General features: G+C 43.3%; 3 protein-coding genes, 1 long non-coding RNA gene and 1 other non-coding gene across 12 annotated transcripts; 4 read left to right on the forward strand and 1 right to left on the reverse strand.

Moving 5' to 3' along the window:
• Positions 1 to 10385: 10385 nt before the first annotated feature.
• Positions 10386 to 34590, reverse strand: LOC112262678 (transmembrane protein 150A-like). Of its 5 annotated transcripts, XM_042331426.1 has the most exons (9): positions 34220 to 34590; positions 32916 to 33054; positions 32389 to 32642; positions 32093 to 32140; positions 31842 to 31928; positions 21340 to 21407; positions 18038 to 18165; positions 13325 to 13502; positions 10386 to 11683 (listed from the first exon to the last, which is right to left on the reverse strand). In XM_042331426.1, exons 3-9 carry the CDS (start codon positions 32451 to 32453, stop codon positions 11385 to 11387), a joined length of 873 nt encoding a protein of 290 aa, XP_042187360.1. In that variant the 5' UTR covers positions 32454 to 32642; positions 32916 to 33054; positions 34220 to 34590; the 3' UTR covers positions 10386 to 11384. The 5 variants fall into 5 exon arrangements, with proteins under 5 accessions (XP_042187360.1, XP_042187361.1, XP_042187358.1 ...); XM_042331427.1 differs by lacking the exon at positions 32916 to 33054 and having other exon boundaries at positions 32389 to 32638; positions 34248 to 34590; XM_042331424.1 differs by lacking the exon at positions 32916 to 33054 and having other exon boundaries at positions 34248 to 34590.
• A 2988-nt stretch (positions 34591 to 37578) lies between these two features.
• On the forward strand, positions 37579 to 50287 carry LOC112262679 (prominin-2-like). Of its 2 annotated transcripts, none has more exons than XM_024438366.2 (24): positions 37579 to 37717; positions 38029 to 38282; positions 38611 to 38657; positions 39155 to 39366; positions 39497 to 39617; positions 39762 to 39825; positions 39902 to 39991; positions 41240 to 41424; positions 41652 to 41720; positions 41850 to 41913; positions 43717 to 43867; positions 44660 to 44818; positions 45015 to 45066; positions 45402 to 45559; positions 45740 to 45824; positions 46020 to 46166; positions 46488 to 46559; positions 46649 to 46738; positions 46927 to 46980; positions 47113 to 47193; positions 47447 to 47515; positions 48167 to 48256; positions 48439 to 48545; positions 48942 to 50287. In XM_024438366.2, exons 2-24 carry the CDS (start codon positions 38054 to 38056, stop codon positions 49090 to 49092), a joined length of 2547 nt encoding a protein of 848 aa, XP_024294134.1. In that variant the 5' UTR covers positions 37579 to 37717; positions 38029 to 38053; the 3' UTR covers positions 49093 to 50287. The 2 variants fall into 2 exon arrangements, with proteins under 2 accessions (XP_024294134.1, XP_024294133.1); XM_024438365.2 differs by lacking the exon at positions 45015 to 45066 and adding an exon at positions 45119 to 45242.
• trnag-ccc lies at positions 49503 to 49573 on the forward strand. Its single transcript has one exon. It is a non-coding gene; the product is annotated as a tRNA-Gly (tRNA).
• A 374-nt stretch (positions 50288 to 50661) lies between the features above and the next one.
• LOC112262681 (nucleolysin TIA-1-like) lies at positions 50662 to 60703 on the forward strand. Of its 3 annotated transcripts, XM_024438368.2 has the most exons (12): positions 50667 to 50815; positions 50920 to 50975; positions 51809 to 51905; positions 52346 to 52444; positions 53806 to 53860; positions 55875 to 55962; positions 56117 to 56192; positions 56302 to 56410; positions 56636 to 56731; positions 56849 to 56933; positions 57052 to 57193; positions 57299 to 60703. In XM_024438368.2, the coding sequence occupies exons 2-12, from the start codon at positions 50938 to 50940 to the stop codon at positions 57455 to 57457; spliced, it is 1044 nt and encodes a 347-aa protein (XP_024294136.1). In that variant the 5' UTR covers positions 50667 to 50815; positions 50920 to 50937; the 3' UTR covers positions 57458 to 60703. The 3 variants fall into 3 exon arrangements, with proteins under 3 accessions (XP_024294137.1, XP_024294136.1, XP_024294135.1); XM_024438369.2 differs by having other exon boundaries at positions 50662 to 50975; positions 57302 to 60703; XM_024438367.2 differs by having other exon boundaries at positions 50667 to 50975.
• A 16318-nt stretch (positions 60704 to 77021) lies between these two features.
• On the forward strand, positions 77022 to 81654 carry LOC112263974. The gene is made up of 4 exons (XR_002955564.2): positions 77022 to 77297; positions 77754 to 77970; positions 79084 to 79169; positions 80790 to 81654. It is a non-coding gene; the product is annotated as an uncharacterized LOC112263974 (long non-coding RNA).
• The last annotated feature ends 29524 nt before the right edge of the window (positions 81655 to 111178 follow it).

Here is a 111178-nt window from a genome sequence, read left to right on the forward strand (position 1 = left end):
AGACAGTCCTAGCAAATTTCTTGTTTGCTTAAACTATTTTGGTCGATTTTAATGTGACCTCTAACAGTAAGGTACTTAATTGATATAAAAATGGCTGCATTGGGCCTTTAACACCCTACCCTGGTATAGGGTATTGAAGAAAGCTTAAGGAACACCACTCAGTACACACTACCTGTGAAAATACACTGAACAAAAATATAAACACAGCATGCAACGATTTTACTGAGTTACAGTTTATATAAGGACATCAGTCAATTGAAATAAATATATTATTCCCTAATCTATGGATTTCACATGATTGGAAAACAGGCATCTTTTGGTAAGATACCTTAGAAAAATAGTGGGGTGGATCAGAAAACCAGTCAGTTTCTGGTGTAACCACTATTTGCCTCATGCAGCACGACACGTCTCCTTTGCATATAGTTGATTAGGCTGTTGATTGTGGAATGTTGTCCCACTCTTCAATGGCTGTGCGAAGTTGCTTGATATTGGCGGGAACTGGAACATGCTGCGTACACGTCGATCCAGTTCATCCTAAACATGCTCAATGGGTGACATGTCTGGTGAGTATGCAGACCATGGAAGAACTAGGACATTTTCAGCTTACAGGAACTGTGTAGAGATCATTGAGACTTGGGGCCGTGCATTATCCAACTGAAATATGAGGTAATGGCGGCGAATTAATGGCATGACAATGGGCCTCAGGATTTCATCGCGGTATCTCTGCATTCAAATTGCCATCAACAAAATTGTGTTCATTGTCCGTAGCTTATGCCTGTCCATACCATAACCCCACCACCACGGGGCTCTCTGTTCACAAAGTTGACATCAGCAAGCCGCTCGCTCAAATACATGCTGTCCGCCATCTGCCCGGTACAGTTGAAACCGGGATTCATTCGTTAAAACACACTTCTCCAGCATGCCAGTGGCCATCAAAGATGAGCATTTGCCCACTGAAGTCGGTTACAATGACGAACTGCAGTCAGGTCAAGACCCTGGTCAGGATGATGAGCACACAGATGAGCTTCCCTGAGACGGGTTCTGACTGTGCAGAAATTCTTCTGTTGGCTGCTCTCAGGCAATCCCGCAGGTGAAGAAGCCAGATGTGGAAGTCCTGGGCTGGCATGGTTACATGTGGTCTGCGGTTGTGAGGCCGGTTGGACGTACTGCTAAATCCTCTAAAACAGTGTTGGAGGTTTACTGTAAAGAAATTAACATTACATTATCTGGCAACAGCTCTGGTGGACATTCCTGCAGTCAGCATGCCAATTGCACTCTCCCCCAGAACTTAAGACATCTGTGACACTATATTATGTGACAAAACTGCACATTTTAGAGTGGCCTTTTATCGCCCCCAGCATTAAGGTGCACCTGTGTAATTATCATGCTGTTTAATCAGCTTCTTGATATGCCACACCTGTCAGGTGGATGGATTATCTTGGTAAAGGAGAAACTCACTAATAGGGATGTACAGTGCATTCGGGAAGTATTCAGAACCCTCAACATTTTCCACATTTTGATTCATCCAATTTAGAATAAGGCTGTAATTGTTTTTTCCACTCATCAATATAAACACAATACTCCATAATGACAAAGCAAAAACAGGTTTTTAGAAATGTTTGCAAATTAATAAAAAATACAAAAGGTGAAATATCACATTTGCACAACTATTCAGACCCTTTGTTGAAGCACCTTTGGCAGCGATTACAGCCTCAAGTTTTATTGGGTATGATGCTACAAGCTTGGGAAACCTGTATTTGGGGAGCTTCTCCCATTTCTTCTCTGCAGATCCTCTCAAGCTCTGTCAGGTTGGATGGGGAGCGTTGCTGCAAAACTATTTCCAGGTCTCCAGTGATGTTCGATCAGGTTCAAGTCTGGCTGGCCACTCAGAGATTTGTCCCAAAGCCACTCCTGCGTTGTCCTGTTGGAAGGTGAACCTTCACACCAGTCTGAGGTCCTGAGCACTCTGGAGCAGGTTTTCATCAAGAATCTCTCTGTACTTTGCTCCGTTCATCTTTCCCTCGATCCTGACAAGTCTCCCAGTCTCTGCTGCTGAAAAACATCCCCACAGCATGATGCTGCCACCACCATGCTTCACTGTAGGGATGGTGCCAGGTTTCCGCCAGATGTGATGCTTGGCATTCAGGCCAAAGAGTTCAATCTTGGTTTAATCAGACCAGATAATTTTGTTTCTCATGGTCTGACAGACCTTTAGGTTCCTTTCGGCAAACTCCAAGCGGGATGTCATGTGCATTTTACTGAGAAGTGGCTTCAGTCTGGCCACTCTACCATAAAAGGCCTGATTGGTGGAGTGCTGCAGAGATGGGAGAAACTTCCAGAAGCACAACCATCTCCACAGAGGAACTCTGGAGCTCTGTCAGATTGACCATCGGGTTCTTGGTCACCTCACTGACCAAGGCCTTTCTCCCCCGATTGCTCAGTTCGGCGAGGCGCCCATGTACATATTCTTTATCCCCTTACACTGTGTATAAGACAGTAGTTTTGGAATTGTTAGGTTAGATTACTCGTTGGTTATTACTGCATTGTCGGAACTAGAAGCACAAGCATTTCGCTACACTTGCATTAACATCTGCTAACCATGTGTATGTGACAAATAAATTTGATTTGATTTTCTAGGAAGAGTCTTGATGGTTCCAAACTTCTTCCATTTAAGAATGATGGAGGCCACTGTGTTCTTGGACCTTCAATGCTGCAGAAATGTTTTGGTACACTTCCCCAGATCTGTGCCTCGACACAAGCCTGTCTCAGAGCTCTACAGACAATTTCTTCGACCTCATGGCTTGGTTTTTGCTCTGACATGCACTGTCAACTGTGGGACCTTACATAGACAGGTGTAGCATGGGTCCTCAGATCCTCAAAAGGTTCTACAGCTGCACCATCGAGAGCATCGTGACTGGTGTGCACCACTACCTGGTATGGCAACTGCTCAGCATCTGACCGCAAGGCACTACAGAGGGTAGTGCGTTCGGCCCAGTACATTACTGGTGCCAAGCTTCCTGCCATCCAGGACCTCTACACCAGGCAGTGTCAGAGGAAGGCCCTAAAAATTGTCAAAGACTCCAGCCAGCCTAGTCGTAGACTGTTCTCTCTGCTAACGCACGGCAAGCGGTACCGGAGCACCAAGTCTTGGTCCAAGAGGCTTTGAAACAGCTTCTACCCACAAGCCATAAGACTCCTGAACCTCTAATCAAATGTCCACCCAGACTATTTGCATTGCCCCCCCTCCTTTACACCTACTCTCAGTTGTTGTCATCTATGCATAGTCACTTTAATAACTCTACCTACATGTACATATTACCTCAACTAACTGGCGCCCCCACACATTGACTCTGTACCGGTACCCCCCTTGTATGTAGTCTCGCTATTGTTATTTTACTGCTGCTCTTTAATTACTGGTTGCTTTTATTTCTTATTCATTTATTTATTTTAAACTGCATTGTTGGTGAAGGGCTCGTAATTAAGCATTTCACTGTAAGGTCTACACCTATTGTATTAAGCGCATGTGACTTATAACATTTGATTTGATTTTGTGTGCCTTTCCAAATCATGTCCAATCATTTTAATTTACTACAGGTGGACTCCAATCAAGTTGTAGAAACAGGATGCACCGGAGCTCAATTTGAAGTCTCATAGCAAAGGGTCTGAATGCTTACGTAAATAAGGTATAAGTTATGTCACAAGTTTGCAAAAATGTCTCAACCTGTTTTTGCTTTGTCATTATAGGGTACTGTGTGCAGATTGATTAAATAAAAAATGTAATCAATTTTAGAATAAGGCTGTAACGTAACAAGTGGAAAAAGTTAAGGTGTTTGTATACTTTCCAAATGCACTGTAAATACATTTGTGCAAACTTTGACAGAAATAAGCTTTTTGTGCGTATGGAACATTTAGGGAATCTTTTGTTTCATCACATGGGATCAACACTTTACATGTTGCATTTATATTTGTATTCAGTATAGATTAAGGACCAATCTCACAGCTGTGGTTTTTCTCAGGTCCTCTTGAGCCGAACTATAAACCACTCAATCTCATTTCCTCAAATATTAAAACGTTTGATATTGTCATGTTACATTTACCCCAAAGAAGATAATGATCCAGCTTTTTTTGCACACAAAGTCCCGTGGGTGGTTATAAAGCATGTTGGTCTGGTTGGCCAAACTGGTTTATGCTTCATGTCCATTCGTAAGCATATGACAAAATAGCCTCTAACTGTTGACTCCTGTGATTGAGTCCTGAAAATAGACAGTTGCTCTGAAATGCTAACGGTACTCAACTATGTCAAGGCAGGGTTAATTGTTCTGCCATATTTCGAAGGGATGTCTTGTAGAGAACATAAGTCAAATAATTTAGGAAAGGTAGCCTCAAAACCTGAGTGATCTTGCAATATCACACATTGCAGTTAGTCTGGTTTCACAAGGCTAGAGGAGAGGAGCAGTAATTTTCGAGGAGTTGATGTTCTGGGCTCAAGGGAAGACCTAACGTTGATTTGCCTGTATTTGTCAGACCCAGCCTCTTCAAACGTGCCAAGTGGCCTGACATACACAGGTAACTCTTGGTAGCTACAATGCAATAAAGAGTTGAGTGAACTTATGCAATATTGATTAAATAGACATTTTCAGTGGGTAGTCTGCCAAGCCATCCAACTGATTTTTCTGAGAAGATGCAGCTGATACTCATCCCAGATCAGTCATGTCGAAACAAACCATTTACTAATCTTGTGCCCAAGAATAAACCATACAAGAGCAGATCATTTGCTTATAATTAAATTTTATTTCATATTTGAATATAAATCTGACAAAATAAAATTGGCAAATGATAGATAAGCATACACCTTTAGAAACAATTTATAAAAGAAAATGCTTTTTGTTTGCTTTTTGGGGGGGGTAATCATCTTTCCTCCCATTATAGAGAAGAATTTAGTAAAATACATGTTTTACATAGTCATTTTATAATCTTTGAAAACTATTATACCTTTCAAGACATTTGATCTGCATTGCTGTTAGTCTTTTGCAACTGGAATTGGTATTCTCTCACACAAAATGCACAACTAAAAAAGTTACAATAAGTGCAGGAATTGGAACAAAAAAGTACTTAAGTACCATTTCATCATGTTTTGGCCTTGTCTACAATAAAGAGAAATGTTTACACATAATAGTTCCAATCCCGTGAAGGTACATTTTTGTCAAAGCTGCCGGTTGAAGTCTAACCTTGATACTAAGTTACAGTATGTTGAAATACATCACAAAATAAGGTTATTTGAAGTGAAATATTTGAAAAAAACTTTGGCTGGTAGAGAATGAGGGGGGAAAAAGCCAACAGAATCAAACCGAGTGAACTTACACTGGAGCTATAGAATTTTTACATCAGAAACTACCAGTATGCTTTCATTTTGTATTTTCTGTGTGGCCTGGCTGTTTTATAACATAGCCAACCCACCAAATTCCAGTGTAGATTCCTATCTTTTTTGGAAAGAAGGATAGGAAATACCAGCTACGCATCTGCTCAGCATCTGCCTTGGAACAACAAGTCCACTCACAATCACAGAGGTAGCTGACATGAAGAAAACAAAACATTTAAAATAGTTTTGTTGGCTGAAACACCATTCAGTGATTGTATTGTACAGTTGAAAATATACCAGACACACAATGGCCCAACAGAAAATACTGGGTTAGTGATAATGTTATAGAGGCCTACCCCCTAAAAAAGTACTTTTTAATTTCAGGAAATACATAGGCATATAAAGTTCTTTATACATTTTGCGTAAAGAAATCTGCCAGTGAAGTCCCTGGGCAGTTAGGGCCCATTTAAATTGAAACCCCTTAAACATTATTAATTGCTATTAATGACTTGCATTTGATTATTGGCCTCAAGGTGGCGCTGGTTAATTACAGAAATAAGTTCTCTCCTGGGGCATATTTGTTTGTTAGTCAGTCAAAGTTGAGAGTTTTATTCTGAACCATTTCAACTCATTACACTTAGATGTTTGGCAATGAGAAATACATAAGGTTATATTGAAAGGGGAACCTGATCCTAGAGCAGCACTCCTACTCAGACTAGAGGTCGACCGATTAATTGGGGCCGATTTCAAGTTTTCATAACAATTGGTAATCGGTATTTTTGGACGCTGATTACATTGCATTCCACGAGGAAACTGCGTGGCAGGCTGACCACCTGTTACGCGAGTACAGCAAGGAGCCAAGGTAAGTTCCTAGCTAGCATCAAACTTATCTTATAAAAAACAACACATCTTCACATTATCACTAGTTAACTACACATGGTTGATGATATTACTAGGTGAACTAGCTTGTCCTGCGTTGCATATAATCAATGCGGTGCCTGTTAATTTATCATCGAATCGCAGCCTACTTCGCCAAACAGGATGATTTAACAAAAGCACATTCGTGAAAAAAGAACAATCGTTGCATGAAATGTACCCAACCATAAACATCAATGCCTTTCTTAAAATCAATACACACAAGTATATATTTTTTAAACCTGCATATTTAGTTAAGAAATTCATGTTAGCATTAACTAGGGACATTGTGTCACTTCTCGTTCATTGCAGAGGGTCAGGGTATATGCAACAGTTTGGGCCGCCTGGCTCGTTGCTAACTAATTTGGCAGAATTTAACATAATTATGACATAACATTGAAGGTTGTGCAATGGAACAGCAATATTTAGACTTAGGGTTGTCGCCCGTTCGGTAAAATAACGAACGGTTCTGTATTTCGCTGAAAGAATAAGCGTTTTGTTTTCGAAATGATAGTTTCTGGATTTGACCATATTAAATGACCAACGGCTTGTATTTCTGTGTTTATTACATTATAATTAAGTCTATGATTTGATATAGAGGTCTGACTGAGCGGTGGTAGGCTGCAGCAGGCTCGTAAGCATACATTCAAACTTGCCAGCAGCTCTTAGCAATGCTTGCTTCACAGCTCTGTTCATGACTTCAAGCCTATCAACTCCTGAGATTAGGCTGGCAATACTAGTGTCTATTAGAACATCCAATAGTCAAAGGTATATGAAATACAAATGGTATAGAGAGAAATAGTCGACGCGTCTTAATAACTACAACCTAAAACTTAACTGGAAATATTGAACCACCAACTTTCTCACGTTCTGAGCAAGGAACTTTAGCTTTTTTTATTTTTTTTACATGGCACATATTGCGCTTTTACTTTCTTCTCAAACACTGTTTTTGCATTATTTAAACCAAATTGAGCATGTTTCATTATTTATTTGAGACAAAATAGATTTTATGTATTATGAAGTTAAAATAGAAGTGTTCATTGTTCATTCAGTATTGTTGTAAAGTATTTAGTCAGCCACCAATTGTGCAAGTTCTCCCACTTAAAAAGATGAGGCCTGTAATTTTCATCATAGGTACACTTCAACTATGACAGACAAAATGAGAAGAAAAAAATCCAGAAATTCACATTGTAGGATTTTTAATGAATTTATTTGCAAATTATGGTGGAAAATAAGTATTTGGTCACCTACAAACAAGCAAGATTTCTGGCTCTCAAAGACCTGTAACTTCTTCTTTAAGAGGCTCCTCTGTCCTCCACTCGTTGCCTGTATTAATGGCACCTGGTTGAACTTGTTATCAGTATAAAAGACACCTGTCCACAACCTCAAACAGTCACACTCCAAACTCCACTATGGCCAAGACCAAAGAGCTGTCAAAGGACACCAGAAACAAAAGACCTTGTAGACCTGCACCAGGCTGGCAAGACAATCTGCAGTAGGTAAGCAGCTTGGTTTGAAGAAATCAACTGTGGGAGCAATTATTTTGGAAATGGAAGACATACAAGACCATTGATAATCTCCCTCGATCTGGGGCTCCACGCAAGATCTCACCCCGTGGGGTCAAATGATCACAAGAACGTTGAGCAAAAATCCCAGAACCACACGGTGGGCCCTAGTGAATGACCTGCAGAGAGCTGGGACCAAAGTAACAAAGCCTACCATCAGTAACACACTACGCCGCCAGGGACTCAAATCCTGCAGTGCCAGACGTGTCCCCCTGCTTAAGCCAGTACATGTCCAGGCCCGTCTGAAGTTTGCTAGAGCATTTGGATGATCCAGAAGAAGATTGGGAGAATTTCATCTGACCATATGACACCAAAATATAACTTTTTGATAAAAACTCAACTCGTCGTGTTTGGAGGACAAAGAATGCTGAGTTGCATCCAAAGAACACCATACCTACTGTGAAGCATGGGGGTAGAAACATCATGCTTTGGGGCTGTTTTTCCACAAAGGGACCAGGACGACTGATCCGTGTAAAGGAAAGAATGAATGGGGCCATGTATCGTCAGATTTTGAGTGAAAACCTCCTTCCATCAGCAAGGGCATTGAAGATGAAACGTGGCTGGGTCTTTCAGCATGACAAAGATCCCAAACACACTGCCCGGGCAACGAAGGAGTGGCTTCGTAAGAAGCATTTCAAGGTCCTGGAGTGGCCTAGCCAGTCTCCAGATCTCAACCCCATAGAAAATCTTTGGAGGGAGTTGAAAGTCCGTGTTGCCCAGCAACAACCCCAAAACATCACTGCTCTAGAGGAGATCTGCATGGAGGAATGGGCCAAAATACCAGCAACAGTGTGTGAAAACCTGGTGAAGACTTACAGAAAACGTTTGACCTCTGTCATTGCCAACAAAGGGTATATAACAAAGTATTGAGAAACTTTTGTTATTGACCAAATACTTATTTTCCACCATAATTTACAAATAAATTCATTAAAAATCCTACAATGTGATTTTCTGGATTTTTTTTCTCATTTTGTCTGTCATAGTTGAAGTGTACCTATGATGAAAATTAGAGGCCTCATCTTAAGTGGGAGAACTTGCACAATTGGTGGCTGACTAAATACTTTTTCCCCCCACTGTGTGTGATATAGATATATATATCTAAAAATACATTTATAAAATGTTAAAGAAATAAACCTTGGTACTGACTTTGACACCCCCCAAAATAAAAATTGGTATCGACGTTTAAAAATCATAAAAATCGGTCGACCTCTGAGACGCTCTATAAATACATGCCCTGATCTCAACATGTACAGTATCTCACTCAGCACATTTATAACAGGCTTTGAGAAGTGTCTTACAGAGATTGTATTTCTCACAGTATCCAAATAAGGCTTCCAAGGAATCAGCCTAGAATCCATTCATTTTCTTTCTCTCTGCATTGTTGGGAAGGGCCTGTAGGTAAGCATTTCACTGTTAGTCTACACCGGTTGTTCACAACGCATGTGACATAACATTTGACTTGAAATAGTAGATATCCCTAATATATATATATTTTTTTTTTTTCTTCTTCCAAATAAGACAGTTAAATGAATCAAATTTGCACCTTTCAAAATGGATTGTAGCCAGTGGAGCCTGGCTCATAATGGCTGGAACGGAAGTCATGGAATGGCAAACTCCTGGAAACCATGTTTGATACCATTCCACTCAAGCCATTACCACGAGCCCGTCCACGCCAATTAAGGTGCCACCAACCTGTGATTGTAGCCGACCAGTTGACTTATAAATTGTGTACATTACATGTTGTACTATAGCTAAAACTGCAGATCAGAAATGAAGAGCAATGTGAGAGACCTTTCTATGAATAGTTAAACACCTGGCAAAATGCAGAACTCCACTACTCCGGGATACACTTTGGCGGATGAATGGGCCATTACCGTACCAAACAAAGATTGAAAACAGTAAGGTGACCTAAAAAATAAAAAACACAAGCCATGTAACCAGTAGGTAACAAGTGAGAAATTCAGAGGCAACATGAATAGGCAATATAAAACAAATCAAGCAAGAGTGATTGAGACGCAGAGGTTGACCCAGTAAAAGAGGGGCAGAAAAGACCAGCAAGTTTGTGTGAGCATTCTGTCAGCTAGATAGCATTTTATAGATGTATGAAATGCTATGTACATCTATCTAGGGAATAACTAATATAAATCACTAAACAGAGATATAATTTTAAACAATAAGAAATCAAGTCATATGACTTGCCCTTTTGAGGCCGCTATTAGAGGTCTTGGGCAGGTTTTGTGCACAAAATGTGTAAATGTTTTTGTTAAATGACATTGCTAATTTCACAAATCCTTCTGCAGTTCATTTATACTTGATTGATCAATAAAAAGGTGTGCGTACAACCTGTTCAACTTGGTCTCAGGGCTAATCGTATTAGTCTGTATGTAAATCTGAGACATCAATTATGTTAAGTTACATTATGAATGGAATAGCAGTCGTACAATATGATACAAATTAGAGGACCTATAACAGGTAACACTATCATACGTGTTACCCGGTCGTACAATAGCATACGAATTGGAAGACATAACTTATCTTGGAGGACGTATAGTATTGCACATCTTTATTTGAGACCAGGTTGCTTGTTGCATCATAACAAAGGAGAATTAACATTGGCAGTTAGGGGAACGAATGACAAAGGTTAGGTGGATTTGGTTACGTTTACAATCAGGGTTGGCTAAAATGCTATAGTTGTCCCTGACGTTTCTAAAACATGCAACCTTTGGCTTGCTAGTCGCGGGTTACGCCCACCCATCCTCTTTGACCAACCTCCCTACTTTAGTTTGAGTCAAGTAACTAAACCATTAGTAGGTATCATACGTCTTGGAGGTGCTCAGAAATACATTTAGTATTGCTCTGAGGCCAGGCTGAACTGTCATGTACATAACAGTATACAATCTATAGTTCCACTTCTCAAACATTCAATATTTTCTATTACGATGCATTAACATTGGCAGAGTACAGACAAAATAAAAAAACTCAGTCTGGTCAATCCAACGACACTCTACTCTCTCATTCAAATTGTAGCGTGCAGAGTTGAATGGCATGAGAGACCGGGCCCCACCACAAGCCATGGCCAGGTAGAGGAAGTCTGTAAAATGTGGCAGAAAACAAAAGTTGGCATATAAAATAAACCTTATCTTGTGTCTGTCATCCCAACATGACAAGGATGAACACTGGCAAAAGCCTCAGTGACTGTTCAAACACTGATCTTTAAGAAAGAAGGTATCATGTCAGAGTGCAGAGAGGCCAGTAGCCATCTTGGAAACAGTCACAGCATCATCACCCCTCATCATCCCAGATATGTATTCTTTGTCTAAGTGTTCCTTTCTGCTGATGAAGCGAAGGAAATTCGACCGTAGTGGAGAAGCGGATGGCTTATTAAAACACAAAAACCCAATACCGACCCGGTGCGTCAATCATATCTTGTGATTTTCAATGTCTTGTCTCCTCCCTCTGGCTAGCCAGTGCCATCATCGACTCCTGCTGCCTGTGTGGTGGTTCCCCTCTGCAGCAGTGTGGTGATCTCCTTGGCCCCTGCAGAGCTACAACATGGCTATGCTCTCTGGGGTGCAGTTGAGATGGGTGGATGTGCTGCTTCCTCCAGGGGACTTTAGGCCCTTGGCTCCCATGCCCAGCGACATGGCCCCGGCCGTGCCGCCCATCATGACCCCCGAGTGGTGGTGGGTCTGCTGCAGGCCGACCATCATGGTGTCATTGGTGACCGTGCCAAACTCGTAGGTGAAGGTGCCGTAGAAGACAAGGATGTCCACGGTGAAGACCCACTCGCAGATGGCTGCTGCGTGCTGGAGAACAAAGCTCTCATGGATGAAGAAGATACCACCTGGGGAAAGAGTTAAGGAGACGCAACAGCCCCATTGATGGAATAAGAAAGGCCACATCAATAAATCTATGGATGCGTCCCAAATGGGACACATCACCCGCAGAGGGGAGGGGACACCTCACACCAAATCGTAAATTGTATGCAGCAGACGACTCTTTTTGGTCTCTAGTATGGGGGATTGGAATATCTCTTTGTTACAGGGACATTTTGCCACCCAAAAACTCTTAATGTCCAAAAGTGAACACTGGGACAATACATTTCAACATCTGAATGTGGGGAATGATGAGATGGAATATGGCAAATTAATGTCTATCATTAAAAAGGTACAAAAGTGATATAACAAAAATATTGTAACTTGAAGAGCATTCACACTGTGTATATCAGGTTTACATCCTTCACATTGTGTAGGAAAGGATGAAAATAATATTTTTGTTAAGATAACTGAAGTCACATTCCTTTCTAACGAGATCATAGTTTTTGATGATGATTTGGCCCACAACTAGCCACGCCCAAGGGTGTGTGTTAGTATGACAGAAATGCTCCTTTTTACTAAAGTGTATAAAAGATTGAGTTGAGAATTAACATACGGGCCTCCCGAGTGGCGCAGTGGTTAAGGGCGCTGTACTGCAGCGCCAGCTGTGCCATCAGAGTCCCTGGGTTCGCGCCCAGGCTCTGTCGTAATCGGCCGCGACCGGGAGGTCCGTGGGGCGACGCACAATTGGCCTAGCGTCGTCCGGGTTAGGGAGGGCTTGGTCAGTAGGGATGTCCTTGTCTCATCGCGCACCAGCGACAGGTGGCAGTTCAGGAAAATATATAAACTGCCACCCGTTTTGGGTAAGAAGTAATGCATGTATTTACGTGTTGAAGGTCTTCCTTCGTTTTGTCTCTGTTGGACCCAGGGTAAGGTATTAGGATTACTGTGAGCGTAGTTCCCAAATAAATCCAAGTGTTGTCTCTCCTTAACTCGCCATCTTTTTTTAACAAGTGTCATATTGCGTTAGTCTGCTAGGGATCCATTTTCATCGTATTAAGTTTTTAATCAATAACCTATACCGTGTGTGTATATCCTGTGTTATCATTTAGTTAGTAAGTAATCAAATCAATGCGTGTGGTACGGAATGATCACCAAGACTCGGGTTTGTGCAGTTTCAAGAAGTCTGCGACCTTCAGAATGAGACTAATATGAAGTAATGATTAATAACTGTTATCGAAAAACAGAAATGGAGTTTGTCGGGAGATGATAACGCTATAAACAACTTCCTCCGTGGTGCTCCAAATTCCTAACGAGTTAATAGTTACATGATCAATTTAATATTGGATAACAATTATAACATTGTTATTTGTCGAATCAACGGTCATCCCATTAATTAAAGTCATGACACTATGCAGTGCACTACTTTTGTCCAGAGCCCCATTCATCACAGACCGGAACTAGACGACCGCTTACGCGGTTTCACAGACTAGCCATTGCAAGGTTTCAATAGAGAAGAGAAATTACACATTAACTGTGCTTGATTTAAATTACATGATGCTATGGAGACATGATCAGTCACCTTTTATTAAATGGTGTAATCCATCATGACCAATATCTAATAACCTACCCCCACCCCTCCACCAATCCCAGCGAGTCAGGAAGGATACTAAGGACAAGTGAGACCAGGGCTCCTGCGGCCAGCGCTACGCGGACGTGTGCCATCCAGTAGTCAAGGGCGGTGATGGCCATCCGGTAGGTGAGAACACACTGCAAGCACACGAAGAGCAGACCTGCAGGGAATGCCACGCCCGCGCCAACGTAGTGCAGAGACTTGGCATGGTCAACCTGCTCAGGGAGGCGGGGGTAAACGGGTTAATCCATTCCATTTTTTAAATTGAGATTGAAAAACACACATTTTAATATACAAGTGAAGCTGCTCCGAATACCCAAATTCCATTGACTGTCCCCCTGAACCCGCCCACAAGACAAACTCAAAAACGTCACAACAAAAAGGGAGCTAACAAAGAAAATCCCTTTAACAACCAAAACAGAAAAGGGATTCAAAAGGGCTTCTGAAAGGCACCCATGTGGGTGCACACTGAAAGTTGGCAAAGCCACTAGTAAGGGGTTATAAAAAAATAAGACACCCACCATGGACGTCCACTAGGTTTGGCTCCAAAAAGAAAAACTAATTAAAACAGGATAGGGAGTAAAAAGAATATAGAGCAAAAAAAACAACAAAAAAAAAACAGGAGAAACACCAAAACTCAGGCCTCGTTCAAAATCACACCTCAGTTTACATGAAGTGTAGCTCTCACCAACATCTCTCAAGCTCGCCTGGAGCACAGGGCCAGCCACTACACTTACCTAGATGGCATAGCAGTCAGACGTCGTATGCATGTATGCATGTATGTATGTATGTATGTATGTATGCATGTAACGTACGCACACACACACACATCTTTTATATATTTTTTTTCCAAAAACACTTCTGCAACCCGTCTCACCAATTAAAAAAATTATTATTCACCTCAAATCTGAAATCCACAATAGAAGCTAGCCAGTTTACTGACTAATGGTTTGTGGTCATCAGCTATCCTTTAACTCGAAAAGCTATCGCCAGTTTTGTACAACGCGACTCACACCAGAACATACCGGACCTATTTTTCTCTCCATATCTCCGGATTTCAACCGCAAGTTCTGGACATTTACACATGGATCTCGCAGCTAGCTAGCTGCTATCCGTGTGACTATTGGCTTACGTCGATCCCGGAGCAAACAGCAATTATTCCGGAGCTAGCCAGCTGAAGAGTTCCATCAGCCACTCCTGGGCTACAATCACCTATCCAGACCTGTTTTACTGCGGACGCAGAGCCCCACCGGGCCTTCATACCGACGTTATCTGCCCGAGGGAGTTATCCAACTGGCCCCGCCGTCGCAACGTTACCTGAACGCCCATCTGCGGCCCGCTAATCATTAGCCGTCTTATTGGCTGCTATCTGAATAGGTCTATCAGACAATTTTTCTTGGGATCACTATAACTATATCACCAACTGCATTGATCCCCTCTTCCACACGGAACCCCACTAATCTACCGACAGAAACGCACGAGGTGGCTAAAAACAGACCTCCATCCTATGCTAGCTTGCTAAAGATGGCCCGGCTAGCTGTCTGAAACGCCGTGAACCCAATCAACCTCACTACTCAACGGACCCTTATGATTACTCGACTAAGCATGCCTCTCCTTAATGTCAATATGCCTTGTCCATTGCTGTTCTGGTTCGTGTTTATTGGCTTATTTCACTGTAGAGCCGCTAGCGCTGCTCATTACACCTTATCCAACCTTTCAGTTCCACCACCCACACATGCGATTACATCACCTGGTTTCAATGATGTTTCTAGAGACAATATCTCTCATCACTCAATACCTAGGTTTACCTCCACTGTATTCACATCCTCCCATACCTTTGTCTGTACATTATACCTTGAAGCTATTTTATCGCCCCCAGAAACCTCCTTTTACTCTGTTCCGGATGTTCTAGACGACCAATTCTCATAGCTTTTAGCCGTACCCTTATCCTACTCTGTTCCTCTGGTGATGTAGAGGTGAATCCAAGCCTTGCAGTGCCTAGCTCCACTCCTATTCCCCAGGCGCTCTCTTTTGATGTTAACATTAGGGAGGAGGCTTCTAAGTTTTTTTTATTCACTGCTTTAGCACACTCTGCCAACCCGGAAGCCAAGGTAGTTTTTTTTTTTTCAAGCAGAAATTTGCTTCCTGCAACAAACTCAAAAAAGTTCTGGGACACTGTAAAGTCCATAGAGAATAAGAACACCTCCTCCCAGCTACCCACTGCACTGAGGATAGGAAACACTGTCACCACCGATTAAATCCACTATAATTGAGAATTTCAATAAGCATTTTTCTACGGCTGGCTATGCTTTCCACCTGGCTACCCCTACCCCGGTCAACAGCACTGCACCCCCCACAGCAACTCACCCAAGCCTTCCCCATTTCTCTCAAATCCAATCAGCTGATGTTCTGAAAGAGCTGCAAAATCTGGACCCCTACAAATCAGCCGGGCTAGACAATCTGGACCCTTTCTTTCTAAAATATTATCTGCAGAAATTGTTGCAACCCCTATTACTTGCCTGTTCAACCTCTTTCGTGTCATCTGAGATTCCCAAAGATTGAAAAGCAGCTGCGGTCATCCCCCTCTTCAAAGGGGGGGACACTCTTGACCCAAACTGCTACAGACCTATATCTATCCTACCCTGCCTTTCCAAGGTCTTCGAAAGCCAAGTCAACAGATTACCGACCATTTCGAATCCAACCCTACCTTCGCCGCTATGCAATCTGGTTTCAGAGCTGGTCATGGGTGCACCTCAGCCACGCTCAAGGTCCTGAATGATATCTTAACCGCCATCGATAAGAAACAATACTGTGCAGCCGTATTCATTGACCTGGCCAAGGCTTTCGACTCTGTCAATCATCACATCCTCGTCAGCAGACTCGATAGCCTTGGTTTCTCAAATGATTGCCTCGCCTGGTTCACCAACTACTTCTCTGATGGAGTTCAGTGTGTCAAATCGAAGGGCCTGTTGTCCGGGCCTCTGGCAGTCTATGAGGGTGCCACAGGGCTCAATTCTTGGACCGACTCTCCTCTGTAAACATCAATGACGTCGCTCTTGCTGCTGGTGAGTCTCTGATCCACCTCTACGCAGACGACACCATTCTGTATACTTCTGGCCCTTCTTTGGACACTTAACAACCCTTGAGACGAGCTTCAATGCCATACATCTCTCCTTCCAATGGCCTCCAATTGCTCTTAAATACAAGTAAAATTAAATGCATGCTCTTTAACCGATCGCTGCCTGCACCTGCACGCCCGTCCAACATCACTACTCTGGACGGTTCTGACTTAGGTATTTGTAGTTGTCCACATATTCTAGGTGCCTGGTTAGCCTGTAAACTCTCCTTCCAGACTCACATCAAACATCTCCAATCCAAAGTTAAATCTAGAATTGGGTTCCTATTTCACAACAAAGCATCCTTCACTCATGCTGCCAAACATACCCTTGTAAAGCTGACTATCCTACCGATCCTCGGCGATGTCATCGACTGCATCCTTATGTAATACATGTATCACTAGCCACTTTAACTATGCCACTTGGTTTACATACTTATCTCATATGTATATACTGTACTCGATATCATCTACTGTATCTTGCCTATGCTGCTCTGTACCATCACTCATTCATATATCCTTATGTACATATTCTTTATCCCCTTACACTGTGTATGACAGTAGTTTTTTTGGGAATTGTTAGTTAGATTACTTGCTCGTTATTACTGCATTGTCGGAACTAGAAGCACAAGCATTTCGCTACACTCGCATTAACATCTGCTAACCATGTGTATGTGACAAATAAAATTTGATTTGATTTGACTTGTAGCACGCGCTCCAGCATGTAAATCTCTCTGGTCACCCCCAAAACCAATTCTTTCTTTGGCCGCCTCTCCTTCCAGTTCTCTGCTGCCAATGACTGGAAATACAAAAATCTCTGAAACTGGAAACACTTATCTCCCTCACTAGCTTTAAGCACCAGCTGTCAGAGCAGCTCACAGATTACTGCACCTGTACATAGACAATCTATAATTTAGCCCAAACTACCTCTCCCCCTACTGTATTTATTTAGCTCCTTTGCATCTCTACCTTACACATTCTTCTACTGCAAATCTACCATTCCAGTGTTTTACTTGCTATATTGTATTTACTTCGCCACCATGGCCTTTTTTCCTTTGCCTTTACCTCCCTTATCTCACCTCATTTGCTCACATCGTATATAGACTTAATTTTCTACTGTATGTTTGTTTTACTCCATGTGTAACTCTGTGTTGTTGTATGTGTCGAACTGCGTTGCTTTATCATGGCCAGGTCGCAATTGTAAATGAGAAGGTGAAATAAAACAAACTCCTAAATAGCACCTGGGCCAACACAGGTGAAGCACCTTCCCACTAATGGGATAGCAACCAGCACAGGTGTAACATACTGACTGATGAGGTGACACCATGTGCTAAAGTCCAATCTTAAAACATTTTTAAAAAACAAAGCCTGTAACACCCACTTCTACCTACACCGCTTGTTTTTAACCAATAGACAAATATTAGACAAAATAGGGAATCAGAAGGAGAATATAGCCACCACTTGATAATTGAAAAAACTTTAAGTTGCTCTGGTTAAGAGTGTCTGCTGAAAAATGGTGTGGTTTAATTGACATCAAGTCATTGGGATAATACAGTCACAACTGGAGAGGGACTGGTAGCAGAGTTATGGAATCAAGATGTATTGTATGTCTAGAGAAGAATTGACGTGAATCACCTGGAAGTTTCCCACCATGACCAGTCCTACAGCATTGGTGCAGCCAGACAACAGGGCATTGGTGTTAATCCAGCAACCGTGGCTGTGCTCAATCACCTGGGCATAGCGCAGAAGGCACACCATCACCACTGGGGGGGAGAGCAAGAGAGATGGGATGAAGGAGCACAGACAAAGGCAGCAGAGTGAGTGGTGATAAATAAGACAGAACAGGAAGTAATGGAGAAGGGTCATGGATGATTAAAGGGGGGGGGGGCAATAATGGAGGAAAGGCCACATGCATTATTGATTAAAGACCAGAGCCCATTTCAAGCCCTTCTGCACATAAAGCTGACTAGTGGCATACACCAACTGCTGACTAGTGGCATACACCGATTTGCCATGTAAATTCATCTAGACAGGCAGACTAGATCAGTTAGGCCTATATAGGAAATTCTTTTAAATATTTGGTTTTGATAAAAGTTCACATTATACCTGTGGATTCAGCACCCGTTTCCTGTGTCATGGTGATAATGACTCCAGTACTAAAAAGGAGATTATGTGAGGTGATATAATCTCCTTTGGGGGAAAAAAAAAAAAAAATGATAGCAAGTATAGGTATTTAATCACCACCTTCAGCTCATTATCACCATGACACAGCAAAAGTATTATCTGTACTGTTGCACAAACAACCAACCTCTCGAATGAGCCAATGATCATATTTGGCCGATATTTCTGAGATAATGTTTTTATTATGCCCACCCAGCAGACTGTCGACCAATCGCGTTTATGGTTGTCATGCTGCGGCACGCGGTTGCTAAGCTAATCATCATGCAATCCCTTCTCAAAGTCAGTGTTCATGTCAAAAACATGCCTATTTTCCTTGAAAGTACATAATGTCACGATTCTAAAGCTATATGATACTACAGATGGCAAGTCATTTTTTCTAGATCAGCTTTAATATTGATGTAAACTATTAATATATCTGCAATGTAATTGTCTACATAATTTAAAATCCCCCATACACAGTACCAGTTTGGACACACTCATTCAAGGGTTTCTCTTTTTTACATTGTAGAATAATAGTGAAGATGCCAAAGATATGACACACACATTGAAAGTGTTACACAAATCAAAATATTTTATATTTGAGATTCTTCAAAGTAGTCCCCCCTATGCCCCTAGCTTTGCACACTCTTGGCATTCTCTCAACCAGCTTCATGAGGTAGTCACCTGGAATGCATTTGAATTAACAGGTGTGCCTTGTAAAAGTTAATTTGTGGAATTGCTTTCCTTCTTAATGTGTTTGAGCCAATCAGTTGTGCTGTGACAAGGTAGGGGTGGTATACAGAAGATTTACCAAATAGGGCTAAGACCAAGTTCATATTATGGCAAGAACAGCTCAAATAAGCAAAGAGAAGAAACGACAGTCCATCATTACTTCAAGACATGAAGGTCAGTCAATTCGAAAATTAAGAACTTTGATAGTTTCTTCAAGTGCAGTAGCAAAAACCCTCAAGCGCTATGATGAAACTGGCTCTCATGAAGAACATTACAGGAGAGGAAGACCCAGAGTTACCTCTGCTGCAGAGGATAAGTTCATTAGAGTTACCAGCCTCAGAAATTGCAGCCCAAATAAATGCTTCAGAGTTCAACAGACACATCTCAACATCAACTGTTCAGAGGAGACTGCGTGGAATCAGGCCTTCGTGGTCAAATTGCTGCAAAGAAACCACTACTAAAGGACACCAATAAGAAGAGACTACTTGGGCCAAGAAACATGAGCAATGGACATTAGACTGGTGGAAATCTGTCCTTTGGTTTGAGATTTTTGGTTCCAACAGCCGTATCTTTGAAATGCAGAGTAGGTGAATGGATGATCTCCCCATGTGTGGTTCCCACCGTGAAGCATGGAGGTTTGATGTGGGGATGCTTTGCTAGTGACACTATCAGTGATTTATTTAGATTTCAAGTCACACTTAACCAGCATGGCTACCACAGCATTCTGCAGCGATACGCCATCCCATCTGGTTTGCGCTTAGTGGGACTCTGTTTTTCAACAGGACAATGACACAACACACCTCCAGGTTGTGTAAAGGCTATTTGACCAAGAAGGAGAGTGATGGCGTGCTGCATCAGATAACCTAGCCTTGACAAAAATCACCCAACCGAAATGAGATGTTTTGAGATGAGTTGGACCGCAGAGTGAAGGAAAAGCAGCCAACAAGTGCTCAGCATATGTAGGAACCCTTCAAGACAGTTGGAAAAGCATTCCAGGTGAAGCTGGTTGAGAGAAGGCCAAGTGCAAAGCTGTCATCAAGGCAAAGGGTGGCTATTTTGAAGAATATATATTTATTTGTTTATTACCTGATTTCATAGATCTTCACTATTATTCTACAATGCAGAAAATAGTAAAAAGGGAAAAACCCTTGAATGAGTAGGTGTCCCAAATTTTGACTGGTACTGTATATACACTTTTTGTATAATTCTCTCCTAAACCTACCATCCCTCCCCTAATTGGAGTAAACTAAATGGACAACAACACTTTCTACATACATTTTACAGCCAATGCATTTTACAAGTCATTCTTTTGTTTTTAATCCCATCCTTCAGCTACCCTCAAATCTCATCTCTGAAGACCATCCAGATGGCAAGTTAATTATCTCACATCTGAGAAAAAATTTGTAATGTTGTACTTCTTGTTGCCGAAATTCTTGCTAATGTTGGGTTTTTGAGCTAGCGCCCATTGACATTGCCCATGCGAAGTTTCCCCCATCCTCAAAAGTATATCTGCCGTTCTGAATGTTAGACTCCACTCTGAGGTACATCAATCCACAGGTTGAACATGGTGAGATTGTAGACGCCTAAATTGATAGTGGTAAGGTCAAACTGCACTAACTAGCTACGTTACAGGCTGATAATGTCTTTGGTTTTATTGCGTGAAGCTACGTTAGTTAGCTAGCTACCTACCTAGCCAGCCAGACCTAGCCAGCTGTTACAGATTATCACAACAATTTTACTACCAACCTTATTATAATGGCAAAATGAAACATTTGTTTGCCCCCCCCCCCAAAAAAAGTGTTATTTAACACTAAATTAAAAGGAATGAGTGGCTTTGACCTCCAATACATCACTGATGAGTGATACAAAGGGCACAGCTTATTGTCAGTGTGAGTGATGACAGAAGAGGGCTGCATCCCAAATGACACCCTATTAATCCCTACATAGGTCTCTGTTCAAAAGTAGTGCACTATGGGCTAGGTCAAAAATAGTACTCTAAATCGTGAATAGTTTGCCATTTGGGATGGAGAAGAGGCTCTTCTTACCCATGAAGCCTCCGACGTTCCCGATCAGACTGAACAGACAGCTCTCAGGGGGGAAGGAGCCACATTTACTGTACGAGACACAAGAGGGAGGAAACAACATGTCACTCAAAACACATAAGGAATCCACTCAAGTTGACTAGGCCTATATTATGACCATGATTCAAATGTTAGGAAAAGGCATGCATGACAAGGTTGTTACTATTTCACCATTTCTCTTCTGGTACGGTTACAAGACTGTAGTGAACGTATTATTAGAGAGCGAGAGAGGGAGGAACAGCGAGACCCTAATTGACAAACAAAAGCAGTCTTCTCATGCTTGGTTGATTTAAAAAAAAGCTTTGGACTCAATTTGGCATGAGTGTCTGCTATACAAATTGATGGAAAGCAGTGTTGGGTGGAAAACATAGCATTATAACATCCATGTACACAAACAAGTGTGCAGTTAAAATTGGCAATAAACACATCTTTCTTCAGGGCCAGGGGGTGAGACAGGGATGTAGCTTGAGCCCCACCCTCTGAGTGTACAAAACATTAGGAACACCTACCTAACATTGAGTTTCACCCCCTTTTGCCCTCAGAACAGCCTCAATTCATCGGGGCATGGAATACAAGGTGTCGAAAGTGTTCCACAGGGATACTGGCCCATGTTGACTCTAGAGGTCGACCGATTAATCGTAATGGCCGATTAATTAGGGACGAATTCAAGTTTTCATAACAATCGGAAATCTGTATTTTTGGACACCGATTTTGCCATTTTTTCAGCCCTTCCATTGTACTTCAAGCATTGCGCTGTTTATGACTTCAAGCCTATCAACTCCCGAGATTAGGCTGGTGTAACCGTTGTGAAATGGCTAGCTAGTTAGTGGGGTGTGCGCTAATAGCGTTTCAAAAGTCACTCGCTCCGAGACTTGGAGTGGTTGTTCCCCTTGCTCTGCATGGTTAACGCTGCTTTGAGGGTGGCTGTTGTCAATGTGTTCCTGGTTCGAGCCCAGGTAGGAGCGAGGAGAGGGACGGAAGCTATACTGTTACACTGGCACTACTAAAGTGCCTATAAGAACATCCAATAGTCAAATGTATATGAAATACAAAATGGTAGAGAGAGAAATAGTCCTAATAACTACAACCTAAAACTTCTTACCTGGGATTATTGAAGACTCATGTGGCACATTACACTTTTACTTTCTTCTCCAACATTTTGTTTTTGCATTATTTAAACCAAATTGAACATGTTTCATTATTTATTTGAGGCCAAATTTATTTTATTGATGTATTATATTAAGTTAAAATAAGTGTTCATTCAGTATTGTTGAAATTGTCATTACAAAAAAAATTAAAATAAATAAATAAATAAATCAGCATAGGCTTTATTTGGTCCTCCAATAAGTCGGTATTGGCGTTGAAAAATCAGAATCGGTCGACCTCTAGTTGACTCCATTGCTTCCTACAGTTTTGTCAAGTTGCCTGTGTGTCCTTTGGGTGGTGGAACATTCTTGATACACAAGGGAAACTATTGAGCATGAAAAAAAAACAGCAGCGTTGCAGTTCTTGACACAAACCGGTGCACTTGGCACCTACTACTATACCTCAAAAAGGAACTTAAATCTTTTGTCTTGCCCATTCACCATCTAAATGGCGCACATACGCAACCCATGTCTCAATACTTAAAAATCTTTATTTAACCCATCTCCTCCCATTCATCTACACCAGAGGCTCCTCACAGGAGAAAGGGGAGGACCATCCTCCTCAGTGAATTTCAGAAACGATTTATTTTTAACTAAATATATAGTCATGTCACTAAATAATTCATTAAAAAAAACTGTTTTGCAATGTACGTCTTCGTAACCTCAACAGCACTCTGTAGTGTAGCACCATGGTGTAGCGGGAGGATAGCTAGTTTCCATCTTCTGGGTACATTGACTTACAGTTGAAGTCGGAGGTTTACATACACCTTAGCCAAATACATTGAAACTCAGTTATTCACAATTCCTGACATTTAATCCTAGTCAAAATTCCCTGTCTTAGGTCAGTTAGGGTCACCACTTTATTTTAAACAATGTGAAACATCAGTATAATAGTAGAGAGAGATTTATTTCAGCTTGTACTTCTTTCATCACATTCCCAGTGGGTCAGAAATTTACATACACAATTAGTATTTGGTAGCATTGCCTTTAAAATTGTTGAACTTGGGTCAAACGTGTCTAGTAGCCTTCCACAAGCTTCCCACAATAAGTTGGGCGAGTTTTGGCCCATTCCTCCTGACAGAGCTGGTGTAACAGTCAGGTTTGTAGGCCTCCTTGCTCCCACACACTTTTTCAGTTCTGCCCACAAATTTTCTATGGGATTGAAGTCAGGGCTTTGTGATGGCCACTCCAATACCTTGACTTTGTTGTCCTTAAGCCATTTTGCCACAACTTTGGAAGTATGCTTGGGGTCATTGTCCATTTGGAAGACCCATTTGCGACCAAGTTTTAACTTCCTGACTGATGTCTTGAGATGTTGCTTCAATATATCCACATAATTTATTCTTCGTGATGCCATCTATTTTGTGAAGTGCACCAGTCCCTCCTGCAGCAAAGCACCCCCACAACATGATGCTGCCACTTCCATGCTTCATGGTTGGGATGGTGTTCTTCAGCTTGCAAGCCTCCCCTTTTTCCTCCAAACATAACAATGGTCATTATGGCCAAACAGCTCTATTTTTGTTTCATCAGACCAAAAGGACATTTCTCCAAAAAGTACAATCTTTGTCCCCATGTAGAGCTGCAAACCGTAGTCAGTCTTTTTTTATGGTGGTTTTGGAGCAGTGGCTTCTTCCTTGCTGAGAGGCCTTTCAGGTTATGTCAATATAGGACTCGTTTTACTGTGGATATAGATACTTTCGTACCTGTTTTCTTCAGCATCTTAACAAGGTTCTTTGCTGTTGTTCTGGGATTGATTTGCACTTTTCACACCAAATACGTTCATCACTAGGAGACAGAACGCGTCTCCTTCCTGAGCGGTATGATGGCTGCGTGGTCTCATGGTGTTTATACTTGCATACTATTGTTTGTACCGATGAATGTGGTACCTTGAGGCATTTGGAAACTGCTCCCAAGGAAGAACCAGACTTGGAGGTCTACAAATTTTTTCTGAGGTCTTGCCTGATTTCATTTTCCCATGATGTCAAGCAAAGAGGCAATGAGTTTGAAGGTAGACCTTGAAATACATCCACAGGTACACATTCAATGACTCAAATGATGTCAATTAGGCTATCAGAATCTTCTAAAGCCATGACATCATTTTCTGGAATTTTACAAGCTGTTTATAGACAGTCAATTTAAGTGTATGTACAATTCTGACCCACTGGAATTGTGATACAGTGAATTAGAAGTGAAATCTGTCTGTAAACAGTTGTTGGAAAAAAGTGACTTGTGTCATGCAAAGTAGACGTCCTAACTGACTTGCAAAAACTATATAGTTTGTTAACAAGAAATGTGGAGTGGTTGAAAAACAAGTTTTAATAACCCAACCTAAGTGTATGTAAACTTCCGACTTCAAATTGTAAATACAAAACCTAAGAGGCTCATGGTTTTCACTCCCTTCCACAGCAATTATGACAACTTCCGGAGGATGTCTTTGAACCTATCAGAGATCTTGTAGCATGAAATGACGTCCACCCAAATCAAAGGATCAGAGAATGAATGTAGTACTGAAAGTCTAAGCTGAAGCTATCTAGCACTGCAATGCATGTTGACTCAAAAAGACAATAGTTGAACAAAATAACAAAACTGGAATAAACATATCTAAATTTGTCCAATAGAAACTCTTGTTTGCAAATTTTGGACTAATGATCACACCCTAGATCAGCTAGATGCAGGCAAGAGTGTGCAAGGCGGTATTGAAAGTGTCACTGTGTCACCTTGATTACTCAAATCTCTCTCAACCAGTGCACAGACAAACTTTTGTTGCTTTGTTGTAGCAACCTCTTGATGGGTATAGGGAAAATTTGAGTATCATAACAGTATAACTTTAGACCGTCCCCTCGCCCATACCCGGGGGCGAACCAGGGTCCCTCTGCACACATCAACAACAGTCACCCACGAAGCCGCGGCCCTTGGAGAGCAAGGGGAACCACTACTTCAAGGTCTCAGAGCAAGTGACATCACCGATTGAAACACTATTTAGCGCGCACCACCACTGACTAGCTAGCAGTTTCACATCCGTTACACTAGCCTAAACCTATCGATGTCATATTGAGCTCGGTGAATGGAATATGAATGAGTCATCCAATATGCTGTAATATAAATTAAGCATTAATACATTTTAGAAAATGTAATTAAAATAAAACAGTAATACCTTATTTACATAAGTACTCAGACCCTTTGCTAGGAGACTTGAAATTGAGCTCTGGTGCATCCTGTTCACATCGATCATCCTTGAGATGTTTCGAGAACTTGCGGTAATAGAGTCCACCAGTGGTAAATTCAATTGATTGGACATGATTTGGAAAGGTACACACCTGTCTATGTAAAAAGGTCCCACAATTGACAGTGCATATCAGAACAAAAACCAAGCCATGAGGTCAAAGGAATTGTCCATAGCGCTAAGAGACAGGATTGTTTGAGGCACAGATCTGGGGAAGGGTACCAATTTTTTTTTTGAAGAATTGAAGGTCCCCAAGAATACAGTGGCCTACATCATTAAATGGATAAGTTTGAAACCAGCAAGACTCTCCCTAGAGCTGGCCACTCAGCCAAACTGAGCAATCAGGGGAGAAAGGCCTTGGGGAGGTGACCAAGAACCCGATGGTCACTGACAGAGCTCCAGAGTTCCTCTATAGAGAGGGGAGAACCTTCCAGAAGTACAACCATCTCTGTAGCACTCCACCATTTTATGGTAGAACAGCCAGACTGAAGCCACTCTTCAGTAAAAGGCACATGACAGCCCCCTTTGGAGTTTGCCAAAAGGAACCTAAAGACTCTCAGACCATGAGAACCTAGATTCACTGGTCTGATGAAACCAAGATTGAACTCTTTGGCCTGAATGCCAAACGTCACATCTGGAGGAAACCTGACACCATCCTTACGGTGAAGCATGATGAGGGCAGCATCATGCCGTGGGGATGTTTTTCAGCGGCAGGGACTGGGAGATTAGTCAGGATCGAGGGAAAGTACAGAGATCCTTGATGAAAACCTGCTCCAAAGTGCTCAGGACCTCAGACTGGGGCAAAGGTTCACCTTTCAACAGGACAACGACCCAAAGCACACAGCCAAGACAATGCAGGAGTGGCTTCAGGACAAATCTCTGAATGTCCTTGAGTGGCCCAGACAGAACATCTCTGAAGAGACCTGAAAACAGTTGTGCAGTGACACTCCCATCCAACCTGACAGAGGTTGAGCGGACCTGCAGAGAAGAATGGGAGAAACTCCAAATACAAGTGTGCCAAGCTTGTAGTGTCAGCCTCGAGTTTTCTTGGGTATGTAATTGCTGCCAAAGGTGCGTCAACAAAATACTGAGTAAAGAGTCTGAATACTTATGTATTAAATAAAAAATATCACATATCTTAGAACCAGTTTTTGCTTCTTCATTATGGGGTAGTGTGTGTAGATTGAGAGGGGAAACAATTTAATCCATTTTAGAATAAGACTAACGTAACAAAATGGGTCTAAATACTTTCCGAATGCACTGTATATCAATGAATTGTCAAGAACACTAGAACAGTCTGCAGCCTTACCCTACTGGACCTGGAAATCAAATGTCTGTCTGCAGAATATCTGGTGTGTCGGTCCCTAACCAAGAAGGGCCTACAGCAGCACCTAAGCTTCTGCACAGATTCTGGCCCTGACAGTAAATCTCAGGAAGACAAAAATAATGGTGTACCAAAAAAGGTCCAGTAGCCAGGACAACAATTTTCAGTGGTATTGTTAACAAGCACACCCACATAAAGAAAATGAAAAACCGGTTCAGCCCCTGGTTTGACCGTGATCTTGCAGAGTTACTCCACCCCAAGAATTGCATTTAGCGAAAGGCTTAGCATACGCATACCCAGGCTGACTGGCTATCGTTCAGGGAAATTAGTAATAAGTGCACTCAGGCTATACAGAAGGCCAAAGTTGGTGACTTAAAGGAGAAGTTCTCTCTCTGTGGGTCTAACCCCAATAAGTTCTGGTAAACGGTTAAAAACCAGGAGAATAAGCCATGCTCCTCACAGCTGCCCATGTCCCTTAACGTAGATGTGGTTGTTACTAACAAGAAGCACATGGCTGAGCTCTTTAATAATAACCACGTCATTAAGTCAGGATTCCTATTTGACTCAGCCATGCCTTCTTGCCCGTCCAATATTTCCTCATCTCCCACCCCTTCTAATTCGACTAGACCCGATGCTTCTCCCTTTTTTTCCCCTTCCCCGCTACAAAGTTTCTCCCTGCAGACGGTCACTGAGTCCGAAGTGCTAAAGGAACTCCTTTAACTTGACCCCCCCCAAAAAAAACATCTGGGTCAGATGGTTTAGATCCTTCTTTAAGGTTGCTGCCCCTATTGTCGCTAAGACTGTCTCTCCTTTCTGGGGAGGTTCCCATTGCTTGGAAGGCAGCCATGGTTCATCCTATATTTAAAAAAGGAGGAGATCAAGCTGATCCTAACTGTTATAGGCTTATTTCTATATTGCCCTGTTTATCTGACTGGCTTTCTTGATGTCTATAGTTCTCTCTGGTATGCAATCTAGTTTCCGCTCAGGTTACGGATGTGTCACTGCAACCTTAAAAGGTCCTCAATGATGTCACCATTGCCCTTGATTCTAAGCAATGTTGTGCTGCTATTTTTATTGACTTGGCCAAAGCTTTTGATGTCTCTGAGGGGTCTTTGGCCTGGTTTGCTAACTACTGCTCTCAAAGAGTGCAGTGCATAGTCAGAACATCTGCTGTCTCAGCCACTCCCTGTCACCAAGGGTGTACCCCAAGGCTCAATCCTAGGCCCCACGCTCTTCCCAATTTACATCAACATAGCTCAGGCAGTAGGAAGTTCTCTCATCCATTTATATGCAGATGATACAGTCATACTCAGCTGGCCCCTCCCCGGATTTTGTGTTAAACGCTCTACGACAAAGCTTTTAACGTCCAACAAGCTTTCTCTGCCCTTAACACATCCAAAATATAGGTCATGTGGTTTGGTAAGAACAATGTCCCTCTTCCCACAGGTGTTATTACTACCTCTAAGGGTTGAGAGCTTGAGATCAACTCATATAAGTACTTGGGAGAATGGCGAGATGGTACACTGTTCTTCTCGCAGCACATATTAAAGCTACAGGCTAAAGTTAAAATCTAGACTTGGTTTCCTCTATCATAACTGCTTCTCTTTCACCCCAGCTGTCAAACTAACCCTGATAAAGATTACCATCCTACCCATACTAGAATACAGAGACGTAATGTATAGATCGGCAAGTAAGGGTGCTCTCGAGCGGCTAGATGTTCTTTACCTTTAGGCCATCTGATTTGCCACCAATGCTCCTTATAGGACACATCACTGCACTCTCTATATGCCCTCTATGGTTGTGAGGTCTGTGGTCCACTCACCAACCAATAATTCACAAAATGGCACCAACATCCAATTGAGACTACAAAAATATAATTTGTGTACAACACAAACAATGTATCCAGAGCAGAATTAGGACTTCACCCACTAGTTAACAAAATCCAGAAAATATATCTTAAATTCTACAACCATCTAAAAGGAAGCGATGCTCACACATCCTATGACAAAGCCATCACCTACAGAGAGATGAACCTAGAGAAGAGTCCCCTCAGCCAACTGGTTCTGGGGCTCTGTTTAAAAACACAGACAGACCCCACAAAGCTCCAGGACAACAACACAATTAGACCCAACCGAATTATAAGAATGCAAAAAGAAAACTATGACATACTGGAAATAACCAAAAAAACAGAGCTAACTAATGCTATTTGGCTCTAAACAGAATACACAGTACCTGACAACTGACTGACAAAATAGAAATATTGACTACGTACAGACTCAAGTGTGCATAGCCTTGCTATTGAGAGAAGCCGCCATTGCCCGTCTTCTCTACAGAGCCAGGTCTGCCTCTGTGCCCACAAAATTAGGTGGACACTGAGCTGCACTTCCTAACCTCCTACCAAATGCATAACCACATTAGAGATACATACAGTGTGGCAAAAAAGTATTTAGTCAGCCACCAATTGTGCAAGTTCTCCCATTTAAAAAGATGAGGCCTGTAATTTTCATCATAGGTACACTTCAACTATGACAGACAAAATTAGAAGGAAAAAAAATCCAGAAAATCATTACATAAAATCATCCTACATTGTAGGATTTTCTATTTATTTATTTGCAAATTATGGTGGAAAATAAGTATTTGGTCACCTACAAACAAGCAAGATTTCTGGCTCTCAAAGACCTGTAACAACTTCTTTAAGAGGCTCCTCTGTCCTCCACTCGTTACCTGTATTAATGGCACCTGTTTGAACTTGTTATCAGTATAAAAGACACCTGTCCACAACCTCAAACAGTCACACTCCAAACTCCACTATGGCCAAGACCAAAGAGCTGTCAAAGGACACCAGAAACAAAATTGTAGACCTGCACCAGGCTGGGAAGACTGAATCTGCAATAGGTAAGCAGCTTGGTTTGAAGAAATCAACTGTGGGAGCAATTATTAGGAAATGGAAGACATACAAGACCACTGATAATATCCCTCGATCTGGGGATCCACGCAAGATCTCACCCCGTGGGGTCAAAATGATCACAACAGTGAGCAAAAATCCCAGAACCACACGGGGGGGACCTAGTGAATGACCTGCAGAGAGCTGGGACCAAAGTAACAAAGCCTACCATCAGTAACACACTACGCCGCCAGGGACTCAAATCCTGCACTGCCAGACGTGTCCCCCTGCTTAAGCCAGTACATGTCCAGGCCCGTCTGAAGTTTGCTAGAGCATTTGGATGATCCAGAAGAAGATTGGGAGAATGTCATATGGTCAGATGAAACCAAAATAGAACTTTTTGATAAAAACTCAACTCGTCGTGTTTGGAGGACAAAGAATGCTGAGTTGCATCCAAAGAACACCATACCTACTGTGAACCATGGGGGTGGAAACATCATGCTTTGGGGATGTTTTTCTGCAAAGGGACCAGGATGACTGATCCGTGTAAAGGAAAGAATGAATAGGGCCATGTATCGTCAGATTTTGAGTGAAAACCTCCTTCCATCAACAAGGGCATTGAAGATGAAACGTGGCTGGGTCTTTCAGCATGACAAAGATCCCAAACACACCGCCCGGGCACTGAAGGAGTGGCTTCGTAAGAAGCATTTCAAGGTCCTGGAGTGGCCTAGCCAGTCTCCAGATCTCAACCCCATAGAAAATCTTTGGAGGGAGTTGAAAGTCCGTGTTGCCCAGCAACAGCCCCAAAACATCACTGCTCTAGAGGAGATCTACATGGAGGAATGGGCCAAAATACCAGCAACAGTGTGTGAAAACCTTGAAGACTTACAGAAAACGTTTGACCTCTGTCATTGCCAACAAAGGGTACATAAAAGTATTGAGAAACTTTTGTTATTGACCAAATACTTATTTTCCACCATAATTTGTAAATAAATGCATTAAAAATCCTACAATGTGATTTTCTGGATTTTTTCTCCTCTCATTTTTGTCTGTCATAGTTGAAGTGTACCGATGATGAAAATTACAGGCCTCTCATCTTTTTAAGTGGGAGAACTTGCACAATTGGTGGCTGACTAAATACTTTTTTGCCTCACTGTATTTCCCACAGACTCAAAGAAATTGAAAACATTTATCAACTCCCATACCGGTTAGATGATGAACAAACCAGCTCCGTGCGTGTGCAGGTTGAGTTTGTCTATCCCCACCAGGCGCAATCAGGACACACAGGTTGAAATTTCAAAATTAACTCTGAACCAACTATATTAATTTGGGGTCGAAAAACACATTAAACATTCATGGACATTTAGCTAGCTAGCTTGCTGTTGCTAGCTAATTTGTCCTGGGATAAAAATATTGGCTAGTTATTTTACCTGAAATGTACAGTCTTTTCTGGATCGTTGTAGAATATCGGCCTATTTTGAGTCACAACATTGTGTGTTTATACTCTGACAATGAATCCACAGATTAAAAGGGGAAACCTAGTTAGTTTAGGTTGGCAACCAACTTGGCAACCAACTAAGATGCACTACTGCAACCAACCGGACTGGTGTGGACCTCATTCATCTTTCAATCACCCACATGTATATGCTCCTAAAATGCTCACCCACATGTATATGCTCCTCCAATGAGGAGATGGGAGATGCAGGACTTGCAGTGCATCAAGTGTCTATTTTAGCACCTAGCCACGCTAACACTCATTGATGCGCACATGCAGTTTTGATGAAATGATTGAACACGTGTACATTATTTTGCAATGCTCACACACAAAACGCAGCAGGTGTGGTCAGCATGAAAGGTGAGAGAGAGCAAGCGAACAAAGGAATGCGAGACCTGATGAGGGGGATGTCCTGTATGGTGCAGCACGTCTTAGGGAAGCCTGGCCTGGCCATCTCCTCTGTACATGTCACATTGTAGGACCTGCACACAAGACACACCATTTTGGGAGGGAATTAGCCCTTTGTTCAGTCAAGCAGATGATATACTGTAGTATCAAGTCAATGTAGGCTATAAATCCAAAGACAAAACTGGGTCTTCTTTACTCCCATAAATGTTTATATGAAACTCACTGAAGGGTCACTCACCAGTTCTCCACAGGACAAACGTGATGATTCATCACAGCCATGGCGTAGCTGTGAGGGAAAACAAACACATCAATGACTTAAAATCACAACATTATGGAGTGGATTCCTGGACATATATTAAGCCTAGTCCTGGACTAAAAATGTAGATTCTCCATTAAGCATGCTTTTTCAAATCCAGAACTGGGCTTAATCGGTGTCCAAGAAACTAGATATCAATGTTTCTCTGTCAATCACTTTGTAGTACACCCTTAGTAAGGAAAACAAATGTAACTGGAGCCTAGTATTTGAGAACTCACACTATCCATATTCCTGTGATGGAGAAGGCAGAGAGGCTGACAGGCAAGACGATCCAGGCAGTCATTGGACTGGCAGTGTGCTGTCTTTGTTCAAAGCATGAGGGAGAGGAGGGCTTCAGGCTGGACAAGGCAGACAATGAGGGGACAAGGTGGGGACACTAACAGGCAGGGAGGACAGACATGGGGGGGGGCATGAAAGGAAGACAGGGGGATGGCACACTGCTTGTGTTATGACGCTCGATGCCTGCAGCTGTCTTTACCACAGAGCAGGGAGTGAGAGAGTTGAACAAAAGGCCAAATGTGAGCAGAGAAGAAAAGAGGGGCAGGGGAGAAAGAACAATTAGGCAAAGTATTTGTAGTTTTTTTTTCTTCAGTAGGGTGACTTCACTTTCTTTAGTTGCCTGAAAAAAAAATGTCAGACATCAGGAATTCTAAAATCAGGTATCCTAGGTCTAGGAAAATCACACTACAATAACATTTTTAAAAGTTTATTAATTTAGCAGACACTCTTATTCAGAGAGACTTACAGGAGCATTTAAGGTTAAGTGCCTTGCTCAAGAACACATCAACAGATGATTTTTCACCTAGTCGGCTCGGGGATTTGAACCAGCGACCTTTCAATTACTGGCCCAACACTCTGTCAAAATCACCCTTTGTCAGTATAACCTACAGACGAAAACAAAATCTGATTGTCATTGCTATACTAAAATTAGTGTGTTGACTGACATTATAAGCAGTGTCATTTTGCAGTTTAGGCCTGTACAGTTTCAACCTTCTCTCAGACTCACAGGGATTAGAATGAACTAAGAATGATCACACTGTAACTAAAAACAAGCTCTTGGTTTTCCATGAAATTTTTTCACATTAGAAAACAGACTATGACTTAGGTTAAAGGGGTAGTTTAGTTCTCAAGTAGTACTGAAATACAGTATATTTTATACAATGTGGGGGGCGGTAGAGATACTGAGAGCTCATCTCAGTGACAAATGAGGCCATTGTTTCCTGATACATTTACACAGGGAAGAGACAAGAGGTTCATGACAGAATATTTCCTGTCTAGGATTGATCAATTTCCCCATTTAGCTGGATATCTTTTCTCAAGTCTCACAATTATCAACCCCCACTGTTACTGAAGCATCGGACTTGGCTAGGGCAGGGGTCCCTCTCTATCGTACTAGGCTAATTCATTTGAGGTCCAACTGCAGCAAGCAACAATTATTGGGTTTTCGAACTGACTGATGTTGAAATTGAGTAGCTATGATCCATTGTTGCACTGTGGCTGGCTTGAATGATCAGATAATCATTGTCAGACCACCGGCTGTTAGCCAGCTATCAAGCTAACCTTAGCTAACCAATAGCTAATTAAAGCTAGTCTCAAACGATTGGCAGTACACCCTGCAAGTGTGACAGGTAAACTAGCCACCTACAGTAGGATCAAATGCATTACCTACCTACCAACAGTAGTTAATGCATTTGATCCTATTAACGTTAAATCGTTACTCCTAGTTAGCTAGCGACATAGCATCTTGTTTCGCTAACCAACGTCAGTCCATACGCAAACGAACGTAAGCTAACTAGTCAACACTTCTACTAGCTAACAAGTTAAAGCGGGGGTTGTGTACCGGTAATGCTGGGTAAAGTGTGTTCACTGACACACAGCTGGTTCATGCTGGCTAAATAATTATTATCCCCTTTCTCCAAAGCAAGTAGCTAGCTGGCGGACTGGACAATTGAACAAAAGAGAGGGGTTAGTTTTGGCTAGTTTTGACCCCGCATACAAGTTAAACGTCCACAACAGTAGCACATATAATAAAAACCACTTGGTACATACCCCAGATCCCGCTATTCCCACCACGAACCTCAACATTGGTTTCCCTTTAAAACGGGCCCCTCCACTCAATCGTGCGTGCCACTATTCTGCCTCTTCTTCTTCTGTGGGTTTTATGGCAGACTAGTACCTAAAAAAGTTTTATTGCCGCCACCAACTGGACGGGTTGAAACCAAAACAAGGTAAAAAAGAAGATCCATATGTGATTGTGAAACTAACTTAATTCACCAAAATAAAAAATAGTACATTGACAAAACAAAACTCCCACTTCTTCCTTCTTTCAATTCTCCATATCTACCTTCTCAGGCTTGAGGACCTGAGGGTGGGACAGTTTGTGACAATATTCCATGTAAAAGAGAAATCTTTCAGCCCCAGTAACCACTCCGCCACTTCCACAATGATTTCTATCTTCCTGGTTCTTCTCTCCACATTGGCAGAGCCATTTATCACTCTAGCTATAAAGGTCAAAAGTCCACCTTCCTAACCATTAAAATGTCAGGATCCTGCAGCCTGCAGTGAAGGCCTATCAAATCAAATCAAACCCATTTTTATTGTTCACATACACATGGTTAGCAGATGTTATTGCGAGTGTAGCGAAATGCTTATGCTTCTAGATCCGATAGTGTAGCTGTATCTAACAGGTAAAATCTAACAATTCCACAACAAACTTAATATCTAACAAATTCCTCAACAAAACCTAATACACACAATCTATTAAAAGAATGGGATAAGAATATATAAGTATAAAATAAAATAAAATCAAAATTTATTTGTCACATACACATGGTTAGCAGATGTTAATGCGAGTGTAGCGAAATGCTTGTGCTTCTAGTTCCGACAATGCAGTAATAACGAACAAGTAATCTAACTAACAATTCCAAAAAAACTACTGTCTTATACACAGTGTAAGGGGATAAGGAATATGTACATAAGGATATATGAATGAGTGATGGTACAGAGCAGCATAGGCAAGATACAGTAGATGATATCGAGTACAGTATATACATATGAGATGAGTATGTAAACCAAGTGGCATAGTTAAAGTGGCTAGTGATACATGTATTACATAAGGATGCAGTCGATGATATAGAGTACAGTATCTACGTATGCATATGAGATGAATAATGTAGGGTAAGTAACATTATATAAGGTAGCATTGTTTAAAGTGGCTAGTGATATATTTACATCATTTCCCATCAATTCCCATTATTAAAGTGGCTGGAGTAGAGTCAGTGTCATTGACAGTGTGTTGGCAGTAGCCACTCAATGTTAGTGGTGGCTGTTTAACAGTCTGATGGCCTTGAGATAGAAGCTGTTTTTCAGTCTCTCGGTCCCAGCTTTGATGCACCTGTACTGACCTCGCCTTCTGGATGACAGCGGGGTGAACAGGCAGTGGCTCGGGTGGTTGATGTCCTTGATGATCTTTATGGCCTTCCTGTAGCATCGGGTGGTGTAGGTGTCCTGGAGGGCAGGTAGTTTGCCCCCGGTGATGCGTTGTGCAGACCTCACTACCCTCTGGAGAGCCTTACGGTTGAGGGCGGTGCAGTTGCCATACCAGGCGGTGATACAGCCCGCCAGGATGCTCTCGATTGTGCATCTGTAGAAGTTTGTGAGTGCTTTTGGTGACAAGCCAAATTTCTTCAGCCTCCTGAGGTTGAAGAGGCGCTGCTGCGCCTTCCTCACGATGCTGTCTGTGTGAGTGGACCAATTCAGTTTGTCTGTGATGTGTATGCCGAGGAACTTAAAACTTGCTACCCTCTCCACTACTGTTCCATCGATGTGGATAGGGGGTGTTCCCTCTGCTGTTTCCTGAAGTCCACAATCATCTCCTTAGTTTTGTTGATGTTGAGTGTGAGGTTATTTTCCTGACACCACACTCCGAGGGCCCTCACCTCCTCCCTGTAGGCCGTCTCGTCGTTGTTGGTAATCAAGCCTACCACACGCAAACTTGATGATTGAGTTGGAGGCGTGCGTGGCCACGCAGTCGTGGGTGAACAGGGAGTACAGGAGAGGGCTCAGAACGCACCCTTGTGGGGCCCCAGTGTTGAGGATCAGCGGGGTGGAAATGTTGTTGCCTACCCTCACCACCTGGGGGCGGCCCGTCAGGAAGTCCAGTACCCAGTTGCACAGGGCGGGGTCGAGACCCAGGGTCTCGAGCTTGATGACGAGCTTGGAGGGTACTATGGTGTTAAATGCCGAGCTGTAGTCGATGAACAGCATTCTCACATAGGTATTCCTCTTGTCCAGATGGGTTAGGGCAGTGTGCAGTGGGGTTGAGATTGCATCGACCTATTTGGGCGGTAAGCAAATTGGAGTGGGTCTAGGGTGTCAGGTAGGGTGGAGGTGATATGGTCCTTGACTGGTCTCTCAAAGCACTTCATGATGACGCAAGTGAGTGCTATGGGGCGGTAGTCGTTTAGCTCAGTTACCTTAGCTTTCTTGGGAACAGGAACAATGGTGGCCCTCTTGAAGCATGTGGGAACAACAGACTGGGATAGGGATTGATTGAATATGTCCGTAAACACACCAGCCAGCTGATCTGCGCATGCTCTGAGAGCGCGGCTGGGGATGCCGTCTGGGCCTGCAGCCTTGCGAGGGTTGACACGTTTAAATGTTTTCCTCACGTCGGCTGCAGTGAAGGAGAGTCCGCGTGTTTTAGTTGCGGGCCGTGTCAGTGGCACTGTATTGTCCTCAAAGCGGGCAAAAAAGTTATTTAGTCTGCCTGGGAGCAAGACATCTTGGTCTGTGACTGGGCTGGTTTTCTTTTTGTAATCCATGATTGACTGTAGACCCTGCCACATACCTCTTGTGTCTGAGCCGTTGAATTGAGATTCTATTTTGTCTCTATACTGACGCTTAGCTTGTTTGATTGCCTTGCGGAGGGAATAGTTACACTGTTTGTATTCGGTCATGTTTCCGGTCACCTTGCCCTGATTAAAAGCAGTGGTTCGGGCTTTCAGTTTCACATGAATGCTGCCATCAATCCACGGATTCTGGTTTGGGAATGTTTTAATCGTTGCTATGGGAACGACATCTTCAACGCACGTTCTAATGAACTCGCTCACCGAATCAGCGTATTCATCAATGTTGTTGTCTGACGCAATACGAAACATATCCCAGTCCACGTGATGGAAGCAGTCTTGGAGCGTGGAATCAGATTGGTCGGACCAGGGGTCAGGAAAAGTATAATAAATTCAATCAATCAAATAGGGCTCCCCACCTCCGAATCCACGTAGTATTCCATGCTATGGGTGTACTGTATATACTGCATTATAATGTGTATGGATTTATTGGCCCAATGAATGAACTCAGATATGGCCTGGCCATGTAATAAACAAAGAACACCCTGTATAACTGGTTCTCAAACCCTTCCTACTGAAGGTATGCTGTTTTAATGTCAAGCTCACCGAACACAATTACAACCACAACACAATCAGAGAAACTTAGAGGACGCACTGTTTCCATGTTTATGGAGGAACCTCGCTCTTCATTCAATTGAAGGTAATACTAGATTTCGGTTATGCCAATTGACTCATAATAAGGGACTTTTCATTAGGTAATTCTATTAAGCTAAATTAAGATTGGAATTTTTTGGTCTTGGTATATCATCGGATTTGTGAACTGCTGCACCACTATACAAACACTAAAGCTTAGAATAATTACATTAACTGATTAAAAACATAATCCTGATTTAAACAAAAACTACTACTACTACTACTGCTGCTAATATTATCATCATAATCATTCAACACATTGTCACTGTCATCATCATTATTATGATCATCATATGTTTGTGAATCTGTGACTCTCAGCAGGACATCAAGTGCCTGATGAACCATGGGACCGAGGCTCTCTCATGGCAGTTGGCTGTGGGTGTTCATGTCCCTACTGGGTGCTGCAGACTGCACTTACCACTGCCTCAGCAGCAGCAGTGACACACAACCTTTCCTCTCCTTGACCCAAACTCAGACTTGGCGGGTGGAAAGCGATGGTGGTTGCCTGAAGCCCCTGTATAACTTTGCCAAGCTTTTCCTTGACTCAGTACAGCCAAATCCTTTCCCGGAAGGTAAGCAAGCAACATTGATGAGGCTTAACCTTACACTGTCTGTTGCACAGGGAATTGGAGCAACATTTTGAAAGCCCACATTCTTAGAACACAGTGTGAGTTCGTAGCACTGTGAGTGACTTATTGTAAGCATTCTAATAGCTGTCCTACATACTGAAGAGCCATATGATGTTAACATCTGCTACTTCCCTTTATTGACCCTGAAATGATACTACTTAGAAGAAGTATTGTGACACAGAATCAATATAACAATGGTTAGATGTCTTAAAAACTACCAGTTTCCCTTGGCTTAATGCAAAAACAAAACCTGTATGATTTCTATTTTCAGATATCATCTCTACAGCTTTAAAGACTGAACAACTAGATATTCCACAGGTATGTGCTTCCTATGGTCTGTCTCTATGGTGTTCCCTGGCCTTCTGTTTCAGACATATTCCTGATTTACATGTTGCATATTATACATTCATGGACAGCTCGACAGATCATTTCAGATCCTCTGTCCCACACTGGTAACATTACTGGTTTGTGCAGCTGATTTCCTCCTCCTACAGTGGGGGTAACATTATGTAATGCATGTTTTTTTAGCAGACACTCTTATCCAGAGAGACTTACGGTTAGGTGCCTTGTTCAAGGGCACATCGACAGATGTTTCAGCTACAGAGCTCAGGGATTTGAACCAGGAACCTTTTGGTTGTTGGCCCAACTGCTTAACCGCTAGGCTACCTACTGCCTCTTACTCTAAGGGATTATTATCTCAATCAGATTTTCGTCAATGGATAACACCGTTCTGAACTTTATGAAGTATTTGCTATTTGAAATGGTTGTTGCTTATGATGTAATCTTGGCGGTTTTGTTTCCGCAACTCTCAACAGCTGGTTCGGTATGAGGCTGGATACATAGTGTGTTTGCTCTTGGCTGTACTTTACCTGCTCGTGATGCCAGTTGCCGGTGGAGTTCTTGCTTGGAGGTCTTTCCATAGCAGGAAGGTAGAGGTGAACAACACTCAGTCATCATCATTAGCATCCCTCTACCATCAGGACATCGGTGTGGCAGCTTGTTTAGTTCTTGTCACCATTTTACTCCTGTAAGAAAGTATACACACACACGTATGCACACACACATGCACACGTATGAAGTTGTATAATTACTGTGTATGACAGTGTATAGGTGGATATTGTGTGACGTGTGATTTCTTCCTTGGTATGTGTGTTTAGGACAGGGGTGATCTTGGCTTTCACCGTGAACAGTCGAGTCAGTGAGAACATGCACCCAGGCCTGTATCATGTAGAGACCAGCGCCAGGATCATTGAAGACTCTCTAACTTCAATTACACAGGTCTGGCCGGCCACCATAACACATCATAACACTCTGTCTTCCTGGAATTCGTTTTTGATAGTTGGTTTGTTCTGGGAATTAGCATTTTGGAAATATACAGTTGTAGCCCTAATGCACTCTCTTTGCTTACTTTTTTCTGTACAGAAAATTAAGGTCGTTATGGAACAGTACTCCATTCCCAAAGCAGAAATCTCAAAGGAAATGAATGGTAAATAAAGTTGGTAATAAAATGTTGCCTATTTAAAAAAAAACATGTAAGTATGTGTACAATCTGTACTTTACAGATGCTGACGACATCATTGGTGCAACAATCATCTCCTCTTTCAACACTGATGTCGACGAATATCTCATAGACTTATCTGTCTCCATCGAAGGTGTGTTTCGCTACAATATTTTAAAAAATATATTATTTCACCTTTATTTAACCCGGTAGGCTAGTTGAGAACAAGTTCTCATTTACCACTGCGACCTGGCCAAGATAAAGCAAAGCAGTGAGACACAAACAACACAGAGTTACACATAGAATAAACAAACATACTGTACAGTCAATAATACAATAGAAAAAGTCTATATATAGTGTGTGCATGAGGTAGGATAAGGGAGGTAAGGTAATAAATAGGCCATGGCGAAATAATTACAATATAGCAATTAAACACTGGAGTGATAGATGTGCAGAAGATGAGTGTGCAAGTAGAGATACTGGGGTGCAAAGGAGCAAAATAAATAAAATAAATAACAGTATGGGGATGACGTAATTGGATGGGCCTAGAGCGTGACAATATACCTAGAGCGTGACAAAATTCTGCCTCGGGGAGCAGGTAAACTGTCCTTTTCCTGCTCCTGATGGTAGTTGCTGGAGGAGTTCTTGCTTGGAGGTCTTTCCATAGCAGGAAGGTAGAGGTGAACAACACTCAGTCATCATTATCATCATAACTCTACCATCAGGACATCAGTGTGGCAGCTTGTCTTGTTCTTGTCACCATTTATTCCTGTAAGAAAGTATACACACATGCCCATGGACATACGGACATACACACACACGCACACGGACATACACACACCCATTCATATCCTATTCAAATGCTAAATATTTTGCTGAAATGCATTGTTTTACGCCTGACTTAAGACAAGGCAATACACCTTGTCAACTATTGTGACAGATATGATTGGTAAATTCAGTTCATATGTACCTGTTAGATGTTTTGTTGTGATGAGTTAGTACAATCCAGGGAGTGCCATTGGCTTGCACTCTGGCATACTTTAGCTACCATCACAGTTAGACAAAGGTATTCATTGTCTCTCATCCAGAGAAGATATGCGATTACATACACAAAACAAAGTCCTGAGTCATGTCTTCTCAACAGACACAAAAACCAGGGTCTGTATTCATAAAGCACCTTAGAGTAGAGTAGGAGTGCTGGTCTAGGATCATGTTGTTGTTTTTTTAGATCATAATGAATAAGAGGGGGAACCTGATCCTAGATCTGCTCTGAGACACTTTACCACCCAGTACTTAATCAGACATTGTTTCTAATGTTTTATTCAAGTAAAGGATCTCACTGAGTCTCAGTGACTTTCATTTCCTTCCCAATGGGCCTGTGTGTTTGTCTGTATGGACACAGATGCTATTGGAACCTTTGAGAACCTGCAGCTGTATCAGACGACCAGGACAGACCTGCAGGCCAATCACACAACCCTGCAGAACGGCATCCAGGGACTACAGAGCCGAGTGGAGAGTCTGGGGAAATGCCCCACCTGTGACGTCCCCAACCCTAGCAACCTGACAACTGTTGCTAACTACTACCTGGTATGAAAAATGGTACCCTTTTTGATATTTAGTGCAGTAGTTTTTGAACAGGGCTCATTTGAACAGGGCATCCAATGTGTCTTTCTCCAATGTTGTTTTCTTGTCTGTCAAAACCAAGGATATGATGGAGATCGATTTTTAAAAAATAACATTTTCCCAGTGTATGTTGTATAATATGTCTGGTGCTGAATAATGTTGCAGGGTCTCTTCTGTGTTTGTCATTGTAGATCCCCAGTGTGGATGACAAGTTGAATGATATGCCTCCTGCATCCAGCCTCGCAGGCCTCATTGAACAGGTGGGCATACAAACAGGATTCATTTAATCACATCAGAATGGAAATGTTTGCAAAACTATTCTTGATATGTTGTTGCATTGAACTGGAGAAAATCAAACTGAAATAATGTTTTTATCGGCTGTCTTCTAGGGGAACCTAACCTTCCATGCCATTCCACAAAAGTGCTCAGAGCAAGTGGCTCCCACAATAGCAGGTGAATTTGAAGACGGCCTTCTTGTTCTTCATCATTATTTGCTATACTTAATTATGTCTAATGACCAAGTAAATGGCTGCAAGGCATAAATGTGCAATTGATCAAAACCTCTCTCTCTCTCAAATCAAAGTTTATTGGTTGCGTACACAGTTTAGTAGATGTTATAGCAGGTGCAGCGAAATGCAGGTGCAGCGAAATGTTATTAAATCCTGACAGTGCAGCAAAAATGTTGAAAAATACACAAATAATAATGAAAACTAGAAACAAGAAATCACGAATGTCAGTACGAATCCATGTAACAACCCAAATAACACTGTATCAGTAATCTAATACAATCTATGCGTATATATACCACAAATATATACTAAGAATGATATGCACGCCATTAGATATATTACAGTGAGCTATGTTGAGAATCCGGTGTATAAATAAACAGTGGAACAAAATGCAATGTACAGCAGTAGATATACTATATATACACAAGTATGTGGACATCCCTTCAAATTAGTGGATTCGGCTATTTCAGCCACACTCGTGGCTGACAGGTGTGGCTGTCAGCACACAGCCATGCAATCTCCATAGACAAACATTGGCAGTAGAATTGCCTTACTAAAGAGCTCAGTGACTTTCAACGTGGGACAGGATGCCACCTTTCCAAGAAGTCTGTTTGTAAAATGTCTGCCCCCTGTATGTGAAGTGAAAACGTCTAGGAGCAACAACGGCTCAGCCGCGAAGTAGTAAGCCACACAAGCTCACAGAACGGGATCGGCGAGTGCTGAAGCGCGTAGTGCATAAAAATTGTCTGTCGTCGGTTGCAACACTCACTACCGAGTTCCAAACTGCCTCTGGAAGCAACGTCAGCACAAGAACTGTTTATCAGGAGCTTCATGAAATGAGTTTCCATGGCCGAGCAGCCGCACACAAGCCTAAGATCACCATGCGCAATGCCAAGTGTCGGCTAGAGTGGTGTAAAACTCGCCGCCATTGGACTCTGGAGCAGTGGAAACGCGTTTTCTGGAGTGATGAATCACGCTTCACAATCTGATGGACGAATCGGGGTTTGGCGGATGCCAGCAGAACGCTACCTGCCTGAATGCATAGTACCGACAGTAAAGTTTGGTGGAGGAGGAATAATAGTCTGTTTTTTTTATGGTTCGGCCTAGGCCCCTTAGTTCCAGTGAAGGGAAATCTCAACGTTACAACATACAATGACATTCTAGATGATTCTGTGCTTCCAACTTGGCAACAGTTTGGGGGAAGACCCTTTCCTGTTTCAGCATGTCCCCGTGCACAAAGCAAGGTCCATACAGAAATGGTTTGTCGAGATCGGTGTGAAAGAACTGGACTGGCCTGCACAGAGCCCTGACCTCCTTTGGGGTGAATTGGAACACTGACTGCGAGCCGGGCCTAATCGCCCAACATCAGTGCCCAACCTCATGAATGCTCTTTTGGCTGAATGGAAGCAAGTCCCTGCATCAATGTTCCAACATCTCATGGAAAGCCTTCCCAGAAGAGTGGAGGCTGTTATAGCAGCAAAGGGGGGGACCAACTCCATATTAATGCCAATGATATTGGAATGAGATGTTCACGAGGAGGTGTCCACATACTTTTGGTCATGTATTGCATATTAGAATGGGCTATGTGAAGAATATCTCTCTCTGTGTGTGTGTCTCTCTCTGTCTCGCTCTCTCTCTGTCTCTCTTTCTTTCTCTCTATCTCTCTCTGTCTCTCTCTCGCTTTCCTTCTCTCCTTGTCATTACTCTATTTATGAAACCTTCTGCCCTCTGTGTCTGGTTAACGTAGCTCTCATGTCAGTGCTGAATGAATCCCAAGAAGAGTTGCTGAACACCAGCCATAGGTTCCCCTCGCTGGAGTCTCTCATTGAGGCTGTGTCTGACTGTAAAACTACTGTGAGACGCTTTGCAGACCCAGTAGATTACTACGACTTTGTCAGGTAACATTTAGCTGAGTTCCAAATTGTAGCCTATTGTCTATATAGTAAATTACTTTTGACCAGGGCCCACAAGTTGTGCACTATGTAGGGGATAAGGTGCCATTTGTGATACAGCCTATGACTATCATGGAACATTTATCACCAGAGTCATAAAATCATATCAATGCTGTCAGTTGTTAATCTCTTGTGCCAATAACAGCTTGTTTTCAGGTTACATATCTCTATTAGGCTCCTCCCATTCAGGTCCTCCAATTAGGTCCCTCACTTAGACCACTCCCTGACAGTCCTAGCAAAATTATTGCTAGAGATATAGCTTTTTGCTAAGAAGGAGCTATTTTTGTTTATTTTTGACCAATTTAATTGAAAACAATTACAATAACGTACTTAATTGTTATCCAGAAAGTATTTGATATTGAGAACAAAAAACAGCTGCATTGGACCTTTAATACTAAGGTGTCATACCATACACATACAGAAGCATAATGAACCTGTCTACCACATTACAGGCATGGTTCCCTTAGCAGTCAGTAGCTTAGGCACATATCAGTGTATTGTAAACTATTTTCCATGTGACTGATACAGTATTTTGATTATCTCTGTCACTTACAGTATCTCAAGACATACAAAAACAAATTTGATAGCGTTTACCCACAGACTTCTGTATGCATCTGTCCCCCTTGTCTTCCCCTATAGGGTCACATATTTTTCCATCATTTATAAGATAACGACATGTTGACATACTTTTTGCGGAAAGAAATTTGATGCCAGTATGCTCTCTGGCGCGCCCTCCAGGTGGACAGTGTCATTGACACTCTGCATGGTGATGCTGGTCATAGTGGTTCTGATGGTGGTTGCTCTCTCTCTGGGACTGCCTGTGTTCTTCTACCCTACGATTTACTCCACATACCAAGATGCTCGACTGGAACACACAGCAATTGGCCTGTATAGAGCGTAAGTGAAGTATACACGATTTAGCATATCATGGCCAGTATTCATAAAACGCCAAAGAGCAGGAGTGCTGATCTAGGATCAAATGAAGCCCACCCTGTCCATGTAATCATATTCATTGTGGTGTTAAAGCAAGAACTGATCCTAGATAAAATGTCCTTATCTGAGATGTTTTAAGAATACCTGTATCTTCTCACAGGTTACAGATCCAGTCCTGTCCTCTTCTGACATGGACCTGTTTTCTCCTGACGGTATTGACTGTGTTTTTCTTTAATTATGTTGTTTTCTGTCATCATTCCACAGAGCTGTAGTAGCGAGCTTCGTGTTTTCCTGGCTTTTCATCCTCTTGGTCTTTATTGTGTTGTTTTTCGGGGGGAATGCCCACACCCTGGGCTGCCGGAGCTGGACCCATGGACAGCTCTTTGGGGTCAGTGAGGGCCCCTATGGAGCAAATGGGAAATATATGTGCATAGGGAATAATCTGTGTGTAAAAAGCTATTTTAAAAACCTTATACTTATTTAACTTAAATTAATACATACACATCTCATTAAAATGATTCTCTCCCCGTTGTCATTTCTATCACAGTTCTTAGACCAGCAGAAGAATATTTTCAGCAGCCTAAACAACATCGGTCAAAGCTTCAACACCAGTCAAAGCCCCAACACCAGTCAAAGCCCCAATATCAGTCAAGAGACCAACTCTGAGACCCAACAGATTCAGCCCAGCACCTCAGCAATATACCAGTGAGCTCTCAATTGCTGCTCAATGAGCATCTGTCCTTTCATGTGCTACTGCCCCTCGCATTCCACAATGATGCTCAGTCACTATCACATTGTCTCAGACCGTTAAACTGGATAACAGCTTTTGTACCCTCTGTTTCTGGGTTTGGTCATACTTTTCTCTGTCTGTGCTCTTTGTTTCAGTGGCTGTAAGAGTGGACAGTCATTGTTCCACAGCATGCACATGGAGCAGCACTTTGATCTGGAGGACTTCCTCAATGCCAGCAAGGTGTTGCTCAATTTGTCATCTTCATATTTCATTTGTTTTCTGTTCTTTCAAATATCACCCTGTGTGACTAAGGTACTGTTACTACTGAACCTTTGATTACAGTATATTTACATTTTCAAATGGCATATAATAATGATACTGTCTGTGCCAGGTATTTAATATGTGCCTGGATGTTTCTCCTCTCATTTGTTGTAGTACTTGGATGGATTCAATGAGACTGCTCAGAATATGTCAGTCAACCTGGATGGCTTGAAACTGCTACCTGACAATGGCAGACAGGGCCTACTGAGCTTTAAACAGTGTGGGATAGACAGCATCAACTACCATGAGCAATTACTACTGGTATACACAGGAGCAGCAAATTGTGTGTGTGTGTGTGTGTGTGTGTGTGTGTGTGTGTGTGTGTGTGTGTGTGTGTGTGTGTGTGTGTGTGTGTGTGTGTGTGTGTGTGTGTGTCTGTCTGTCTGTCTGTCTGTCTGTCTGTCTGTCTGTCTGTCTGTCTGTCTGTCTCTGTCTGTCTGTCTGTCTGTCTGTCTGTCTGTCTGTCTGTCTGTCTGTCTGTCTGTCTGTCTGTCTGTCTGTCTGTCTGTCTGTCTGTGTGCGTGTGTGTGTCAGAAAGCTGCATATTTATGTTGTCCATTTATCAATTTATTGTCTCTGTAGCTAAGCACACCAGTTGTGAAGACAGACCTTGGAGTATTTGCCAATGAACTGGATAAGAAGGCAGAAGTTCCTGTAAGTCTGTCTTGGTTTAGGTAACAAATAAACCTCAGAACACAATGGACCATGTAAATTGCAATGCATGATTATTTTCTTCACATCAGGCAAATGGTGAAATTAAGGAAGAATTGAAAAAAGAGGCAGAAACAACCAGATATCTGAACACCATCGTTAAGCTACAGCAGACAAATGCAGTGAGTTTTATTTGGACATTTATTGTCATCCAACCACAAGCATTTATAAGTGATAATGTTCCACCCCAAAATAAGCACATAGAAATTGTAGCTCTAAGTAGATTTTTTCCCAGAACTATTTAGACTCGCTCAGTCCTAACATTGCAAAGTATGTTATTGCCTCAAATTGGAATGTTTTCACTACTCAGGCAAAGATGAGCCAAATTGTGAGTGCCTTGAAGACTATCAGCACAGTCTACAAGGTAGAGTACTGTCACTATCTGATGATGATCCCTTTGAGATAAAATAACCACTGAGTTGTGTCTGTGTGTGTTTTAATGTGATTATTTGAGTGTGGTGATCAATCCCTTAAAAACTAATTCATCTCACTCTAGGCTAATGTAGACAAAACTCTGGAAAGTTTGACCCAGACAGAAGTGGCACTCCACAACCAGCTTCCTTACATTGTGGGAAATGTAAGACCAAAATGAAATTGTTTTCCATTATTCTCTATGCACTTGGTCAAGGACTACATTACAATTACAGGAAAGTTGAACATAGAATAGCTCTGGTCCAGAACGTTTTGTGTGGCACGTTACCACATGTAACGCCCTGGACCAGAGCTAAATGTTGAGCTGCTGTTAGAAGTTATGATGAATGACACTGCCAAAACTTTTCAGGGGTCATAGTTATAATGGTTCTAGACTGAGGTGAGGTTTTTCTCTGCAGGTGTCTCAGTGTATCATGGAGAAAGGAGAACAATCCCTGCTTCGGTACCTAGATTGGGTCCGTCATGCGGCAAGTACTGTACTAGTATGCCATAGAATTACACAGAGATAATAATAGCACTTAGCAACAATGTGTAAATCAGATTGGCTACTTTGGGTAGGTAATTGCTCAATTCACTGTTTTATTATGGCCATGTTTTCAAAATGTACATCATTGTTATGGTGTTGATGTACAGGACTGTGCAATTATTACTAGCACAACAAATGTCATACAGAAATAATTTCACTGACAGGCACCATGTTGCTGCCTCTGAGCATTACATTTGGATACCACTACAGAATAATCTCTCCCCAAAATGTTTGCAATAGTAAGGTCAAAAGGACAATTGTTTCTATACCATGATTCTTGAAACAGTGGAATATTGTTTCATAATGTCATGCTGGTAGGGTGTCAATAGACGTGAGGACATCCCATGTGTTTGGTTTTAAAGAGGGTACATTGAGTAAGTGACATGACAAGAAACATATTGCTTTGATGGATTGGTTATCATAGCTCCTTTCATAACCATACAATAACTGTCAATGTACATATGTACAGTAGCCTACATACAGGACACAAAACATCAGCATATATTACATCCTTTTTCTATGCACATTAGTCTCCATGGAGAACATAGACTAGACCTACTCGATAATTGATACTGTATTTTCCCATGTACAGATCTTATATAAGGTCCTGGATTGCCATTGGCTTGCTGTGTCACTGGACAATGTGTATACAGCAGTCTGTCTCAATGTGGTTGATCCATTGGTGAGTGTTTTCTCTATTACTATATCCCAAACATACCATGCCATCTGATCTCACTCTCTCTCTCCTGCTGACTCTCTTCCATTCTTTTTCTGTCTTTCTCTTCCAATCAATCTGAGCATGTTACTCATCTCTGTCTGTCTGTCTCTCTTCATCTCTATGTTTTTGTTTCTCTCTGCATGAAGAATGCATTCTGGCTGTGTCTGGGATGGTGTTGTGCATTCCTGGTCCCTGGAGTGATCTTCAGCATCTATACAGCCAGGCGATTGAAGCCAGAGCCCACCTTCATTAGGTGAGAGAACCTTGCTCAGAACACTGATACAACGTTCTCCTCATATAACTAGTATGAATAGAACTAGAATAGAACTTATTCTAGTTTTGTGGTACTCCTTTCAGCTCAATGTATGAGTAGTGTCCATGTTAACCTGACTGCATGGCATGTGCGCCTAGCAATTATCTACTGTCTTTATTGGCTCCCACTGAATTGCGTCATGAGACAAATCTCTAACCATGTTTGCTCATACGTTGTACTATAATACTAGTATGGTTGACGCCAGCTTTACCGCGCGGTGTAGTCACGTGGGTCACTCGTCAGCCCTGCTACAAAAATATAATACGCCCTTGCTCTATACATGTAGTTCAACATACCACTGTCGTTTTAATCATATATTGCTGTTTATATCTGCAGTAAGGATACATTCATCTTGCCTGAGAAGAAGACAGAGAATATGAAATGCCATACATCGAAAGCTGCATCCAACAACTACATGAGCTTAGAAGAAGTCCATGAGATGAGCATGGTTTCTGAATACATCAAAAGCAAAAAATGTGAAGACTAAGACACTTGAATTTAAATGCAAAAAAAGATGATACTATGTTGAAAGCAAAATGGTGGGGTTACTCCATATGGAATCTAATCTTGTCGATTATAGAAATAATTTGTGTAACAACTCCTGACATCCTGACAACGTTAGTTGTGGTATCTATCGCTATGTGGTCTCGGGTATCTATTCTTATTTCAACTGGGCAAGCCAGCCTCTATAAATCATCTGAAGCACATGCCTATTTAATCAAAAGCGAAGGCCTATGTAATCTGTTAAATTGGTTTATTCGTTCATATTAGCTTTTTTTCTACTAAGTTGTTATAATGAATAAAAAACGAATACATGTATATTACAAATAATGGATTACTTAAAGCGTTGCCTGTCTCTTATTAGTATTATCACTGTATTTATCACTTATGTCATCAGCGCCGCTGGTGTAATGGTATCATGGAAGATTCCCATTCTTTCGACCCGGGTTCGATTCCCGGGCGGCGCACAAAATTTTATTTATTTGTTCTCGCCAAATTCCAAATCAAAAAGTATTGTGAAGAAACCAAATTATATATTGAGTAATACATCCACCGTCACCTATGTATTTGGATGCTTTCATCTCACTTGAGAGCGAACCAAAGATTTTCAAAGGTCCAACTACTAAACCCACCCTGCAAGTTTGGATTTGCAAAAAAACACATTCCCAATTCACACTTGTATATTTGTGTGTAATAAGACAAATATAAGCACCGACGAAATTATTATTGTAGAATTATTGCATTGTCAACCCCTATCTCTGACGCTAACGTTAGCTACAATGTTGCTGGTTGTGATAAGTCACGTGAGACGTGTGTTATTTTTTGTTCATCACCATTTTTTAAATATTTTTTTAAATTTACAATACAAAATAAACAATTTACATCGCTACATCAAACATGTCTAACAAAACACAACACAGGTATAAACAAGAAAATATGAAATAAAATAATAATAATATATAAATAAATTTAAAAAACAATTATAGTGCAATTGTATTCACTCGGGGAAAAAATGCATTATAATGATTCAGGAAGATTATATTATATTTGTTATTCACTAGGGATAATGTCTCAATTCAATCAAAAATATTAGTAATTTTGGTATAGAATTCTGGAATTTTTGTTTGTGCATAAAGTATTTGGCAACAAGAATAAAAAAATTCACAATCATTTCACAATCATTTCAATGGTCTTGTTATTATTGCAATAGTAACATATTATATCCTTCATGTTCAAAATGGTAAATAACTATTCTGCAATGCTTTCCCAAAAATCTATCACAGATTTACTTTCATAGAACAAGTGTGTCAGATTTTCACATGTTTCACAGAAAACGCAGATATCATCAATGGCCACATATAATTACATGGATATATCGTATATCTTATGTAGAATTTTAAAGTGCACAATATTTGTAAGGCATCAACCAAGTTTTGTCCCAGACAATGTCGGGATTTGTTCATCACCAGTGTCTTGGTAATGTCACTTAAAAGGTCGTCATTATAAAACGCAAGATTACAAGCAGATATGGTTTCGAAATAGTGGTTTTACTGACGCCTGCAGCTGAAGTGTGTTACACATTATTTGGTCCATTCATTGCGCATGCGACCGTGGACATCCGCTCTTATTTTCCGCCATCTTCCACTTCGGCTGTGCTCCCATTGTTCATACAAGCTTATCACGGCTGGTTTCCACAGTCAGCCACTGAGGTGATTTGTACCCCTTTTTATAAATACTCCTGTAAGTCTGCATGAACTGTATCAGAAAGTGCGTGTGTATCCCTCAAAATACCATACACTGATTACTCTCGCAGGGCGCGACATACGAAAACATGATGATGATGATGGACGACGAACAGCCTAAAACCCTGTAAGTAACTAACATTAACGCGGGCTGGCTAGCAGTAGCTAGCTACTTTTACATGTGTCTATAATAAAGTGTGTTCCAGCATTTAAAAACGTCCATGTACTAATGTCTTGTTATCTGTCAATGTGTGACCATTATTGATGTAGATGGTGTAACTCAATCGGGCCAGTCCATGGCTCGAGATTTGTCAGAACACAGTTGGCTAGCTAGCTGCTCGTTCGCTTTCGCCGAAACGAAAACTAGTTATAGTTAGCTAACCAGCTAACGTTAGCTACCTACGTCTCAACAGACTAGCTATATATATATCGTTCTAACCAGCTAACTACTAGCTAGTTACTTGATATTGATTTTATTCATATGTCCATAACAGAAATTAGCTACTACTGTTACTTTTAACGTTACCGTCTTGTCAAAGCAGCAATCATTGGCTAACTTTCAGCTAACAACCTTACTTTCGTGGCAAATATGCAGAGACTGGCGTCAGCCAATTTGCCCTTTATTACATTTAATCGGTAACCAAAATTATGTTATGGATTTATTGAGTTTAATATGATAGCTAGCTGGCTAACTAGCTTACATCCACACATTCCAACAAGCAAGGGACTGCGCGAGGCCCAACTCCAAGCGTCATGCAATGCATGCCTTTCTACCGGCTGCTGGGGATGATAGCCACGTAAACGAGAGTCAGATTTTTTGGGGGACTGAAGTAACTGAAGTAACTGTCTACTGTTCTGGCTAATTGTAAGTGCAGCAGTGTACCCTACATTTTGCTTCCCTGGAAGAAGTAGCTAAACTTGCTTAGAACTTCCTAGTCACGTGCTTGTTTTTCCCTCCAGGTATGTAGGGAACCTATCTAGGGATGTCACTGAGCCCCTCATCCTACAGGTTTTCACACAGATCGGCCCCTGCAAGAGCTGTAAAATGATTTTTGATGTGAGTATTCCTGGACCCAAGAGAATTACATGCACACAATGTCATTATTGTGGGTAGTTGGATTAATATGTTAGTTGCTTGATTAAGTTCATGTTCTTTTTGGGAAGCATATTTGCATGTGAAAACTTGTAAGACTCTTGTATTCAATTGTGCTGAACACACTCGCTCTAAAGAGGGAGGCTTGTTCAGCTGGTGCAAGATCAAACACAGCAGGAATCCTGAATTTAAGGTGTTTACATGTCCTAATGATTTGAAAGATTGCTAAAAAAATACTGGTTTTAATTGCTGTATGCTTACTTGGTTTTGACCTTATGCTGATTTAAGATAAGCTGAGTAATGTGTTTATGACTTGCATAATCTGCCTACTGCCATGATCAGTTTAATATGGTGTTATTAGTGTGCATCTAAACATACTCATTGTAACTCTTGTTATCTTACAGACTGCAGGCAATGATCCATACTGCTTTGTGGAGTTCTATGAACACAGGCATGCTGCTGCTTCGCTGTCTGCCATGAATGGACGTAAAATTATGGGTAAGGTAAGCTATCGTATCTACAAGTTGAGTTGGGATGGGTGAGTTATGGTTTTGAGCAACCAGTAGGCAAAAACTATGAGGATTAGCTGTGTCAGGCAGTGAGTTTCTCAACAATGTTGAAATGGCAAAGTCATGAATTGATTTGCTTTGTGAGAATGGCTTATTCCGACTTCCCGTCCAAAGGTAAGTACTTTGTTTCCCCAGATTAAATGAGACTGAAAGATGTGATCTGATTCCAAATATAGGCCTAACCACCACAGTTGGTTCCAATGCTGACTACCAGACATGTTCGTGTATAATATATATGATCCTATTGCTCCAAATATGGAGTAGGTTAGTTCTGTTGTATGGACATCAAGTGCATTTCTGTCTTAGTGGTTGATTGACTATATATTAGAGATTAAAATGTTCTTGACCCATCGCTGGTTTTGTAAAAGAAAACAATCGGTATGCTTTTTTTTCTTCAAATATATATATATTTTTAAATATAAACTAGGGAAGCCAGTTAAGAACAAATTCTTATTTACAATAACGGCCTACCTCAGCCAAATCCTCCCCTAACCCGGATGACGCTGGGCCAATTGTGCGCCGCCCTATGGGACTCCCGATCACTGCCGGTTGTGATAAATCTAAAACAATTTTAGTACCTTTTCCAGACTCACAGCTTCACAATACATATAGGGTCTAACCTCAGGAGAAATATATATTCAGTGCCAATTATTTTATCCTCAACAGGTAATGAAGGACCATTTGAGGAGTAATACAAGTTGATAATGTCACTGGTTTGTAAGTCCTTTGTTACTTGGACCTTTTACTCAGTAGTTTATAGTCCACTTGTTTATGGAGTGCACAGTTCTTCCATGTTCTGTTCTCTGCTTGTCACGGCATTGAGATTCACTCTGCGTTTGGTCAGGTGGCTCATTTGTTTCTCACAGACTGCACCACAGAAACTGAGGTAGTAATATAGCCCACTGTATCTAAATTATATAAACATCTAGCCTGCTCACTATCTCACTCTCAATTTAAGGGGTTTTATTGGCATGGGAAACATATGTTTACATTGACAAAGCAAGTGACATAGACAATGAAGAAAAGTGAAATTAAATGAAAATGAACAGTAAACAGTACTCACAAGTCCCAAAAGAATAAAGACATTTCAAATGTCATTATGTCTATATACAATGTAATGATGTGCAAATAGTTAAATTTGACCTGGCAACAGGTCACAAATTGTTTTTGCTGTGATTGCACACCGGTATTTCATCCAATAGATATGGGTGTTTATCAAAATTGGATTTGTTTTCAAATTCTTTGGTCTGTAATCTGAGGGAAATGTCTCTAATATGGTAATTCTCTCTCTCTAGGAGGTTAAAGTCAACTGGGCCACAACACCAAGCAGTCAGAAGAAAGACACAAGCAGTAAGTGCCCAGCTCCCTTATCAGTCAGTTCCATAGGAAAATAGTGAGGTTCTCTCTGTAAATGTGGTCTTCCACACCATAGATATACAAATACATCTCTATATGGGCAACTCCACTGTAACAGAATGATGCCGAGACTCAGAATTTTCACTTTAAAATATGTATAACAAAAAAATATTATTGCAAAGTTAAACAAACCATACAATTCTATGCACAAGGACTACTTCAAACAATTTCCGCTGAAGATTTTACTAAACACATTTACTTGAACAGTGCAGATGCAACATTTGGTAAGATAATTACAATTTGTGTGGTTTGTTCTGTCATTCTGTTACTTACTTTCTGCACTGTTCTTCAAGTAAATGTGTTTTAGAAAAATGTTCAGTGATCATTGTTAAATGTAGTCATTGTGCATAGTTGTATGGTTTTAACTTTTGCAGTCAACTCATCAAAAAAAGAAACGTCCTCTCACTGTCAACTGTATTTATTTTCAGAGAACTTAACATGTAAATATTTGTATGAACATAAGATTCAACAACTGAGACATAAACTGAACAAGTTCCACAGATGTGTGACTAACAGAAATAGAATAATGTGACCCTGAACAAAGGGGGTATCAAAAGTAACAGTAAGTATCTGGTGAGGCCACCAGCTGCATTAAGTACTGCAGTGCATCTCCTTGTGGACTGCACCAGATCTTCCAGTTCTTGCTGTGAGCTGTTACCCCACTCTCCACCAAGGCACCTGCAAGTTCCCAGACACTTCTGGGGGGGAATGGCCATAGCCCTCACCCTCCGATCCAACAGGTCCCAGAAGTGCTCAATGGGATTGAGATCCGGGCAGAATACTGACATTCCTGTCTTGCAGAATATCACGCACAGAACAAGCAGTATGGCTGGTGGCATTGTCATGCTGGAGGGTCATGTCAGGATGGGTACCACATGAGGGAGGAGGATGTCTTCCCTGTAATGCACATCGTTGAGATTGCCTGCAATGACAACAAGCTCAGTCCGATGATGCTGTGACACACCGCCCCAGACCATGACGGACCCTCCAACTCCAAACCGCTCCAGAGTACAGGCCTCGGTGTAACGCTCGTTCCTTCAAAGATAAACGCGAATCCGACCATCACCCCCGGTGAGACAAATGCAACTCGTCAGTGAAGAGCACTTTTTGCCAGTCCTGTCTGGTCCAGCGACAGTGGGTTTGTGCCCATAGGCAATGTTGTTGCCGGTGATGTCTGTTGATGACAGGCCTTACAACAGGCTTACAAGCCCTCAGTCCAGCCTCTCTCAGCCTATTGCGCACAGTCTGAGCACTGATGGAGGGATTGTGCCTTCCTGGAGTAACTTGGGCAGTTGTTGTTGCCATCCTGTACCTGTCCCACAGGTGTGATGTTCGGATGTACCGATCCTGTGCAGGTGTTACTACACGTGGTCTGCCACTGCGAGGACAACCAGCTGTCCGTCCCGTCTCCCTGTAGCACTGTCTTAGATGTCTCACAGTACGGACATTGCAATTTATTGCCCTGGCCACATCTGCAGTTCTCATGCCTCCTTGTAGGGTGCCTAAGGCACGTTCTTGCAGATGAGCAGGGACCCTGGGTCTCTTTCTTTTTTCTTTTTTTCCCCCAGAGTCAGTAGAAAGGCCTCTTTAGTGTCCTAAGTTTTCATAACTGTGACCTTAATTGCCTACAGTCTGTAAGCTGTTAGTGTCTTAACGACCGTTCCACAGGTGGTGTTCATTAATTATTTATGGTTCATTGAACAAGCATGGGAAACAGTGTTTAAACCCTCTACAATGAAGATCTGTGAAGTTATTTGGATTTTTACAAATTGTCTTTGAAAGACAGGGTCCTGAAAAAAGGACATTTCTTTTTTTTGCTGAGTTTACATTTTAAAGGGAAAAATCAGTCTGCATCATTCTGTTAACATGGAATTGCTCATCTCAATTTCTTCACAATGTGCTGCATCCAGCAAGGAGTCACAATTGTTGTCTCATGTCCTCCCAACAGATCATTTCCATGTCTTTGTTGGAGATCTCAGCCCCGAAATCACAACAGATGATGTCAAAGCTGCCTTCGGCCCATTTGGGAGGATATCGTATGTACCTTACAAACATGAATGTCTATCTGCTCTATCACAGGGTTACATTGGATAGCTTAAGTCCTGAAGAGTAATTGGTGTGATATCAGTCAGTAATTTGTTTACATGGTCACATTACTCCTTATTGAGTGAATGGTGTGTTTCTCCTCAGGGATGCTCGTGTGGTCAAAGATATTGCCACAGGGAAATCTAAAGGCTATGGTTTTGTCTCTTTCTTCAACAAGTGGGTAAGTGTTACAGATGGACGTAATCACTTATTGGGGGGGTCATAATAACTCATAATGGAAGAGTTTCATGTAGATGGGTCATATGATGAATCTCTTTTACTACCCACAGGATGCAGAGAATGCCATTCAGCAGATGGGTGGCCAATGGCTAGGTGGCAGACAGATCAGGACCAACTGGGCCACTAGAAAACCCCCAGCCCCTAAAACCACCTATGAAAGTGAGTCCAGGCAAGATAGTCATTGGTTTCCAGCGCATTTGTCATTGAGAAGAAATGTTAGGTTTTTATCTTACAACTATATTCTCTATTTTATCCTCTAACACTGGTTGAGTTCAGAGGACAATGTCATACATTTTACTCCATTGTGTGATCAATGGAGCCCCTAAGATCTTCTTATTTTGTTGAATGTTAATGTATTAACTTTCATTCTCCTGTTCCCAATAGCCAACACCAAGCACCTGGCCTTTGATGAGGTAGTGAACCAGTCAAGCCCCAGTAACTGCACTGTGTACTGTGGGGGAGTTAGCACTGGTCTAACAGGTTGGTAGTCTGTCATTCAACTGTTTACTTTCTGTTGTGTGTGTGTGTGTGTGTGTGTGTGTGTGTGTGTGTGAGAGAGAGAGGGGTCTTTGACATGCCTGCCTCCCTGTTTTCTAGAACAATTGATGAGACAGACCTTCACCCCCTTTGGACAAATCATGGAAATCCGTGTGTTCCCAGACAAAGGATATTCCTTTGTGAGGTATGCCATGAGATGAAAAATTGCTAAACCTCTGACAAAGACTTAGTATCATTGAAATACAATTTTCTGCATATGTTTCTCAGTACCTAGCACCATATTTTGACTCCTCTCTGTTCAGGTTTAACTCTCACGAGGGAGCAGCCCATGCAATTGTGTCTGTGAATGGTACTTCGATAGAGGGACATATGGTGAAGTGTTACTGGGGTAAAGAGACCCCGGACATGATTAGCTCTATGCAGCAGGTTCAGCAAGTTCCCCAGGTATGAGGCAGAGGCTTCCACTCATCGGCATAGCTTATGCACAGCTTACGCACGCATGCATACACAGGCACACACTCTTACACTGTTGTCCTCTCTCCCCTGCAGCAGAACAAAGTGGGCTTTGCAGCCCAGCCCTATGGCCAGTATGCCCAGTGGTACGGCAATGCCCAGCAGATTGGCCAGTATGTCCCCAATGGGTGGCAGGTACCCACCTATGGCGTTTACGGCCAGGCCCAGGCCTGGAACCAGCAGGGTTTTCAGTAAGTACACAAGGACATCTGCAGGGCTCCCCTCCCCTCCAGCAACAAGGCTGCAGCTGAATGTCTGAGTGTCTTTGGCTGGGCTTCCCAAGGACAGCTAGGCTCCAGTCGCCTGCAGCTCTGGCCAGGGGAAGGAAGGAGCCAAAGATGTCCTCCAACCTTCACTCTCGCCACCATATCCAGCTTATGAGGACAAAGACAAAAAAAACACATTTAAAAAAAAAAAAAAAAAAAAAAAAAAAAAAGATATAATCAAAGATTTAATTTGTGATTTATTGATCAACATAACAGCAATTTCATCCTTTTTCCCATCTGAGTTTGATCCTTTTTCTTTTTTTATATATAAAAAGAGCATTAATTAATGTCCTTTTTGGCCTTTCAAAATGGCCACTATTCTGGGTCTAATTGGACTTGTCGCCAGATGTGAGTGTCCGCTCAATGAACTACATCGTCCTAGACAGTGAGGAAACTGGGATTGTTGAATACACAGAAAGGGACCTGCTGCCTTGCCCTCTGAAGCTCTTCCCAGTGCAGAGGGATACATCTTAGTGTGCATGTGTCGCATCCACGTTATTATTTTTTTAAGTGCCATGTCATCTTTTGTTACTTCATGCACACTTGTTTTTACTCAAACTTTACTTTGCCCTTAATTTGTTGAATATTATTTTTTTTCTCCTGAGTTAAGACATTGCTACTTGAAATGGGATGTTGTATGAATTTGTGTTGGTAGATTATAGCTACATTTGACATATGACTGGTCATTTGCTTGTCTCAAATTGGTAGAATTGGGTTTGACAAATCCTGTTAACTGCTCTTACAACAGGAGAAACATTGATAATGAGTTTACCACAGTTTTTTTTAGTTCTTGTTTTTCTCTAATCTAGAGAACCAAAGAATGGAGTAACTTGGAATAATTTTCTGAAATCCTAAATCTTACTGTTTTGGAAATAGAAATTGCAGAGTTACTTAACTAGATTGTATGTAAACATCCCACCAAAATTTTGTTAAGAGTCCATGCAAATATTCTTATGAGGAAATATTAGGCTACGAAGAAATAGTTAAGCAATAATGCCTGGGAATTATAGTTGACAACTCCTGACAAGGGCTGTTCTGAAACTGTTTTAAATCCTAAAATCAATCTGTCTGAGCTACAGGCTCCCCAACTCTTACTACGTTGAACTCATCAGTCACTGTTGCCAATACCCGATGTACTGACCGCTCAAATGTTAACTTTTCCCTTCAGGTATTTGTTTCATACTGGATGTTGCTAAAGATTTGATCAGGAAAAACAAGTCATGAATGGGGTTTTGGCATGAAACAGTCACATTTTTGTTATTCATTTGCAGTGTTACAGGATTCAGGGAAGAAGTTTAAAATTCAACTTCAAAGCCAAATTTAAACGCAGCTAGTCCCACTTCAGCCGCTCATTGACCCATTTCAGCAACTTCGGGTTGGATACGAGGAGTCAAGACGCATGCAAACATATTTTATGTGAAGCTAAACCAGTTGATCATTACTAATTTAATATACTGAGCCTATGCTCTGTCTGCATGCCCACACTCACAAATACCATCCTTCACTCTGTTTCCCTTTTCAATATCAAATCCCTTTCTCTCTCTCCCTACCATATTCTCTGCTGTCTTAGTTTTGTGCTGATCCTCTGACATACCCTGACCCTCGTGGGCTCGCACGTTCTGTCCTCAGCTGGCGCTTGCTCAGTTTATTTGTTGTGTGTGCTGTCTGAGTCCCAAATGGCTCCCCTATGTAGTGCACTACTTTTTCAGAGCCCTGGACAAAAGTAGTGCACTATAAAGGGAATAGGGTGCCGTTTGGTATTAAGCCTGTCTTGCTTTTGCCTCTTTAACCTGCTGGTGTTTTTTTCTTCCCCCCTGTTTGCAGTCACTTACTGGCCAGTGCTGGGTGGACAGGTGTGAGTGCCCTCAGTAATGGTGGGGTTATGGAAGTTACACAGGGATTGAATGGGAGTATGCTAGCAAACCAGGCCAGTATGGGAGTCACAGGATACCCCACACTCTGATGATTGGGGGGTGTGTAGTCAACTTCTTACTGGCTACTGGAGCACCACAGGGATCTGTGTTGTATCCCTGCCTCTTGTGGCAGACTAAGACTTGTTGGTACATGGAATTTGAAGGGGAAGTTTACCTCTGCTTAGGCTCATGAAACTGATTTCATAGGAGGTTAAGGGGAGCCATGGAGGACTGGAATAAACCACATGTATTATGCTGCCCTTGTTAGACGGACTGTACATGGCCAGTGCTGTACCATTTTAAATTAATATCACTTAAGGAGAGACTTTAGGATTTGTGCCATTGTTGGTATGTTTACAGTGTCTCAAACCCATTTTCACAAGGACTTAAAGTCTAAATAAATTGCTTTTGATTTAAGAATAATAATCCATTTAGAGTTTGATGCAATGAATCATGTCAATAGTAATGGCTCCTTCACTTTTCTGGGGGTTTGAAGTAATAAAATGGGGAACTTTATTTTTTCTTGCATTTTGTTTTCAATTCAGCCAATTGCAGGGATAGATGCCACTGCTTTCTTTCTGTAGGGGCAGACAAATATTGCACAGTATTCTCTTGTTTTTACAAATTTGATTTCCAAGAGGTTTCTTTTTGCATTCCACCTTTCCCCATTATATATGTTGGATGGCCTCAACATTTGCTTAATGTGTAAATAACCATACCTTGATTTCAAGCTGTATGAAGGAAAATCCAAATGTTCACTAAGGGAGCTTGTTTGCTTTCTTTGTTTCGATAACTGAATAAATTAAACATTATTAGTAGCAGCATTATCAAATGCATATCCATGGTAACTGGCATAGTGATACATGTGCATCCAGGAAGGGAAAAGACAGCATTGCTATGCAGTGCAAAAATGAACACAATTTTTACTTTGAATAGTAATTCTGTGCATAAATTGAGTTTTCTGCCATTTTCTATGAAGTAAGATCAGTATTTTTTTATGGAAAAACCTGAATGAATCTGAAATGTGCGCTGTTGCCCCTTGAACATGTTTTAATACCAGAGGGACCAGACCCATTGTGTTGCCTTAGAGTTGATTGCTTTTAATGGACACAATATCATTAAAGATTAGGCAGTGCCTACAGACATTTTCAAAACTTTCGTTTTGAAAAGTGTTTTACTCTGGGGTTTGATAATGTTTCTGCTACTGTAATAACAAATGTGTTCTTGCTTTGTCCAATTAAATTGTTGATGTGCAAAAACAATTTTCTGTCCTGTGTGATTAGTAGAGTGGAAAATATTCAAACAAGTATTCCAAGTGCCTATAAAAGTTTGTTTTATTATAGCGATTGAAGTGTGATACGATCATTACAACCAAATCACACTGAGCGGTGTAAGGTGCATAGGGAACAAACAACTTCAATATTTGCTTCCTTTGTTGTGGTTCTTGTAGTTGTACCACAGAACAAGGATATGTGTTTCACCAGATGTATAAATCTGAAGCATCAGGTTGAAATTTATATTCCTCACTAAACATGGTTAGGAAAGAGAGCCATTGATTTGGGTTTATATGCATCATTGGAGGAAGCCCAGTTCTGGCAGTGGGAGAGAATGGAGCAAGACGGAACTGGGCTGACGACGTGCTTATTTTGTCAGCGAAGAAAAGCCCGATTTCAGGTTTGTGTTCTCAACTAAAATGTGTTTCTAACAGAGTGCACTAAGTTTTGTAGACATGACCCGTTGCCAAAGTTTCTGAAAATATTGTTTACAAGGAGTGCAAGGGGCAAATTCAGTTATTCAACAGGCACACAAAGCGTTCCCAAAAGAAAATCTAGAAGTACATGACAATAGGAACTTGCTTGCTCACCTCCTTGCTTGTTCTGCCCACTTTTGTATTTAACTTGGCAAGTCAGTTAAGAACATGATATTTACAATGACAGCCTAGGAACAGTGGGTTAACTGCCTTATTCAGGGGCAGAACCACAGAATTTTACCTTGTCAGCTCAGGGATTCGATCTAGCAACCTTTCGGTTTCTGGCCCAACACTAACCACGAGGCTACCTGCCGCCCCACTATGCTTAATTTGCTCCCATTGAAAACGACACCGATTAACTATCTTGGGTTAGTTATAAATATATTTGGTTGTACCAAATATTTTTTAGAACTAACCCAAGATGTTTTATAACTAACCCAAGATAGACCACAGCCTGTTGTGGGAGTAAATTAATCATAGTAGGCAGAACATGCAAGGAGGTGGGCAGAGCCAAGTATGAACCATTGAGATCCTATTGATGTGTTTTTGTCCATTAAAAAATAACATCAAATTTATCACAAATACAGTGTAGACGTTAATGTTGTAAATGACTATTGTAGCTGGAAACAGCAGATTTTTAATGGAATATCTAATGGAATAGGCATACAGAGGCCCATTATCAGCAACCATCACTCTTGTGTTCCAATGGCACGTTGGGTTAGCTAATCCAAGTTTATCATTTTAAAAGGCTAATTGATGATTAGAAAACCCTTTTTCAATTATGTTAACACAGCTGAAAACGGTTGTTCTGCTTAAATAAGCAATAAAAATGGCCTTATTTAGACCAGTTGAGTATCTGGAGCATCAGCATTTGTGGGTTCGATTACAGGCTCAAAATGGCCATAAACAAATAACCTTCTAATGAAACTCATCAGTCTATTTTTTTTCTGAGAAATGAAGGCTATTCCATGTGATAAATTGCCAAGAAACTGAAGATCTCATACAGCGCAAACTGTCTCTAACCAGAATAGAAAGAGGAGTGGGGTGCACAACTGAGCAAGAGGACAAGTACATTAGTGTCTAGTTTGAGAAACAGACGCCTCACAAGACCTCAACTGGCAGCTTCATTAAATTGTACCCACAAAACACCAGTCTCTGCTTTTTCTTTGCAAGTACACCTTCCCCCCTCCGACGCGCTGGGCCGTACCCCTCCCAGTCGATGAGGTACTGGAGACACCCCGCCCCAAACCGAGTACGCTGGACCTCCCTCGATGTCCAGAGTAGGAGGCATGGCGTCACTGGGCCCAGCCTCAGCGAGGGGACCTGGCACCACTGGCCTGAGGAGAGACACGTGAAAAGTTGGGTTAATGTGGTAATCAGCAGAGAGTTGCAAACTGTACATTACCTCATTAACCCTACTCAGGACTTTAAAATGGCCCCACAAACCGCGGGCTCTGCTTCCGGCCGAGCAGGCGGAGGGGCAGGTTCCGGGTGGAGAGCCAGACCCGGTTGCCTGGAGAGAAGACAGGCGTCTCACTGCGGTGGCGGTCGGCCTGTTCCTTGTGCCGATGCTGAAGATGAGTGTGAGCAGCGTTTCAGGTCTTCGCCCAAAACCACTCGTCCATTACAGGGGCCTCGGTCTGGCTCGGATGCCAAGGTGCCAGGGCCGGCTCATACCCCAACACGCATTGGAAAGGAGTGAGGTTAGAGGTTAGTGGAAGAGTGGTGGAATTCTGCGCACACTAAGCCCAAGGTAGAAAATCCGCCCACTCCTCAGCCGGTCCGGACAGTAACACCTCAGCAACCTGCCCACTTCCTGATTGACCCTCTCCCCATCCCATTAGCTTCAGGACAGTACCCGGAGGTGAGATTGACTGTGACCCCCAGGCGTTCCATGAACGCTTTCCGTACGTGATCTGACACAATCTCCTCCATGCTCCCTTAGTGCCGGAATACGTGCGTAAAAAGAAACTCTGCGGTTTGCATGGCTGACGGGAGCCCAGGCAGAAGGAGGCGACAGGCTTTGGAAAACCGGTCACAACGACAAGAACTGTGGTGTTCCCCAGGGAGGGGGGAAGGTCAGTGATAAAGTCCACCTAGAGGTGAAACCAGGGTCGTTGTGGAACTGGCAGGGGAAGGAGCTTTCCATAAGGGAGGTGTCTGCATGTCTTTGACTGAGCACAAATGGAGCAGTAAGAGACATAAACCTGGGCGTCCCTAGCCAAGGTGGGCCACCAGTACTTCTCAGTCAGGCAGGCAATGGTACAGCTTATCCCAGGATGAACTGACACAGGCGCCGTGTGCACCCAGGTAAGGCACCGTGTGCATCCGTGCCCCTGTTCTCCGGGCACTGTGCAAGTGCAGTTTCCGTGCGCAGGGCCTGCCGTATGTCGGTGTTCATGTCACCACATCACTGGTGCGATGAAACGGGGACGGAGGGATGATGGGGGTCTTCTCTCCCTCCCTCTCCTCTGCATCATAGAGGCGAGACAGGGCATCCGCCTTCACGTTCTTCGAGCCTGGCCTATAAGAAAGCATGAATTGGAACCTGGCGAAGAATAGAGCCCACCTGGCCTGTCTCGGGTTAAGCCTCTTCACTGCCCTGATGTACTCCAGGTTGCAGTGGTCCATCCACACCAGGAAAGGGTGTTTGGCCAGTGCCTCCATGCCTTCTGAGAATTCATGACTGCCAAGAGTTCCCGGTCCCCTATGTCGTAGTTCCTCTGGGCGGGGCTCAGCTGCTTGGAGTAAAAGGCGCAGGGTCACAGCTTTAGTTGGAAATAGTTGGCAAATCCCAGGAATCGCTGGACTGCTTTCACAGAGTTGGGGATGGGCCATGACCTGACAGCACTGACGCATTGCTCCTCCATCTCTACTCCCTCTGTGGATATGAGGTAGCCTGAAAATGACATGGACTGCTGGAAAAACAAACACTTCTCTTGTTTAACATATAGAACATGCTCCAACAGTCTTCCCAGCGCAGACCTGACTAACGAGCACAGACCTAAACCACTGTGCCCCGTCCCAGCATGTCCCGAAACACTTCGTTAATAAAGGCCTGGAAGACTGAAGGAGCATTAGATAGGCCAAAAGGCATCACGAGATACTCGTAATGGCCCGTGATAGTGCAAAAGGCCGTTTTCCATTCGTCTCCTGCAAGAATGCGCACCAGATTGTTGGCGCTCTTCAAGTCCAGTTCTGTGAAGTACTACGTCCTGTGCATTTGTTCGATGATGGTTGGGTTGAGGGGTAAAGGATAGCTGAACTTAACGGTGGCTTTATTCAGAGGTCGATAATCAATGCAGGGGCGCAGTCCCCCATCCTTCTTTTTAACAAAAAAATAAGCTAGAGCAGGCTGGTGACTTTAGAGGGGCGGATAAAACCCAGCTGGAGGCTTTCCTGTATGTAGGTCTCCATGGCCTCGGTCTCCGCATAGGAGTGGGGATAGACGTGTCCTCTCGGGAGGGCTGCGTCAGACTGCAGGTCAATGGCACAGTCCCAGGGGCGACGAGGAGGCAGGCGTGTAGCCTGGGTCTTAGAGAAAACCCGATGCAGATCCTGGTATTCCTCCGGTAAATCCACTTGAGGGGCGTGGTCCGGACTTTCCACCGTAGTGATGTTGACACCTCCCTTGACACTTCTGCGACCAACCCAGCTGTCTCCCCTCGGACCAGAAAATAACAGGGTTATGCCAACTCAACCAGGGGAGACCTAAAACAACAGATGTGGGTGTCAATAATCAAAAAGGTTATCTGTTCTAAATGAGTGTCATGGGTCAGCAGAGAAATGGGAACAGTGATGTATGAGCCCTGTCCCTATTGGACGATTATCCAGCGCTCGAACTGGAATGGTTGACTGTGGGGGAACCAAAGGGATGCGTAATGCAGTGGCCCGTGCGCTATCTAAAAGATTCCCGGCATCTCCGGAATCAATCAGAGCTAACGGGAGTGAGGTGCTAGGGTATTCAGGGAATTTAATGGGAAAACAAACTGGTTGAGTTGACAGGCAGTTAACCCACTGTTCCTAGGCCGTCATTGTAAATAAGAATTTGTTCTTAACTGACTTGCCTACTTAAATAAAGGTAAAATAAAAAATAAAAAGAAGGGAGGGGAGATCTTGCATCCTACCTGGGTTAGAGCAGGAGAATTCCCTGGCTTGTCACCTCCTCGCCTACGATCTGCCTCATGCAAACGTGCAGAGCCCACCTCCTTCGGCTCTGGCCACGGAGCAGGTGTAGCCATGGGCTCCGGATTCCGCGTAGGTCTTTGTCGGGACCGCAGGACGTTGTCCAAACGAATCGCCATTCTGATGAGCTGGTCGAGTGACAGGTTGTCATCCCGGCAGGCTAACTCTATCTATACCTCCTCCCTCAGTCCGCTGCGGAACAGTTGACCAGAGACGACTCATTCCATCCGGTGGAGGTCGTGATGGTCCGGAACTCCGAGGCAGTCCTAGATCCCTTGCGTAGTCGGAGTTGGCGCTCACCCCCCTCTCGGCCCTCCACAGGATGATCAAACGGCGAGCGGAAGGTGAAGGGGGGTGGAGGGTGAAGCGCTCGTAGGACTCGACCTCGGGTCTGTCCGTTTCCCAGACATCCCAGTCCAGGGCCCGTCCGGTCATGACCATGGCAAACCCTGTCTCTGGAGATGACCATGGCCACCCTGTCTCTCCCGGAGACAGCCTCGGTGTAGCAAGTGAGGTACATGTCACATTGCAGAAGGAATCCCTTGCAACTCACTGGCGCTCTGTCAAAGTATTCCGGGAAGGACAGGGGTATTCCACGGGCTGGCTCAGGTGGGACAGAGGCAGGTAATGGTGTGGAGGCTGGTGCCGGAACCAGTGCTGGAGACTCGAGGGACTGCACATTCCCCTCCAAATGCAGGATGGTTGATGCTGGACTGTCTCTGAATATTGACGCTCCGTTTCTCCTGCTGTCTTTAGTTAGTGGGATGGTTATTCTGTCATGTTGTATAATGATAGGATACAAGCGCATGAATAGGTAATAGTTTTTAAAATTTCTCCACCCAAACTAAGAGCAAGATGTTAACCTCTAAATAATACACGGGACGAGACCCGTAAAACAAGGGCACAATAACACGTAGCATGGAAGCCGATACAGCATCACAGGTGCTCACAAGACCAACGGACCTGGTAACAATAACCGACAAGGACAATGGGGAACAGAGGGCACATATATACACATACTAATCAGGGGGAATCGACTCTATCCAACATGTTACTGGGCCCACCCATAACCGCAGCCATACTCTGGACTTAGTTATTACCAAGTGTCTTGCTATTGACATATCTTCTATTGTTGTTACTTTATCTGATCACCACTGTGTGTTTTTTACTACCTTGTTGCCCATAGCACAGGGTAATACTGAACGCAATTATTAAGAAACGCCATCTTACCTTTGAAGTTGCTCCAGATTTCTTTCAATGTATAAACAATACACCATCATCTTGTGATCATTTAGTTGATAACTTTAATAGCAAATTCGGGGCAACCATTGATGCTTTAGCTCCAGTAAGGTTGAAAGAGGATCCAAACGGAGAGAAACTTGGATGAGAAATTCCAGAAAGTAATAGCAGTGGAGAAAGTCACATTTGCAGGTCAATTATGATATTCTGAGAGAGTAACTTGGCATATACAGTTGAAGTCGGAAGTTGAAGTTTACATACACTTAGGTTGGAGTGCGGTGGTTAATTTCGTTACTATCAAATGAGGAGAGACAAACTTGTCACACAAGTCAGAGTTATACTTACACTAAATCTTTAATCACTTATTAATAAGGAAGCAGGTCAATACAACGCACACATATAAAGTGAATCGATTGGGTGCTCTACGATAATGATGGCTGGTCATGGATGGTCGACGATTCACGATCAGATGATTTGTTGAGAGCCCTGAGACAAAAGTACAAAGGTCTTTTATAGCCAAGGTACTGTACACCCCTTTCAACCTACATGAAGACCAACAGATATATAGAATGGGTCACAAGTTTAAAATGTGTATAAAAGATACCTATAATACATAGCAGACAGTATGTGATGTGTCCACAGTTTTCATTGTATAGACCAGTGTCTGGTCCTTTGACTCCAAACTGGAACCATCTCTCCCTGGTACGGTATAGAACAGAAATATTAACTCATGCTCTGGAATGCTCTAGGTTTTATCTCCCAAAAGACATTGTAAATCTCCTGTCAGTGTTTTCTCCCAGAGGCCCATCCTCAGTAGAACACACACACAAAATAGTTTAGAAGAACCCAATAATCTGTTGAATAAAACAACCATTTGATGTAATAAAAGTATTATAACATAATCTTGCAATCTGTCCGCCATAGGAGTCATTAAAACTCATTTTTCAACTACTCCACAAATGTCTTGTTAACAAACTATAGTTTTGACAAGTCGGTTAGGACATCTACTTTGTGTATGACACAAGTAATTTCCAACAGTTGTTTACAGACAGATTATTTCACTTATCATTCACTGTATCACAATTCCAGTGGGTCAGAAGTTTACATACACTAAGTTGACTGTGCCTTTAAACAGCTTGGAAAATTCCAGAAAATAACGTCATGACTTTAGAAGCTTCTGATAGGCTAATTGGCATCATTTGAGTCAATTTGAATCAATTGGAGGTGTACCTGGACATCTATAAGTACCTAGGTGTCTGGCTAGACTGTAAACTCTCCTTCCAGACTCATATCAAACATCTCCAATCGAAAATCAAATCAAGAGTCGGCTTTCTATTCCGCAACAAAGCCTCCTTCACTCACGCCGCCAAACTTACCCTCGTAAAACTGACTATCCTACCGATCCTCGACTTCGGCGATGTCATCTACAAAATTGCTTCCAACACTCTACTCAGCAAACTGGATGCAGTTTATCACAGTGCCATCCGTTTTGTCACTAAAGCACCTTATACCACCCACCACTGCGACTTGTATGCTCTAGTCGGCTGGCCCTCGCTACATATTCGTCGCCAGACCCACTGGCTCCAGGTCATCTACAAGTCCATGCTAGGTAAAGCTCGGCCTTATCTCAGTTCACTGGTCACGATGGCAACACCCATCCGTAGCACGCGCTCCAGCAGGTGTATCTCACTGATCATCCCTAAAGCCAACACCTCATTTGGCCGCCTTTCGTTCCAGTTCTCTGCTGCCTGTGACTGGAACGAATTGCAGAAGCTGAAGTTGGAGACTTTTATCTCCCTCCCCAACTTCAAACATCTGCTATCTGAGCAGCTAACCGATCGCTGCAGCTGTACATAGTCTATCGGTAAATAGCCCACCCATTTTTACCTACCTCATCCCCATACTGTTTTTATTTATTTACTTTTCTGCTCTTTTGCACACCAATATCTCTACCTGTACATGACCATCTGATCATTTATCACTCCAGTGTTAATCTGCAAAATTGTAATCATTCGCCTACCTCCTCATGCCTTCTGCACACAATGTATATAGACTCTTTTTTTCTACTGTGTTATTGACCTTGTTAATTGTTTACTCCATGTGTAACTCTGTGTTGTCTGTTCACACTGCTATGCTTTATCTTGGCCAGGTCGCAGTTGCAAATGAGAACTTGTTCTCAACTAGCCTACCTGGTTAAATAAAGGTGAAATATATATATATATTTTTAAAGTACCTTTGGATGTATTTCAAGGCCTACCTTCAAACTTAGTGCCTCTTTGCTTTTGACATCATGGGAAAATCAAAAGAAATCAGCCAACACCTCAGAAAAAAAATTGTAGACCTCCACAAGTCTGGTTCATCCTTGGGAGCAATTTCCAAATGCCTGAAGGTACCACGTTCATCTGTACAAACAATAGTACGCAAGTATAAACACCATGGGACCACGCAGCCACCATTCTGCTCAGGAAGGAGATGCGTTCTGTCTCGTAGAGATGAACGTACTTTGGTGAGAAAAGTGCAAATAAATCACAGAACAACAGCAAAGGACCTTGTGAAGATGCTGGAGGAGACCGGTACAAAAGTATCTATATCCACAGTAAAACGAGTCCTATATTAACATAACCCGAAAGGCCGCTCAGCAAGGAAGAAGCCACTGCTTCAAAACCGCAATAAAAAAGCCAGACTACGGTTTGCAACTGCACATGGGGACAAAGATCATACTTTTTGGAGAGATGTCCTCTGGTCTGATGAAACAAAAATAGAACTGTTTAGCCATAATGACCATTGTTTTGTTTGGAGGAAAAGGGGGAGGCTTGCAAGCTGAAGAACACCATCCCAATCGTGAAGCACGGGGGTGGCAGCATCATGTTGTGGGGGTGCTTTGCTGCAGGAGGGACTGGTGCACTTCACCAAATAGATGGCATCATAGGGTCGGGAAATTACATGGAAAATTATCTCAAGACATCAGTTAAAGCTTGGTCGCAAATGGGTCTTCCAAATGGACCATCACCCCAAGCATACTTCCAAAGTTGTGACAAAATGGCTTAAAAGTCAGTTAGGATCACCACTTTATTTTAAGAATGTGAAATGTCAGAATAATAGTTGGGCGAATGGTTTATTTCAGCTTTTATTTCTTCATCACATTCCCAGTGGGTCAGACATTTACATACCCTCAATTAGTATTTGGTAGCATTGCCTTTAAATTGTTTAACTTGGGTCAAACGTTTCGGGTAGCCTTCCACAAGCTTCCAACAATAAGTTTGGTGAATTTTGGCCCATCCCTCCTGACAGAGCTGTTGAAACTGAGGCAGGTTTGTAGGCCTCCTTGCTCGCACACGCTTTTTCAGTTCTGCCCACAAATCTTCTATAGGATTGAGGTCAGGGCTTTGTGATGGCCACACCTTGACTTTGTTGTCCTTAAAACAGGGATTTTTTACTGGGATTAAATGTCAGGAATTGTGAAAAACTGAGTTTAAATTAATTTGGCTAACGTGCATGTAAACTTCCGACTTACTTCAACTGTATAACAATTAGAAATGCCAGATGGGCTCATTTTTCTAACTTGATAATTAATTATCAGAATAATTGAGAGAGCGCTCTTATCGAGCGTTTTCCCTGGTTGACACAGACATGCTCACGAAAGTGATATCACAACTTAAGCCTTCTACCTGTCTTCTCGATCCTATCCCCACCACCTTCTTAAAAACGGTTTTAATTGCATATCTGAAGTATTAATCACTCCCTGTTCACAGGCACTTTCCACACTGCACTAAAAACTGCTATGGTGAATCTATCTACTGTAGATTCTTCAACTCTCAGCAATTTTCGGCCAATCTCCAACCTTCCTTTCTTAAGCAAAATGTGCCAACTGTGTTTTTGAAAAATGTCAATCTGGTTTTCGTGCCCACCACAGCACATAGACAGCCTTAGTTAAAGTGGTAAGTTATCTTAGAGCAACACAGATACCAAACAGCTCTCTGTCTTTGTACTCGTAGATTTAAGTGCTGCATTCAACACTGTTGACCATGATGTCCTTCTGGACAGACTGAAGAGGTGGGTTAGGCTCTCCGGTCCAGTTCTAAATTTGTTTACAACTGACCGATTAAACCGGTCAAGAGTTCTTTGTCACCCTTGGTGAATATAACTCAAAAAAATGATATATCACGTGGCCTTCCACAAGGTTCGATTTTGGGTCGGTACTGTTCAGATCGTGGAATTATTGAGGCAGTGAAGCATGTTTTCTTATTTTGGCTCTATACTCCAAAGGTTTGGATTTGAAATCCAACAATGACTATGTTAAAGTGCAAACTTTCAGCTTTAATTTGAGGGTATTTTCATCCATATCGGGTGAACCGTTTAGAAATTACTGCACTTTTTGTACTTAGTCCCCCATTTAAGGGGAACTAAAGTATTAGGACAAATTCACTTATGTGCATTAAAGTAGTAAAGATTTAAGTATTTGGTCCCATATTCATGGCACACAATGACTACATCAAGCTTGTGACTACCAATTTATAAATGCATCTGCTGTTTTTTTTTTTTCAGATTATTTTGTGCGCAGTTGAAATGAATGGTAAATAATGTATTGTGCAATTTTGGACTCACTTTTATTGTAAATAAGAAAAGCATATATTTCTAAACTTCTACATTAATGTGGATGCTACCATGATTACGGATAATCCTGAATGAATCGTGAATAGCGACGAGTGAGAAAATTACAGACGCACAAATACACTATATAGACAAAACTATGTGGACACCCCGTCAAATTAGTGGATTCTGCTATTTCAGCCACACCCGTTGCTAACAGGTATATAAAATCGAGCACACAGCCAAGAAATATCCATAGACAAACATTGGCAGTTGAATGGCCTTACTGAATAGCTCATTGACCTTCAATGTGGCACCGTCATTAGATGCCACCTTTCCAACAAGTCTGTTTGTAAAATTTCTGCCCTGCTAGAGCTGCCCCGGTCAACTGTAAGTGCTGTTATTGTGAAGTGGAAACATCCAGGAGCAACAACGGCTCAGCTGCAAAGTGGTAGGCCACACAAGCTCACCGAATGGAACCGCCGAGTGCTGAAGCGCATAGCGCATAAAAATCATCTGTTCTCAGTTGCAACACTCACTACTGTCATGACGTTGGCCTGGGGGTAGGTTTATGACAGTCATAAATACCTCTTCCCCCCTTTTTCCTCTCTCCACCCTACTGATGTGAAATTTGAAAACCCCTTGGTTAACATAGAGATTCTGGGAACATCAGAAGGTGGGGGAAATGAACTATTTTCTGGTAATCCGACCAATTGAACATATGCGGTGGTACTTAATGAATATGATGTCAGTTCGGTTGTCATCTGGGACATTCTCATCAATGATAGGATGACATAAACTCTACAGTGGAAAGTCTGCACATTGTAGTTATCGGAGTCACATGGAATTGTTGTTCAATTTAAATGTTTGAATATGAAATTATTGGTGAAGAGATTAAATGTAATTCTAGCTTCCAAATGGGAGATTTGGGTTTTCATATGGTTAGGGCTCTGGTCAACCCTGTGAAGAGACATGGGTTATAAAACTTTTCAAACACACCCTTCTCGCTCCACTATATAAAGCCTTGATGAAAATGTAACCTCCTTTTCCAAGTACGTGAGGTCTGCAGCCTCTGCGTTAAAAGGACTAACATGTCAACTACAGAACTAAGCCAACCTCAGCGTGAGCTTTGGTTGCGAATGGTATGAACTTTGAACCCTTATTCACTACAGAAGTGATACCTCCTAGCCGTTGAGTTAGCAGCAGCAAACGCGGGCTAGGAAAGAACAGTATCCAAATGACCACCAGAGACATTCTTCAAAGGACAAAGGACTCGGTTTTGCAACACGGCCTTCCATCTACCACCAACCTACCGAAGCGCAGCTCAGAGTAAATATTTATTGCATTTTCCTTTTCCAAATGGGCGTTAATTTAGAATGCATAAGATACTGTATTTACGATAGCACAGCTCCCTTTGTCCCTCAGTCTTCCCGCTCTTTCACTCAAACCCAGACCCTTTTCTTTTGTGTAACCAGCTGTCATATCTGTTCTGCCTGCTAGGGACGTTTTCCTTTATGACGTAATTTGTAATCAAGGTATGATTCATTCTTTGTATATGTAATTCTGTGTGATTAGTTAGGTATTTAGTAAATACATAATTAAACCCAATTTTGTATTGCTGATTCAACTTGTTAGCCAGGGTTCGTGAAGATAATCAAAAATGTACAACTTTCAGATGAGACTGAATTAAGGTGACGATTAATATTGACTGCTATTGATGTAAAATATTACTAGGTCTTTAAGAGTTTTTTCGGAAGATAACAGCTCTATAAATATTCTTTTGTGGTGCCCCGACTCTCTAGTTAATTACATTTACATGATTAGCTCAATCAGGTAATATTAATTACGGAGAAAGGATTTTATAGAATAGCATGTCATATCACTTAATCCGGCATAGCCAAAGACACGACACTACCGAGTTCCAAACTGCCTCTGGAATCAACGTCAGCACAAGAACTGTTCATTGGGAGCTTCATGAAAGGGGTTTCCATGGCCAAGCAGCCGCACACAAGCCTAAGATTACCATGCGCATTTCCAAGCGTTGGCTGGAGTGGTGTAAAGCTCGCCGCCATTGGACTCTGGAGCAGTGGAAACGCGTTCTCTGGAGTGATGAATCATGCTTCACCATCTGGCAGTCTGATGCACGAATCTGCATTTGCCGGATGCTAGGAGACAGCTACCTGCTTGAATGCATAATGCTAACTGTAAAGTTTGGTGGAGGAGGAATAATGGTCCAGGGCTGTTTTTCATGGTTCGGGCTAGTCCCCTTAGTTTCAGTGAAGGGCAATCTGAACGCTACAGCGTACAATGACATTCTAGATGATTCTGTGCTTCCAACTTTGTGGCAACAGTTTGGGGAGGGCCCTTACCTGTTTCAGCATGTCAATGCCCCAGTGCACAAAGCGATGTCCATACAGAAATTATTTGTCGAGATCGGTGTGGGAGAACTTGACCTGCACAGATCCCTGACCTCAACCCCATCGAACACCTTTGGGATGAATTGGAACACAGACTGCAAGCCAGGCCTAATCAACCAACGTCAGTGCCCAATGTCACTAATGCTCTTGTGGCTTGAATGGAAGCAAGTCCCCGCAGCCATGCTCCAACATCTAAAGGAAAGCCTTCCCAGAAGAGTGGAGGCTGTTTTAGCAGCAAAGGGGGGACCAACTCCATATTAATTCCCATGATTTTAGTCAGGTAGTGTATCATACCCCCAAAACATTCTAACCTCTCACCATTACAATAACAGTGGTGGTTTGCATTTTTGGGTGGGTATGATATTTGTGTGTCTAACTTTCTCACTGATCATTATTCACGATTCATTTAGGGTTGTAATCATGGTAGCATCCACATTCATGTGGAACTGTTTAGAAACGTTCTATTCTTATTTACAATAATAGTGACTTCAAAATGACACAATACATTATTTGCCATTCATTTATTTGCCATTCAAGAAAAGAATTCTAAACATCATAATTTTGATCCCCTAACTATTTGAATGTATTTTTTAAAGCAGAAAGGGACAGCACAGGGGGATATAGAAATTATGGTGGCCTAGACAGGGCTCCATCCCCTGTCACCAGGCAGTATGACAGGGTTCCGGTTTGGCGCAGTGGTCTAAGGCACTGTATCTCAGTGCAAGAGGCGTCAGTACAGTCCCTGGTTTGAATCCAGGCTGAATCACATCCGGCCGTGATTGAGAGTCCCATAGGGCGGCGCACAATTGGCCCAGCAACGTCCGGGTTTGACCGGGGTAGGCTGTCATTGTGAATACGAATTTGTTCTTAACTGACTTGCCTAGTTAAATAAACTGCTATATGAGACTCACACACAGTGTGCTACTTTTGGTCAGAGCCCAAATAAGGGCATAGGCAATTACTGCCCACTGAATCTCTGTTGCCATTGTGCTTAACAGCAGAATGGAGACAGGTGGCAGAATCTGTAGAGAGAGGGACTGTCTGTGTCTGTCTGTGTCTGTCTGTCTGTCTGTCTGTCTGTCTGTCTGTCTGTCTGTCTGAAGCTGAGGTTGTTGTTGATTAGGATTGAGTATCACAGTGTAGACAAATAATTCAGGAAAGCAACTACTACTACTAGTATTATTAACAATAGTAGTGGCGGTAGTAGCAGCAGCGTGGTAGACAGATTTATAATGCTTATTTCATTATTTGACACATTGACTGTGGTTTTGTGGAGGGCTGTTGCACGCCTGTTAAAGATGTTTTGTTGTTTGTCAGTGTGTTGGTGAATCCTCACAGCCGCATCAACATAAAGCTGTGGACTCTGGGTTTCATCATAGCCAGCAATGCCAAAAGGTACAGTACCACCTTTTGTTTAACAGTGCTGTAACTCTACCACCCTAATATTAGCTCCTTAGCTAGAGCCTTGACTCAAAGTTATCAGTATGTATGAGAGTATTCACGGTAGTCACTTTTGTGTTTGTGTGTGTTTGTTCAGGGCGAGTATGCACTGCTCTGTGTGTCACAGTGACATCAAGGATTTGTCCAGGATGCGACCCTGCAGGTGCACTGAGCAGTGACCCAAACAAGCCTTTTCATTACTAACCTCATTTTCACAACAAGCAAAGCAATGGAGACAAGACTCTTGAGAGGTGCAGAGAGGGTGCAGCCTCCAATTCCTCCACTAGGTGGGGTCCTCATCCCACATGTTTCTCCACTGTGCTGAAAAGTCAGGCTTGTCCTCGAGGCAGTTGAGCGCCAAGTCCCTCTGTCTGTCCTGTTCGCCTCATTACACCACTCACACAGAGCAGAGACACTCAGAATGGCTGTCTGTCACCATGATCCCTCTGTCTCATATGAACCTGTCTGTTACCCATGAGTGTTTCTGACCTGCAGGACTGTCTCTCACCTGTGTGTTTCTCACCTCTGTGTGTGTGTGTGTGTGTGTGTGTGTGTGTGTGTGTGTGTGTGTGTGTGTGTGTGTGTGTGTGTGTGCGTGTGTGCGTGCGTGCGTGCGTGCGTGCGTGCGTGCTTGCGCCTCCCATCAGTCTCAAATCAAATCAAATGTATTTATATAGCCCTTCGTACATCAGCTGATATCTCAAAGTGCTGTACAGAAACCCAGCCTAAAACCCCAAACAGCAAGCAATGCAGGTGTAGAAGCACGGTGGCTAGGAAAAACTCCCTAGAAAGGCCCAAACCTAGGAAGAAACCTAGAGAGGAACCAGGCTACTTGGGGTGGCCAGTCCTCTTCTGGCTGTGCCGGGTGAAGATTATAACAGAACATGGCCAAGATGTTCAAATGTTCATAAATGACCAGCATGGTCAAATAATAATAATCACAGGCAGAACAGTTGAAACTGGAGCAGCAGCATGGCCAGGTGGACTGGGGACAGCAAGGAGTCATCATGTCAGGTAGTCCTGAGGCATGGTCCTAGGGCTCAGGTCCTCCGAGAGAGAGAAAGAAAGAGAGAAAGAGAGAATTAGAGAGGGCATACTTAAATTCACACAGGACACCGGATAGGACAGGAGAAGTACTCCAGATACAACAAACTGACCCTAGCCCCCGACACATAAACTACTGCAGCATAAATACTGGAGGCTGAGACATCACACATCTCATCACACATCTCTTGAGTCTAGGCTTCAGACGGCCATCACTGGGAGTTTTATGCCCTTCAGGTAAGTAATCAAACCCTTCTAAACAGGAATAGTTTCGTTTTGAACATGCTGAAACAGGAATAGTTTTGTTTTGAACATGCTGAAACAGGAATAGTTTCGTTTTGAACATGCTGAAACAGGAATAGGTTAGTTTTGAACATGCTGAAACAGGAATAGGTTAGTTTTGAACATGCTGAGACAAATACTTTATTTACCACTTACTATGATATATTTACACACACGCAAGCACGCACACACACACACACACACACACACACACACACACACACACACACACACACACACACACACACACACACACACACACACACACACACACACACACACACACACACACACACACACCCCTAGTGTGTGAAATATCAGTGTGTCCTGTTATTAGTAGAGGCTGCCTAGTGCAGGCAGGCAGTAAGGTCCTGGACAGCTAAGCACAGTAGAATAGCAGGCTGTGATTGACAGGCTGATAAATGGGCCAGCCCCCCAGAGAGAGAGGAGAGAGAGCTGTCAGGAGATGAGTTAGTGAGCAGATTACAGCTGAAATAAATCAAAGTACCCTGCTCTCTCTCTCTCTCTCTCTCTCTCTCTCTCTCTCTCTCTCTCTCTCTCACACACACACACACACTCCTTTCTCAGTCTCCTTATCTCTCTCCCCCTCTATCCTGTCTCCCCACCCTTTCTGTCTCTGTGATCTGTGATTTCACTACCGTAGTGAATACGTTTCCTCTCCCTCTTGTGCTCTTGACCCCGACAGTGGTTGGACAGTGTGTGTGTGCCTCCCATGTTCTCTCTCCCTCAACCCTCTCTTCCCCACACTTTCCGAGGCTTGTGTGTGTTTTCTCTCTGCTGTAGTCCAGAGGGAGAGACTCTTCGAGAGAGGGAGTGTGTGAGGCAGCAGCAGCAGCTGGAGGTGGGGCTGGACTCTACAGGCCAGTTCCCCTGCAGGACATCTCTCTGGTAAGACTGGGACATCGAGGCAATTACTGTCGACACACACTCACCTTCTGAAACACTAGCACTACCTTACTAGAATCTAGCCAGCTAGAACTTCCTTAGCCAGATATTAAACATACATGTAATAATAACATAATACACATCATCAGTCATGTGTGTGTGTCTATGTGTCTATGTGTGTCTATGTGTGTGTGTGTGCGTGCCAGTGCGTTGCGTGTGTGTGCATGTGTGCGTGTGTCTGTGTGTCTATGTGTGTGTGTTTGTGTGTCTTTGTGTGGGTCTATGTGTGGGTCTATGTGTGTGTGTGTGTGTGTGTGTGTGTGTGTGTGTGTGTGTGTGTGTGTGTGTGTGTGTGTGTGTGTGTGTGCGTGCGTGCGTGCGTGCGTGTGTGTGTGCGTGTGTGCGTGTGTGCGGGCCTGTGTGTGTGTGTGTGTGTCTGTGTGTGTGTCCTCTCCTCAGACCAGACAGAGTGCGAGTACCCTGGCGCTGCAGGACCACGTAGTGTTGTGTGTGTTTGGGGATGGGGGCTCCAGCTTGCTGGGTCTGGGGGACTTCATGATGCCTCTGAGGGCCAGCAGCCTGACGGCCCCAGAGCTGAGAACTGTGGTCTTTCTGGGAGACCCACATTACTTCAGAAGGGAGTGGCCCAACATACAATACTTCCCCAACATCTACGGTGAGTCTCTGGACATGTTGGAATACCCTAGAATAGATCTTAAGTCTACCCCCCATCCCTCTCCCCCAGAAAGACCGACAGACACAGAGACACAGAGACACAGAGACAGACAGACAGACAGACAGACAGACAGACAGACAGACAGACAGACAGACAGACAGACAGACAGACAGACAGACAGACAGACAGACAGACAGACAGACAGACAGACAGTACAGACAGACAGACAGACAGACAGACAGACAGACAGACAGACAGACAGACAGACAGACAGACAGACAGACAGACAGACAGACAGACAGACAGACAGACAGACAGACAGACAGACGGATAGATAACAGAGGACAGACAGACAGACAGACAGACAGACAGACAGACAGACAGACAGACAGACAGACAGACAGACAGACAGACAGACAGACAGACAGAGAGACAGACAGACAGACAGACAGACAGACAGACAGACAGACAGACAGACAGACAGACAGACAGACAGACAGACAGACAGACAGTGCCCTGAGAATTGTGAGTGAACGGAGTGTGTGTGTATGATGCCAGCGTGTGTGTAAGCAAACGTTTTTTGTGTGTGTGTTTGAGCAAATGACGTGTGTGTGACTGCCAGTGTTTGCGCCGACAGCCTGCCGCTGAGCTGTCAGAAAATAAACATGTTCCAGTAATTAACCTTGACAGGATCAATGTGCCGCCAACAGCAGAAATGTGCTAATGACACAATTAATCCATAATTAAGGCATGCTTTCTCACTGGAGACACATAGCAACTGGACCAACCCATCTGTGCTGCCTATCAATGACAGTCTGTACGATGAGAGGGGATGTGTGTGTTGATGTTGATGTTGTTATTCTTTGTTTGAGACATTAGTGCATAATGTCACAGTTATACACTAATACCCAAGATGTTGACATGATTTGTGACACAAAACTCAGTATTATAGAACAAAAATTGTGTTATATAAATGCTTTTGAGGATCTCATTCCTTTGAATGTGTAACATCATTGTATAGACGAAGAAGATATAGTTTGTTTGTATAGTTTACATAGTTGTACTTTTCAGTGTGCACCATTGTAATGGTGTGTTATGCTTTGTGCTTTGCAGACTCCTCCTAAATTGCTATGATACCTGAGAAGGTGGAGATCACCGCTGCTCACAGCACCGGCACCACGGTCCCTCTGCTGGTGGAGGTGGGTATTGCGACAACTTCACTTCCTAGCACTGTGCTACATCAAAACAGTGATGGGAGTTTTTTTCAGAAATTCATGGTTAAGTCACATAGTCAGTAAAAAACTTCTGGCCCTGAAGAATTCAAGATAGTCCAGAAAAAACATGTAGTTTTAGGTGGATGGTGACAATTTGTTATAGTAAAGTACTGTAACGACCCTGGGTTTATAAGCGCGGAAATCGACTCTGCCGCTGAAGCATGCTTTAGCGCGCCGGAAGGTCGAGGGTTCGAGACCTGCTCCCTGCTGTTTCAATACAGTACATTATTGATATTCACAGCCAGCCCTGTTTAACAAAACATTTTTACCAATGGAATCTTTAACTGACCTCTATACTGACTTTATGTACCAGCGGAGGCTCCTCAGTGGAGGAAGGGGAGGACCATCGTCAGTGAAAAAAAAAGTTTACCTTATTAGATAAAACTATAATAAATATATTAATGTCACCAAATAATTGATTAAAGCACACAGTTTTGCAATGAAGGTCTACAGTAGTCTCAACAGCACTCTGTAGGGTAGCACCATGGTGTAGAGGACAGCTAGTTTCCATCCTCCTCTGGGTACATTGATTTCAGTACAAGACCTAGGAGGCTTGTGGTTCTCACCCCCTTCCATAGAATTACACAGTATTCATGACAACTTCTGGAAAACGTCCTACAACCTATCAGAGCTCTTGCAGCATGAACTGACATGTTGTCCACCCAATCAAAGGATCAGAGAATGAATCTAGTACTGAAAGCATAAGCCACAGCTAACTAGCACTGTAGTCCATAAGCAAAGGGAAAAGGTGAGAGGAGGAAAGAGCGTAGATGCGAGAAGGAATTATACAAAGATCAAAGAGCTCATGCTGTTTGTATGTGGCTGCTATGAAAGTGAACTGTGTTTGCGTGCGATCAGGGGTGTATTGATTCTGCCGATTCTGTTGGGAAAAAGTTTATTAAACGGAAGCAAACAGATCAAAACGGGGATAAACATATCTGAATTTGTCCAACTCTCGTTTGCAACTGTTGGACTAAAGATTACACCCTAGATCAGCTAGATGCAGGCAAGAGTGTGCAAGGCCCTATTGAATATGTCAATGTCTGTCATCTTGATTACAGAAATGTCTCTTGACCTGTGCACCTACGTTGAAAACCTTCAATCATAGGCTAGGTTGTAGCAACCTCATGATGGGTATAGGGAAAATGTGCGTATCATGTAGTAGCCTAAACCTATAGATGTTACATTGAGCTGGGTGAATGGAATAAGAATCACAGTCATCCAATATGCTATAAACACACTGTATATAGATTTTCTATTGTGTTATTGACTTTACGTTTGTTTATTCCATGTGTAACTCTGTGTTGTTTGTGTCGCACTGCTTTGCTTTATCTTGGCCAGGTCACAGTTGTAAATGAGAACTTGTTCTCAACTGGCCTAGCTGGTTAAATAAAGGTGAAATAAAAAAACTTTTAAAATGCTGTGATAGAAATAAGGCCATGTCAAAGGCCATGCAATGATTCTCCTCCCTCATCTTAAACGGCACCAACCACCACTGGTATGTACTGTATATAGACTACTAACTATTCCCTCTCTCCCATGCAGTAAACAGCTCTAATGTGTGCTATGTGAACTAGGCAGACAGCCATGAGGACCTCTTCAGCCTGACCCAGGCCTTCTCTGTATGCTCCGTCTTCTCGGTTGACCTGCTCGACTCTCTCATAGCAGTTGTGTGTACACAGGACATCACAAGACTGGATCTAACATAATGTTAATAAACTGTCTGGCCATCACACAATGTTTACCATGACATTACCCGATATCCCTTAAATAGTAAATCAGTACTGCTTTGTTGCTTATACTTATGCTATAGTTCATGGCTTGAAAGTATTATTTTACGCTTGGGAAGCATGATAATAGTACTGTTGTACTTCTTCTCTACTCAATGCTATAAGGTCATGTATCTGGAGCACCAAAGATGGTGGACGATCGATAGCCTCCGCAAAATAGCTAGCTAACCAGTCAACTAACTTTTGAAAAGTCGTTACTAGTTATTGGCCGCTAGTAGAACACACAGTGTCACTGCAAACTGAGGGTTAGCTATCCTAACCAATGCCTAACCTAATCAAACATAAACTGACCCAACCTTACATCTGCGTGGTTGCCTGTCTGTTGTCTATGTTGTGGTGTATAGACATACTTCAATGCCAATGTGCCTGGTCTTATCTGTACGCTGGTCACGGGTGCAACACCCTCTTACTGAAGGCCTAGCTGTGAGACGACAACCAGCTGCGAGGAGGAGATATGTCCCTGAAGATGTGGGCGCTGCGCCAACGCTCCAAACTGGCGTAGCTGGCACTACAGGACGAGCTCCTCTGCTGCCTCGCTGTGAGAGTTTCTACTACTAACACACAGACACACACCTACAGTGGGGCAAAAAAGTATTTAGTCAGCCACCAATTGTGCAAGTTCTCCCACTTAAAAAGATGAGAGAGGCCTGTAATTTTCATCATAGGTACACTTCAACTATGACAGACAAAATGAGAAGAAAAAAAATCCAGAAAATCACATTGTACGATTTTTTATGAATTTATTTGCAAATTATGGAGTGTGAGGACTTCAAGGACTTGTTCTGGCAGGCTCTGGACTCTTTGGAGATCCTGTGTTTTGGACTCTATGGCCTGCTGGACCCTCCTAATCCCTCCATGAAGAGGTACACTACCCATGCTCTGCTGTTCTTCCCTCTGCTGTCCGCACGGACTTACTGTACCAGTCTCAATCCTCATTTCTCTCGGCATGTTCATCTCTTCTCTCACCCTCTCACTCATCAAATGTATTCTGAATAGGTTAGAACAGGAGTTTTCAAACTTTTCTTGCCCAGAGACCCCCATTATATGTTAGCAAAATCAAATAAAATTACGTCTTGTCTTATCATCAGGTGAATGATAATAGCAAGTAAAAGTAATCGGCATTTAGATTATAGATTTGATAGACCTCCACACAGTTCATTGGAAGAGGTAGTGTAAAACTCTGACATAGTCCATTAGCTCGAAAGGTATCTTGGCAGAGTAGAGCATTTTCTGCTGTTGTAAAACACATTTTCTGCAATTCTACACAGTTAGGCATGGAGCTAAGATACAATTTTGCAGTTGTAGCTAATTTCTTGCAATGTTATGCATTTGCCAGGGCTAATGCTGTGTTCTTCTGCTCAAACATTAGAACAATATTCATTTCTAATGCGGTGTTCCTCTGCTCAAACATTAGAACAACATCCATGGCTAATGCAGTGTTCCTCTGCTCAAACATTAGAACAACATCCATGGCTAATGCAGTGTTCCTCTGCTCAAACATTAGAACAACATCCATGCCTAATGCGGTGTTCCTCAGCTCAAACATTAGAATAACATCCATGCCTAATGCGGTGTTCCTCAGCTCAAACATTAGAACAACATCCATTTCTAATGCAGTGTTCCTCTGCTCAAACATTAGAATAACATCCATGCCTAATGCGGTGTTCCTCAGCTCAAACATTAGAACAACATCCATTTCTAATGCAGTGTTCCTCTGCTCAAACATTAGAACAACATCCATGGGTATATGCCCTGAATGCCCGTACATTAAAATAAAATAAAAATCCCTGACTGTCTAGCTTTTATTTTATTGTTAATTCTCAAAGATGGTGTTATTTTTAAATATATATATGTATATATATATATATAGTTCAATATCTTTTCTGCATGTTTTATATCTGGTTTTGGTTGTTTAAATTGACACTGAAACTATTTTTCCATCACGAAAATTAGATGGCCCTCCCAAAAATGTTCTATATGGAAAAATATATATAATTAGCTCAAATGACTGTAATTTCCTCCATATTAATGGGATAGTTTGAGATTTTGGCTATGAAGCCATTCATCTACCACCCCAGAGTCAGACGAACAGGAACAGATAGCATGTCACGGCTGATGAAAGGAGAGGACCAAGGTGCAGCGTGGTGAGCGTACATTCTTTAATTAAGAAAAGACGCCGAACAAAACAATACACACTACAAAACAAAACCGTGAAGCTGAAGGCTAAGTGCCATGAAGAAGGTCAACTTCCTACAAACACAGGTGGGAAAAAGGGTACCTAAGTATGGTTCCCAATCAGAGACAACGATAGACAGCTGTCCCTGATTGAGAACCATACCCGGCCAAAACATAGAGATAGAAAATCATAGAAACAGAAAACATAGAAATGCCCACCTCAACTCACGCCCTGACCAAACCAAAATAGAGACATAAAAAGGCTCTCCAAGGTCAGGGCGTGACATAGCATTCTAGAGTAACTGTTCCTGTACACTTCCACCAGAGTCACCAGCTCCCCCAGACCAGGTCTTCTGCTCCGTACCCTTCCACCAGAGTCACCTGCTCCCCCAGACCAGGTCTTCTGCTCCGTACACTTCCACCAGAGTCACCTGCTCCCCCAGACCAGGTCTTCTGCTCCGTACACTTCCACCAGAGTCACCTGCTCACCCAGAGAAGAGCTAAGACCCCAAGTCACCGCCTATGAAACTTCTCCTACCCCACCTCTCTACCCCTCCACCCTGGACCTTCCCTACACTGCCCCTTTACTCTGGACCTTCCCTACATCGCCCCTCCACTCTGGACCTTCCCTACACCGCCCCTCCACCCTGGACCTTCCCTACACCGCCCCTTTACCCTGGACCTTCCCTACACTGCCCCTTTACCCCTCCACCCTGGACCTTCCCTACATCGCCCCTCCACCCTGAACCTTCCCTACATCGCCCCTCCACCCTGGACCTTCCCTACATCGCCCCTCCACCCTGGACCTTCCCTACATCGCCCCTCCACCCTGGACCTTCCCTACATCACCCCTCCACCCTGGACCTTCCCTACATCACCCCTCCACCCTGGACCTTCCCTTCCCTCCACCCTGGACCTTCCCTACATCCTCCCTCCACCCTGGACCTTCCCTACACTACCCCTCCACCCTGGACCTTCCCTACATCGCCCCTCCACCCTGGACCTTCCCTACATCACCCTTCCACCCTGGACCTTCCATACATCGCCCCTTTACCCTGGACCTTCCCTACACCGCCCCTCCACCCTGGACCTTCCCTACATCGCCCCTCCACCCTGGACCTTCCCTACATCGCCCCTCCACCCTGGACCTTCCCTACACCGCCTTTCCAACCTGGACCTTCCTACTCTGCCCCTCTACCTCTCCAACCTGGACCTTCCCTACACCCCCCCCCTTCACCCTGGACCTTCCCTCTGCCTCGGACACCATATGGTTAATGATTCCACAGAGGACACAAGCAATTGGTTTACGGAAATCTTATGTCTTTATAAATCTTTATACATTTTTGAATGGAGATTCATGGAAATTCTTATTGTTGTTGACACAGCACCCAACCCCACCGCAACTGTCACACTGTCTTTTATATTCCTGACTGATTTACACTGAGAGTACAAAACATTAAGGACACCTTCCTAATATTGAGTTCCCCCTTTTGCCCTCAGATCAGTGTCAGTTCTTTGTGACATGGACTCTACAAGGTGTCAAAAGCGTTCCACAGGGATTCCCATGTTGACTCCAATGCTTCCCACAGTTGTGTCTGGTTGGCTGGATGTCCTTTGGGTGGTGGACCATTCTTGATACACGGGAAACTGTTGATCGTGAAAAACCCAGCAGCATTGCAGTTCTTGAAAAACTGGTGCAGCCTGGCACCTACGTACCATACCCTGTTCAAAGGCACTTAAATATTTTGTCTTGCCCATTCACCCTCTGAATGCCACACATACACAATCCATGTTTCCATTGTCTCAAGGCTTAAACATCCTTCTTTAACCTGTCTCCTCCCCTTTATGATTGTAGTGGATTTAACAAGTGACATTAATAAGGGATCATACCTTTCACCTGGATTCACCTGGTCTGTCTATATCATGGAAAGAGCAGGTGTCCTTAATGTGTTGTACACTCAGTGTATAGTTCTATACAGTCATGGTTTGTTTAAGTCAACATAGAAATGACTATATTTCAACTTCTGTAAACTGTGACAACCTGTTCCACACGCACACACACACACACACACACACACACACACACACACACACACACACACACACACACACACACACACACACACACACACACACACACACACACACACAGAGAGAGAGACACACTGTGCTGTATTTGATTTGGTTCAAAGGCTGTGCGTGTGTGTGTTTGCCAGTGTTCCTGTCAATGTGTGTGTTTGTCTGTGGCGGTGGCGTCAGTGTCTGTCAGCACAGGGAGGCTAAGCACTGACAGGTGTGTGTCACCCCATCAGTTACCTGTCAGCACTGTCTGCCTGCCCAAGAGGAGGAGGAGAAAAAACGATGAAGGACACCAGTCGTCTGTCGCTCCGCTCAGCCTGACCCACTTATTTTCTCTGGGCTCATACACACACACACCTGTCCGTCTGTGTGAAAACACACACATACACTATATAACCAAAAGTATGTGGACACTGTCTCATCAAACATCTCATTCCAAAATCATGGCCATTAATTAATCATGGCCTTTGCTCATATAACAGCATCCGCTCTTCTTTAGGCTTTCCACTAGATGTGGGAACATTGCTGCGGGGACTTTCTTCCATTCAGTCACGAGCATTAGGGAGGTTGGGCACTGATGTTGGACGAATAGGCCTGGCTCGCAGTTGGTGTTCCAATTCATCCCAAAGGTGTTCGATGAGGTTAAAGTCAGGGCTCTGTGCAGGCCAGTCAAATTCTTCTACACCGATCTCCACAAACAATTTCTGTATGGACCTCGCTTTGTGCACAGGGGCGTTGTCATGCTGAAACAGGAAAGGGCCCTGCCCAAATTGTTTGCACAAAGTTGGAATCACAGAATCATTGTATGCTGTAGCATTCATATTTCCCTTCACTTGAACTAAGGGGCCTAGCCTGAACCATGAGAAACAGCCCCAGACCATTTTTCCTCCTCCACCAGACTTTACAGTTGACACTATGCATTGGGGGAGGCAACGTACTCTTGGCATCTGACAAACACAGATTCGTGCATCAGACTGCCAGATGGTGAAGCGTGATTCATCACTCCAGAGAACGCGTTTCCACTGCTCCAGAGCTCAATGGCGGCAAGCTTTACACCACTCCAGCCGATGCTTGGCATTACACATGGTGATCTTAGGCTTGTGTGCGGTCTGCTCGGCCATGGAAACCCATTTCATGAAGCTCCCGATGAACAGTTCTTGTGCTGACGTGGATTCCAGAGGCAGTTTGGAACTCGGTAATAAATCTTGCAACTAAGGACAGACAATTTTTACGCACTTCAGCGGTCCCGTTCAGTGAGCATGTGTGGCCTACCACTTTGCTGCTGAGACGTTGTTATTCCTAGACCTTTCCACTTCACAATAACAGCACTTACAGTTGATCGGGGCAGCTCTAGCAGGGCAGGAAATTGACAAACATACTTGTTGGAAAGGTGGCATACTATGAAGGTGCCACGTTGAAAGTCACTGAGCTCTTTAGGTAGGCCATTCTACTGCCAATGTTTGTCTATGGAGATAGCAGGGCTGTGTGCTCGATTTTATAAACCTGTTAGCTGAAATGGCCGAATCCACTAATTTGAAGGGGTGTCCACATAGTTTTGTATATATAGTGTACATGAACACACGCACAGCAAATTAAAATCCCTCCATCTGACTTGATTCATCGCTAATCACCACCAGATGAGATTGTGGGCCCTTTTGTTTAAAGAGTAGATGTTCAAATCCCTATTTCCCCACCCAACCAAAAGCAGAGCAGAGTAGCAGGGGACTCACTTGCCAAGCCAGCCCCAGATCGTCCGACCATGTGTTTATGTACTTTGTCACTCAGAATAATTAGATGTGCAAATCCATGCCAGAAACAGGATATTTCTGACAGTGCTTCATGCTTGAGTTTTTCCTCCTCACTCTGCTCTAGATGAACTGGTGACAGTTGTATGGCTGTACTGTGCTGAAAGAGAGAGGCTAATGGAGAGGGAGAGAGAAAGAGAGGGAGGACAGCTGGAGGGTGATAGAAGAGAGGGAAAGAGAGAAAGATGGTGAGAGAGTGGACGATGACAACACAGACGCTGTTCCCAGAACACACACTCGTCAGAAACCTTGACAAAGTGTTCAACCATGCAGCAACAGCAGGGGACCCAGCTATGCTATGGCCAAGGTCCATGTAGCTCGTGTTTGTGTGTGTGTGTGTGTGTGGACGTGTTTAATTATACTTGTGGGGACCAGTAATCCCAACAATGCTATTTCTAAGGGGTTTATGCTTAAGGTTAGAGCTAGTGTTAGGGTTAGGATCTAGGGTTAGATTTAGGGTTAATAAGCTAAGGGTTAGGTTTATGGGTTAGGGAAAATAGGATTTTGAATGGGACTGAATTATGTGTGCAGTGGCTTTGCATTTGGAGTATGTTTTTTATGCCTTAAGAGAAGCTGTATTTACAGCCTCTAAAGGCCATCAGATTGTTAAATAGCCATCAATAGTCGGCTTCCACCAGGTTACGCAACCCTGCTGTCACATTGTTGTCACATTGCTGTCACATTGCTGTCACATTCGTTGAAATGAGTGGACCAAGGCATAGCGTGCATAGAGTTCCACATGTTTATTAAAATGAAACTCACCAACAAAAACAATAAACGGCAACCGAGACGTAACAACTGGCGTGCTCACAGGCACTACACAAAAACAAGATCCCACAATCTAAGGTGGGAAAAAGGCTGCCTAAGTATGATCCCCAATCAGAGACAATGATAGACAGCTGCCTCTGATTGGGAACCATACCCGGCCAACAAAGAAATAGAGAAACTAGAATGCCCACCCAAATCACACCCCGACCTAACCAAATAGAGAAATAAAAAGGCTCTCTAAGGTCAGGGCGTGACACCTGCACCTTAGAGGCTGCTGCCCTATATACATGGACTTGGAATCACTGACCACTTCAATAATGGAACACTAGTCACTTTAATAATGTTTTAATAATGTTTACATACTGCTTTACTCATCTCATATGTATATACTGTATTCTATTCTACTGTATTTTAGTCAAAGCCAGTCAAACATTGCTCAATCTAATATTTTTATATTTCTTAATTATTTTACTTTTATATTTGTGTGTAATTGTTGTGAATTGTTTTTAGATACTTCTGCACGGTTGTAGCTAGGAACACAAGCATTTCACTACACCCACTACACCCACTAAATATGTGTATGTGACCAATAAAATTTGATTGATGCATTTGTGCGTGCAGTGGCTTTGCATTTGGAGTGAGCTATTCATGCATTTTATAGCCTTTGTATTTACAATATTTGTCTAGGTGTGTGTTTGTGTTTGCATGTACTGTACAGTATGTTGAATATGAATACAGAGTGCAGTGGGTGCAAATGTTTCGGTAGTGTGTTATAGGTATTCTATATATATATATATATGTATATATATATACAGTATACACTGAGTGTACCAAACATTAAGAACACCTCTTTCCATGACATAGACCAGGTGAAATCTATGATCCCTTATTGATGTAACTTGTTAAATCCACTTCAATCAGTGTAGATGAAGGGGAGGAGACAGGTTAAAGAAGGATTTTTAAGCCTTGGGACATGGATTGTGTACAGTACCAGTCAAACTTTTGGACACTTACTTATTCAAGGGATTTTCTTATTTGAACTATTTTCTACATTGTAGAATAACAGTGAAGACATCAAAACTATGAAATAACATATGGAATCATGTAGTAACCAAAATATCAATAATAAGAATTTCCATTCAAAGACATATACATACGTTAATACATATATCTCGGGCCCCTGGGCCTCAGTAGCTGTGCCACTCAGTGTGACATACACAGGGCTGACAGCGCCCGTTTACACGTGTCACTCAACGTTACTCACACACACAGAACGGAGTGGACCAGAGAGGAGCCAGCTTCCTGCTGCTGCCTTCTCCCTGCCTCCCTCCTGCACACATTCACCTGCAACTTAAGTCTCTCCAACTACAGTCTCTCCACCTTCAATCTCTCTACTTTCAGTCTCTCCACTTTCAGTCTCTCCACTTTCAGTCTCTCCACTTTCAGTCTCTCCACCTTCAGTCTCTCCACCTTCAGTCTCCTCTCCACCTTCTGTCTCTCCACCTTCAGTCTCTCCACCTTCAGTCTCCTCTCCACCTTCTGTCTCTCCACCTTCTGTCTCTCCATCTTCAGTCTCTCCACCTTCAGTCTCTCCACCTTCAGTCTCCTCTCCACCTTCAGTCTCCTCTCCACCTTCTGTCTCTCCATCTTCAGTCTCTCCACCTTCAGTCTCTCCAACTACAGTCTCTCCACCTTCAGTCACTCCACTTTCAGTCTCTCCACCTTCACTCTCCTCTCCACCTTCTGTCTCTCCACCTTCAGTCTCTCCAACTACAGTCTCTCCACCTTCAGTCACTCCACTTTCAGTCTCTCCACCTTCAGTCTCCTCTCCACCTTCTGTCTCTCCACCTTCAGTCTCCTCTCCACCCTTCTGTCTCAGTCCACCTTCTGTCTCTCCACCTTCAGTCTATACAACTACAGTCTCTCCACCTTCAGTCTCTCCACCTTCAGTCTCTCTACTTTCAGTCTCTCTACTTTCAGTCTCTCCCCCTCCAGTCTCCTCTCCACCTTCTGTCTCTCCACCTTCAGTCTCTCCACCTTCAGTCTCCTCTCCACCTTCTGTCTCTCCACCTTCAGTCTCTCCAACTACCGTCTCTCCACCTTCAGTCTCTCCACCTTCAGTCTCTCCACCTTCAGTCTCTCCACCTTCAGTCTCTCCACCTTCAGTCTCTCCACCTTCTGTCTCTCCACCTTCTAGTCTCTCCACCTTCAGTCTCTCCACCTTCAGTCTCCTCTCGACCTTCTGTCTCCCCAACTTCAGTCTCTCCACCTTCTGTCTCTCCACCTTCTGTCTCTCCACCTTCTGTCTCTCCACCTTCAGTCTCTCCACCTTCAGTCTCTCCACCTTCAGTCTCTCCACTTTCAGTCTCTCCACCTTCGGTCTCCTCTCGACCTTCTGTCTCTCCACCTTCAGTCTCCTCTCCACCTTCTGTCTCTCCACCTTCAGTCTCTCCAACTACAGTCTCTCCATCTTCAGTCTCTCCACCTTCTGTCTCTCCACCTTCTTTCTCTTCACCTTCTGTCTCTTCACCTTCAGTCTCCCCACCTTCTGTCTCTCCACCTTCAGTCTCTCCAACTACAGTCTCTCAACCTTCAGTCTCTGCACCTTCAGTCTCTCTACTTTCAGTCTCTCCACCTTCAGTCTCTACTCAACCTTCTGTCTCTCCACCTTCAGTCTCTCCACCTTCTGTCTCTCCACCTTCGGTCTCTCCACCTTTTGTCTCTCCACCTTCTGTCTCTCCAACTTCAGTCTCTCCACCTTCAGTCTCCTCTCCACCTTCGGTCTCTCCACCGTCAGTCTCTCCACCTTCAGTCTCTCCACCTTCAGTCTCTCTACTTTCTGTCTCTCCACTTTCAGTCTCTCCACTTTTCAGTCTCTCCACCTTCAGTCTCCTCTCCACCTTCTGTCTCTCCACATTCAGTCTCTCCACCTTCAGTCTCCTCTCCACCTTCTGTCTCTCCAACTACAGTCTCTCCACCTTCAGTCTCTCCACCTTCAGTCTCTCCACCTTCAGTCTCTCCACCTTCAGTCTCTCTACTTTCAGTCTCTCCACTTTCTGTCTCTCCACCTTCAGTCTCCTCTCCACCTTCTGTCTCTCCACCTTCAGTCTCTCCAACTACAGTCTCTCCATCTTCAGTCTCTCCACCTTCTTTCTCTCCACCTTCTTTCTCTTCACCTTCTGTCTCTTCACCTTCAGTCTCTCCACCTTCTGTCTCTCCACCTTCAGTCTCTCCAACTACAGTCTCTCGACCTTCAGTCTCTGCACCTTCAGTCTCTCTACTTTCAGTCTCTCCACCTTCAGTCTCTACTCAACCTTCTGTCTCTCCACCTTCAGTCTCTCCACCTTCTGTCTCTCCACCTTCTGTCTCTCCACCTTCAGTCTCTCCACCTTCAGTCTCTCTACTTTCCACCTTTTGTCTCTCCACTTTCAGTCTCTCCACTTTTCAGTCTCTCCACCTTCAGTCTCCTCTCCACCTTCTGTCTCTCCACATTCAGTCTCTCCACCTTCAGTGTCTCCACCTCTCCACCTTCTGTCTCTTTCCTGGAAACCACACTTATTAGTGCTGTTATTAAGTGGTATGTCTCTCCACCTTCAGTCTCTCCACCTTCAGTCTCTCCACCTTCAGTCTCTACTTTCAGTCTCTCCACTTTCTGTCTCTCCACCTTCAGTCTCCTCTCCACCTTCTGTCTCTCCACCTTCAGTCTCTCCAACTACAGTCTCTCCATCTTCAGTCTCTCCACCTTCTTTCTCTCCACCTTCTTTCTCTTCACCTTCTGTCTCTTCACCTTCAGTCTCTCCACCTTCTGTCTCTCCACAGACTCCAGACAGACTCCACACTTCAGTCTCTCCAACTACAGTCTCTCGACCTTCAGTCTCTGCACCTTCAGTCTCTCTACTTTCAGTCTCTCCACCTTCAGTCTCTACTCAACCTTCTGTCTCTCCACCTTCAGTCTCTCCACCTTCTGTCTCTCCACCTTCTGTCTCTCCACCTTCAGTCTCTCCACCTTCAGTCTCCTCTCCACCTTCGGTCTCTCCACCTTTTGTCTCTCCACCTTCTGTCTCTCCAACTTCAGTCTCTCCACCTTCAGTCTCCTCTCCACCTTCGGTCTCTCCACTTTCAGTCTCTCCACCTTCAGTCTCCTCTCCACCTTCTGACTCTCCACCTTCTGTCTCTCCACCTTCTTTCTCTCCACCTTCAGTTTCTCCACCTTCAGTGTCTCCACCTACAGTTATACCACTACTGTAGCTGTCTGAAGGACACGGCCTCTTTGCCTTACTGGAAACCACACTGCCTTATTAAGTGCTGTTATTAAGTGGTATGTGCTCTCTGGGCAATATATTGTATGTTTGCATTCTATTAATGAGCTCTATTTGCTGGAGGCTCTAGTATTCTTTTGTTATATTCACTAGGGTCCGGTTGCACCAGCTGGGTGTAAAACAGTTTGCCTTAAATGCTAAGTTGGATGTTCTATTGGTGTTTATTGGGTGTTCTAAAGGAATATTCTCTGCCTCTATGTTTTCTGTGTTTTCTGTGTTGTTTGGGTGTTCTGTGGTTGAACACTGTGATTTGAGGAGCTTGGTTTTGTCTGTGTGATTGGAGTTGTCAGATCTCAGATCTCGTGGTGGATTATGGGAATGAAGCTCACATGTTTCTACATGCCCAGTCAGTCTGCCAGGGGCGCCACATCGCCACCCCCCCCTGTCCTGTCCTGTCCAGTCTGTCAGCCCCTATCGGGTTGGGATCAGTCCTCTCAGTTCCATTTCCTACTGTTGTGGTGAGTGATACAACAAAAACAGTCACACACACACTCACAGACTCTCACAGTATGTGATTATGAATGTCTCACTCAAACGCTTGCACACATTTTGTGCATACCAAACACACACACACACACACACACACACACACACACACACACACACACAGACACACACACACACACACACACACACACACACACACACACACACACACACACACACACACACACACACACACACACACACACACACAGAGGCTAGGAGGGAAGGACACACATGAAAGAGAGAGCTGCACCAAGGCTCTGTGCTAGTCATTCATTCTCTGTGTTTCTGTGTGTCTTTGTCTCTATAGTTGCCGCTCAATTTTAGCCTTGTTTCTAGCCCCTGACCCAAACACTACACTACGCTACAGACAGACTCCACCAAACACTACACTACGCTACAGACAGACTCCACAGACTACACCACCAAACACTCCACCAAACACTACGCTACAGACAGACTACACACTACAGACAGACACCAAACACTACACTACGCTACAGACAGACTCCACCAAACACTACACTACGCTACAGACAGACTCCACCAAACACTACACTACGCTACAGACAGACTCCACCAAACACTACACTACGCTACAGACAGCTACAGACAGACTCCACCAAACACTACACTACGCTACAGACAGACTCCACCAAACACTACACACTACAGACAGCTACAGACAGACTCCACCAAACACTACACTACGCTACAGACAGACTCCACCAAACACTACACTACAGACAGACTACAGACAGACACCAAACACCACCAGACAGACACCAAACACTACACTACAGACAGACTCCACCAAACACTACACTACGCTACAGACAGACTCCACCAAACACTACACTACGCTACAGACAGACTCCACCAAACACTACACTACGCTACAGACAGACTCCACCAAACACTACACTACGCTACAGACAGACTCCACCAAACACTACACTACGCTACAGACAGACTCCACCAAACACTACACTACGCTACAGACAGACTCCACCAAACACTACACTACGCTACAGACAGACTCCACCAAACACAAAGATCCTTGGGCTTTTGAGAAGGGGCGTTTGCATATAAACTTTAGCTGAGGCTCGAGAAGCTTGCTTGGCTGCTGTTGAATACACTGAGTTTAGTATTCTAGTATTCACAGCCCTTTCTTGTCCTGGGTTGTGGTTTAGGGTTTTGATGGATTATCAAGGCGTTGATCGTCCCTTGTACAGAGTCTGACAGAAGTGCTTTAGGAGTGTGATTGATGAGGAAGTGTGTGATCTGTATGTCTACTAGCTAGGAGTATATGTATTTCTTAGTCTGTCCTTCGTCTGCATCAGCAGAAAAAAAACTATTTTTCAGAGTCAATTTCATCTGCTAGTTGTCATGAACTGTCTGAGAGCGAGAGAGGAGGAGTAGGGATAGACGGAGATATAGATTGATGGACAGCATATTAAGTGGGTATTTTACTCCAGCATGACTGTATCTTGACAGGAGGATTATTATTTGACATGCAGCTGCCTATCCAATTCTACTGAGTGACACATGTCTGTGGTATTTGTAAAGGCTTTACCAATGTGGTTGAGATAAGTCAATCTCACAGAATGAGATTAAAATGTGTACCTGACATAGTCAGAGTGAGATGAGAGCAGCAGCCCATCTTATATGACCCTTCCCCAGTAATACTTCACCGTGTAAGGTACAATTCAAAATGAGAGAACATCTATGGTCCATATGCTAGGATATAAGGTAAAAGGGTGTATTCTTATTTATCAGGATGCCTACACCTCTGCTGTTACTACAGTAGGTAGCAGCATAGGCCTCTCCAACCCAGCTCCTCTTTAAATAGAACATTTCTCATTTTTTAAAGTGTAGCTCTTGTGGAAAAAACACGTCTGCTGACATCTATTTAAAATACCAAGAACCTTATCCTATGTATTCAGTATGCAAGATGCAATCAGGCACTAGGGACCAGTTTGCCATACTGAGATTGAGCCTATATTCCTGGAACAGAGGAGGCTGGTGAGAGGATGCTGTCACGCGGGACTAGAGAGTTCCACTGGGAAAAGGTGCACTTTAATGTGGCACAAAAATAAAAAGCCCACAACACAGGGCGCGGACAATAATGTGGACCACCCAAAACACAGGGCGCGGACAATAATGTGGACCACCCAAAACACAGGGCGCGGACAATAATGTGGACCACCCAAAACACAGGGCGCGGACAATAATGTGGACCACCCACAACACAGGGCGCGGACAATAATGTGGACCACCCAAAACACAGGGCCACCCACCCAACACAGGGCGCGGACAATAATGTGGACCACCCAAAACACAGGGCGCGGACAATAATGTGGACCACCCACAACACAGGGCGCGGACAATAATGTGGACCACCCAACAACACATGTGGGGCGCGGACAATAATGTGGACCACCCACAACACAGGGCGCGGACAATAATGTGGACCACCCACAACACAGGGCGCGGACAATAATGTGGACCACCCACAACACATGTGGACCACCCACAACACAGGGCGCGGACAATAATGTGGACCACCCACAACACAGGGCGCGGACAATAATGTGGACCACCCACAACACAGGGCGCGGACAATAATGTGGACCACCCACAACACAGGGCGCGGACAATAATGTGGACCAACCACATGTGGACCAACCACAACACTACACAGGGCGTGGACAATAATGTGGACCACCCACAACAATAATGTGGACCACCCACAACACAGGGCGCGGACAATAATGTGGACCACCCACAACACAGGGCGCGGACAATAATGTGGACCACCCACAACACAGGGCGCGGACAATAATGTGGACCACCCACAACACAGGGCGCGGACAATAATGTGGACCACCCAAAACACAGGGCGCGGACAATAATGTGGACCACCCACAACACAGGGCGCGGACAATAATGTGGACCACCCACAACACAGGGCGCGGACAATAATGTGGACCACCCACAACACAGGGCGCGGACAATAATGTGGACCACCCACAACACAGGGCGCGGACAATGGATGTGGACCACCCCACAACACAGGGCGCGGACAATAATGTGGACCACCCACAACACAGGGCGCAGACAATAATGTGGACCACCCACAACACAGGGCGCAGACAATAATGTGGACCACCCAAACACAGTCCAGAAACACGAACACCACGAATACCTAACGATTCAAACGTAACACAAATACAATCCCGCACAAAACAAAGGCGGGTACACGTACTTTAAATAAGGAAGCCCATTAAGCACATAGAACAGGACACAGGTGAAACTAATAAGACAAAACAAACAGACAACGGAAAAGGGATCGGTGGCGGCTAGTAGGCCGGTGATGACGACCGCTGAGCACCGCCCGAACAGGCAGGGGAGCCAACTTCGGCGGAAGTCGTGACAGACGGCTCATAATAATGTACAGAATGGAATAAAAGGAATGGTATTGAGCACGTGTTATGATGTGTTTGAGACCATTCCATTTATTCGGTTCATGGTGAATCTCCTTTGACAGTGTTAATAGACTGGTTTCCTTGGGCTCCAGGAAACCAACCTAGAATTTGCCTTTCATGAAAGTAACATAGATTTGAGCAGATCCGAACCTTCAAGCTTTATGTCATGATCTTACATACTTATCTCATACTTATCTTACATACTTATCACTATTTATGTCTTTTTTAAACTGGCACAAACCAATTTCTCTTTCTGGGACAAAAAAATTAAGTACATTATTACTGTTGTTCCTTAGGGCCTAGGGCTGTGTGTTGACTGAGGTATAGGTCAGAGTGGAGGGCTCAGAGAGGTTGTTATCTGTGCTGTTGGGATGTTGTCCTGATCCTTGGCATGCTGTGTTTGGGTGTTTGACACAGCCGGGTGTGTGATCTCATCTGACCCAAACACAACACACAGAGAGAGACCTGTCTGTGTACACTGACCACCAGACGAGATCAAACTTGAACACGCGTGTGCACAGACACAGCCCAGGGCCAGCTGCCACAGGTTATCTCACAAGCTAGCCTGTCTACATGGTCTTATGTGGTCCCTATGTGATCTATGTGTCATGTTTAGGGTCAATTCAATCAATTCAGTAAGGGCTCTATTCAATCAGTGTTACAGATTCCGCAATAGTAATGTAAAGGTCATTTCAGATTGAGCCAACATATGCAGCATTTATGCAGGAGCATTCCTTTAAATTTAAATCACGCTGTGAAGCTGAACAACCTCGGTGCGGATTGAATAGAGCCCTAACTGAAATAAATCATGTGAAAAGTTTCATAGAAAACAAAGGGCAGTTTTCAATTAATTTCCTGTATGTTTTTCTATGTAGTTTCTATGTAGTTTCTGTTTTCTGTTTGTTCTGTTTTCAACCAAGATCTCAGCGATCACTGCCTCATTGCCTGCATCCGTAATGAGTCAGCAGTCAAGCAACCTCCACTCATCACTGTGAAACGCTCCCTGAAACACTTCAGTGAGCAGGCCTTTCTAATCGACCTGGGCCGGGTATCCTGGAAGGATATTGACCTCATCCCGTCAGTAGAGGATGCCTAGTTATTGTTTTTTTTAAATGCCTTCCTCACCATCTTAAATAAGCATGCCCCATTCAAGAAATTTAGAACCAGGAACAGATATAGCCCTTGGTTCTCTCCAGACCTGACTGTCCTTAACCAACACGAAAACATCCTATGGCGTTCTGCATTAGCATCGAACAGCCCCCATGATATGCAACTTTTCAGGGAAGTGAAAAACCAATATACACAGACATTTAGAAAAGCCAAGGCTAGCTTTTTCAAGCAGAAATTTGTTTCCTGCAACACAAACTCAAAAAGGTTCTGGGACACTGTAAATTCAATGGAGAATAAGAACTCCTCCTCCCAGCTGCCCACTGCACTGAGGATAGGACACTCTGTCACCACCGATAAATCCACTATAATTGAGAATTTGAATAAGCATTTTTCTACGGCTGGCCATGCTTTCCACCGGGCTACCCCTACCCTGGTCAACAGCACTGTACCCCCCACAGCAACTCGCCCAAGCCTTCCCCATTTCTCCTTCTCCCAAATCCAGTCAGCTGATGTTCTGAAAGAGCTGCAAACTCTGGACCCCTACAAATCAGCCGGGCTAGACAATCTGGACCCTTTCTTTCTAAAATTATCTGCCGAAATTGTTGCAACCCCTATTACTAGCCTGTTCAACCTCTCTTTCGTGTTGTCTGAGATTCCCAAAGATTGGAAGCAGCTGTGGTCATCCCCCTCTTCAAAGGGGGGGACACTCTTGTCCCAAACTGCTACAGACCTATATCTATCCTACCCTGCCTTTCCAAGGTCTTCGAAAGCCAAGTCAACAAACAGATTACCGACCATTTCGAATCCCACCGCACCTTCTCCACTATGCAATCTGGTTTCAGAGCTGGTCATGGGTGCACCTCAGCCACGCTCAAGGTCCTAAACGATATCTTAACCGCCATCGATGAAAAACAATACTGTGCAGCCGTATTCATTGACCTGGCCAAGGCTTTCAACTCTGTCAATCACCACATCCTCATCGGCAGACTCGATAGCCTTGGTTTCTCAAATGATTGCATCGCCGACTCTCTTCTCTGTATTCATCAATGATGCATGCTTTGTTGCTGCTGGTGAGTCTGATCCACCTCCACGCAGACGACACCATTCTGTATACTTCTGGCCCTTCTTTGGACACTGTGTTAATTAACAACTCTCCAGACGAGCTTCAATGCCATACAACTCTCCTTCCGTGGCCTCCAACTGCTCTTAAATACAAGTAAAACTAAATGCATGCTCTTCAACCGATCGCTGCCTGCACCTGCCTGCCGTCCAGCATCACTACTCTGGATGGTTCTGACTTAGAACAAGTGGACAACTACAAATACCTAGGTGTCTGGTTAGACTGTAAACTCTACTTCCAGACTCACATCAAACTCTACTTCCAGACTCACATTTGCAACAAAGCATCCTTCACTCATGCTGCCAAACATACCCTCGCAAAACTGACCATCCTACCGATCCTAATTTATAAAATAGCCTCCAATACCCTACTCAATAAATTGGATGCAGTCTACCACAGTGCCATCCATTCTGTCACCAAAGCCCCATATACTACCTGTACGCTCCCATTGACTGGCCCTCGCTTCATACTCGTCGCCAAACCCACTGGCTCCAGGTCATCTACAAGACCCTGTTAGGTAAAGTCCTCCCTTATCTCAGCTCGCTGGTCACCATAGCAGCACCCACCTGTAGCACGCGCTCCAGCAGGTATATCTCTCTGGTCACCCCCAAAACTAATTCTTCCTTTGGCTGCCTCTCCTTCCAGTTCTCTGCTGCCAATGACTGGAACGAACTACAAAAATCTCTGAAACTGGAAACACTTATCTCCCTCACTAGCTTTAAGGACCAGCTGTCAGACCAGCTCACAGATTACTGCACCTATACATAACCCATCTATAATTTAGCCCAAACAACTACCTCTTCCCCTACTGTATTATTATTATTTTTTGCTCCTTTGCACCCCGTTATTTCTATTTCTACTTTGCACATTCTTCCACTGCAAATCTACCATTCCAGTGTTTAACTTGCTATATTGTATTTACTTTGCCACCATGGCCTTTTAAAAAAATTTTTTTTTTTTTGCCTTTACCTCCCTTATCTCACCTCATTTGCTCACATCGTATATAGACCTATTTTTCTACTGTATTATTGACTGTATGTTTGTTTTACTCCATGTGTAACTCTGTGTTGTTGTATGTGTCGAACTGCTTTGCTTTATCTTGGCCAGGTCGCAATTGTAAGTGAGAACTTGTTCTCAACTTGCCTACCTGGTTAAATAAAGGTGAAATAAATAAACAAAAATGTTTTTCTATGTAATGTGTGGTATGTGTGGTCTATGCGAGGCCTATACACCCCATTCTCGCACCCTTGCTGCTTGTTCCAACTGTCATCCATCTTTTCTATCACCCTCCACCTTTTACCAAACCTCATTCCTCTCTCTATTTTTTTAATCTCCTCTACCCCTCACTCTCTCTTTCCACCCTCCTTACTCTTCTCACCATCCCTCCTTGGCTCCCTCCCTCCCTGCCCTCCTCTCTGTGGTGTTAATGTGGGAGTGATTGAGGAGGGTTGTGTGTGCGGGGTGACAGTGCTCATCTCTGCCTCTGATGCATGGTCACTGGGTGTCCCAGCAGCCCCATTACACGCTGATTAATTGGCCCTGTTTAAGTCAATCATTCATCTGTTAAAACAAGTGCTCTGGCAGGGAGGAGAGCAGGGCAGAGAGGACATACAGAAGAGAGAGATAGAAAGAGGCAGAAAGAAAGGACAGAGAGAGTGGAGAGATGGGAGAGAGAAAGATTGAATTTGGAGAAGGGAAAATAGATGAGAGCAGATGGGAGGATGATAGTGAATTCTCTCTGCAGGGACTGTACTGTGAAACTTTGTCCCCTTTGTTTAGTGTACAATCAGCGCCTGATGAACTCAATGGCTAGCATACAGACATTCAGCATAGTATGAGTCATTTATTTGAATCACTGCATTTGACTGGTGAACTGCAGTAATATAACAATCTATTAGGACTAGTGAACTACAATGCCCTAACACAGAGTTAACCAGAGAATTCACTCTCATTTCCCCAGACATCCTTAGTGTCCAGTAGCTCTGTGTTCGCAGGGCAAACCTCTGGTTGTGTCAGACAGTGTATGAATCCCCTAGGCTTTTCTCTCCTTATCTCTGTTTCCTGTTTCCTGCCCCCCCCCCAGACGGCATCCACGGCATCCATGAAACCAGATTACAATGTAATCAGCATAGACGTGCAAATCACTGTGCCAATCAAATAATGCCTCCGCTGCAATGTCAACACACACAAATACAAGTAAAACTAAATGCATGCTCTTCAACCGATCGCTGCCTGCACCTGCCCGCCGTCCAGCATCACTACTCTGGATGGTTCTGACTTAGAACAAGTGGACAACTACAAATACCTAGGTGTCTGGTTAGACTGTAAACTCTACTTCCAGACTCACATCAAACTCTACTTCCAGACTCACATTTGCAACAAAGCATCCTTCACTCATGCTGCCAAACATACCCTCGCAAAACTGACCATCCTACCGATCCTAATTTATAAAATAGCCTCCAATACCCTACTCAATAAATTGGATGCAGTCTACCACAGTGCCATCCATTCTGTCACCAAAGCCCCATATACTACCTGTACGCTCCCATTGACTGGCCCTCGCTTCATACTCGTCGCCAAACCCACTGGCTCCAGGTCATCTACAAGACCCTGTTAGGTAAAGTCCTCCCTTATCTCAGCTCGCTGGTCACCATAGCAGCACCCACCTGTAGCACGCGCTCCAGCAGGTATATCTCTCTGGTCACCCCCAAAACTAATTCTTCCTTTGGCTGCCTCTCCTTCCAGTTCTCTGCTGCCAATGACTGGAACGAACTACAAAAATCTCTGAAACTGGAAACACTTATCTCCCTCACTAGCTTTAAGGACCAGCTGTCAGACCAGCTCACAGATTACTGCACCTATACATAACCCATCTATAATTTAGCCCAAACAACTACCTCTTCCCCTACTGTATTATTATTATTTTTTGCTCCTTTGCACCCCGTTATTTCTATTTCTACTTTGCACATTCTTCCACTGCAAATCTACCATTCCAGTGTTTAACTTGCTATATTGTATTTACTTTGCCACCATGGCCTTTTAAAAAAAAATTTTTTTTTGCCTTTACCTCCCTTATCTCACCTCATTTGCTCACATCGTATATAGACCTATTTTTCTACTGTATTATTGACTGTATGTTTGTTTTACTCCATGTGTAACTCTGTGTTGTTGTATGTGTCGAACTGCTTTGCTTTATCTTGGCCAGGTCGCAATTGTAAGTGAGAACTTGTTCTCAACTTGCCTACCTGGTTAAATAAAGGTGAAATAAATAAACAAAAATGTTTTTCTATGTAATGTGTGGTATGTGTGGTCTATGCGAGGCCTATACACCCCATTCTCGCACCCTTGCTGCTTGTTCCAACTGTCATCCATCTTTTTCTATCACCCTCCACCTTTTACCAAACCTCATTCCTCTCTCTATTTTTTTAATCTCCTCTACCCCTCACTCTCTCTTTCCACCCTCCTTACTCTTCTCACCATCCCTCCTTGGCTCCCTCCCTCCCTGCCCTCCTCTCTGTGGTGTTAATGTGGGAGTGATTGAGGAGGGTTGTGTGTGCGGGGTGACAGTGCTCATCTCTGCCTCTGATGCATGGTCACTGGGTGTCCCAGCAGCCCCATTACACGCTGATTAATTGGCCCTGTTTAAGTCAATCATTCATCTGTTAAAACAAGTGCTCTGGCAGGGAGGAGAGCAGGGCAGAGAGGACATACAGAAGAGAGAGATAGAAAGAGGCAGAAAGAAAGGACAGAGAGAGTGGAGAGATGGGAGAGAGAAAGATTGAATTTGGAGAAGGGAAAATAGATGAGAGCAGATGGGAGGATGATAGTGAATTCTCTCTGCAGGGACTGTGCTGTGAAACTTTGTCCCCTTTGTTTAGTGTACAATCAGCGCCTGATGAACTCAATGGCTAGCATACAGACATTCAGCATAGTATGAGTCATTTATTTGAATCACTGCATTTGACTGGTGAACTGCAGTAATATAACAATCTATTAGGACTAGTGAACTACAATGCCCTAACACAGAGTTAACCAGAGAATTCACTCTCATTTCCCCAGACATCCTTAGTGTCCAGTAGCTCTGTGTTCGCAGGGCAAACCTCTGGTTGTGTCAGACAGTGTATGAATCCCCTAGGCTTTTCTCTCCTTATCTCTGTTTCCTGTTTCCTGCCCCCCCCAGACGGCATCCACGGCATCCATGAAACCAGATTACAATGTAATCAGCATAGACGTGCAAATCACTGTGCCAATCAAATAATGCCTCCGCTGCAATGTCAACACACACAAATACAAGTAAAACTAAATGCATGCTCTTCAACCGATCGCTGCCTGCACCTGCCCGCCGTCCAGCATCACTACTCTGGATGGTTCTGACTTAGAACAAGTGGACAACTACAAATACCTAGGTGTCTGGTTAGACTGTAAACTCTACTTCCAGACTCACATCAAACTCTACTTCCAGACTCACATTTGCAACAAAGCATCCTTCACTCATGCTGCCAAACATACCCTCGCAAAACTGACCATCCTACCGATCCTAATTTATAAAATAGCCTCCAATACCCTACTCAATAAATTGGATGCAGTCTACCACAGTGCCATCCATTCTGTCACCAAAGCCCCATATACTACCTGTACGCTCCCATTGACTGGCCCTCGCTTCATACTCGTCGCCAAACCCACTGGCTCCAGGTCATCTACAAGACCCTGTTAGGTAAAGTCCTCCCTTATCTCAGCTCGCTGGTCACCATAGCAGCACCCACCTGTAGCACGCGCTCCAGCAGGTATATCTCTCTGGTCACCCCCAAAACTAATTCTTCCTTTGGCTGCCTCTCCTTCCAGTTCTCTGCTGCCAATGACTGGAACGAACTACAAAAATCTCTGAAACTGGAAACACTTATCTCCCTCACTAGCTTTAAGGACCAGCTGTCAGACCAGCTCACAGATTACTGCACCTATACATAACCCATCTATAATTTAGCCCAAACAACTACCTCTTCCCCTACTGTATTATTATTATTTTTTGCTCCTTTGCACCCCGTTATTTCTATTTCTACTTTGCACATTCTTCCACTGCAAATCTACCATTCCAGTGTTTAACTTGCTATATTGTATTTACTTTGCCACCATGGCCTTTTAAAAAAAAAAAATTTTTTTTTGCCTTTACCTCCCTTATCTCACCTCATTTGCTCACATCGTATATAGACCTATTTTTCTACTGTATTATTGACTGTATGTTTGTTTTACTCCATGTGTAACTCTGTGTTGTTGTATGTGTCGAACTGCTTTGCTTTATCTTGGCCAGGTCGCAATTGTAAGTGAGAACTTGTTCTCAACTTGCCTACCTGGTTAAATAAAGGTGAAATAAATAAACAAAAATGTTTTTCTATGTAATGTGTGGTATGTGTGGTCTATGCGAGGCCTATACACCCCATTCTCGCACCCTTGCTGCTTGTTCCAACTGTCATCCATCTTTTTCTATCACCCTCCACCTTTTACCAAACCTCATTCCTCTCTCTATTTTTTTAATCTCCTCTACCCCTCACTCTCTCTTTCCACCCTCCTTACTCTTCTCACCATCCCTCCTTGGCTCCCTCCCTCCCTGCCCTCCTCTCTGTGGTGTTAATGTGGGAGTGATTGAGGAGGGTTGTGTGTGCGGGGTGACAGTGCTCATCTCTGCCTCTGATGCATGGTCACTGGGTGTCCCAGCAGCCCCATTACACGCTGATTAATTGGCCCTGTTTAAGTCAATCATTCATCTGTTAAAACAAGTGCTCTGGCAGGGAGGAGAGCAGGGCAGAGAGGACATACAGAAGAGAGAGATAGAAAGAGGCAGAAAGAAAGGACAGAGAGAGTGGAGAGATGGGAGAGAGAAAGATTGAATTTGGAGAAGGGAAAATAGATGAGAGCAGATGGGAGGATGATAGTGAATTCTCTCTGCAGGGACTGTACTGTGAAACTTTGTCCCCTTTGTTTAGTGTACAATCAGCGCCTGATGAACTCAATGGCTAGCATACAGACATTCAGCATAGTATGAGTCATTTATTTGAATCACTGCATTTGACTGGTGAACTGCAGTAATATAACAATCTATTAGGACTAGTGAACTACAATGCCCTAACACAGAGTTAACCAGAGAATTCACTCTCATTTCCCCAGACATCCTTAGTGTCCAGTAGCTCTGTGTTCGCAGGGCAAACCTCTGGTTGTGTCAGACAGTGTATGAATCCCCTAGGCTTTTCTCTCCTTATCTCTGTTTCCTGTTTCCTGCCCCCCAGACGGCATCCACGGCATCCATGAAACCAGATTACAATGTAATCAGCATAGACGTGCAAATCACTGTGCCAATCAAATAATGCCTCCGCTGCAATGTCAACACACACTGGGACCGGCTATGAAAGCAGCCCTTTATCTTTGTTATGGTTTGGGGGCTGACATGTTTGACAGAAGCACATGTAAGTAGCAGTGTTAGGACATGTCTGAGCACGATGCAATGGGCCAGCCTCAGCTGTGTTCTCAAAGTCATAGTTGACCTCAGAATGAGGCGTACGGTAGATAGCCAGACGGCACGTTACTGAATACTAAAGTATTCACATTCTTCACCATTTTAAGATTTATTAGTGTGTGTTTTTGGTGTGTTTGGTTGTTATCAGTTATCCAATCAACTTCACTTCCTGATATGGGGCTCAGGTAGATAACATAGAGAGGCTGGCTCCTTCCTTCTAGCCAGATAAATATGCTCTCAAACATACACATGCACACACATATACACACATAAGGATTGCATTGGCAACGTTGTCCCCACAGTGGAGGTTCGCTACTTCCCCAATCAAAAGCCCTGCGTTAAGCTAAAGGACAGGGCTACCGCACACAGGGCTATCGCAGACAACCCTGAGGCTACGGCTGAGGACAGGAACAAGTACAAAAAGTCCCACTACGACCTCCGCAGAGTTATAAAATGAGCTAAAAGACAGTATAGGAATGAAGTGAAATCATATTACACCCGTTGCATATGGCAGGGGCTTCAGTCATTACAGATTACAAAGAAATACCCAGCTGTGATCTGTCCAATGATGCCCCTCTACCAGATGAAGTCAACTGATTTTATGCATGCTTTGACAATAACAACACCATACCGTGCATGAGTGCCCCCACCGACCCAGAGGACTGGGTGATCTCACTCTCAGAGGCCAATGTGAGTAAGGTCTTTAATCAGGTCAACACTCACAAGGGTGCTGGAATGGACGGTATTCCAGGCCACGTTCTCAAAGCATGCGCAGATCAGCTGGCAGGCATATTCACTGTAATGTTTCATCTCTCCTTGTTCCAGTCTGTAAACCCCATGTGTTTTGAGATGACTACCATCCTTCCTGTACCTAACAACTCTAAGGCTTCATGCCACAATGACTACCGCCCTGTAGAACTTACATCTATAATCATGAAGTGCTTTGAAAGGCTGGTCATGGCACATATCAGCTACATCATCTCAGACAACCTAGAACCACTTCCATTTGCATACCGCCCTAACAGATCCATGGACGACACAATCTCAGTTGCGCTCCACACAGCCCTCACCCACCTAGATAAGAGGAATACCTACGTGAGAATGCTGTTCATTGACTACAGCTCAGCATTCAACCCCATTTCCCCCCCATGCTCAGGACCCAGGAACTGAACACTTCCCTCTGCAACTGGATCCTGGACTTCCTGACAGGCCGATGCCAGATAGTGAGGGTAGGCAACATCACATCCGCCAAGCTGACACTGAACACCGGGGCCCCAGAAGGGTGTGTGCTTAGCTCCCTCCTGTACTCCCTGTTCACCCACGACTGCGTGGTCACGCACGACTCCAACATCATCATCAAGTTTGCTCACAGTAATGAAAAAGGCACGACAGCATCTCTTCCCCTTCAGGAGGTTGAAAAAGTTTGGCATGGGCCCTCAAATCCTCCAAAAGTTCTACAGCTGCACCAATGAGAGCATCTTGACTGGCTTCATCACTGCTTGGTATGGCAACAGCACCGTTCTCGATCGCATGGTGCTACAGAGAGTGATGTGCACAGTCCAGTACATCACTGGGGCCGAGCTCCCTGCCATCCAGGACCTCTGTATCAGGCGGTGTAAAAGGAAGGCCCAGAAAACCATTAAAGACTCCAACTACCCAAACCATAGACTGTTCTCTCTGCTTCTGCATGGCAAGCGATACCGGTGCATCAAGTCTGACACCAACAGGCTCCTGAACAGCTTCTATCCCCAAGCCATAAGACTGATAAATAGCTAACAGAATATCTGAGTTGACCCTTGTATTTATTTTCATTTTTGCACTTGTCTCTATGCACACTCACAAGACTCTACACATTCACGCAAGCTGACACACCAGCACAGACATAACATGTACACACTTTTATACTGACCCTACACACACACACACACACACACACACACACACACACACACACACACACACACACACACACACACACACACACACACACACACAATCTTAATTTACGCTGCTGCAACTCTGTTTATCATACATCCTCACGCCTAGTCTCCGTACCCCCTACATACTGTAAATCTACCTCTATCACTCCTTGCACATTGTAGATATTGTATTGGAACTGGCCTTGTATATATATATCTCCTTACGTTCTCATGTTCTTATTATTTTTATTCCTTGTGTATTTTTTTCTATCTTATGCTATTTCTTTGTACTACATTGATATTGATTGCTGCATTGTTGGGTTCAGAGCTTGAAAGAAAATCATTTGACTGTACTTGTGCACGTGACATTAAAACTTGAAGCACACCCAAGCACAAACACACACACACACCAGTGTGATCGACTGCTGGGTCGATCTGTATTTTTCTCCTGAGGTTCATTTTCTAATTGGTTCAAACTGTCACACAAATGCAAGCACTCTCACACACATGTACATAGGCATGTACACACACACACACACACACACACACACACACACACACACACACACACACACACACACACACACACACACACACACACACACACACACACACACTCTCCTACTCTCTCTCTCAGCCTGTGTCAGAGTGGGGCTGTCACGACACACATGAGTTGTACGCTTTGGCCTGAGGAAACATGGGGCAATTATAGTCATAAATAATAATGGGATTGGATACATGACATGGTGAGTGATGGGCCCTCTCAGAACTCATTTACATTACTTTGTGTAGCAATCATCGGCCCTCTAATGTAATGCTAAGCAAATGAGCCTTTTTGAATGTTGTGCAATTTATCGCAAGTCAACTGGCACTGGGCTGCAGTCTATAAATCATGTTAAAACACATGCCCCCAATGACAGCTAAATCAACATAAAGTAATTGCTTTGAAATGTGGAGGAACCAAGCTGGCTGGACAAGAGGGGGGGAAGCGGAGGAGGAGGAGGAGGAGGAGGAGGAGGAGGAGGAGGGAGGGCAGCATAGAAGGAGGAGAGGAACAGAAGGGTGGAAGAGTAAAATTGATTGTGTGGGGCTGAGTTTCTAACCTCGTAATGAATCTGGAAACATAGAATACAGATGTTTGTAGAACACTCTCGAGTAACTGCATGCATGCCGAGCTGTTTTTACCCAATTTTTAACAGAAAGGTGTGTGTGTGTGTGTGTGTGTGTGTGTGTGTGTGTGTGTGTGTGTGTGTGTGCGTGCGTGCGTGCGTGCGTGCGTGCGTGCGTGCGTGCGTGCGTGTGTGTGTGTGTGTGCATGTGTGCGTGCGTTCAACTATACTTGTGTGTGTTTAACTATACAGGAATAGTAAATTAACAAAAATTTGACCAAATGGGAACATTTTGTTAGTCCCCACAAGGAAAAAGGCTATTTCTAGAGGGTTTAGGGTTAAGGTTAAAATTAGTGTAGGGTTAAAGGTTAGGTTTAAGGTCAAGGTTAGGTTTTGTGGTTATGTTAAGGGTTAGGTTTAGGGTTAAGGTTAGGTTTTGTGGTTATATTAAGGGTTAGGTATAGGGGTTAGCGAAAATAGGATTTTGAATGGGAATCAATTGTGTGTCCCCATAAGGTCAGTTAAACAAAACTGCATGTGTGTGTGTGTGTGTGTGTGTGTGTGTGTGTGTGTGTGTGTGTGTGTGTGCATGTGTGCATGCTCAACATAACAAATCTACAAATCGTGTGTAAAAAGTTTATCTTTTTTCTTGTTCTACAGTTTGTAGGGTTGGTGGTATCCAGATTTTCATATCGTCATTCCACCTTTCTCTCATGCCTGGATTTACACTACTACCGGCTTAGTACATAAGGGGAGCCAAAACGCAAAAAAAGTCCATTGGGTGTCTATTACCAAAATGTGAAGTAATAGCGAATTTCCATGGAGACTGCCAGCGAAATATGCTAATGAGGGCAAACAAAAATAAACAAATTGCAAAGACAGGCTATGCAGCTCATACAGTTATACACTACCAGTCACAAATTTGGACACACCTACTCATTCCAGGGTTTTTCTTTGTTTTTACTATTTTCTACATTGTAGAATAACCGTGAAGACATCAAAACTATGAAATAACACATATGGAATCATGTAGTAACCAAAAAAGTGTTAAACAAATCAAGTTAGATTTGGGTATGTCATTTTAGGTGAAAATTGAAAAAGGTGCCTGATCCTTATTACTTTAACTCTGTGAAGCATTTATTTGGGCTGCAATCTGAGGCTGTTAACTCTAATGAACTTATCTTCTGCAGCAGAGGTAACACTGTGTCTTCCTTTCCTGTGGGGGCCTGATGAGAGCCAGTTTCATCATAGCGCTTAATGATTGTTGCGACTTCACTTGAAAAAACGTTCAAAAATCTTGAAATGTTCCGTATTGACTGACCTTCATGTCTTAAAGTAATGATGAACTGTTGTTTATCTTTGCTTATTTAAGCTGTTCTTGCCATAACATGGACTTGGTCTTTTACCAAATAGAGCTATCTTCTGTATACTCCCCTACCTTGTTGCAACACAACTGATTGGCTCAAACGCATTAAGAAGGAAAGAAATTTGACAAATTAACTTTCGACAAGGCACACCTGTTCATTGAAATTAATTCCAGGTGACTACCTCATGAAGCTTGTTGAGAGAATGTCAAGACTGTGCAAAGCTGTCATCAAGGCAAAGGGTAGCTACTGTGAAGAATCTCAAATATTGATTTGTTTAACACTTGGTTACTACATGGTTACTACATGATTCCATGTGAGATATTTCATCGTTTTGAAGTCTTCACTATTGTTCTACAATGTAGAAAATAGTAAAAATAAAGAAAAACCTTTGAATGAGTAGGTGTGTCCAAACATTTGACTGGTACTGTACATAAATAGGTACGAGCTACCGAATGTATTTTTTGGTGAGTTTGGACATTTAGAAGTGAATGTGAACGAAAGACATTGTGCAAATGAACAGTTTTGATGCACGCTTGTCTGAAGGAAGACATGTAATGGTTCTGGAGCAGCATGTGTACACGCTTTGTCTGTGTGGAGTCTGGAGTCACTAGGGTAATGGGCCTGCCTGCTCTGCTCAGAGAAGAGGTGGGAGGAGCAGACAGGCATGAATGGAGAGGAGAAAAACTGTACAAATAACTCATCCAAAGGCAAGTTAAACTTAGGGGTCGGGTTAAGAATTGTACATTTTTTACGCAGAAAAAAGAGATAAAACAATAAATATCTGGCTGCGTTTTGTAAAGGCTGATCTAAAATGCTTCTTATTGTAAATTCTGCTACACTTCTCCACTTGGATAAGAATTCATGGGCAGCAGACAGCGCTCTGACTGATGTGTAGCTTCTTTTCTCCGGTACTTTTCTCTGTGTAGCCAGCCTTCTTTTCTCCGGTACTTTTCTCTATGTAGCCAGCCTTCTTTTCTCCGGTACTTTTCTCTATGTAGCCAGCCTTCTTTTCTCCGATACTTTTCTCTGTGTAGCCAGCCTTCTTTTCTCCGGTACTTTTCTCTGTGTAGCCAGCCTTCTTTTCTCCGATACTTTTCTCTGTGTAGCCAGCCTTCTTTTCTCCGATACTTTTCACTGTGTAGCCAGCCTTCTTTTCTCTGGTAAAATGCAATATTAACTTTAAGCAAAACATTAGAAAACGTAGCTGGCTACATTCTTTCTATGATAAACATAAGAAATATGATGGCCATTCAACACTCAGTGTGTTTGACCTGACAAAGATCCGTTTCAGATCGAAACTTTGTCAATAAAGTTGTGCATTGGGAGCTTTAACAGTGTGCGGGCCTTCTTGTTCTATACATGCAAAGTTTTAGCAAAAGAATACCTTGCTTTTTCATTGTAAGTTCATTTACCTGTGTAGCTGCCAGCCAAATAGCCTTGCACTTCTGTTGTTATCTGATGATTATGAAGCTATTTTCTGCCGATTGCGTTGTACTAATGTATTTTATGTGACGTAAACTACTATAGTTGCACGTCCTTGATCACTCTGTTGAAGCAAAAAAGAAAACTGTTGACTTTCAATATAAAACTTAACACCCGGGTTGAATGCGCGCTGTGTTAAGAAGCAGTGTGGCTTGGTTGGATTATGTATCGGAGGACGCATGACTTTCAACCTTCGTCTCTCCTGGTCCGTACGGGAGTTGTAGCGATGAGACAAGATAGTAGCTACCAACAAAGGGATGCCACGAAATTGGGGAGAAAAATGGGTAAAAATAAATACAAAAAAACACACACAAAAAAAAAACATAAAATAAATAGTTTCAGTGGTATTGAGGGTATTGAAAACCATCCCATGGCTATTTCCAAGTAGCCCAATATACGATATACTGCCCAT

This window comes from Oncorhynchus tshawytscha, linkage group LG12 (genome assembly GCF_018296145.1).
Source record: "Oncorhynchus tshawytscha isolate Ot180627B linkage group LG12, Otsh_v2.0, whole genome shotgun sequence".
Classification (NCBI taxonomy): domain Eukaryota; kingdom Metazoa; phylum Chordata; class Actinopteri; order Salmoniformes; family Salmonidae; genus Oncorhynchus; species Oncorhynchus tshawytscha.

What these genes read in the sequence shown, in the direction of transcription:
- LOC112262679 (XM_024438365.2), top strand. Translation starts at nt 38,054, where the DNA reads ATGGGACCGAGGCTCTCTCATGGCAGTTGGCTGTGGGTGTTCATGTCC. An exon ending in CTGTTGCTAACTACTACCTG is followed by an intron (nt 41,425 to 41,651) that starts GTATGAAAAATG and finishes TTGTCATTGTAG; the next exon opens with ATCCCCAGTGTGGATGACAA. An exon ending in AGCACCTCAGCAATATACCA is followed by an intron (nt 45,560 to 45,739) that starts GTGAGCTCTCAA and finishes TCTTTGTTTCAG; the next exon opens with TGGCTGTAAGAGTGGACAGT.
- LOC112262681 (XM_024438367.2), top strand. Translation starts at nt 50,938, where the DNA reads ATGATGATGATGATGGACGACGAACAGCCTAAAACCCT. An exon ending in GACGAACAGCCTAAAACCCT is followed by an intron (nt 50,976 to 51,808) that starts GTAAGTAACTAA and finishes TTTTCCCTCCAG; the next exon opens with GTATGTAGGGAACCTATCTA. An exon ending in AGGTTCAGCAAGTTCCCCAG is followed by an intron (nt 57,194 to 57,298) that starts GTATGAGGCAGA and finishes TCTCCCCTGCAG; the next exon opens with CAGAACAAAGTGGGCTTTGC.
- LOC112262678 (XM_042331427.1), bottom strand. Translation starts at nt 32,453, where the DNA reads ATGACTGCCTGGATCGTCTTGCCTGTCAGCCTCTCTGCCTTCTCCATC. An exon ending in ATCACAGGAATATGGATAGT is followed by an intron (nt 32,141 to 32,388) that starts GTGAGTTCTCAA and finishes TTTCCCTCACAG; the next exon opens with CTACGCCATGGCTGTGATGA. An exon ending in TCATGGTGGGAAACTTCCAG is followed by an intron (nt 13,503 to 18,037) that starts GTGATTCACGTC and finishes CTCCCTGAGCAG; the next exon opens with GTTGACCATGCCAAGTCTCT.